Source organism: Vulpes lagopus, chromosome 7, assembly GCF_018345385.1.
Source record: "Vulpes lagopus strain Blue_001 chromosome 7, ASM1834538v1, whole genome shotgun sequence".
NCBI classification, from domain to species: domain Eukaryota; kingdom Metazoa; phylum Chordata; class Mammalia; order Carnivora; family Canidae; genus Vulpes; species Vulpes lagopus.
Window position 1 is genome coordinate 56,235,570 of NC_054830.1, and position 102,407 is coordinate 56,337,976.

The 102,407-nt window shown below is 39.7% G+C and overlaps 1 protein-coding gene and 1 long non-coding RNA gene across 3 annotated transcripts; one reads left to right on the top strand and one right to left on the bottom strand.

Annotated features, from left to right (window-relative positions):
- Nucleotides 1-1,788: 1,788 nt before the first annotated feature.
- Nucleotides 1,789-77,140, bottom strand: KBTBD12 (kelch repeat and BTB domain containing 12). 2 transcript variants are annotated; one of them, XM_041761228.1, is made up of 8 exons: nucleotides 76,855-77,140; nucleotides 74,342-74,395; nucleotides 67,156-68,364; nucleotides 62,267-62,537; nucleotides 59,755-59,905; nucleotides 28,426-28,623; nucleotides 14,813-14,937; nucleotides 1,789-4,302 (listed from the first exon to the last, which is right to left on the bottom strand). In XM_041761228.1, exons 3-8 carry the CDS (start codon nucleotides 68,223-68,225, stop codon nucleotides 4,234-4,236), a joined length of 1,884 nt encoding a protein of 627 aa, XP_041617162.1. In that variant the 5' UTR covers nucleotides 68,226-68,364; nucleotides 74,342-74,395; nucleotides 76,855-77,140; the 3' UTR covers nucleotides 1,789-4,233. The 2 variants fall into 2 exon arrangements, with proteins under 2 accessions (XP_041617162.1, XP_041617163.1); XM_041761229.1 differs by lacking the exon at nucleotides 14,813-14,937.
- On the top strand, nucleotides 30,543-101,876 carry LOC121494617. Its single transcript, XR_005988829.1, has 3 exons — nucleotides 30,543-30,961; nucleotides 99,992-100,109; nucleotides 101,652-101,876. It is a non-coding gene; the product is annotated as an uncharacterized LOC121494617 (long non-coding RNA).
- Nucleotides 101,877-102,407: the final 531 nt, after the last annotated feature.

The following is a 102,407-nucleotide window of genomic DNA, read 5'->3' on the forward strand; positions in this document are numbered from 1 at the left end:
AGAGTCAAAGATCAGATCCACCCCCCTTCGGAAACAACTGGGGGAAACAACTGAAATTATGTCAAATCTGTGATGGCATCCTATGCAGCTAGTAAAAAGATAGTGTATGGAATGCTCCCTTTCAGCTATATTGTTGAGTGAAAGCAGAATGGAATGGAACCATGATTAAGAGGTAAAGACAAAGAATAGGCATTTATTTTCCTTTATAATTTATATATTCCCTTAGCTCAGTATTGTTCTTCAAGAAAATTTGATGGAATGCACTGAAAGTTGACAAATCTTTTCTGTGAAGGGCCAGATCGTAAATATTCTAGGCTTTGTGGGCCATAGGTCTCCATGACACCCCCTGGACTCTGCTGCTGCAGTGGGAAAGCCAAACATACATGAGGAACGTGACTGTGCTCAGGTGACATTTTATTCACAGAAACAGGTGGCAGGTGGGATTCCTAGTAAACAAAAATGTTGAAGTTTTGAGAGGCAAATACTGCAAAGGTAGCTCAGAAACCATTGGCCAGTCATGCAGAACTTAGCTCACTGCGATGAATGAAGTCACCAGACATCCCAGCAACGGGGACTGTTAGAGTCCTCCCCTTTGGCAGAGGTGTCCAATGTCATTCCAAGAGAAAGTGGCTTTGGCGGGGGAAGGTTGGAGTATCAGGAAATCTTGGTTTGTAAGTAACTCAAAGGGGCCTGAACTCTAGGGCATATTTATCATAACAAGTGGCGTGGAGCAAAAAGCCTCATGGCTAGGTCATTCAGTGGCTCCAGGGTGTTATCCAGGACCTGGGTCTTTCCATACCCCCATCCTGTCCCCATCTGTGGACCAAATGGTGCTGTCTCCATCTCCTTCCTCACCACCACAGGGCTGTGGCTGCCCCTCTGGGGGCACTCAGACTTGAAAAGACTCAACAGAGAAAACCTTTCCAAAACTCCCTCTGGAGATTTCCCTCTGTGTCCCTTTGGTGGAGATTGTGCCTTATGGCCTGTTAAGCTAGTCATGGTGCAAGGAGAGGCTTTCATAACTGGTTCATGCAGGGTTTCCTGATGAGCTGGGACAGCCTACTGTTGCTGCAAACAAGGATGGAGACCAGCTGGGGTTGCTAGGGTTAGGAAAGAAGTGGGGTGACTTGACTATAAAGTCTCTCCTCTATCTTGGTGGCCAGGTCCCTGGCCTGGTGTGAATGGCTAAAGCCATCTGGGTGGTAGCTGTCTTTAAGGGTCACTGGTGGAGGGGGCATGACCCCTTAGAAGATTTTCTGGTTTTTGGTGTTGGCTAACTGGCCATGCTCCTATAGTAAAGCCCCCAGTATCTCCCTCCTCTCTGAATCGGCCAGAAAACCACAGACACCCTCCATTTCTGTACAATGGACTCGCTGTTCTAACCTGAGGTTAGTTTGGTGTCAGTGACAAGGACTGGTGCCCATGTCTGCTCTTACCCTGCCCATCCACACTGCGCTGTGGAGAGATGTTCCTGTAGGACTTCTTGCCTGAAACCAGGGTGCCCAGGTAGAGATGGGCTCCTTGGTATGACATTTGAGGTCTTTTGTGATTGGCCCCATCCCCTTTTCCTGACATTCTCCTGTGCTTCAACTGTCCCAGCAGTGGGGCACCTCCTGCCCTCCCCCACCCCACCACAGGTCCAAGCTGGACCTTGCTTGCTTCCTGTGGTTTTCTGGTGGGTCATCCCTCCCTGCCCTCCCGGGGATGCTCAGTAACTCCTGGGCACAGAAACTCCTTCTTCAAGAGAAATCTACATTGGATGCAACATGAAGAGCAACAAAAGTGATCTTTCATTAGTACATTTTTATTTTGCAAGGTCAAATTGAAAGCATTTGCTCATTATAAAGTCAATTTGGTGAGAACAGTGGCGCTTTGTTGGTGGGCATAGGCAGGACCCAGGTGTACTGACAGCTGCCATCTCTTGCCAGCCTTAGCCTCCAGATCATTTCCCTGCTATGTTCTGTGCTCAGTGTCTAGAAATCCTGCCTTGCAAAGACATGAACTGGCAAACAGTCGAAGTTTTTTAAGAGTGGTCCATGACATACATGTCCCCCCATGAAGAAACGAAAACAGGAGCGGTAGGAGTTCGAAGGTGAATCTCTGACAATATCCGACAGCAGGAGGGTAGAGATATCTTGTTTTTAATTACAAATATGAAAGTCAGACAAAAAGCACGCTTAAAATAGATGCTGATGCTTATTTATCTGCACACCACCTGGAGGAGCTGAGTGGCCAAGTCTGGGAAATTAAGAACTATCTCAAATGAAATGCACAGCTCCTCTCCATCCCACGAGAGTCCACTCAAGCAGTGGGTTGTTGTGGGCACTATGCTTTGGACAACGCAGATTACAGTGATAATGATACTAGAAATAATGGCAGCTAAAGGCTGTTTAGTATTTTAGTATCTGACAGGCACTTTGCTCAGCATTCTCTCACTCAGTCCTCATACCAGCTCTAAAAATGATTTTTCTTCCCTTTCTGCATATGGGGAAAATAGGCTTTGGAAAGGTTACCTGGCCCAAGATCACATAGTTAGCTAAGTAGCAACCCTGGCACTAGAGCCTCGATCTCGAACCCAATGCATCTAGAAGATGTATCACTGTAGGTTCCAAGTAGCACAACTGCAAAGTGACAGACACAGCCCTTGACTTTAGGAAGTCTGGCCTACCTGGGGACGACCCACACTGGGTCTAAGTGGGGATCCTCTTCATGGTGGCAAAGCAGGTTTCCATCTGGTTCCAGCTTCCATAGACCTGCCTCATCTGCTCATTAGCAGCTGGAACCTGGGAGGATGCACTGACGGACATCACAGTCACACAGCTCTGCATCAGAGAAGAGCTATCTCAATCTAGCATTGTCTCCCTCTGGGAAAGTTCTAGGGAATTTACTGACCATTCCTGTTTAAAAAAGAGCCCTGTGCAATGGGAAACTCTGGAGAAGTTATTGAGGAACAGCTACCAAAATGCAGTCTTTGAATCCACTGTGCTTCCATAAGTATGGATGGCAAGTAAAATAGATGGATTCCTCATGTGTCATTTAAATGTCAACTCCACAATATATTCTGGGAGTGGCTGTTTTCTGATCATGCTCAACTGTGAGCTGAAGCAGGCAGCTCCATCTCTAGTTCCAATCTTGGGGAAGATATTACAAAGGTTGGGTAGGACAGCAGGCAGCAGGCAGCCCAGAGGATGGACCTCCTCTCTCCTCCACTCCAGAGCCTGGTCTATCCATGGCCTAGGCCAGTTGCATGCAGCCAGGGCTAATTTGCAGGAGGTCATGTGTGCTTAAGGGCAGCTTGGATAAGTCTAGTCCAGGACACTCGCAGAGTGGGCCAGGATAGCAGAGCTCCCCATCCCTGTCCCTGACACAGACCTGGCTGAGGGTGCAGTTTCTTTGCTCACTGTGGTCGGGCTTGAGTGCCTGGGCTGTTTGGAACTTGCAGTCCACTGCTAGCCCCATTTTGGGCAATGCCACTGTAGTAGAAGAGTGTTCTACACCAGAATAGAAAGTCTCTGTAAGACTGAAACTGGAACAGAACACAAAGAAAAATCTTCTTTTAACTTCAGAAGATGTTGAGATGATTCCCCTGCTTGGAGACCAGGTCCAAAGTCCTTGGTTTTCCAAGTGTTGATCACTTATCTACAACCTCTTTTTCCAGCCTTAGAAGCAGAGCCTATAGCCCAGGCAATCAGACCCAGCTTTAGGCCGTTGCTCAGCCTGTCTCTGTGATGTCCCCATGAGCTGCACCCATGGGACTGCTTCTTCCTCACCATTCAAGGCCCCAGTAAAAGGCCTGTTCCTTGGCAATGTTGTCCTTGAGTCCCCAGCAGCGTGAGGTCCCTCCATCTCTTCATTCCTATGATACTACTCACCTTGTGTGCTCCCTGTGTTGTTGCCACATTTGATCTTGTAATGTCTTGTCCATCCCAGCCTACTGGAGGTCCCTGAGCACAGACTCTGCACACTCCCTATCATAGCACCCAGCATACACTGCTTCGCACATGGGTTGCTAAGTATGCCACACACACGTTCGGGGTGACTGGCTGGTGCCTATGGGCTCTCTCCATCCCTAATGCCTCCTGTGCAAACATAGCAGGAGGTCCTACAGTGAACACTGACTTCAGTGCTCACTGCCTTCTTCCACCAGATCTGAAGGTGGGGGGATTAGGTCTCGGGGGTTCATCCTGGCCACCAGGCAGACATCATAACTGTCATGCATGAGGACATTGATGGCTACAACATTCCATTGGTTTTCCCATGGGTCCAGCTCCAATATTTCTTTGGAGATAACTTCATGTCTATCTGAAAAATAGCAAAGTAGGAAGACAAAATATAGGGGTATGAAATTCAGAGGTCATCTTCACTCTATTAAACAACTTCCTCTAAAAGGCATTGGGAACCAAAAATTGAACAAACAACAGAATAAGCATACTTTAAATGGAAGACACAATGTCTCTGACATTTAAAAAACTAAAAAAGGCCATCTTAAAACTCACATTAAAAATTATTTGAATAATTGACATACCAACAGAGCACACTATTGTCTAAATTTAATAATTTATTAATGTTGGGAGCTAGGGATGAAACTGTCCTTATTTTTACATCTAGAGAGGATATACAGCTTGTGACCTTGTATTAGTTGCTGACCTCCCTGAGCTTATATTTCCATAAAGGCAGACAGGGATGCTAATACTCAACCAGGGTATTCCTTGAGGAAACAGATGGCACACCCTAAGTGGGCGATTTTGAGAGAATTTAGTGAAGGGACTATTGTAAAGGTGTGGGCAGGGTTCAGAAAGACCCACTAAGAATAGCAAGGGCCATTACCACCCATAGACCTGAGAGGCTGCAAAGGGAGGAGTGGGTACTAGACTTGGAGAAGGCCAATGTCTGGAGTTCCTTCTCTCTACTGGTTTAGAAGTTATAAACTCCTGCATAACAAGGTGAGCAGGTACTATTGTTTTTCCAGTTTTATGGGTTAGGAAAAATTTACAGCAATTAAATGCTATGCCTACAGGCATACAGTTAGAAGTGGCAGAACCAGAATATGCACCCAAATATGTGGTTCTTAAGACCTGTGCTCATAACTACTAGGCTGTTGGATGAAGGAGGACATCATGGTATTACTGTATTTTCCACAGCTTATTGAGGAGACCAATAAGTGGGGCCTGAATCTTATACAAATTTGATGGTCCTCTTTAAGGAAAATATCACAAAATTACAAACACAAAATTAGGTATGAAAGTGAATATATACTTTTTTCCAGCTTTACTGAGATTGATTGACAAAATTGTATATGTTTAAGATATGCATTGTGAAATGAATACCACAATCAACACCCCGATGTTTCTAGCAGCAATGTCCACAATAGCCAAACTGTGGAAGGAGCCTCGGTGTCCATCGAAAGATGAATGGATAAAGACGATGTGGTCTATGTATACAATGGAATATTCCTCAGCCATTAGAAACGACAAATACCCACCATTTGCTTCGACGTGGATGGAACTGGAGGGTATTATGCTGAGTGAAGTAAGTCAGAAGGAGAAGGACAAACATTTTATGTTCTCATTCATTTGGGGAATATAAATAATAGTGAAAGGGAATATAAGGGAAGGGAGAAGAAATGTGTGGGAAACATCAGACAGGGAGACAGAACATAAAGACTCCTAACTCTGGGAAACGAACTAGGGGTGGTGGAAGGGGAGGAGGGTGGGGGGTGGGGGTGAATGGGTGACGGGCGCTGAGGTGGGCACTTGACGGGATGAGCACTGGGTGTTATTCTGTATGTTGGTAAATTGAACACCAATAAAAAATAAATTTCTTATAAAAAAAAGAATACCACAATCAAGCTAATTAACACATCCATAACCACATAGAGTTACCTTTGTGTGTATGTGTGTGTGTGTGTGTGTGTGTGTGCGCGCATGTTGAGAGCACTGAAGCAAATTTCAAGTATACAATACAGGATTGTTAACTATAGTCACCATGCTATGCATTAGATTTTCAGAACTTACTCAGAACTTACAAACTTAAAGTTTGTAGCCTTTGACTACCATCACTATTCCCTCTACCCCAAGCCCTGGCAACCACTATTCCACACTCCATATCTGTAAATTTGACTATTTTAGATTCCACATATAGGTGATGTGGTATAATATTTGGTATTTTTTTGTGTCCAGATTATTTCATTTAGCATAATGTCCTCCAGGTTCATCCTTCTTGTGGAAAATAGCAGGATTTCTTTTTCATGGTTGAATAATATTTCCTTGTATGTGGACAGCCTGGGTGACTCAGCAGTTTAGCGCCGCCTTCAGCCCAGGGCGTGATCCTGGGGACCCGGGATCAAGTCCTGCGTTGGGCTCCCTGCATGGAGCCTGCTTCTCCCTCTGCCTGTGTCTCTGCCTCTCTCTCTCTCTCTCTCTCTCTCTCTCTGTGTGTGTGTGTCTCTCATGAATAAATAAATAAAATCTTTAAAAAAATTTTCCTTGTGTGGATATTACATTTTCTTTACACCAACTCTGTCCAATAGAACTTTCTGTGATAAAGGAAATGTTATATAATCCATGCTGTCCAATACAGCAACCATTAGGCACGTGGTATTGAGTAATTTGAAATATAGCTAGTGGGATCCCTGGGTGGCAGCGGTTTAGCACCTGCCTTTGGCCCAGGGCGTGATCGTGGAGACCCGGGATCGAATCCCACGTCGGGCTCCCGGTGCATGGAGCCTGCTTCTCCCTCTGCCTGTGTCTCTGCCTCTCTCTCTCACTGTGTGCCTATCATAAATAAATAAAAAATTTTAAAAAATGAAATATAGCTAGTGAGATTGAGGAACTGATTTTGAAGTTTTATTTAATTATAATTAGCTTAAATTAACATAGCTCTAAATCTCTTTATGTTTTTAAAAAATATCTATTTGATCTGTCAGTTTCTGAGAAAGATACCTTAAAGTCCACATAATTTTTGTGGATTTATCTACTTACCTTAAGTAAAAGTTTCTGTTCTATATATTTAAAAGTTATTAAATGCAAAAGGGTCATGCCTGCTGTATAATTAGGGTTCTTGGTAGCAACAGCAGAAACCAATTTTGGCTAGCTTTGGCAAAATGGGGATTTATTGGAAGGAAGGTAGCTCAACAAATTGAGGAGAGCTGGAGGCTTGTCACGAGGCCCTGTCAGGGCAGAGCACTACCACCACTCCTTCATAGGGTTGGCTGCTGTGGCTGTGGGCACTATTGCAGGAAAGGTGGCCGGTGCCTAAACCATGACAGGTGTCCAGTACAGCTGTTCCGTCTTCTTGCTTGTTACTCCTATTGAGACGAAATAGCCTTTTCTGTCTTATTTACTGCCATTGTCTTGGAATGCGTCTTTTCCCATTGCCATACCTAGCTTACTGTTTCTGTTTTGCTTTGTTTTAGCTGGATGAAGGCTTCCAGTGTCCTTATTCAAATTAATGCAGGGTGGGGCCTTTTATAATTGCAGAGTGGACAGTTCTCTTCACTAATTTTGCTTCCTTCTGCTCATTTCAGTGCTTATTGAGGGGATATTATTTTATTTTATTTTAAAGATTTTTTTTTTTTTTTTTTTTATTATTTATGATAGTCACAGAGAGAGAGAGAGGCAGAGACACAGGCGGAGGGAGAAGCAGGCTCCATGCACCGGGAGCCTGATGTGGGATTCGATCCCGGGTCTCCAGGATCGCGCCCTGGGCCAAAGGCAGGCGCCAAACCGCTGCGCCACCCAGGGATCCCCCAGATTTTATTTATTTATTCATGAGAGATACACAGAGAGAGAGAGGCAGAGACACAGGCAGAGGGAGAAGCAGGCTCCATGCAGGGAGCCTGACGTGGGACTGGATCCCCGGTCTCCAGGATCACACCCTGGGCTGCAGGTGGCGCTAAACCGCTGCGCCACCAGGGCTGCCTGAGGAGATATTATTTTAAAGATTTATTTGAGAGACAGAGAGAGAGAGAGAGAGAGAATGGAGGGGGGAGGAGTAGAGAGGGAGCGAGAGAATCCTCAAGCAGACTCCCTGCCCAGTATAGATTCAATCCTAGGACCCCGAGTTCAATACCTGAGTTGAAACCAAGATGCTTAACCAACTGTGTCACTCAGGTGCCCCTGGGAGATATTTTTTTAAAAAACCAAGTATGCATATTACCATCTTTTCTATAAATCTCTTACTTTATTTATGTGGAAGGAAAACAACTGCATTAGTGGCAAAGAAGCGTAGAAGATAACCAGCGAGTTTTCTTGAGTATGAAAGCTCTGACATAGTGTACTAGAACATAGGCCTGATTGTGGAGTGCAGACTGCCACAGCTGCCACCCAGAATCACCTGGCAGTGCCAAACGTCTCCGTGGGGCTATCCTGGTTGCTGTCCTAAATTTCTACCAACAGCGCTCATAAAGCAAGGAATCAGTGGTTGGCATTTATATTTACGTATTTATGTGAGTTTGGGTTCTGGAAACATTATCAGACTAATAAGGAGAAAGAAACTGGAGGTTGAACTCAGTGTTGGCTCTTTTCAATTTAGTTAATTTTCCAAAAATAGACACACTTAATGCAACAGCATCTTAATTATTAAAGGAGTTAGGAAACTCTGCCTGCATCCTGACACCTCCAATGGTAAGCAATTCAAAACATTCTTTTACATGAAGTAAATAAAAAATTCACATGCTTTTTTTGAAGTAAAAAATGAGATATCAAAGAAACTCCATCTGTGTGGTGGACTGCCTTGGGTTGTACCCCCATGTGTTTTAGGGAGTGCTGTCTGTTTTTGGAGGTACTTCTGTGGAAAAATTTGAGAAGCACACTTTAGTCTAAATTTCTTCCCCCTCCCTAGATTTTTTATTTATTTATTCATGAGAGACACAGAGACACAGGCAGAGGAAGAAGCAGGCTCCCTGTGGGGAACGCGATGTGGGACTCGATCCCAGGACCCTGGGAAAATGACCTGAGCCGGAGGCAGATGCTCAACCACCGAACCACCTAGGTGCTCCTAAATTTCATTCTTGAATTCAGACTATCAGAAAACCAAAAACTTAGGATATTTTTAGTCCTTTGTAGAATTGTTTCCTTTTGATTTGCTCTTTAGTGAAATGCCAACTTGCCATTTTACTCATTATAGAATATTATTGAGGGTATTCCCCACTACTCTGCATGAGGCTATGGGGAGAATTTTCCCCCATGATGAAAAGATGTGTACCTTTCTTCCCTTGAGGACACTGCCAACAGGGCATACTTTCCTTTCTGCTCTGGTCTCTAGTGAGATCAGAGATAAACTGGTAGTCCATATACAGCCAGTGTAAAAGAACTTCAGGCATATTTATGTTCCACCTTCACCTCATTTTGCTTGATTTTATTTTTCTATCTTTATTTTCCCTCCATTCAACTTCCCAATTTATTTTAATTTCTTTTTTAAGAAAGATTTTATTTATTTGACGGAGAGATTGAGAGAGAGAGAACACAAGCAGGGAGAGTGGCAGGCAGAGGGAGAGGGAAAAGCAGACTCCCCACTGAGCAGGGAGCCAGATATGGGGCTCCATTCCAGCACCCTGGGATCATGACCTGAGCTGAAGGCAGACGCTTCACCAACTGAGCCACCCAGGTGCCCCTTTATTTTAATTTCTATCTTAATTGTGGTGTATGCATTTCTATAAGCCAACCCAAATTCTATTTCATTTTGAATGAATGGGCGTGTGAATAAATAATAAATCATAGCGTGAGTAACAGACCCCAGGCTTAAGTTGGTTTGTCCTCAGCTGAGGGGTGTTACCTACCCTCTCTAGTAGTGAAGGATCCACATGCCAGTGAAAGCGGCCATTTAAATGCCCCTGACTCAAGCAGGAAAGAGGGTCATGAGTGTCACAGATAGGCAAGACCATCAACTGATGGCCTCAGCTAGTGGAGAAGGCCAAGAGTCCATTCAAATGGGCAAAAAGAAACAACTGAATGGCTGAATATATGTAGTTGTCTATCTGCAAAGGAGGTGGAAGGGGGAGCAACAGCTCTTTAGGGCTAGCTAGTGGTAACATGTAATTACAAAATCATGTTGCATAGTTACATTCTTTGCCTATAAATTCAATCAGTTAATCAAAGGCTTTTTATTTTCCACCAAGTTGAAAGAATGGATATGTAAAACCACTTTTGATCAAGGGATCATTGGTATTCTTTGTAATGGATTGTCAATGAACTCCCACTAAGCATTCTGGGTTTATTTATAAGAAATATAGAATACATTTTATGTTTAAAGTTACAAGTAGAAGTTAAAATAGAAAATGATTCTTTCAGTAAATTTTTTGATTTTCATTTTCCCAAAAGGAAGACATTTTTTTTTTTAAAGAATTTGAGAGAGAGCACATGTAAGAGAGAGCACAAGTGGGGGGCGAGGGAGAGGGAGAAGCAGACTCTGTTGATGATGGGTGGCTCCTTCCCAGGACCCTGAGATTATGACCTGAGCCAAAGGCAGACAAGACACTTAACTGTCTGAGCCAACAAAGTGCTCCAACATTGTTTTTAAAAATGAGATTATATTTAAGTACAAGTGGAAGATCTATGAGATAAGATTACCCGATACAGACCATTATATTTAATGTAAATATTGGTATATTTGGATTCAGGTCACTATTTTATTATTTCTTTTATTTTTGTACCTTTGTTTCTCTTTTCCTTCTTTCTGAATTATTTGAATAGTCTTAGTATTCCATTATAATTTATCTTGAATATTTAGCCACACCACTTTGTATAGTTTTTAAAGTTATTCTAAGGATTAAAATATACATATTTAGCTTTTAACAAACTAATGAATATATTGTTTCAAGTGGAATGTAGGAATCTTACAACCATGTAGTTCCTATCTCTACCTCTGTGTAACATTAATATACACTGAAAACACTGTCAGACCATTGGCTGTAGTAACTTCTTTCTGGATATGTCTCCTGAGGCAAGGGAAACAAAAGCAAAAATAAACTATTGGGATTTCATCAAAATAAAAACCTGCACAGTGAAGGAAACAAAACTAACTTAGGCAACCTACAAAATGGGAGACGATATTTGCAAATGACAATACCTGCATTATCTCTCATTGCAAATGACATATCTGACAAACGGTCAGGATCCACAACATATAAAGAAGTTATCAAACTAACACCCAAAAACCAAAAACCTAACTAAAAAATGGGCAGAAGACATGAACAGACATTTCTCCAAAGAACATATCCAGTTGGCCAACAGACACATGAAAAGATGCTCATCATCGCCTATCAGGGAAATGCAAGTCAAAACTACACCTCACACCTGTCAGAATGGCTAAATCAACAACATAAGAAACAACAGGTGTTGGTGAGGATTTGGAGAAAAAGGAACACTCGTGCTCTGTTGGTAGGAATGCAAACTGGTGCAGCTTCTGTGGAAAGCAGTATGGAGGTCCCTCAAAAAGTTAAAAAATTGAATTATCTTATGATCCAGTAATTGCACTACTAGGTACTTATCCAATGAATACAAAAAGACTAATCCAAAGGGATACATGCACCCCTATGTTTATAGCAGCATTATTTATAATAGCCAACATATGGAAGCAGCCCAAGTATCTATCAATAGATAGATGAATGGAATACACACACACACACACACACACACACACACATAATACTTAGCCATAGAAAAGAATGAAATCTTGCCATTTGCAACGACATGGATGGAACTAGAGAGTATCAAGCTGAATGAAATAAGTCAGTCAAAGAAAGACAAATATATGATTTCACTCATATATGGTATTTAAAAAAATAAGTAAAGGGAAAAGAGAGAGAGACAGAGATATCAAGAAACAGACCCTTAACTATAGAGAACAAACTGATGATTGATTACCAGAGGGGAAGTGGGTTGGGGGATGGGTGAAATAGGTGACAGGGATTGCTCTTGTAATGAGGAATGCATTTGTTGTAGGAACATAGGGTGATGTATGGAAGTGTTGAATCACTATATTATACACCTGAAACTAATATAACACTGTGTGTTAACTAACTGGAATTAAAATAGAAACTTAAAAAAAAAAACTGTCAAAGTTAAAATTCTTGTTGTCAGCTATCAAACATACTCTAAAGAACTGAAGAGGAGAAAAGTAGTCCATTATATTTATTTACCATTTGTTTGTCTTCCTTGATTTCTGAGGTTCCAACTTTTTCTATGTCATTTGCCTTCTATCTGAGGAATTTTTTTTAACTTTTTGTTGGCAGATCTGTTGGCCATAAATTCTCTTAGTTCTTTTCCATCACAGTATGCCTTAATTTTACTCTCATTTCTGAAGGATATTTTTGCTCATATAGAATTCCAGATAGTTTTTTTTTCAGAGCTTAAAAATTTTGTTCCATTGCCTTCTGACCTAACTTGAGAAATCCACACTCATTCTAATACTTTGCCTTCATATGTTATCTGTTATTCTTCTCTGGCTTCTTCAAGATATTTTCTCTATCTTTAGTTTTCAGAAGTTTGGTTATGATGTGTTGGGGTGTGGGTTTTTTCAAGTATACCTTTTTTTTAGTTTGGTGAATTTTTTGAATCTGTAAGTATATTTTATTAACCAAATTTGGCAAGTTTTCAGCCATTATTCTTTTACATATTTTTTTTCTTTGCCCATATTCCTTCTCCTTTACTTTTGGGATCATGGCATGAGTATTAGATCCTTTAACATTGTTTCATAGGTCCCCAAGACTCTGCTCACTTTTTTCCAATTTTTTTCTCTTTGTTATTTCAGTTGGATAATTGTATTTGTCTAGATTCAAAAGTACTCACTTTTCACTCTTTCCTGTCATCTCCATTGTGATATTGATCCCATTTGGTAATCTATTTGTTATTTCATTTCTCACTTCCAAAATTTCCATTTGGTTCTTTCTTTTTTAAAATTAATTCTAGGGACACCTGGGTGGCTCAGTGATTGACAGTCTGCCTTCGGCTCAGGACATGATCCCAGAATCCTGGGATCCAATCCTGCATCAGGCTCCTTGCATGGAGCCTGCTTCTCCCTCTGCCTGTCTCTGCCTCTCTCTCTCTGCCTCTCTCTGTGTCCCTCATGAAAAGATAGATAAAATCTTTAAATACTTTTTTTTTAGTATTTTATTTATTTATTCATGGTAGACATAGAGAGAGAGAGGCAGAGACACAGGCAGAGGGAGAAGCAGTCCTCATGCCAGGAGCCCGACACGGGACTCGATCCCGGGACTCCAGGATCGCACCCTGGGCCAAAGGCAGGTGCTAAACCGCTGAGCCACCCAGGGATCCCAAGATAGATAAAATCTTTAGAAAAAAATTTTAAATTACTTCTATTTCTCTACTGAGACTTTCTATCTTTACATACCTTTCAAAAGTAGTCACTTCTTGGAGCCGTATTATAATTACTGCTTTAATGTGTTTGCCTAGTTATTTCAAAATCCGTCTCATCTCAGAGCTGGCATGTTGTCTTGTCTTTTCTGTTGTGAGATGTTGATATTTTCTTGGTGCTTGGTATGTCAAAAATTCTGAATTACATAAAGGCATTGTGGATATTATGAATCTGGGTCTTGTTTAAATCTTATGGAAAAATATTGATTTTTTTTCTAAGTAGAAAACTGACCCAGTGAGGTATATTGCCAGTACCTACCTACCTTTTGTGGACTGTGCTCCCACAAACTGTCAGCTCAGTTTTCAAAGCCCTTGCAATGTCATTGGGCTCTCTCATGGGTGTGTTACACAGTGGCCAGGCAGGGACTGAGCAGTGATTATTATTCAGATCAGTTCTCAAAGACTTTGGTATACCATTTAGGGCTAAATCATCCATATGCAGGTGGAGCATGAGCCCAGGAACTCATAACCAACTTTATGGGATCTTTTTATTTGATTGTCAAATGATCCTTTATTGAAATATTTTCCTTTGTGGTTCTAACTAACCAGCATTCCACTGCACCAATACTGATACCATCTATGATGTCATGAGACTGATGACCATCAACACTGCAGCCCACAGAGTAGGCAGTCTCCAGGATCTCTTCAGTTCCATCTCAGAGATGGAACCTGGCTAAAGCTCAGTGGCTTTAGTGGCTAAAGCGCAGTGCCACCATCTCTCAGGCAATGTTGACGATCTCATCAAATGTGATTATTTCCACTGTGCTTAATGTTTTTCTGCCTCTTTCTGTCTTCTGGTGTTCCTTAAGGCCTTTGATAATCAGGGCAGAGGTGGAAAGTACCACTTCCATCTGGGTCTGTCTGTTCTGAATGGTCAGTTTCACTGAAATCCTTAGACCCTTCCAACAACCGGTTGCCTTGGCTATGTGATCATCAATGTTTTTTTGGGAAAGACCCAGGGTCTGATCTTCGGGGCTAGGACAAATGTGGCAGGCATATGACTTTAATCTCCTTGAGGTTGAACCTAGGTGGCATGGTGGAGATGGCTGGTGTCAGATTTTTGCTTCCTCTGAGCCAAAAGCCAAAAGCTATGGGATGGTTTTCTTGAGCTCGCTCCTATCTGCAATCTTCCTGACACTTTTTTGCCCCTAGGAAGTCTCTAGGTTCCATTCCTAGTCTTTTAGCTAAAAAGCTGGGGTTTTAGATTCCCTACACTCCTGCACACTTTCCTTGAGTGTGTTTGCTTCCAGGTCTCAGTGCCAATAGATTGCGAGAGAAAAGCAATGGGCCCTTTCTTCACACTCTTGGGACCAAAGTTCCTCTGGTCAAGAGAGCAGGGTGCCAGCCCAGACCCTGCTGCTGCCAGTCATGACCTCTCATTTCCTGAAGGTTGGGGTGGGAAAGAATGAAGTGGGAAAGAATGAAGAAGAAGAAAATACCTTCCATTTTCTCTGACCCATGTCGTCCTCTCTCTTGTTTCTTGAAAAAGAAGTAGAGGGCTTCTCTTGGAGCTCTTTCTGTTCACCCTTGGTGCGAAGTTCGAGGTTTCCGGCAGGCTTTGAGTCTTGGCCAATGGGTACCAGGGAAAACAAATGGGGGAACTTATTGATTTGCTGATACTGCAAATCAATCTTCTTCTTCAATCTGCCCATGACCTTTTAGTTTCAGAGTTCTCAGGTAGCTGCCCCAAGCATTCTGCCCAGGGGTGCTTGCATTCAGTGGGAGAGATAGGGTGACACGTGCTTACTCCATCTTGACTGGGACCCCGTTTACAGTCTCTTGTTAAAATCAGGGAGCTGGCCCTAGCTTTTGGTCCAAAGAGATGTTGGGGAGTTACCTTGGCAAAAAATAAAGAATAGAGTTCCAATGATACATACACAGAATGGAACACTACCCAGCTGTTAAAATGAGCCAGGATGATCTCTATTACCTGATATGGAGTGATTTCTGGGAGATATTAAGTGAAAAAATGAAAATGTGTGGTTTTAAAGCATCTCCTCACAGATTGCCTATCAGTTGCAAGGAAAAAGTAGTAACCATACAGTGGTGAAGTTAGACAATACCTTGACCAGGTAAATAAAAATAACACTGCCACGGAAGGCCAATGGGCTTGATTTGCCTCTAGATGTCATGTCCTGAGAAGAACACAGCAGGAATGTGATATTCTAGCCAGGAATACATAACCTGGGTTTAATCACAAGGAAACATCGGCTGGATCTCAGAAGAGGAATATTTTATTTAAAAGGAGGGGAAGACCATATTATTTTACAATGCCAATGTTATAAAAGGCAAAAAAAATGTATGTAGAAATATCTCTGATTTAAGGAAACTGAAGAGACATATCAACAAAATGCAATGTCTGATCATAGATGGGTATGGAGAGGAAAAAATGCTGTAAAGGACATTATTGGGTCAATTGGCAAAACTAGAATACTAAGAGTAGAATAAATGAAAGTATGAATCAATGTTAAAACTCCTATAATTGTTAGTTACATTGTGGTTATGTAAGAGAGTATTCTTTTGGTTCCCCAGACTCCGATATTTAGGGGTGGACGTGGACATGCTTACTCGCATATGATTAGAACAAAGTTCTGTATCTGTCCACATGTATGAATATATACATACCTACGGCCAGATGGCTTCAGTGACTAAGCAAATGCTAAATAAAGCAAAAGGGGCAACTTGTTAAATAGGTGAATCTGTGTATTGATTATGCTATTTTCATTTTTATGACTTTTCTGTAAGCTTGAAATTATTTCTGAGTAAGTTTTATTAAGAACAGAGTTCCCTAAATTCTATTCTGTCATGGCCATTGCGATGTCAATGTTGAAAATAGTATGCAATCCTGGCCTTCCCTGCTGCCTGTAGTCCAGCCGATAGCAGACTTGCCCAACCTTTCCCAGCTTGGAGATAGGAGAGAAAATGGTCATGCTTACGAATCAATGTCAACCTTTCAAGTTTGCAAAAACTTATAAAGCATGCATAGATCTGTATGCCAGCTCAGCACAGAGCACTGAGGCTGCGTTCCTATTCTTGGATGCATTCTAGAAAAAAGAATGCAAAACCAGTGATTACATGATAAGAAGAAGCTGGTGCAAGATGAAAACGGTGACAGTCGGCTAAAACCACAAGAAGCTGAATCTGTTCAGTTGCATCTTTTTAGTTAGAAGTAATAAACCCTCTTTGTTTAAAGGTGGGTGGTTAGGATGGTGTAGAAGGCACCGTCAGTGATATCCTTGATGGATCAGCTGTCAGCCATATCCTCTTTGTGACGTTTGTTCCAGAACATGCTGATTACATCCACCTGCTACTCTGCCTGAGGATTTTTCTCAGTTAAAGTGGGGCAGGTTGGGAGTGCCAAGAAGTCAATCTGAGGATAAATACCTCAGATTATCCAGCATAGGGAACAACCCAGAGGCTGATCCATACTGTCTCTGAGTTTTCCAATGGGGTTGAATGCCAGTAGCCCACAGTGGTAATCTGCCAATTAATTTTTCCTCCCGGCCACCTTCCTTTCCTGTCTTACTCTCTTCCCTTCTCTTAATGCCTCCCAGCCTCCCAGAACCATGTAACTCAAATCCTGTCTCAGTGTCTATTTTTGGAGGAGCTCAGCCTAAGGCAGATGGTTACTTTTATTTATTGGAAACTTAATTGGAAAATGAGGCCAATTAGTGTGGAGGGAAAAGCTGGTGTGGAACAGGGAGTTAGTTCCTTAGCAGTCAGGACAGGAACAGATGCAATGAGGCCACAGGATTTCAGGAGGGCAAGCTAGCCTCTCACTCTCTACTGACAGGAGGTCCTGGTTGTTGGAGGATATTACCTTCCTGATCTCCTGCACATGAACTGATCCTCACTCCACTGCTCTAGCCTCTAGAGAACAGTGCTGGGCGTGGCAGAGCAGGGTGAAATTGATGGTTGTTGCGCCATCTTACCCTGCATCATGGAAGGTCTCTGGGAAGAACACAGATGGAAGTGAGAAAAGAATGAGGCCAACTTGGTTGAGAAGCAGTAGAAGGAGACACTTGTATGCTTCCCTCAACAGAAGCTTTAGAACCCATTGTTTTTCCTTCTTTGCCTTGGTGGCCAGGAAGCTGAGCTAAATTCTGGACTTTTTCTTAGCTTAGGTTTTCTGATAAAATTAGCAATTAATCCTTCCACTTAATACAAAGCATGTTTTTAGTTTCATTGCACCTATGCTTATTCTTTAAACGATCTCCATTATTTTTGGAAATACAAACAATATATACAACATATAAAAAACAAAAGTAGCAACTCTCCTTCAGGATATTACAATTTTTAGTACAATTTCTCTGGGAACACTGAAATTACAACGGTAAAACAGACAAATTCAATTGTACTATATTTCTCTCTGTGACCAACAGTCCTAGGATAAAACAGAAGTTGATCATGTAGTTGCCACCAAAGCTTTTTGCTCCTTTCTCAATTTTTTATTTTGAGAAATTTGAAACAGTTGAAAGAATACAATGAATACCTGTAGACTTTACATCTAGATTCAATAATAGTTAACATGTTTCCATATTTTTACTGCCTCCCTCATGGGTACACATGAACACAAATTTTCTTTTTCTCAAACCCTTAAAAATTCATTGCAGACATGACACTTCATCCCTAGATACTCAGCATGCTTCTTCTAAGAATAAAGATATTTCTTTACATAATTACAATACCATTATCACACCTAAGGAAAAACCTTAATTCTATCACATTAAATAATATCCTGTCCATGTTCTGATTTCCCTAGTTGTCCCAAAGATGTCTTACATGACTGTTCTTTTCAATCAGAATCCAATAAACACTCACACTTTATATTTGATTTTTTATGTCTCTCTGATCTTTTTTTTTTTTTTTGATCTCTTTTTATTTAGAATGGCACCACCATTTTTTCCCCTTGACTATAACTTTTTTTTTTTTTTTTTTAAGGACTGGGCCAGTTTTCTTGTTTGAATATCCACATCCTGAATCTGTCTGTTTCCTCATAGGGTCATTTAACTTGTTCCTCTTTTTTGTATTCCCTATAATTTGGAGGTCTAGAGGCTTGATTAGACACAAGTTTATCATTTTGGTGGTGGTAGGTGGGCAAGAATCCTTCCTACTGTATTACACAGAAAGAAAATACAGCTGATCCTTAAATGACATGGGTTTGAATTGCATGGGTCTGCTGATTTGCCAATTTGTTTCAGTATATATGGTATAGTACTGTAAATATATTTTCTACTTCCTATGATTTTAACATTTTCTTCTCTCTAGCTTATTTTAATGTAACTATTTTAGTATATAATACACATAACATAGAAAATATGTGTTAATTGACTGTTTATGTTATTGGTAAGGCTTCTGGTCAAGAGTAGACTATTAAGTTTTTGGAGAGTCAAAAGCTGTATGTGGATTTTTCTTTTAAGATTTTATTTATTTATTCATGAGAAACAGAGAGAGAGAGAGAGGCAAAGATACAGGCAGAGGGAGAAGCAGTCTCCATGCAGGAAGCCTGATGTGGGACTTGATCCCGGGACTCCAGGATCACGCCCTGGGACGAAGGCAGGTGCCAAACCGCTGAGCCACCCAGGGATCTCTGTACGTGGATTTTTGACTGCATGAGGAGGTCAAGGGTCAATTGTACTATATGATTATCACATTTTTAATGATGATTATTTGGTTACTATGGTGACCATCCTATTTCACCACTGTAAAAGTATATATTTTTCCTCATTGTAGTTACTATTAGTATTGTAGTTAATATTGGGTAATACTTTGGTGCCATGTGCATATCCTGTGCATAACCTTTGATGATTTGCCTGAACCAATTACTATATTAGGAGTTGAAAAATGAGAATTCTATATATTCTTTAGCATTCCTTCTACATTTGTTATATATTCAATCAATATTTAATAATGATTTTTAGGTTTTTTTTTAGAAGTTTCCCTTTATTCTTTTTAAATTTTTATTTATTTATTCATGAGAGACAGAGAGAGAGAGGCAGAGACACAGGCAGAGGGAGAAGCAGGCTCCAGGCAGGGAGCCTTACATGGGACTCAATCCCGGGTCTCCAGGATCACACCCTGGGCTGAAGATGGCGCTAAACTGCTGAGCCACCTGGGCTGCCCTGATTTTTGATGTTTAAATGATTCCAAATTTGGCCACTGACTGCTCCTTTAGGCTGGCTTCTCTGTCTTTTGATATGGCTCCCTTATAAGTCTCTGACAGTTCACTTGTTTCCTGGTATAACAAGATATCCTAAGCTCACCTCACAGTTTTTGTGCTCCAAACCTAGAACTAGCTATTTCTCTTAGGAGCACAGCTACACTCTTCTCTGGCTGAAAGCATTAGTCCACTCATGTAGTAACTTCCTGTTTTGCCCTCACTTTGCTCCTTCAGGGCTGGGGCTGCATATATTTTTTCTCCAGGGCTTGACATAGGCTTATTACCTAGAAGTCATTCAATAAAGCTTTGTTGAATGAATGAACAATGGACATTAGCCAGGGCAGTGGTTCTCAATCCTGACCACATATTAGAGGAATCTAAAGAGCTTTGAAAAAATATTGATGCCCAGGCCCTATACCCAAATATTCTGATTTAATTTGTCTGGTATGGAGAGACAATTTAGCCTCCTGGTTAAAAAATACAGACTTTGGGGCCAGACTATCTGGATTTTGAGTCTCAGATTCAGCATTTACCCTCTGTGTGACCTCTTTAGGTGGCTTCTGTTTCTGCCATAGTCTGTAAAGGTAATTAGAGCATCTACCTCACAGGCTCTTGTGATAATTAAATAAATTAACATACGCAAAGTGCTCAGAACAGCTCCTAGCAGAGACAACACCAAGTAACTGTTAGATGTCCATTTTACTCTACATTTGTTCGTGAGGTAATTAATTTTTTGAAATACTTTCCAATGTGTTTTCTCTTTTTGATAATTCAGGTTTGTCCTCGGCAGCCTCTCGACTTTTAGGACTGGGCCCCAGGCTGAATGAAAAAGACAGAGAGGTTGTTTGAGAGAAATTCTTGCTGGGGGTGGAGAGGAAGAGAGCTTCTCTGGTCCTGCGGGGAGGACAGAGATTCCTGGGTCTCCTAGAATTATCCAAGGAAGATGGTGAAAATATGTCAGATGGTTAAGGAGGACTGGAAGCAGAAGGGACTTAGGGCTGGACTCTGGAGGAACCTCTCTGCCCAGAGCCCCACTCATTGGGTAGCCAGGTAGAGCTAAAATGGAGAAATGAGAGTTCACTCAGCTTGCTCAAGGAGTTCCTGTGTTCCATTCTTTGGAAGGAATTTTCCACAGATTGGAAATATTGTGTGTGACAACTGGCTGCTGCAGGGGTGGGAGATGAGGGGATCCTGCACCAGAGGCTTAGGCAGAAACAGGCTAAAACCAGGGGCTAGAAGGAAGACACAGCCGAGTCTTAAAGATCCATTGGCTGGAATAAGAGCCAAAGTGGGGGCTTTGTCAGCAGGAAGCCAGCTGAGTCCTTTGGGAGGAGCCCCTTCCTTGTGGGATATTCAAGAATCCTGGAGGCTCACTGCAGCTAGAAAAGCCCCAGGAGTGGGGTTTTGGTAGTCAGTTCATTATAACTATCACCAAGATGCCTGCTCTCCAAGCTCAGCTGGTCCCTCAAAAGGCAAGATTTCTGTGTGTCAAGCATTGACACAGGAATCTCTTGCAAGTTCCTTTGGCCACTATGTTGTCATCTCCTCCTGGAGCCTTTTATGAGCAGGGAATAGATTCCTGCCACTAGGTGTCACCTGCCACCACCATCTCTCGCTCTTTGTCTCTAGAAACCTACTCTACATTTCTGTCTCTCCTTTGAACCATTTCTGCTTCTTCCGAGCAAAGAACTCATCTCCATGCACTCTCCCTGTGGGCAATTCAGTGAATTCTCCTCATTAGTGTCAAACACAAAAGCTGATTACTTTGGGGGCAGAAAAGGGAAGAGTTCCCTTTATTAAAACTTCTTTATTGAGATATAATCTACATGCCATAAAATTAATCTTTTAAAAAATATGTAATTCAGTGTGTTTTAGTATGTTCACAGAGCTGTGGAACCATTACCACCATCTAATTTCAAGACATTTCTGTTTCCTTAAAAAGCAACCCTGTACCCTGTACCCATTAGCAGTCATTTCTTGTCTCTGATTCCCCCTGACAACCACAAATCTACTTCCTATCTCTATGCATTTGCCTTTTCTGTACATTTCACATAAATAGAATCATGCAAGGTCTTTTGTGACAGCTTCCTTTTACTTAGCATAATGTTTTCAGGGTTTATTTACATGGTAGTTTGTGTTAGTACTCCATTCCTTTTTACTGGCAAATAATATTCCATTGTATGAATGTACCATATTTCCTTTGTGTATTCATTAATAAGTAGAGACTTGTGTTGTTTCCACCTTTGGGCTGTTAAAAAAAGACAATATTTCTAAATTTTGAAATTAGGAAATGTGAGTCTTCTAATTTTGTTCCTTTTCAAGATTTTTGCATATTCTAGGACTCTTGCATTTCCACATGCATTTTAGGATAAGCATGTCAATTTTTGGGTGCAATATCTCATATTTTATATAGGTTTTCAGTTTCTTTTCATGATGTTTTGGAGTTTTCACAATAGAAGTCCTGCACTTTTGGAGTCACATTTATTCCTAAGTATTTTATTCTTTTTGATACTATTATAAATGGAATTGTTTTTTAAATTTCATTTTCAGATTGTTCATTGTGAGTGCATAGAAATACATTTTTTTTTTGTACACTGATCTTGCATCCTGCGGCCTTGCTGAATTCATTTATTAGCTCTAAAAACTTTTCTTGGTGTTTGTATTCTTTAGGATTTTCTAAATTAAAGATCATGTCATACGCAACTATTTATTCTTGTCTCATCTGGATGTCTTTTATTTTTCTTTCCTAATTGCCCTGATTGGAACCTCCAGTATAATGTTGAATAGAAGTGGAAAAAATAGACATTCTTGTCTTGTTCTTGATTTTAGGGGTTTCAGTCCTTGACCACTAAGTCTGATGTTAGCTGTGGGGTTTTCACAGATGCTTCTAATCATGTTGTGGGAGTTCCCTTCTATTTGCAGTTTGCTGGGTGTTACTGTCATGGATGGGTGTTGGATTCTGACATATTTTTTTCTGCATATATTGAAATGATCAGCTTGGTTTTTTGTCCTTCATACTAGCAATACAGTGTATTGCATTGGTTAATTTTCATATGGTGAACTAACTCTGCATTCTTGGGATAAGTTCTGCTTGGAATGGTGTATAAGTTTTTTTGTTGCTGGATTCAGTTTCCTAGTATTTTGTTGAGGATTTTTGCTTCCTTATTCATAATGAATACTGGCCTGTAGTTGTCTTGCAATGTCTTTGTGTTTAGTTTTGGTATCAAAATGAATTGGAAAGTGTTCTTTCCTCTTCTTTATTTTGTAAGTTTGTGAAGGATTGGTGTTAATGAGCTCTGATGTTTTTGAAACATCATTTTGGTTTCCTCACTCTGTGTTGGAGGTAGAGAAAGAGGTTTTGTTTTTTGTTTTTTTGTACCCACCCCCCTCTCCCCGGTGAGTCCCAGGTCTCTATCAAGAACTGTGCAGAGTCTGAGATTTTGCAGGTTAGCTTGTTACAGTTTTGTGAACACTGAGAGATAATGTGAAACTCCTAGGTCTGAGATGAAGGACAATGTCAGTCATAGCAATAGCAGTAGCCAGTGCATCAGCATTAGTTATTTGAGACCCAGGTCCCACAAGGCAACATGAAAAGTGACAGGTGATACCTCTACAGTAGGTAGGCTGCATTGTAGGAGAGGAACCTTGAGCTTAAGACCCCAAATCTTTTTTTTTTTAAGATTTATTTATTTATTTATTTGTTGGGGAGAGGCAGAGAGAGAGAGGGAAAGGGAGATAGCCGACTCCCCACTGAGCACAGAGCTAATGCAGGGCTGGATCTCACAACCCTGAGATCATGACCTGAGCCACAATCAACATCGGGTGCCTAACCGACTGAGTCACCCAGGCACCTCATGATTATATAAGGTCACCTTATATAATGGCCAGTAATGCCTGCCTTTTGCTATGGAGGGGGGAACACTGTTTCTGTCTTCTGGGCTGTCTGCTCTACAAACATGCTTAAAAAGGTAGTCCAGGGCAAAGACATCAGTGTTTCTGCTCACAAGACATGCAGAAATGCCTGAGACTCATGGAGAATTATCTCCTAACAGATGTACTCATTAATATTTTTCTTCATACTCCCTTGTTATTCCTCCATCAGATGTACTATTATTTATACATTTTATTTTTTTATTTTTTTAAGTTTATGCATTTTAAATTTAGTTTTTATCAGTTGTACATGCAATGATGTAAAAGGTCAAATAGGTTTACAAGGCCTACTCCTTAAAAACAGTTCTCCCCTCCCCTCCTCGCCATGGGCTGCTCCTCTTTCAACCCCAGCTGAGCCTTCCAGCATCGAGCACTATATTTCTAAATAACATTTTTATATTACTGCTACTTCCTCGTTTCTAAGATGAAGGCATTGACTCTTGATGTCAAAATCTTACAAAACATTAAGATTCAGTTTTCCCAGAAATGTGTGGGAAATATCAGGGAGACAGAACATAAAGACTCCTAACTCTGGGAAATGAACTAGGGGTGGTGGAAGGGGAGGAGGGCGGGGGGTGGGGGGGAATGGGTGACGGGCACTGAGGCGGACACTTGACGGGATGAGCACTGGGTGTTTTTCTGTATATTGGTAAATTGAACACCAATAAAAATTAATTTATAAATTAAAAAAAAAAGATTCAGTTTTCCCTTCTGGAACTCTTCTCCTGTAGAGCCCTTTGACCAGCTCCATTCTGTGGGGGTTGCTCCTCAGGCATGCCATGCAGGGGGCCATTCTCAACATCTCCTGGGAATTTCTTCCTCTCTACTGTGTTTGATTCTGTTCCTTGGATCCCATGTCTACTCTTTTTTTTGGTTTACATGTCCATTTTTGGCAAATCATATCCTAATAAACGGGCACATAGGAGATACGTGTTTTGAGACATTGCTTGATGAATTTGTGCCCTCACACTTAATTAATAGTTAGGCAGGTATAGCAGTGTAGGTGGAAAATAATTTCCCCATAGAATTTTTGAAGGCATTTGCTTCATTTTCTTCTAGCTTCCAATGTCATGGTTCAGAATCTGATGCCATTCTGATTCTCGACACTTGTATGAAAATTTTTCCCTCTCTCCAGAAGCTTTTGAGATATCTTGTTTGCTCCAGTGTTCTGTAATGTCACAGCGATATGCTTTCATTTGGGTTTGTTTCCATTTACTGTGTATCTTTCACATGGTGTATCCTTTCGATCTGGTGACTTCAAGCTCTGGGAAAATTTCTTAATTTATTTCACAGGTGATTTTATCCCCCCCGCCCCAGTTTCTCTGCTCTTTTTTTTTTTTTTTTTTTTTTTTTACTGGAACTATCATTCAAACATTGGACCTTTTGGACTTGTTTTCTCTCTCACTTTCCCTCTAATTGCTTTTTGCTCTGCTTTCTGAGACATTCCTCCCATCATACCCTCCAAATTTCCTATTGTATATTTAATTTCTGCTACCATATTTTTAATTTCCAAGAACTCCTTTAAATTTGCTTTTCCGTTCCCTTGATGCAATGTTTTCTCTTATGTCCCTGAGGATAATTCTCCTGTTGCAGTTTCTGTTTCCTCCAGGTTATTTTTCTTTATTTGTTTTGATTTTTGTCTCTGATGTACATACTTTCCTCAAGTCTCTGATAGTCTCCAGCTGTTTGCTCATCTTTAAGAGTGGGATGCCATGGAAGCTTTCTCTGTGAGGTTCTCCAGAGGGTGATTTGGCTTTGCCTGATTTCAGGGCTGGTTGGGTCCCCAAAGATGAGCCTTCTAGTCCCCCACCTGGAGGGTATGGTTGCCCACATTCTAGGAGCCAAGGAAGGAAGAGAGGTGGGGATCTCAATATTCCATGTGCAATTGTTCACTTACTCTGCCTGCTTAAGCCCTGAGTACCTGCCTTCCACTCCTGGCCTCAGCTTTGGTCTCTACTAGGGTGGATGAGGGGCTCTGTGTCACTACTGAGAGTGGGGCAGGAGATTCAGGTCTTCTTTTCTTTCAACAGGCACCACCTTCATTCCATCCTCCTGATGTACTTGTTGTTGCCAATTCCTGAGGCTGCCTGGGGTTCTGTGCTACAAATCTGAGGGTTTTGTTTATGTGTTTGCTTGTTTTTCTTGTGGCCAGTTTAGGATTGAACTTTCTCAGGTCTGGCTAATTACTACTTATTCATCTGCCCTCCAGCTTCCAAAATTTGGTTGCTCTTGTCCACCCTCTTCTTTCCTTTGTACAACTGAGTTTATTCCTCTTACTGTCATTTTAGTGGGACTTGGGGGAGAAAATATATGTATTCAAACTTGCATTTTAACCAAAACCAAATCACTATATTTATTACATGTTTTTGTATCTGTCTTTCCTACCACATGTTGACTATCTCAATGGCATCCCAAATGTTTATAAAAAGTTATGTTTCAATCACCTTTTTATTGAATTAACTAAATAGATTATAAGAGATTTTTTTCTTGATTGTGGTTTTCTGAATAAATAAATGGAATGACTAGGTTTGTGTCACACAAGGAGAGAAGATTTACTGCCTGTTTTTAGGTCTGATGCTGTGGTTGTTGGTTCATAATGGGCATGCTATTATACAATTGCTCTATTTTTCATAAAACCCCAGTGATGGGATCCCTGGGTGGCGCAGCGGTTTAGCGCCTGCCTTTGGCCCAGGGCGCGATCCTGGAGACCCGGGATCGAATCCCACATCGGGCTCCCGGTGCATGGAGCCTGCTTCTCCCTCTGCCTGTGTCTCTGCCTCTCTCTCTCTCTCTCTGTGACTATCATAAATAAATAAAAAATTTAAAAAAAAAAAACCCCAGTGATGATTCATTCAGCTAATCCCAGAAAATCCACCATGTTAGAACCAAATAATTAAAATGGACTTTGAGAGATCACATGATAAATCCCTTTCCCTCTGGCTGAAAGCATTGTTAGTCTACTACAGTACCAAGAAAAGAGGTTGTCTCATAGTATGAGTGTAGACATGTTTGAAAAGCTGGAGGATATAAGTTCTCTAACTCAATATTATACCAGGAAAGATAAGATAAAGAAACAAGACAAAACAGAATACCTTGCGGGTCCTCAGATACTAATTGCCACTCAACACTCTGGATGTCCTTAGGCTACCCTCTGTATTCTCTGTCCTCATCTGGTCAAGAGAAAGCCAAAAGCCAGAGGATGGAGAGGAGGTGTGTGATCACAGCTGGAAGAGAGCTCTGGTGTATGTATGGGTCCAGCAGCTGGGATCTCTCTCCTGACTCCTCGTATCCAGCCTTATACATAGAGTGTGAACCAGGGGGCACTGGTTATTAGATCTCCTTCCTGAGCCAGATTTCTGGCTATTTTTTAAAATTAATTAATTAATTAATTAATTTATGATAGAGAGAGAGAGAGAGAGAGAGAGAGAGGCAGAGACACAGGCAGAGGGAGAAGCAGGCTCCATGCACCGGGAGCCTGACGTGGGATTCGATCCCGGGTCTCCAGGATCGGGCCCCGGGCCAAAGGCAGGTGCTAAACCGCTGCGCCACCCAGGGATCCCTAGATTTATGGCTATTATGATAGATTACTTTACACAAGCATATGATATTTAATATAAAAGATATTAAAACAGTTTTTAAAAAACCTCTTTGGAAAGTCCTCTGAAGAAAGAGAAAGGAAAATGAAAGCTTTTTATTATGGCAATGTTCAAGCATACACAAAAGTTAGTGAAATAATGCCCCGATGCATCCATTATCCAACTTGAACAATTATCAACATTTTACTAATGCTATAAAATCTGCTCTTGCCCCTCTTACCCCATTCACTTTTTTAACAAGTATTTGCTGGAGTACATGAAAGCAAATTTCAGATAGTATATCACTGTCAACCACAAATACTTCTAAATGATCTGTAATTGTTCACGTTCTTCTTTTTTCTTTCTCCTTTATACAAAACCACAATGCCATTATTATTATAACCTAACAATGAACAATTCCCTACTATCATCTAATACTCCAGTCCATATTAAAATTTTCCAGATTATCTGAAAAATATCTTTTTGCAGAGGATTTGTTTGAATCCGAACTAAATAAGGCCCACTCATTGTATTGGGTTCATTTATCTCCCGTCTCTTTTAGTTCATAATGATAACTTTATTCTTTAACTTCCATATAATGGTGTGCATTAAAAATTAAGGTGGGCTTATAAAAGCCTTTGCTTTGCTTCAGTGTCAGCTTTATTTTAATCTGGCACCCTTCCAAATTTTAAGTGCTCTCAAGGCATGCTTTTCATGAATATGTACTGGCCTACTGCTTCTATTAGGTTAGAATTGAACAGTTAGTCATCTTAATACAACTGCATTCTGCCTTATTTATTGATGCAACTACTCAAGCTTTGGAGAGAGCTGCTCATTAGATTTGTGTATATTTAAAAATTTCCCTGTTATGTTAAAAATTATAAATTCATACTGTGTATTGCAAAGATGGTACAATTTGATACATGGGAACTAAATGTAGTAATAGATATATACAATAGGTATTATTCTAGAAATGATTTAAAGCAATTTATTTTAAATGGTAATAGTGGAGAAGGAATAAGAGCGTCCTCTTAGGGCAGGATCTCTTGGTCAATAAAGACAGTGCTAAACCCCAACACTTCTGTTCATTATTCTATTTCTACCTGTTCTTCATGTTTTCAAATCTTCTCTTAGCCCTGCAATCAGGATTAGACTTGCTTCTCCCATTTCTTGACTCTTCATATTCAATTAATAGTTATGGAGTGACTGCTATATGCCAGACATATTATAAACTAGATCTCATTTAATTCTTACTAGCCTGTGGAGGTAGCAACTCCATTTTGCAGACATGGAAACCCAAGATCAGAGCTTTGGTGAGGTACTCAGTCACTAAACTCTAAAGTCAATGCCGAGGGAAGTTATAAAGCATTTAAAATTGAATCAATACCTGCTCCGTGGAATCCCCCGCAGACATAGAGCTTCCCATCCACTGTTCCTGCATTGGTAGAATTGGTTCGAAGGGAGAGTAGGGGACTTGGCATAGGTGGGCCTTCTCTCCAGAAGTCCCCATCAGGGTTATAGATCTCCACCACATCAAGGCACTTTCGAACCTGGCCTTTGTCTCGACCTACACAGCCAATTCCACCTATAGAGAATGATAAACAGAAATGAGATGATCAAGAATTGCAACTTTTCTGTGGCAAGCACCCCCTTCCTCCTACAGTTTGTATTACATATTTATGGGCCTCTGACTTTTCTCTTTCTTGCCTGGTGCTACTTCTCTGATAATTTCTAAGCAATAGTGATGTCTGCTCTGTACTCCATACCCAAATTTAATATCTTTTTTTCCCCAGAGGGTTCTATCTTTTGCGCTTATGCATGAAGCTGATTCCACTGCAGGCTTTATGTTCTGAAACATCCAACTCCGGTTCACACAATGAGCCTCTAGGATAAGAATTCCACATTTGAATATGAGGACAACTCAACCCTGACATCTGTCTTTCAGTTTTTTGTTAGCAATGACTTCGCTGACCTGCCAGTAGGGATGTGTCCTTCCTGTTCCTCATCATTGTAAGCCCGTCTCTTCCTCTTAAGCACTGTTTTTTTTTTCCTTAAAGATTTTATTTATTTATTCATGAGAGACGAAGAGAGAGAGAGGTAGAGACACAGAAGGAGAAGCAGGCTCCATGCAGGGAGCCCCATGTGGGACTCGATCCTTGAACCCTGGGATCACACCCTGAGCCAAAGGCAGATGCTCAACCGCTGAGCCACCCAGGCATTCCTCTCTTAAGCATTGTTGCATGAACTTTTCCCCATTAAGAAAGGGCCATTCTTTGATAAATTTCAGGTTTGAGGTCAAAGGAAGCCTCTAAACCGGAATGCCCAGTTCGTCTTCCATTTTTGAATGATATAGTTCATTCAACAGATATTCACTGGTTGCCGTTTTATCAAGGCAATGTGCTGAATGATAAGAAGTTTAGGAAGATGAATAAGGCATGTTTCTTGCCATTAAGAAATTAATTCGGTGGGGGCAACCCGGGTGGCTCAGCGGTTTAGCGCCTGCCTTCGGCCCAGGGTATGGTTCCAGAGACCGGGATCGAGTCCCACGTCAGGCTCCCTGTATGGAGCCTGCTTCTCCCTCTGCTTGTGTCTCTGCCTCTCTCTCTCTGTCTCTCATGAATAAATAAATAAATAAATAAATAAATTAAAAAAAAGAAATTAATTCGGTGGAAAAGGGTCATATATGTAAATAAATAGGCAACATGGTAACAGGTAACTTAAAGCAAATTAGCCTCGGAAGTCCAGAAACTATAACAGGTAACAGAAATATCATTTATATAACCATGATTTTAAGTACAATTCTCCATGGGAAATGTAATTGTATAAGAATATCTAATCCACTCTAATAAGAAACACACGTTTTAGGTGATCTTATTTGTTCTCTCTTCCGAAGTCTCACAGTGAAAGGTCTTAAGCATTGGGGCCATATTTTCTGACCTAAGGATGGCTCCTGAAGTAGAGGTGAAGTCCCTGGAAGGAGAGACATTTCTCTCATGGGTGGCCTCCTTCCATCACTGACCCAATCTGATGACCCTGCTCTGCATAGCCAATCTCTTTGCTATTGAGAGGGTCCTAGAGGATTCATTGCACTTGCCGCATGTTGACTGGGGCAAGGCTGTGTTGTTTGCAGCCACATCCAACACCTAAACTAAGCTGCTCTGATCTCTTGGCATTTATTGTGTGGACCATGTACTGAGAAATTAATCAGATACCGTCTCATGACATTTCTTGTTCCACTGTTACTTAACACCTGTTGTCCAACATTGTACCAGTCTGATGGTGTTTTCATCATTGCCAGTTTTCAGTCTTTCTTACCTACACAGGGTCTGACCCATGTGTGTGCCTGGAATGAATGAAAGAATGGGCAGTTTAACTCTCCCTATGCTTTCTCTGTCCAAGTGGATGTACCGTAAGCTCATTGAAGGCAAAGGCTGCTTTTCATATCTCTTATATCTCACACTGCCTCACACACAGTGCTCAATGAATTCAAGAAGATTGATGGGAACAGCTTATATTCACCATGGTTGGGACTTATGCCAGGCATAAGTGGTGATGTCAGAGGACTTCAGAGGAAGTCTTTTTTTTTCTCCCCCCTCTTTGCTGATGGAACCTGGCTGATTTCCTGTCTCAGCATGGATCCAAGGACAGGCTATCAACTCAGGAAGCTCTTAGCTGCTTTCTCTTATCCGATTGGATAAATAATTTAGCCCATTTACAATGCCAAGTCTGAGCTGTGGTGTTTCAGAAGAGGGAACACACTGGCCTCAGTTAACTGCACAGCTCTGCTGTCCATGGCCATCTTTCAGTGTGGTAGCTAGAGGCTTCTTAGTCCAACAAAAAGTGGAATTTACTATTTGTGGCGCAAGACGGCTTTTAAGAAGAGGATTTATCACCAGCAGCTAAACCTGGCAAATACTCATCAGGTAAGAACAAGATGATTTAGTTACCTGCTCCCCAAAACCCAGGAGAGATATTCTTAGGCTGGATTATATTACAACCACTTTGGAAGACCTATTAACAAGCAGAAGCAAACAGGTTAAATGCAAGTCACTGGGAGTCAGGCTGGAGCATGCCAAGTAACCAGCATTCTGAACATAACTTGGAAGTTTCAATAAAAGTCCATTAGAAAAGCTTCCCCAACATAATGCATATAAAGAATGGGTATTAATCTCTTGGTTTTTGAAATAATTAGAGCGCTTGCCATTTTTGTTTCTCTGTTACTAAGTGTATTTAATTATAATGTTTAGTCCTTACTCTGCTCTTTGAAACATGTGCCCTTTCTGTTTGGTTGGCAGACAGCGCACATGCTCCACTCGAGGGTGCCATGGCTGGCAGGGCATTGTCTCTGCTCCTGACCATTAACGCCTGAGTGCATTCTCCGTCGCACTTGGATGTAATCCCAACATCAAGTACACTTAGAGCGTCACTCTGTAACAGCAGACTAATGAGCTTAAACTGAAGGTGAATCCTGATTAGATAAATAATCAAATAAAAGTGTGATCTTTATTAATAAGTCAGCAGCAGCACTACAAGAGAATTCTTTTGATGAGCGAAATCTAGGGTAGGATCAGTACATCTTTAGAATTTCAATGAGATACCTCTATATCTTTAATTTATAAGCTATAAAAATCACTCAGCCTGACTTTTCTTTATTCACAATAGACCAATGAATAGAAATAATCTTTGCAATCAAATCAAAATCGACCTTGGATGCAAGCTATATACCTTAGGGTTTTTTTGGTGGGGGGGGGGGTAAGGGAGGGAGAAAATTATAGGACATTGCCTCCCTCTCCTCGTTTTTGTTTCTACAAGGATGAAGACCTACTCTTCTTTTTTTTTTTTTTAATTTTATTATTTTTATTTTTTTTTAAAGACCTACTCTTCTTGTGTTTGGCTGCTATAGATTCTTTCCAGACTGTGGGTGTGCACACACAGGCAGCTGACTGAGGGTAGGGGTGAGTGGCACTTCTCTGGTACCCTCCTAGGACTCCCGGTCCACAGCATCCTGCTTACAATGGTATTGGCTTCCTGCTTCTGCCTGCTGGGCTGCCTTCAGGTGGCAGGCTTACTCTATTCTTCCCTGGGCTGGATCCAAAAGAGGAAGGGGATTGTGTCTGAGAAGCTTCCAGAGTTACTTGAGTTGCTAAAGAAGCTTTAGAAACAAGCTTTAGTAAGTATCTTTACTGTTGTAGTCTCCCTTGTGACACAGAAAAAGCAGGTGGGCTTTTGGAAACAGACAGACCCTGGTTCATATGCTTGTGTCATCATCACTTACTAACTTGGGTTCATATAATCTCTCTAAGCCTAAATTTCCTCAATCTGTAAATTAAGGATGATGATGCTAATTTCTTAAGCTGTGGCAAAGATGAAGTTATTACATAACTGTAATGAGACAGAAGGGTAAGAGGGTACTCACATTAGCTGTCTATCCTTTCACAAACATTATTGTGGGAATTTCTTTGTTCTTAGGTACTTTGTGTATACAAGGTAGCTAGCATGTAGTAGGTACTTGGCCATGTTAATTGGTCCTCCTGTATGTTCCAGACTGTTGGGTACGTAAGCCAATGTTCACTGAAGTGGCTGAAATCTGACATTTGCTTAACTTTAACTGTTTGCTAGGTTAATAGTTGATGGCTTACTGACTGTATGATCAAATCTCCCATAAAAGTTTCTTCTAAGGTTGCACAGAGACAACCAGAAAGTCAAAGGGCTGTCAATTAGGCCAAGCCTCCACCTCAGCCATCAGGTGGGGAGAAAAGCTCCCTGACAAGATTTAGAGGAATTCATTTGGTCATGAACATCTGAGAGAGGTGGAAACTGTCAGGTGACATCCTAAAAAGCCAGAAAAGGATTTTGCAATCTGTAGGCTTCCGGGAGTGAAGCTGGCCTACCCATCTGAGTGGATGGGCTACTTTCTGACTTGCATGTCAAATGCAATCTAGCCACTGCTAATATAATGATTGTGACAATTTTGTTCTCACTTGAGTTGTCTGCTGAGTTTTTTCAATTCTCATTTTACAGTTCCCGATGTGGAGCCCAAGACCCTAGAAGACATGATCTTGTCCCTTTCTTAGTCTAACATAGGCATCTCAGGTATTTTCAGAAAAAAGTCTTTGAGGACTGGGTTGAAAGCTTATCTGCTGTTTACAAAATTTCAGATGATGCTGTAAAAGGCCTTTCTGCCATTTACAAAATTCTGGGTGATGCTGGCACTGCTTGTCTACAGTGTGTCTTGGCTCACAGAACATAGGCTGAGAGTCCTCATTTATAATAAGGTTATTTCTCTTCACCTGCTAACCCTTTATTGTCCTTTGTCAGTTTTTTCTCACCAGACTAAGAAAATAATCATCTGTCTGCATTTTATTCACTCTTCAAAACACATTACCATGAAAATCAAATAAAAGGAAGACCAAGTTCCTTTTGTTAAAGCTTGATTTTGGAGGGAAAATCATGTGTTTGAAACATTTTACATTTCCACTGTGGAATTTCCAAGTGGAAATGTAGGCGGCTGAATAGTAAGTTCTGGCACTGAGCCCTTAGGTGCCAAATAATCTGCAGTTACAAAATTGCTGTCCCATCTGATTCTGAATGGCCCCTGGGCTTTATGTCTTGACCTAGTATTGGGTATTAGTGTATTTCAACATGTGAGTGAAGTCTGGCCTCACTGTGTCAGTTCTTTCAGGCCCTGGGCCTGTCTTTCCCTCATTCCTTCCTTGTTCCTCTTCACTAGCTTGTTCTGCAGGCCCTGGCAGGTCTGAAGGCTGAACTCATATAGGAAGAACAAGGGAGAGCCTGGGAAAAGTGGGTAGGAGCAAGCTTAGGGGATGACCTAGAGATGTGACAAGTCACAGGTACTCAGCTTCATATGAATATCACCACTATCCAACTTGATTTAGCGCCCTCCATATCTGTCACCCAATTCTGTTGGTTGCACCTCCTCAACACTTCTCATGTCTATCCCTTCCTTGAAAGGTATACAAGACCCAGCCACCGACTGGAGTTTCACCTTCCTCTCACACACTCCACTACTGTATGCTTCAGGCATGTGGAACTACTTGCAGTTCCCCAATCAGATGAGGCTATTCAGCTCCTGGCCTTTGCATAGGCTGGTCTCTGCCTAGAATGGCCTCTCCTCCTCCTCTACTTCATAAACTCCTACTTCTCTTTTAAGGCTCAGTTCAACAGTCATCATCAAGAAATCTTTCATGTCTAGGGGTGCTTGGGTGGTTCAGTTAGTAGAGTATGTGACTCGATCCCAGGGTTGTGAATTTTTTTTAAAGATTTTATTTATTTATTCATGAGAGAGAGAGAGAGAGAGAGAGAGGCAGAGACACAGGCAGAGGAAGAAGCAGGCCCCATGCAGGGAGCCCAATGCAGGACTCGATCCAGGGTCTCCAGGATCACACCCCGGGCCGAAGGCAGCATTAAACCACGAAGCCACCCAGGGATCCCCAGGGTTGTGAATTTAAGCCCCATTTTGGATGTAGAGATTACTTAAAAATTAAAAAATCTTTTAAAAAAAGAAATCTTTCATGTCTCTCACAAAACTGGCCATTCCTTTCTTTAGGCTTCCACTGTCCTTTAGACAGAAATCAGATTCCTATAAAATATATTGTTCTTATTTATCTTTGTTTGTCTCCCTGTTAGATTAGATTGTAAATCTCATGAGGGCAGAATAGTGTCTAATTCAAATCTGTGTCCTCAACATTTTTTATATAGTTAAAAAATAAAAATTTAATTATATGCATACATGGATCACCTCCTCAGCCTCACCCTATCTCTTTTTCTTATACTTTTTTGTCAAACCAAAAATTGATGACTGGCTTCCCAGAATGTGGCAAGCACTGAGTCCAAAGAGCTGAAAACTCACTTCCTGTTGTTTTATAAAAGTCATCTTCTTAAGGATATTGGGATGTTGGCCCAGGTATTGGGAAAAATTGTTGGTTTGTAAGTCTGTTGTTGGGCTCATCTCTTCCCCCAGGTTGGTCTGCCTAAAGAATCAGTAACTTCTCTTAACCTGGGCTGGTCCTAACCAGACACAGGTCAACACTCTGCTAGTACTTCTCTAAAGGGGCCTGTGAGAACTATGAATCCAAATATATTCCACAGCTGAAAAATGTAGACACACAGGATATAAATCCTTGAAGGCAAGGTATGCATCATTATATTCTCTGAGGTGCTAAGTATAATGTCTATTTCCAAAGGATCTTAACAACATTTATTGACTATTAATCTTTGGCATATTTATCTTGTGTAAATAAAATGATTTGCAGAAAGCCATAATTTTGTGCTAATTTCCATATTTACCCAAGAACTAGTAGAGAAAGAGTGATAAAAAAATGATCACCTCTATTAATTAGGATAAACTCGTTGAAGATAACACATTCTATTCTTTTATGATGTTTTAAAACATATGTTATTCTCTGCCTTAGTTAATTGAAGATACCAAATGTAATTAAACACTTTCTTAAGGATTCAGGAGTAACAATAAGACCTGTTGTCACAATATATCATAGATATATAGCTGACTCTATACATCAGTCTGTGTGAAAACAGACGTAAGATTTACTTTCTTGAACAAATGCTTGCTCTTGGTGTGACTTTTAGCAATTTATCTCTTTTCATAGGAACAAAGCATAGAATGTAGTTGCATAATCCTTTGGCTGTGGAACACCATGCTTTTCTGCAAACATATACCAGTAAGTCAGTGGATAAGACAACATTCTCTAAAGATATTTCTCATTCATTTTCAAGATCATTATCATCATTGTTCATCAAGATCTTTCACATTGTAAAAGCTTCCAACTTTAACTTCAGAATAGAAAGCACTCTAACCTTCTAGTTAATTTTAAGCAGTGTACATTTTGGATATCCACTTTGTGTTTGCACTAGGAATCAAAATACCTTTAAGATTCTTTTTCTTTTTCTCTCCTTAAGACACAGTCTACTGGGAAACCATATGGCAAATATGAAACCATAAGTAATATAGCATTAGAATGATATGCAGATTAAATAAAGTACAATTTCTAACTAATGGTCATAATGAAATGTGGGACTGCCAACTCTCCATGAACTTTTAGGATATTAATGGTAAAAATTACTATAGCTAAGTTGCAATTTGGGAGTCATAAGAAGTCTTTGGTCTCTTAGAGTACTTATTTCAGGGCTCTCTTTTGAGAGTGCCAGATAATCAAGGCTAAAATCCTTCATATGGGCAGCCTGAGTGGCTCAGTGGTTTAGCGCCACCTCCAGCCCAGGGCCTGATCCCGGAGACCCAGGATCAAGTCCTGTATCGGGCTTCCTGCATGGAGCCTGCTTCTTCCTCTGCCTGTGTCTCTGCCTCTCTCTCTCTCTCTGTGTCTCTCATGAATAAATAAATAAAAATCTTAAAAAAAAAAAAAAACAGTATGTGGCCCTTAAAAAAAAAAATCCTTCATATGGGGGCACCTGGGTGGCTCAGCCAGTTAAGCATCCAACTCTTGATTTCAGCTCAGGTCATGATCTCATGGGTCATGAGGTCAAGCCCAAAGTTGGGCTCTTTGCTCAGCAGGGAGTCTGCTTGAGATTCTCTCCCTTTCCCTCTGTTCCTCCTCCTGCTGGTATGCTCTCTCTTTCTTTCAAATAAACTTTTAAAAATCTTTAAAAAAAAATCCTTCACATGATTTACTGGAAATACATTTCATGGACACCCACAAAAAAAGAGGATAAGCCATTCAGTCTAGTTCAAAGCCACTTGAACTGATGAATCTCTAAATCCAAGCCTTTTCTCTAAGAAAGATGGCATTAGGAATACCTCATTTGACATCTTTGGCCATTGTAAAAGCATAGTGCTTTTTTTTGTTCAGCATGAACTTAAGAAATGTCTATCTAAGTTCAGAACACTTCTGGAATTTGATCAGACCACATTTGATAGCCTGCTCTGATAATTTGTGAATTTGGGATACTTTGAATAAACTTGCCATCCTCCTAGAGTACCTGACTATCCAGTGCCGCCCAGGGGAAGGGAGGTTGTCTCATTCATCTCTGCATTCCCTCTAAGAGCTGGCCTGGTGTTTTGCTTGTGTCATGAATGTGTAGTAAATATTCTGGGCATATCCCTCCACCTCTTCACTGTCTTCACCATTATTTGTATTTCTCAAAGTGTAGTCCTACGATTACTCATACCACAACTGCCAGGATGCTTCCTATAATTTAGATTCCTAAGTTCCACCTACTCAGAGTTTTCCAAAGGTGAGGGCCAGGGAGCTTCCACTTTTAATAAACAACTGAGGTAATTTAAGAAACACTTAAAAAGTTGCTTAGAGTTTTATAAAAAAAAAAAAGATAAAGGCAAAATCTTGCCATAATGAAACTTCTTTCATCTCATACATTCACCTCTAGAGTGATCTTTGAAGTGCATTTACTCTTGTAATTGGAACTTTCTGTGTGACATCCCTTTCTGTCACCCTCAGTGGCACTCCAGCTGAGAAGCAGATCACAGTGTGACTGCTTTGGTATGCCAGTGAGGCCCAGAGTGGTCTTCTGGAGAAAGTGACACCAATGGTTTGGGGCATTAGCTGTGTGGGAAGACTTCTTGTTGGCTGGCTCCCCAGACAGGGAAATGAAAAGTCCTACTTTAAAAAATTACCCATAGTACCTGTAACTCTGATTATTTCTGTGGCTTTTTATAGGGTAGCAGAACAGGATAGGCTACAGAGATGAGAGACATCATTTCAGTAAAGCAATATTTACCAACGTTCTATCACAGAAGCCAGGTCCTGGGCTGGCTCTTGGAAGGGACACAGACACGAAAGAGACAAGACGTCTTCCCCAAGGTGGTCTGAGTTTAGTGTGAGGAGGGCAGTGACAGACTCAGAGTAGTGTGCTGCAGGGAACCAGTGCAATTAACCCTGACCCAGTGCCAGTGGTGACACAATCACCAAGGTCATTTTTTGCTGGATGTTGAAGGGTGTGTAGGAGTTAGCTAAACAGATAAGAGGCATTAAAAGCAGAGGGAGGAGAGTAATCAAAGGTACAGAATGGAGTTGTGTGCAGTTAATGACTGTCAGTTCCTGTGGCTGGAACTGGGGTTTAGGATTCATGGGGTTGGGAGGGAAGAAGATGAGGAGATGAGGCTACATAGGCAGGCTGGGGCCAGGTTGGGAAAGGTCTAAATATTTCCACAAACAGATGCTGGTGCTCATTTTCTACATTTGATTTTCTTGACCTATCAAGCTGAAGCAACTTCTGAATACAATTTGACTTTTTAATAACACTTGCTAGAAATCCATATTTATGAGTATCCATTGTCATTTCAGAAGCAAGCATAATTAATTCAAAAGCATAACTAATAGTAGGAGATCTAAAATATTTGCTAGGTTATTTCACAAAAGCTTTTTTCCAAAGAGAATCCCTGGTACCATATTTAAAATCAAAATTTTTTTGGTAATACCAATACTCAACAAGAGCTCATGACTAGGGTTTAATAAGATAGAACCCAGAAGGTTCAATTTTTCTTAAAACTTTACTAATAGGAGTCTCCATTTAATTCATCTCCTTCATTATTACCCATAAAATTATGATTTTAAACCTTGAAAACAAGGAGTTAACATTTTTTTCTCACAGTACTGGGATGTATTAACCTAAATTTTTTAAGCTACCTATTTAAAAGACAGTGTTTTTGAAGATTAGGATATATTTTGGGTTAAAGTAGCTTAACTATCTTCTTGTAATGAGCTTTCACAGTACAAATGACAAAAGATTGCCCTTAAAAAATCAAGGATTTAAAAATGCATGGCTTTCCACAGCACCCACTGGTCTCTTCCCTGAGAGTTTCAGTTGGTTCTGCCATTAAACCCATGACCTCTCCTTTCTGCACGTCCCAGTGAAAATGGCTACACTCTTGAGAGAGCCCTCAGAAAAAAAAAAAAACAAAATGAAAATCCGTTTTAAGTACCTGGGTTTTCAATAGAGTGTCATTTACTCATAAGGCTTATATAGGCTCTTTAAATTCTTTTAAGCTCTCCAAGAAGTTGTGCCTACTACAGTATGGAAAACTCATAATATAGACACATAACTGAGTGAACAGTGGAGTCACTTAAGCAAACAATCAAGCTGTATCTTTTCCTGTATTTTTTTTTAAAGATTTATTTATTTATGATAGACATAGAGAGAGAGAGGCAGAGACACAGGAGGAGGGAGAAACAGGCTCCATACCGGGAGCCCGACGTGGGACTCGATCCCGGGACTGCAGGATGGTGCCCTGGGCCATTGTTAACTTCCGAGAAAAAACTATCCAATACCCGGCTAATATGCCTCTTGGTTAGTTTGCCATAATTCCAGGAGTCATTTTCATCTAAATTCATTATCTGTGCCAAGACACTTTTCAAAGATATTTCCGCAGGAATTTGGCACAGATGTTAACTGAAGCTAATATTCTAACACCTTGACTGTGGGACCCAGGAAATTTAACAAAAATCCCCTACCCCTGGACAAGCAGAGCAGGACTGATTCCACTTTGTGCTACACCCACCATCTCCTGTATGACCCCCACATAACCTGCTTATTGCTTAAGGCGCTGCCCCACCCTAGTCAAGCTCATAACAATGTAACCCTGCTTTGTGCCCGCCAAAACTGCCTATTCTGACCAAAGTAATAGGCCAGCTCAAGTGGATACTATAGGGTAAGATGTAATTCAATCGGCCACCTGCGTGTGGACTGACATGACTGTGCAACTATCTGCGTATCCCATGGGCCACTGGCCCCTATAGAGCTGCTACGCCTCTTAGTCTCGGGGTCCAAGTCCCTGCTCCGCTGTGTCGGGTGCACTTGGACCCAAGCCCGAGCTTGTAAATAAACCCTCGTGTGTTTGCTTGGGTGTTGGCTCCTTGGTGGTTTCTCGGATTCGCAATCTTGGGCACAACATTGACAACTCATATCAAACCTCAAGGGTCAGCCGTGGCTACAGTCTGGAATGTGTTCTTTCCATTTGAACTACTGAATAAATAAATAACATCTTTTAAAAAATAAAAAAAGAAAAATAAAAAAAGAATTTACTTATTCATGAGAAACACAGAGAGAGAGGCAGAGACACAGGCAGAGGGAGAAGCAGGTTCCCTGCAGGAAGCCTGATATGGGACTTGATCCTGGGTCTCCAGGATCAAGCCCTGGGCCAAAGGCGGTGCTAAACCGCTGAGCCACCCGGGATGCCCTGAAATCTTTATTTTTTTATTTTTATTTTTAATAATAAATTTATTTTTTATTGGTGTTCAATTTACCAACATACAGGATAACACCCAGTGCTCATCCTGTCAACTGCCCCCCTCAGTGCCCGTCACCCATTCACCCCCATCCCCCCACTCTCCTCCTCTTCCACCACCCCTAGTTCGTTTCCCAGAGTTAGGAGTCTTTATGTTCTGTCTCCCTTTCTGATATTTCCCACACATTTCTTCTCCCTTCCCTTATTGCCCTAAAATCTTTAAAAGCAAAACAAAACAAAAGCAGGACAAACTCATGCTAATCCTCATGCTAATCAACAAGCAAATTAAAAATCAGGCCCACAAGTAAAACCTTGTCTTCAAGAAGAATCAACAATAGTGGAGAGCATCTGAACAAACCCAATGGTGTCTCCTGTTGCTTAGGTTAATAAAAGACTAGAAGGGGAAAATGAGAATACATCAAAGTTCCACACTCCTAGGAAAAGCCTAGTTGTTCTATAGACATGGTAACAGATCAATATCAGAAGTAGTTTTCAACCTGATTAATCAATCAATGACAACTTGCTTCAGTGAATGTGTTTCTAGAACCAATCAGTCAAATGGAGCTGCAGACTCTGAAAGGGAGCCAATTGGCAGCTGATTCGCTCCACTGACTCCTCTATTAAGACTGACTTGACCCATCCCTGCCTCAATAATGAATACAAACCACACTTCTAAAGTTGACAGCAACCTACTTTCTTTGTAACAAACACTAAACTGTCCACAGCCCTAACTTTGCTCAGAGTGTCTCTGACCAGTCAACCATTCCTACATGTAAGTAAGAAATATTCTTGTCCACATGTTCCTTCTGGGCATAGAGTGTGTCTTTCATTTCTAGATCCTCAGCACTAAGCCCAGGGTCTGACATATCATATGGCCAATAAGTATTTATTTGTTGAATCAAATTATAGTATAAGAAAATACAGTATCTCTACAATGAAAATTATTAGTCTATCTGACATCAGTATTACTCAATTGAACCTTGACTGCAATTTAGAAAGAAAGCCTTACTTTCCACTAAATTATTATTCCCCTCAATTCAGAAAGGCCAAATTTTGCTCATTTTCATTCATCTAGTTCCTAAGAACTGTTTTTTATTCCTAAGGCTCTCAATGCTTCTTCTTCCTCACTAGCCCAGGCCCTGCTACCTCCTTCGTCCCACTTTCCTCACTGCAAATTTTAAATTTCTACACCATATTTTCTTTCCTTACTACGTGTGTTTCCTGTTTCCCCTACCCCTTTACAACTTTCTTAGCTCAGGGCATGTTTTGTTCTTTTAATTTTTAAAAACTTTATTGTGGTAAGAATACTTGACATGAGATCTATTCTCTTAACACAGTTTTCAATGTTCAATGACTCTAGATACAGTGTTGTACAGTAGCTCTCTATACCATATTCATCTTGCTAACTGAGACTTTATGCCCATTGATTAAAAACCCCCATTTCCACCTCCCCCAGTCCTTAGCAACACCATTCCACTTTTGATTCTGAGAATTTTACTTTTAGACACTCAGATGAGTGAAAGCATGCCATTTTTGTCTTTCTGTGACCGGCTTATTTCACTTAGCATAATATCCTCAAGGTTCACCATATTTTTGCATATTACAGAATTTCCTTCTTTTTTTAAGGATGAAGTATTCCATTGCATGTACATGCTACATTTTGTCCATTCATCTGTCAATGAACCCTTGGGTTGTTTTCACACCTTGGCTATTTGAATAGTGCTTCAATGAACATGGGAGTGCTAATATTTCTTTGAGATTCTAATTTCAAATATTTGGATAAATACCCTTCTGGGGTATTGGATCACATAGTATTCCTATTTTTAATTTTTTGAGGAGCCCCTGTACTATTTTCCATAGTGACGACACTATTTTGCATTCTTACTAACAGCATGCAAGTGTTCCAATTACTTCACATCCTTGCAAACACTTATCTACATGCAAAAAAGTTGCAGTTGAACCGTTATCTCAAAAACCAACTCAAAATGGATGACAGACTTAAATATAAGACATAAAACTATAAAAATCTAGAAGAATACTTAGGAGAAAAGCTTCATGACACTGGTTTTACAATGGTTCCATGGATATAACACCAAAAGCACAGGCTACAGAAACAAAAATAAACAAATGGGAATACATCAAACTATAAGTTTCTGCACAACAAAGGAAATAATTAACAGAGTGAAAAGGCATGCTATGGAATGGGAGGAAATATTTGCAAACCATATGTCTGATAAGGGGTTTGGAATTCTAATTTTTATACATATTGCCAATATTACTATAAGTTTAGGCAGCAATAAACAAAATTTAAAAACTACAAATATAACAAAAATCACATTATGTTCTTATCCAAACCCAAAAGGTTAAACTATAAAGCCAATTCTTAAATTCTCATGCTAAAAGGGAAGAAAGCAAGCATAGATAACAAAACTCACATTTTACCCAAGCCGTAATTTAGCTACTGCCCTGGCAAACCACTTATAAAAGTTATTATGTCAGAGGGCAAAATGAGCTAATTTGAGTTTTCAGCTCCTTTCCTTTCTCTGGTTAAACCATCCAGCTCATACATCAATTGTGTAGTGACTAAAATGCAGGTAATGGAAAGAAGCAGAGACCTTGCTTGCTTCAGTCTCTAAAGAGTGAGAATTTCTTCAAAGACCCAGTTAGAATTTTAACCTCAAACATTCAACCATTCTGTTTCTCAACTTGAATTTTGTGAGAAGGCCCTACAGATCCCATTAATTCAGGACTTATAGACAAGATGTCATGACCTTGGCTAGAGTATGTGAGTTTCTGCTTTATCTCATTCTCCCAGTTATGAAAAAACCTCACAGAAATTACATGCTTACATATTGGTTAACCAGATTTCCTAAGTCAGCCTCCGTAGAGAGTCTAGCTCATGATTTTTGGCAAGAGATAAGGAAATAGTGAAACCTTAAAGCCCTAATCTTGAAGGCAGAGTTGCAGGCCAGCACATCTAATATATAACTCAGTGGGGTTACTGACCCCCACCCTCGGCTGACTCAAGGTAGAGACAGAACCAGGTACTTCCCTAAGGGCCTCTGTAAATGCCTGATGATGGTTACTGAAGCAGCCTTCATTGAATGGCAGGCTCGAAATCAGTAACTGTGCTATAAGGAAGGTAGAAAGTAAGGCTTTGTTGTCAGATGACTAGTATGCATTTAATGACTATAAGTTTGAATAAGGTACTTACCCTGAGATCTTATTCTTTCCCTTTTTTCCCTTTATAAAATCATAAAACAAACATATCATACAAAAAGAATTGTGTCTAAAAAAAAATGAAGTACAGCAATCATTTTTCCATTTCTTGGTAAGATGTAGTAGTAGGTCTAGGCAGGCTAGTGACCCTAAGCAACTAGAGAAAAATGGGTAGGTTGAAAAAAAAATCACATTTTAAAAGATGTTAGAGAGGTGTGGAAATAATAAGGATCAAATGAACTAAAATTCCAGAGAAGAAAGAGCCCTTTCTGGGCCATTATCTGAACCTGGGATATGTGCTAATTCTGTATCAAGGCAAAGAACTGGACTGGACACAGGCAGAGGGACTCTAGTGAGGGAAGGATAAAATGGGCAGGGGGTGGGGGGAGTTGTGTGGGGCTGGTGTGACAGACTGAAAACTAGAGGATCTGCAAAGAGGAACTTCCCACCTGTGGTCAGTTTCTTACTCAAAAATGCTGAGTTATCGAGGCAATTTGGGATTCTGGGCCAAATAGTTTTAATGGTCAGAGGAAAATCTCCCAGAGTTTCATGGCATGTAGAAGGCCAAAACTGACTAAAGTGAGGGGTCCTGCCACAAACCAAGAGAGGTCTCTCTTTTGAGATATTGTCAAGTTTTGAAGCTGTTCAGGAAAGCTAATGAGCAAAGCTAAAAATAATCTGAAGGGAAGAACTGAATCCCCACAGTCTTTCAGGAGAGAGGGCATGAGATCCATGAAGTTCTCAGTCCAAAGCCTAAAAGAACCATGACCAGGGAACAGGGACAAACAACAGGTATATTGAGTGTTACCCAGCCCTGGCCCAGCTCAACCTTTGACTGGATTGAAGTGACTAGTCCCTTGCTCTGTCTTACCAATAAAAGGCAGAATCTTCTCTGGTGGAAGGACAGCACTGGGAACCTTTTTGGTGCTTTCCCATTGTTCAGCATATAATGAAAAACTACTAGACATGTGAGTAGGCAGGGAAATAGGACTAGGAAGAAAACATTAATAGAAGCAGACTCATCAATTATCCAAATATTGGAATTAGCGGACCAATAAAATAACTGATTAATGGGATAAAATAGAGGAAAAGATGGACAAAAAGGAATGAAAAAAAAAATTAGAGAAATTCACCAAAGAATTGGAATCCATGAAAAAAAAATACAGTGCATGTTCTGGAAACAAAAAAAAAAATCACATCTGAAAATTAGAACTGATGGGGTAGTTAACAGCAGTTTGGACACAGAAGATGGAATAAGTGAATCTGAAGATAGCTCAGTAAAAAATATTCAATCTGAAGTATAGGAAGAAAAACATATGAGAGGAGAGTCAAGATAAGATCATGTCCTACATCTAAAGGTCTAACATATAGCTAATTAGAGTCTCACAGAAGGAAAGAAGGGAGAGAATAAAGTAGAAGCAACATTCAACAAGATAACAGCTGAAGACTTCCCCCATACTGATGAAAACATCAATCTATAAATTCCAAAAGCTCAGTGAACACCAAACAGAACAAAACCAAAGATATCACACTTGGGACTCCTGAGTGGCTCAGAAGTTGTGTCTGCCTTTGGCTCAGGGCATGATCCCGGGGTCAAGTTCCACATCAGGCTTCTTGCAGCGAGCTTCTCCCTCTGCTATGTCTCTACCTCTCTCTCTCTCTCTCTTTCTGTGTGTGTCTCTCAGGAATAAATAAATAAAATCTTTTTAAAAAAATCACACTTAAGCAGATCTTATTGAAATTGCTGAAAACAAAGGTGAAGAGAAAGTCTTAAAGGAAAGCCAGAAAGAAAGGACACATTACCTTCAAAGGACCCACAATAAGGCTATGGGTTTTTATTTTTATTTTTTTTATTTTTATTTTTTTAATTTTTTATCTATTTATGATAGTCACAGAGAGAGAGAGAGAGAGAGGCAGAGACACAGGCGGAGGGAGAAGCAGGCTCCATGCACCGGGAGCCCGACGTGGGATTCGATCCCGGGTCTCCAGGATCGCGCCCCGGGCCAAAGGCAGGCGCCAAACCGCTGCGCCACCCAGGGATCCCAGGCTATGGGTTTTTAAACAGAAACTATGAAAGTCAGATGCAACAGACTGTCATATTTAAAGTGCTAAAAGGAAAATATGCTACCAACCTAGAATTCTATAACCAGCAAAAAATTTGCTTCAAAAACGAAGACAAAATAAAGCCACTTGCAGACAGTCAAAAGTTAAGAGAATCCATTACCAGCAGTCTTACACTAACAGATATATTAAAGACACTTCCTTATTCTTTACTTATCTAAAACCAATTAACATATAATGTATTATTAGTTTCAGAGGTAGAGGTCAGCAATTGATCATTTGCATATAACACCCAGTGCTCATTCCATTACGTGCCCTCCTTAATGCTCATTACTCAGTTACCCCATGCCCCCCCACCTCCCATCCAGTAACCCTCAGTTTGTTTCCTAGAGTTAAGAGTCTCTTATGGTTTGTCTTCTTCTCTGATTTCTTCCTATTTTATTTTTCCCTCCCTTCCCCTATGTTCATTTGTTTTATTTCTTAAATATGAGTGAATGAGTGAAAAATCGTATTTGTCTTTCTCTGATTGACTTACTTCATTTAGCCTAATACCTTTTAGTTTGTCCATGTTGTTGCAAATGGTAAGATTTCATCCTTTCTGAGGGCTGAGTAATATTCCAATATATGTACACATACACACATATCACGTCTTATCCATTCATCTGTTGATGGACACCTGGGCTCTTTCCTACTTTGACTATTGTGAACATTGCTGCTATAAACAGTGAGGTGTCTGTGCTCCTTGGAGTCACTATGTTTGCATCCTTTGCATAAATACCTAGTAGTGTAATTGCTGGGTCATAGGGCAGCTCTATTTTTAATTTCTTGAGGAACCTCCATACCATTTTCCTGAGTGGCTGCATGAGTTTGCATTCCTACCAACAATGTAAGGGGGTTCCACTTTCCCTGCATCGATGCCAACATCTGTCATATCCTGACTTGTTAATTTTAGGCATTCTGACTGGTATGAGGTGGCATCTCATTGTGGTTTTGATTTGGACTCTGTATTCCATTCCATAGATCGATTGATCGACCTATCATCTTTGTGTAAATGCCACACAGTCTTTTTAGCTTTATAGAAAACCTTACCATCAGTATGATTCTTTCAACTTTATTCTTTTCCAAAATGGTTTTAGCTACTCTAGTTTGTCTTCCCATATAAATCTTAGACCAGATTGTCTATAGCTACAAAAGAATTCTTGGCATTTTGATTGGCATCACATTAAGTTTATAGATCAATTTGGAGAGAAATGACATTTTCCTAGTTTGAGTCTTCCAATCCTCTTTGATTTCATCAGTATTTTATAATTTTATCATTTTGGTCTTGTACATGTTTTGTTAGATTTATATATAAATACTTCATTTTCATTGGAGCAATTGCAAATAGTTTTAATTTTTTGTACTTTGCTATTGCATAGCAATAAGATGGACCTTTTGTATTCTTTGGCAACACTAAAGTCATTAATTCTAAGAATTTAAAAAATAGATTCTTTGAGATTTTCTGCACAGATAATTCTATGTAGATGTCATTTGAAAATAGAATTTTATTTTTCTTTTGCCTAACTTTTGTTTCTTTTTCTTTCCTTATTGCATTAAGATTCCTAGTATGATGTTGAATATCATAGTGGACATCCTTATCTTATGCATGAACTTAGGAGAAAAGCTTTCAATTTTTCCATTAAGAATAATTTTAACTTGGGGGATCCCTGGGTGGCTCAGCGGTTTAGCACCTGCCTTTGGCCCAGGGCGTGATTCTGGAGTCTCGGGATCGAGTCCTGCATCAGGCTCCTTGCATGGAGCCTGCTTCTCCCTCTGCCTGTGTCTCTGCCTCTCTTTCTCTCTGTGTATCTCTCATGAATAAATAAAAATCTCAAAAAAAATAATGTTAACTGTAACTTTTTCACAGGTCCCCTTTAACAGACTGAGAAGTTGAGGAAGTTCCTTTTCTTCCTAGTTTGCTGGGAGTTTCTAATCATGAATGGGTGTTATATTTTTTCAAGTGATTTTTCTGTATTAATTGATGTGATTATGTGGTTTCTTCTATATACTTAATATGGTAGATTACACTGATTAATTTACGAATATTGAACCAATTTTGCATTCCCAGGATAAAACTCATTTTTAGTTGTGGCGTGTTATTCTTTTTATATATTGCTGGGTTGAACTTGCCAATACTTTCTTGAGGATTTCTTTTTAAGATTTTATTTATTTATTTATTTATTTGAAAGAGAGAGAGAAAGAGAATGAGCAGGGTGAGGGAGGAGAGGGAGAAGCAGGTTCCCTGCTGAGCCAGGAACACCGTCCCCCCCACATGGGGCTCCACCCCGGGACCCTGGGATCATGACCTGAGCTATAAAGGCAGATGCTTCACCGACTGATCCACTCAGACACCCCAAGGATTTTGTGTCTATGTTCATGAGGGATATTGGTCTGTATTTTTCTTTTTCTGTACAATCTTGGTTTCAGATTAGGTAATGCTGCCTTATAAAATGAGTTGTTGAGTGTTTCCTCCTATTTGTTCTGAAAGAAGTCACAGAATTGGAGTTATTTCTTTCTTAAGTGTTTGATTAAATTTACCAGTGAAAACTTCTAAGTCTGACACCTTATTTTTTTTTGGAGTGTTATAAACTAAAAATTCAATGCATTTAATAGTTTTGAGTTACTGATTTCATCTTGAGTGGCTTTATATAGTTTGTGGTTTTTAAGGAATTCGTCCATTTCATTAAAGTTGTTGAATATATGTGTGTAGAGTTGTTAGTAGCACTGCTCTATTACCCTTTTAATGTCTGTGGAGACTGTAGTGACATGCCTTTTCTCATTTCTGATATTGGTAGTTTGCACCTCATTTCTCTTTTTGTCACTCTTGCTAGAAGTTTATCAATTGTATTGACCTTTTCAAAGAAACAGCTTTGGTTTCATTGTCTCTATATTTATTTATTTGCTTTCAATTTCATTGTTTTCTTCTCTTATTTCTTTCCTTCTGCTTGATTTGGATTTACGTTGCTCTTTTTTTTCTAATTTCCTAAGGTGAGTGTTTAGAGATTTGAGACCTTTCTTCTTTTTTAATGTAAACACTCAATGCTACAAACTAACTTCCAAGCACTACTTCTGCAGCATTCTATAATTTTTTATACATTTCTTTTTTTTTAAAGATGTTACTTATTTATTCATGAGGCACACACACACACACACACACACACACACACACACACAGAGGCAGAGGCAAAGGCATAGGGAGAAGCAGCCTCCGTGCAGGGAGCCTGATGTGGGACTCAATCCTGGGACTCTGGGATCACGCCCTGAGCCAAAGGCAAAACACTCAACTGCTGGGCCACCCAAGCATCCCTTTTATATATTTTCATTCAGCTCAACATACTTTCTTTTTTTTTAGTTTTTATTTAAATTCTAGTTAACATACATGTAATATTAGTTTGAGGTATATAATAATAGTGATTCAACAGTTCCATACAACACCTGGTGCTTATCAAGACAAGTGCACTCCTCAGTCCCCATCACCTATTTAACCCAAGCCCCCGCCTCCCTTCTGGTAACCACCAGTTTATTCTGTATAGTTAAGTATCTGTTTATTACTGAGAGAGGAATGTTGAAATAAATCTTTGTTGTCTATTTCAGTTCTGTCAGTTTTTCCTTCATGTATTTGGAAGTTCTATTGTTACATGCATACATATTTACTGTTTTATGTCTTCTTGATAAATCAATCATTTTATCATTATGTAATCTCCTTCTTTGTCCCTGGTAATTTTCCTTCCACTGAAGTTTACTCTGACATGAATATAGCCACTCCAGCTTTCGCTTCATTAATTTTGCATCATATACTTTTTTTCCGTATCCTTTTACTCTCAAATTATCTACATCATTATAGTTGTAGTGGATTTCTTGTAGGCAGCATATTATTAGATCATTCTATTTTTAATCCATCCTGACAGTTTCTGTCTTCTGATTGGTATCATTATACCATTTGCATTTAAGGTAAGTATTTTTACGGCTGAAATAAGGTCTATCATTTTATTGTCTGTATTCTGTTTATTCCCTCTGCTCTTTGCTGTAATTCTTTTTTTTTCCCCTTGTCTACTCTTGGATTACTTGAACATTTTTTAGTTTTCTATTTTAATGTATTCATTGTAATTTGGCTATATCCCTAACTATAGTTCTTCCAGTGGTTGGTTTGGGGATTAACAAATCACTGAGCATTTCATAGTCTATCTAGAATCAATATTTTGCCACTGTAAGTGGAATGCAGAAAACTTGCCACCTTCTAAGTCTTGTTACTCTTCCCTCTTCATGCTATATAAATATGTCTCATACATTACACATTGAAAACCCCATCAGAAATTTTTTTTTTTTTACTTTCAATCACTAAAGGCATTCTAATGAACCTAAAAGGAAAAGAATTTTATATTATACTTATCCAGATATTTACCATTTCTATTGGTTTTATTTCATTCCTCATGTTCCCACATTCCTTCTGTCATCATTTCCCTCTGACTGAGAAACTTCCTTAAACAATTCTTTTGGGTAAATCTACTTGATACTTGCTAGAATAAATTCTTGTAAAGTAAATCTATTCCCATGTATTTTAGTTTTCTTGAAAGTATTTTGTTTCCACTTCTGAAAAATATTTTCATTCCATACAATTCCAAGCTGACAGTTCTTTTAACACTTTAAAAATGTTTTTTCACTGTCTATTTGCTTGTATGGTTTTTGATGAGAAATCATCTTTTCATGTGCTTACCAGATAGGCATACCTCTTCTTACATGAAATGTCTATTCAACCCTTTTGTTCATCTTAAACTGGAATGTTTTCTTATTGAGTTGCCAAAATTATTTACAGGTTACTTATATTCTAAATACAAATATATTTATAAAAGATTTTATTTGGGCGGGGGAGAGAGAGAGAGCACACAAGAGTAGAGGGAGGGAGAAGTAGACTCCCTGCTAAGCGGGGAGCCCGATGTGGGGCTCGTTCCCAAGGTGCTGGGGTCAGATGCTTAACTGACTGAGCCACCCAGGCACCCTTACAAATATATTTTTTTTTAGTATTTTATTTATTTATTTGAGATAGAGCAAGTGGGGAGGGGTTGAGGGAGAGGGAGAAAGAATCTGAGGCAGACTCCACACTGAGTGCAGAGCCTGATGTGGGGCTTGATCCCACAACTGTGAGATCATGACATGAGCCAAAACCAAGAATTGGACATTCAACCAACTGAGCCACCCAGGCACCTCCTGAATACAAATCTTTTATCAGATATATGATTTGTAAATATTTTCTCCCAGTTTCTGGCATGTCTTTTTCTTTTTCTTAATGTTGCCCTTTGAAGTGCAAAATTTAAAAAATTTTAATAAAATCCAATCCAACACTTTTCCTCTATGGATCATGCTTTTAGTTTCCTATCTTTGCTAATCCAAAGTCACTACATTCTCTCCTATGTTCTCTTAAGTCTGGGATCCATATTGAGATTTTTGTGGGTTTTTTTTTCCTTTTTTTAAAATTAAAAATTTTTTGCTGTGGTGTGAGGTAATGGGCTAAAAATTGGTTGCATATAGATATCTAATTGTCTTGGCATATTTGCTGAAAAGTTCATCTTTCCCCACTGAATTGCCTTGACACCTTTGTCAAAGACCAATTGATTATAAATATAAAAATGTATTACTAGACTCTCATTTCTGTTCTATTGATTTAGCTGCCTGTCCTTAAGCCAAAACCAATATATCTGAATTACTATAGCTCTACAATAGGTTTTTAAAAGAAATTAAATCATCAAACTTTCTTCTTTTTCAAAATTGGTTATTCTACATCCCTTATGTTTTCACATAATTTTAGAATCAACTTGTCAATTAAAAAAAAACCAATGTTGGTTATTTACAATACCCAAATTATGGAAACAGCCCAAAGTGTCTACTGATGGATGGATATATATATATATATATATATATATATATATATATGCAATGGAATATTATTCAGCCATAAAAAGGAAATCTTGCCATTTGCAATACCCAAATTATGGAAACAGCCCAAAGTGTCTACTGATGGATGAATGGGTATATATATATATATATATATATATATATATATATATATGCAATGGAATATTATTCAGCCATTAAAAGGAAATCTTGCCATTTGCAACAAGTTATAGAGTATAATGTTAAGGAAAATAAGTCAGAGAAAGACAAATACCATATGATTTCACCCATACATGGATTTTAAGAAAATAGACAAAGGAAAAAAAAAGAGACAACCCCTCAAACAGACTTTTAATTATAGAGAACAAACATGGTTACTAGAGGGGAGGGGGGTGGAGGGATGGGTGAAATAGGTGAAGGGGATTAAGAGTAAGTATACTCATCTTGTTGAGAATTGGTGAATCACTATATTGTACACTTGAAACTAATATAACATTATAACTATACTGGAATTTTAAAAATTTTTAAAAGATTTAAGACTCAAAACATAAAAATAGAAATAAAAACAATGCTGCAATATAAGGGTTGTATTGAATATATAGCTCAATTTGGGGACATTTGCTATCCTAACCACACTGAGTCTTTGAATACATAATCAAGGAATATATCTCCATTTATTTAGATCTTTAACTCTCGGGAGTGTTTTATAGTTTTCTGCATATAATTCTCACAGTTTGGGAGTTAAATGTATTTATATATTTCTCCTTAAGTAGGCTTCATGCCCAGAGTGGAGCCCAATGCAGGGCTTGAACTGTGATTCTAAGATAAAGACTTGAGCTGAGATAGAGTTGGATGCTTAACTGAGTCACCCAGGTGCTCCTCTTCTTCTTTTTGATACTATTGGAATGGAACTGTTTTCTCAATTTCATTTTTGGAGTGTTCATTGCTAGTTCATAGAAATAAAATTAATTTTTTGTATACTGATCTCATATCCCGTGATCTCTTTAGCTTGTGATCTTGGCTAAAATTAATTATTAGCTCTGGTAGTCTTTTTTATTTATTTACTTCTTGGAGCTTCATTAGGATTTTCTACACCCAAGAATATATAATCTGTGAATAAGGACTTTAGAATTCTTCCTTTCTAATCCATATAACTTTCACTTCTTTTTCTTGCTTTATAGCGTGGGTTGGAACCTCTGCTTCAATGTTGAATAGGAGGAACAAGACTAAGCATCCTTTCCTGTTCCTAATTTTAGGTAGAAAGATTGCCATCAAGTATCATGTTAGCTGTAGGTTTTTCATAGACATTTTTTAACAAGTTGAAGAAATACCCTTCTATTCCTAATTTGTTGAGATTTTTATCAAGAATGTGGGTTGAATTTTGTCAAATGCTTTTTCTACATCTTTTGAGGTGATCATTTGGTTTTTGTACTTTACTAGTATGGTAAATTACTCTATTTTGGATATTGAACCAATCAATGTTGCATTCCTGCATTTCAGGGATAAATCCCACTTGGCCATGGCATATAATCATTTTTTATGTTGCTGGATTCAGTTTGTTTATTGTGTCTTAAGGATTTTTTATGACACATAAGCATTTTTTTATGTTGCTAGATTCAATTTGCCAATTGTTTCCTAAAGATTTTTGAATCTGTGGTCATGAGGGATATAGACCTATAGTTTTTATTCAATTCAAAGTATTTTTTTGTGATTTTTTTTTTACTCAAAGGTTATTTAGAAGTATGCTATTTAATTCCCATATATTTGAGGATTTCCTTTTTCTTTGATTTATGATTTAATAATTTTATGGTCAGAAAATATAGTTTTAATAACACCAATTTAAAAAATCTGTTGGGGGTGCCTGGGTGGCTCAGTAATTGGGCATCTGCCTTTGGCTCAGGTAATGACCCTGGAGTCCCAGGATCAAGCCATGCATCAGGCTCCCTGCTCAGTGGGGAGTCTGATTATCACTCTTCCTCCTTCCCTCTCTCTGCTTGTACTCTCTCAAATGAATATATAAAATCCTTTTTAAAAAATCTATTCAGACTTGTTTTATGACCTGGCATATGATTAATCCTGGAGAAATGTTTCATGTACATTTGAAAAGAATGTGTATTTTGCTATTATATGTGTGTACTATAAATGTCACATATAAGTTGGTTGATAGTGTTATTCACTGATTTTCTGTCTTGTTGTTCAATTATTGAAGGTGAGATACAAATCTCCAATGGTGATTTTCTATTTCTCATTTTAGTTGTTGTCTCCTGTTTTTTAGATCTCTGTTGTTGGATGTGAAATATGTGTGTGTGTGTGTGTGTATAATATATGTATATATATTATATGTATATATATTCCTGGTGTATTGATCATTTTATTACAAAATTTCTTTATAGTAATAGTTCTTTCCTTAAAGTCTATTTTGTAGGATAATGATAGACTACTTTCAATTCTCTTAAAGTTAATTTGCATGGTAGGTCTTTTTCTATAAAACAATATAAAACGTTCAATTTATTTATGTATTTGAATATGAAGTATGTCTCTTATAGACAGCATATACTTGGTCTTATTTTCTTAGTCTGAAATCTCTGCCTTTTGATGGCAGTATTTGGTCCATTCCCATTTAATGTAATTTTTAAAAATATAGTTGGATTTGTAATTGCTATCTTACTATTTGTTTTCTGTTTCATACTATTTTTGTTCCTCTGTTCCTCCTTCACTGTCTTCTTTTGTGTTTATCATTTTCTAAGTGTACCATTTTAATTCTTTTGATTTTTAAATTATTTGAATTTTCTTAGTAGTTGCTCTAGAAATTCTAATATGCATGTTACTTTATCACAATCTACTGCAGGTTAATACTGCCTTAATTTTATTAAAATTTAGCAACATTGTTCCAATATGTCTCTTGTTCCTCTCCCTCTAATTTTGGTACCATTATATGTACTGTATCTACATATTTAATAAATCCAACATAGTTCCATAATTATTATTTTATCTGCTCTTATATCATTTAAAGAAATTGAGATGAAAAAATAGAAATATGTATGAAGTCTTTTATATTTATCCATATGTTTGTCATTTCCACTGATTTTAATTTCTTCTTGTGGATTAGAGGTACTCTGGTATATTTCTTTTTAACCTAAAGGATTTCAGTATTTCTTTTTATTTTTTATTTAAAGATTTTGTTTATTTATTCATAGAGACAGAGAGAGGCAGAGGGAGAAGTAGGCACCATACAGAGAGCCTGACGTGGGACTTGATCCAGGGTCTCCAAGATGATGCCCTGGGCTGCAGGCGGCGCTAAACCACTGCGCCACGGGGGCTGCCCGATTTCAGTATTTCTTTAGTACTTCTTGTAAGTCTGCTAGCCATAAATTACTTTGGTCTTTATATATCTGAGAATGTCTTTGCTGCACTTTCATTTTAAAAAGATAGTTTTGCTGAACATAGAAGATGGACACAGAAACATTTTTGGTTGTGTATTTTTCCTTGCAGCATTTTGAATATATTATTCCAATGCCTTCTTGCCTGTTTCTGATAAGTTACCTGTTGAGCATATTATTGTTCCTCTCTATATATGATGTCATTTTTTTTCTTGCTGCTTTTAATTTTTTGTCCATGATGTGTTTCAATGACTAGTTTATAGTGTGCTTAGGTGAGGATCTCCATAAACTTATTTTACTTGGGAGTTTGATGAACTTCTTGGATATGTAGATTAAAGTTTTTCCATCAAGTCTGAGACATTTTTGACCATTATTATTTGAAAAAAATTCTGTTCCTTTCCGTATTCTTTTGGGAATCATCCCTATATTGGTAGGCTTGATGATATTTCATATTGCCTCTGAGGCTTTGCTAATTTTTCTCCAATTTTCTCCCGCTCATCTTCAGATTAATACTTTCCATTGATCTATTTCAAGATCACTGATTCTTTCTTCCAACAATTGAAATCTGTTTTTCAACTCATTATGTACATTTTGCATTTGGGTTATTTATACTTTACAACTTTAGAATTTTCATTTGGTTCTTTTATTTTTTATTTTTTTATTTTTTATTTATTTTTATTTTTATTTTATTTTAGTTTTATTATTTTTTAATAATAAATTTATTTTTTATTGGTGTTCAATTTGCCAACATACAAAATAACACCCAGTGCTCATCTCGTCAAGTGCCCCCCTCAGTGCCCGCCACCCAGTCACCCCCATCCCCCGCCCTCCTCCCCTTCCACCACGCCTAGTTCGTTTCCCAGAGTTAAGAGTCTTCCATGTTCTGTCTCCCTTTCTGATATTTCCTACCATTTGGTTCTTTTAGATAATTTCTATTTATTGATAGCACTGGGGAGTCACTGTCATTTTATTTTAATTCTTTAAAAATTCTTCAAAAATGATTTTTATTCATTCTATGAACATGTATTTAATAGCTACTTTGATGTTTATGCCTGTTAAATCCAACATTTGGAGCCCCTCAAAGACAGATTTTATTGAATGCTTCCCTGTCTCCACCCCAGCATGTGTTACACTTCCCTGTTTATTTTCCTTTACATGTATTATAAATTTTTGTTGGCACTAGACATTTAAAATAATACAGCTGATCCGGTGCAACTTTTAATTTTGATTTTGTTTTTTCCCCTACGGTATTTTTTCTTTTTTGTTATTGTTGCTGTTGTTTTTCAGTGATTTGCTTAGATTTAATATGCCTCTCCTGTGGTTTGCTTCTGTCACTGCTCCATTTTTTAAAATTCTCTCTTTCTCTCTCTTTAGCATAGGGTTACTCTTATTTCTTCATGGTTCAGGTCTAGTCAATGACTAGTTGTTTGTACTCAAACACTAGTAAGGCTTCCAGCCTTGTTCGGTGGGTCTAAGTGTAGGTTGGGAGCACACTCAAAGCTCAGGCAAGTTTTTAAGTCTACCATGACTTTTACCTTTTGCCTAACCTTCTCAGAGCTCTGCAATGTGCTCAGACTTCCAGCTACCCCGGATTGTGTAAAGAGCTTATATCCTCTTATGGGCTCCATGTCTGTACAGCTTCACTAGTCTCCGGGGATATGTGGAGAATTTATCAAGCCCCACTAGGACTCTCATTTCCAGGTTCCTATTAAATTTCTGGCTAATTCTCCTGTCTGCTGCTGTCCCAAGCAGGACTAAAAGCTCAGGTTAGGAGACATGCAGGCTTTTCCCATTTGTCACTGTGAATGTGGGTTTCCCATCCTTCACTCTGAAACTTGTCAGCCCCCTTTGACAAACAAAGATGCTGGTTTTCACAGCTAGCCCACCCTGCTAGAACTCCTATGCTGGATCAACTGGAGCAGCTCAGGAAAGAATGCCAAGGATTGCTTGAGGACTTCAAGTTCAGCAGTTTTGAGAAGCTAATTCTTCTCAATTTGTTGTTTTTGGTTGGTTTCTAGAGACCTGAAATGGTTGTTTTTGAAAAATCTGTCCAGTTTTATGGTTGCTTTTTGGGGAGAGGATGTCAACTCATTCACTTCTTCATAGTTGGATCCTCCTGCTTTCACTTAGCTTTTGGCCTGCTAAATTTCTACTGCCATAACACATCTTAGATGCTTTTCAGAGAAGTCTTAAAAATGTATTCCCAACATCTTTTGTTTGTTTTTGGATTTTCAGTGGGAGGATCAGACTAGATATCTAGTCTTCCATACAAAAGAGTTAATATTTTATCAGTTTCTTATGACCATTAAATACATTTCTTTATGCAAAGAATTCAGCAAAGTGTCTGTACCACAAAGGGGCTCAAAAAACAGTAGTTAAAATGTCTGAACACTTACACTGTAGGGATTTTACATACTTTGTTCTATTTAACCCTAACTCTAAGAGGTAGGCATTCCAATTTTAATATTAGCCAAAAAAAAAAAAAAAAAAAAAAAAAAAAAAAAGATTTACTATACCAACGACATGCAGGTAGTAAATGGTGGAAACAAGATTTCAATCCAAATCTAAGTAACTCCAAAGTTGGTACCTTCCCCACTTTACCACTCTACTTCCATGGTGAAGGATATTTCAGAGGCTGTTATTTTGGCATAGCCTCTAGAGTAACTAGGAGATAGTAAGAAATTAAACCTATTACAGGAATCAGGAAGAGGGGTTATTGTAATAATTGGCAATGATCCCCATCACAGTAGGGCATACTTCGAATCCCAAAAGCAGACTGGAATTTTGCTAAGACAACTAACAAATGACTATAATCCTCTGGGTGAATCCTCAAAACTGATAAGGTCTTGGGGGTTCTATATGGTATTTGCCCCAATTCCAATTATACATACAATGAAGAACAAAATCTGAACTAAGGCTACCACAAAAATACCTGAAAACTAAACCTCATTTCATTTCAAAGCTTCTAAGCATATTTGGGGATTAAGGAACAAATGTTGGGAATATGGTCTCTTTTGGACTGAATCTGACAACATGGTGGCATTTATTTGAGTGATTATGAATCCGGTCCTCAGTTCTGAATATCCAGAAACTAGATTCTAAGCTACTACAAAAGCCTTCTCGACTGCTGTCTCCATTTCCAATCTTTCCTTACCTTTGATCTGTTATTTAATCCTCACCTCACCAATACTTCCAAACATTCTTTAATCATGTTGCTTTTGCATAGTTTCTCAGTACTTACTATTGTTCTTTTGGTTCTCCACCATAGACCTTTGTAACTTGGCTGCCAGTTTATCTATAAACTCTGTCTCCTGCAGCTCCCTACACCTGGTAGGTTCATTTATTCACTATCCTGTTATTCTCTATTCTTACTACATTCATTCTTACCTCCAAGCCTCTGCTTGAGCTTTCTCCCTCCTCATTTTTTCCCCTGCCACTTCACACCATCTCCCTTCCTAGGTGTACTCTTTTTTCTCTGTCACCTACCCAAATCTTATGCATCACTTAGCATCTCCCTCCTTTCATTCATCTAGGAGACATTTGTTCATGCCAATAAGTGTAAGCTCTAAAGGCTGTCACTAAGGTGGCTTTCCCCATATGATTTATCAAAACCCACATCTAGTGTAGCTGTGGCTCCACATTAGGTGGAAATCTCATTTTTGTTCAACTGATGAATCACTTTTATCACACTTTCGACTACTTCCAACTTTAATATAATTAGGAGATCAGCCCTTCCCTCCCAGGAGTTATACATCTATCCTAGGCAATCTAGCCCAGTTTAGATACTGTCTCTTCTGGGCCTAAGACACAGCATATGGTTATAACCAAGTAACAAATGTATTTCCAGAGGAAAAACTTAATTATAATTATGAGTCTCAGAACTGAGGTAGTCATAAATTATGTTGCATAATGTTCTTAAAATTATAAAACTATTAATATTTGACTGCATTAATTATTTTGCTCCATGCTGTGCAGGCAGCCAAGAGATAATGGCTTCCCTTTAGCAAAAAAAAAAAAAAAAAAAAAGCTATTCAAATGCTTGATTTGCTCTCAGCCTGTATCTCCTGCTTTTTCTTTGCCATCTTTTTGGTACCCATCATCTTCCCTATGTTTTTGTCAGTTAGTCATCAATGTGCATGGGATAAAGTAAAGAATACTGGAATATTTATCAGTTTACCAGCTGGTCAGCCTCCTTGTCCCAGTCTCATCCTTTCCCACATAGGAGAGGGATAGCAGGAAAAGGAGGGAAGGTGATGGAATGTGTTTAGAAGAACAAAGGACTTAATAAAAGAGAAAAAAAATAAGTGAAGAAGGATAAGGGAAGCATAGATGTTCTAGGACTTTAGTGGAAATGAACTAGTCTTTCATCAATCCCTACTGGTTAGTATAAGACCACACATATTTAAGAAAGAAGAAAAAAATGCATTCAGAAGAGAATTATTTGCTAACACCTCTATAGAAATTTAGGTGATACAAAATGAAGAGGATTGGCATAATCCGTGCCTTACCTATGGGTGGTTTACTCTACTAGCACAATCACAGTTGGTTGCAAAATCCACATTTCATCAACTAAAGGTGGCCAAAGGCTTATTCCCATTTCAAAATATTGTACTTGACACTATATATAAAGATGTATCATTATTGTTCTTGCATTCCAAGTCACCTGAAAATTCCATATAAATAATTTTGCTTTCAATAAGTCAATGGACTTTCATTTAATCTTATCTGACTGTGCTCTGGAAAAACAAGAAACAAAAGAACATTTTTGGCTAGTTACAAATACATCTGAACTGGGATGCAATAGGAAGGGAGAATCTGTCATTTTTACTGAGGCAAACTGCTGAGAAAAATAAAAGTAGTTATACTCTTTTCGCAATATGCTTCTTCTTACCTAAAACATAAATCTCACTGTTGACTACAGCTGTACTGAATCGGTACTTAGAGAACTTCATGGGCGCCCGGTCTGTCCATTGATCTTGGCTGGGGTCATACTGCAACAGTCTGTTGCTGAGTCGATCTGGTTCTTCATCAGGAAGATCCATCTGTGTGAAATACGACAGCCGATATAGTAACATACCACTCAGAAATCTGAGTACATGAATGCAATTAATCCAAGCATGACAGCTAAGGAGATGAATTAGGAGTTAGCTGTTGAGACTCACACTCAAAAACACACCAGATCCCGTGACTTGGGGGTGATAAGTATGCTGTCAATGTCAGAGGAATTTATATTCTTTAATAATGGAGTTAGGGTGTCGGCTTATAGCAAACAATCTGTGATCTGAGCAAAGAGACAAGACAGCACTTTTTAAAAAATGAAGCAACTGCAGAGCCTTAAAAATGAAACCCAACTTTCTTGAACAGTATTTAAAGTGCTATTTCAGCAAACTTTATAGTGCTAGTTTAATATTTGTGAGAAACTAATTTTAAAAATTCATAAGGCATTTTTCTCTATAATATTTTTCTAATCCAGACGGAACAAAATTAAGAAAATGTTTTAGTGTTTCAGTAATCAGAGTCTGACCTATATAGGAATAGTCTGAACTTAATTTTCTTTTTTTTTTTTTTTTTTCTGAAACGAGAGCCAAGCCGAGCCGGGGAGAACTTAATTTTCAAGATTGATGGATTAATACACATTATTTGCAGTTATTTTTATGTATTTATTTATATGCATTTTTAATTAATAGAGGCAGTAAAAACTGAACTATTTATTCTTACACACATGAAATAGCTTCCCCTAATCATAAACTTCAGGTGAAGTAGTGTTGTCTTCGATGTGTTAAGAACTTTTATGACATCAAAGGATGCTTTTTAAGTGCCTTTTGTTTTGGATGCAGGTGTTTCACACAGAAATAATTGCCATCCTTAGGAAAATTGTAATTAATTTAATTACTTTAAATACACCAGGGATTATGGTCGCTATGATGCAATCGCAACCCCAGGTTATCTTGCAATTTAATTGTATTGTATTAGGTACAATATTGTATTAGGTACAATATTGTATTATTGTATTGTATTAGGTAGGGACCAGCTAAAGCTTTTGTTACACAATAAATATTCATGTGTCATTTGTTCAAAGACATTATACAGTGACATATATTGATTTTATTAATTTTCCTTCTAATTTTTAAGTATTTGATCTTTATTTTAGTGGAAAGAAAACCAAAGAAAAGCCCCTCTGGAGCTTATTTATGCAAAATTAACTCTGTAATGGACAGCCTTGAAAATGCTTAATTACAAATAACTGGTCAGGTTTCAGCTACTAGCTGTGATTAAATCTGTACTACTTTTTGATACACAGGAAACATTTCAAAATGTATTAAATGTGAAGTTTAAGTTTTAGAAACAGGTATGATATGCAACAAATGGCAAAATCCAAGCTTATGAAATGAATGCAAAAAAGCATTGGTTTTATCAGTTTGATCATGAAGCAAATTTCCAAAACAAGAAATTATATAGGCAAAGATAAGTATACTTTTTGTCATGGGGATGGACAATGAGCCAGTAAGATTCATCTCATGAGAAAAACTGGCAGGCCAGGGCAGAAAGCAGCTGGCGTGCTACTATCTGAGAGCTCAAGGCGTTGGGAGAGAGAAGACGGAGGGCTACTGTGGTCATGCTCTACTGACTTTGCAATCTTGGCTTGCCATGTCTTTGCTGGGCTTCAATGTAAATGGTATCCTGGTTTCTCTTTCTGCTGGTGCCCATCAAAGACATTAAATGTTTAAAATCACAATATAATATACTTTTGTGGAAATGATTGTGCCATCACAGGCAGAATATTCTGGTTTCCCACTAAGACTAAGAACTTCATTTTTTAAGATTTTTATTTATTTATAAAGACATGAGAGACATAGAGAGAGGTAGAGACACGGGCAGAGGGAGAAGCAGATTCCCTATGGGGAACCCGAAGCAGGACTCGATCCCAGGACCCCAGAATCACAACCTGAGCCAAAGGCAGATGCTCCACCACTGAGCCACGCAGGTGCCCCTAGACTAAGAACTTTAAATTTGGAAAAGACCTAGGAGCTACTTGCCTCAGCTCAGACAACTATTAAGCAGACAGAAGTGGGAAGAGGATCCAGTGTCTCTTATCTCTTCTTAGATGCTCCCCACAGATCATTCCCCAGCAGAAGCCTCATTCATAATTAGCAAGAATGGGAAGGATTATAAAGAGCATAGCATGAATACTGAATGAAGTTGTGTCTATGAATAACACACTTTAAAATTCATTCTCCTAAACTGCCTTCACACTTTACAATCTTAAGTTTAATATCCTATAAAAGGCATTTTACCAAGATGTAAGTCATGCTCTTTTAGTGTTCAATAACTACAATATTTTTCAACACAGCAGCCAGATGTAGCACAGCCATGCCAATTACATGTACAGGACATCTCTTAACCTGAGGGGTCCAGCCTCCGATCACATAAAGCTTATTATTCACTGTTACTACGGCATGACATGCCAACTGCAGTGGAAGGGGAGACATCCTTCTCCAACTGTCCCGTTCTACAGAATACTTATCGACACAGTTTGTAATGAGATACTGGTTTTTAACTTTCATCTGTCCTCCTATAACATAGAGGTCATTATGGACACTGCCCAGAGCATATAGCTCTCGAAATTCAGCTGTGCATAACTTTTCCCAAAACTGGTTTCCTCTATCATGATACCTGCAAATTAAAAGAGAGAACCCAGGATTAGTGTTAACTGGAAAACAACTTATCCAAGAAACACACTTAAATTTCTTCTCCAGCTAGAAACAACACCATTTGGTTCTTCTAATTGGAGAGGAAGAAACATTAAGATAGTAATACAGGTTTGTGCTTCTTTTGTGGCAAGGATTAATGAACAAACTATAATGTTCACAGAAATAATTAACCATATCTCTCTGCAGAATTTTAGAAAATACATTGACAAAGTATAGATTATCCAGGACTAGCTTTCATTTCCTAATTCTGAGACAGAAATCAAGAACAAATAGGAAATCTTGCAACAAATCATTTGTAATTTTACTATACTATAAAAGAGGAATGAGTAAAAATGAAATACAAAAATGTCTTATTCTGTAGACTAGAAGTCTCATTTTAATACTACATTAAAGCGATCAGCTTTCCAGTAGAGAATCTCAAAATATCTCAATTCAGATATTTCTAATGGGACAAATTAGAATACACAGAATTTTAAGGATTGTTCTTGTAGTTGTAACTAGCTTAGAACAGAGTCAGGAGCACCTGTAGATGTTTGCTGCTACATTTAACATCTGTTTTAATGCTCCAGGTATGATAATTTTGCCAATTGCTTCTATGAAAAAAGTATGTCAGTCTGAGAAGGGTTTTGGAAAGTAGACACACCAGGATATATGGTCTCTCAGTACCTCCTAGAGTCCAGCACGTTAACTATGTTATGTGGCGGGGCAGGGGGGGAATTCTGTAGTCACTAAATATATGATTTTGTGGGTATCTTTTGTCTTGCCTCTTGATAATGGTAAGTCTGTTTTCTCCAATCATGATTTGGGACACATTGTCTAAGAAGAACAAAAGTACTTATGGGGACATTGGGATGTGAAATCAGATCTTTCCCAGAAAATCCAGAATATATTCTGGAATTCAAAACTAAAACAAAACCAGGAAAATATGGAAAATAAGAAAAAAAAAAAAGGTGTTCTGCTTGGAAACAAATGAAGAAATTATGAATGTTCTATATGGGGTAAAATTTTAAAGTACAGACTACTTATTTTGTATCAAACATTATTTTGTATCGGATTATAGTAGTTTTTGCTTGTTCCGGGGAGCCAACTCTTATACTCTTCCCTAGAGATAACTCCTTGCTTCAGGCTTGACAGGGAAGTTGGAAGATAATGTTCCTTTCCTGGAGGGCATGTCTGGCTTGTCACACACTGAGCACAGAAACTGAACAAACCCAGTAATCGTTGTCTTCTATGTAATTCTAGGTAGGGAGCCAGTCCCTGGAATCACAGATGATATTTTCACCACTGCTTTTTTTTTTTTTTTTTTAATTCATGATAGTCACAGAGAGATAGAGAGAGGCAGAGACACAGGCGGAGGGAGAAGCAGGCTCCATGCACCGGGAGCCCGACGTTCACCACTGCTTTTAATTGGACTGGATTTTAGAAGAGGAAAGGAGGGTTGGGCATCAATGGTGGCGTGGGGTGGGTACTGAAGTAAAGCCAGTGGATGAGGATATCAAGAGAACTAAAAAATAGGTTTAAGAAAACAGGCCAAGATTGAAATACATCCCATGAAGATTGGGAAGTTATGTGTTTGCTGGGCAATCTTGCTAATATGATTTTAACCCTTTGAACTAAAAATGGGGAGAGAAAATGTCCAGATAAAACTATAAAACATATTAAGAAAAATGGATATGACATAAAATGCAATAGTGACAAAAGCGGTTCAACATTCACAGAGGTTGATCGTGTACATATCTTCAGCTGTCTGTACCCCCAAGTATGAGAAAGAATTACAGGAGATGGAAAGGTATATCTTTTCTGAAAAGAAATGACCTACTAGAGTACAGGTCTACTTCCTCTTTTAAGCCAAGAAATATATCTGTATAGAAGTCTACGAACTATATAGAGTAGAGGCAAGTTGAAGAGCATCCAGGCAAAGATAAAAGGGGTAAGAACAGAAATATTATTGTAGGAATGTACCACGAGATGATCATTTCTCACACATATAATAAACTGGAACTAACATGACCTTCAGTAGTGCTATAAGACTTTAATTATCTAGATATCTGCTAGAAGTCTGTCTTATTTAAGCCCAAAGCAATGCTTCTTATATTTCCATTATTTGCCTTGATGACCATTTCATTATTGGAGGAAGTAATAAGTAATAATAAGTGTATGTCATCAGAAAGGGAAGTAGGCTTTCAAAAAAAAGAGGAAAGATGTCTGAGGATCATAACAGAAAGACACCTGGACAAGGTTGGATGTTTATTAAAAATAATGGCAGTCAAGAATTAGGCAGGAGACACGAATAGACATTTCTCTAAAGAAGACATACAAATGGCCAACAGACACATGAAAAAATATTCAATATCACTCAGCATCAGGGAAATATAAATCAAAACCACAATGAGATGCTACCTCTCACCAGTCAGAATGGCTAAAATCAACAACACAAAGAAACAACAGGTGTTGGTAAGGATGTGGAGAAAAAGGAACCCTTGTGCACTGTGGGTGGGAATGCAAACTCGTGCAGCCACTCAGGAAAACAGTATGGAGGTTCCTCAAGAAGTTAAAAATAGCGCTACCCTATGACCCAGCAATTACACTAGGTATTTATCCAAAGGATACAAACATAGTGACTCAAAGGAGCACAGACACCTCACTGTTTATAGCAGCAATACTCACAATAGTCAAAGTAGGAAAGAGACCAGGTGTCCGTCAACAGATGAATGGATAAAGATGTGGTGTGTGTGTGTATGTGTATACATATACAGTGGAATATTACTCAGCCATTAGAAAGGATGAAATCTTCATTTGCAACAACATGGATGAACTAAAAGGTATTATGCCAAATGAAGTAAGCCAATCAGAGAAAGACAAATATCATGATTTCACTCATATGTGGAATTTAAGAAATAAAACAAATGAACAAAGGGGAAGGGAGGGAAAAATAAAATAGGAAGAAATCGGGGATCCCTGGGTGGCGCAGCGGTTTGGCGCCTGCCTTTGGCCCAGGGCGCGATCCTGGAGACCCGGGATCGAATCCCACATCGGGCTCCCGGTGCATGGAGCCCGCTTCTCCCTCTGCCTGTGTCTCTGCCTCTCTCTCTCTCTGTGACTATCATAAATAAATAAAAATTAAAAAAAAATAGGAAGAAATCAAAGCGGAAGACAAACCATAAGAGACTCTTCACTCTAGGAAACAAACTGAAGGTTGCTGGATGGGAAGTGGTGGGGGGGCATGGGGTATGGGAATGGGGAATAGGAATGCTGGGTGAGGAGTATTAAGGAAGGTGTGTGATGTAATGAACTTTGGGTGTTCTATGCAACTGATGAATCACTAAACTCTACCTCTGAAATTAATAATGCACTATATGTTAATTAATTGAATTTAAATACAATAAAAAATAAAAATAATGGCAGAACCATGGACTGTCCTGATGAGGAAGAAAAAGAGCTATGTAAAGAACCTGAGGTATTTGTAGAAGAGGCCCTACGATGAAAAGAAGGGCACCTAGGAGTCCTGGCATCCTGGCTCTGTAGTCATAATTATTCTGAGGGAGACTGTGCTTGCTGCCCAGGGACACGTTCTGCCCTCAAGGGCACAGGGCCAGGTCTCACCCAGAGCTCTACAGTCCCTCCCCTATCACTACTAAGGGGGATGAAGGTGAAAAGGGGACAGGCCTATAGCTGAAAGCAGATAATGGAATGTTAAGAGAGGACAAAAAAATAGTAGACCTCTTAACTCTTTCTTTGTCCCAACTTTGCCGGCAATAATTCCTTTCTCACTGAAAAGTCTTAACAAATCCTCATAAGGGGGAAATGAGAGGGAGAGGATACCGAAGGAGAGCTTTACTACCTAGTGCTTATTCTATATACATATTTTTTATTTACCAAGTTAGACTGAAGCCCTGAAAGCTCACTGAATACTTGCTGAATAAATAGTAAACGAATGTATGCTCCTCATATTTGAGACCTAGATAATATGCTATTTAGCAGATACTCATGTCTCCTATGATTCTAGAACTTGAACCATTCTTAGGCCACAGGCATTTTATGCTACTGGAGGTTTAGAAGATCTACAAATTAAGGATGTAGAATGAAAGCCAACAGATAATTAGTAATTCTTGGTTGAGAAAAAAATTATTTACTACTCTGAATTATGAGCTAAAGATATCAGTTCAAAGGGATCAGTATTAATAAACTTTTCTTCTTGTTAAAAGTCATATCAAGCTCTTCAAAACTTGTAACTAAGCAATTACATTCTTTCATATGGATCAATAATGAAAGCTAAGCATGAAACTACAAATAGAATCATAACATATACACATTTAACTTATGGAAATCCAATTGTATGCTCTTAACAAATAAAAGGAAAAAACAAATTTTAAAATGTGGGTGATTTCATTATGAATTTTATATATATATATATATATATATATATATATATATATATATATAAAACATGTAATTATAGGTAATTCTGACTACATGTAATTGAAGATATGAGCACTCTTTCCAGAGTACTTTCTTCTACCGTTGCTAATGGCAAAGCAAGATAATTAAAACCAATTTACAAATATTTGCGGGATACAAACCTATAGATTTCAACATTCTTGTTTTTTTGTCTAGAGAGTTTAGAGGCACTTGCTTCTCCAGCCACAATTATGGTGTTGTTTTCCATGACCACACCAGCACACACGGTTCCCAAGCCCTCTCCATACTTGGGAGAGGAGACAAAATAGGTCTTCCGTGAAACAGGATCAAAACAAAAACTGGCGTCCCCATAGTTCCTATGTCTTGACCTGATTCCTGAAGAATTGTTGCCAATGCAAAGCAACAGACTAGTAGTCTCCATGCCATAACGAAGATTTAGAGAGTGCTGCTGGGGTGTCTTGATGGCTTTGAACGCATTTTGAATTATGTCAATGCAATTTGCATCACATAGAAGCATTGTGTTCCTTTTTAGGGCTTGTCTTAAAAAAGAAGGATTTATAAGTTCCAATCTGACCTGCTTCAAAAGCTCAACAAGATGCTCTGTGCGCATTTCTTGGTTATGATTTACCCACCTCAGGACTAAGTCCAGAATGCTCTCTTCTCTCGATATGTTAAGGTCATCTGATTTGATAAGTTTCAGAAATTGGTGTGCTTCGATTTCTAGTATTTCTTCATGTAAGCTTACCTCAGCAAAGTGTTGATATAAATATTTCTTCGATTGATCAGATAAATCTTCAGCTCCTATCTGCTTTGCAAAATAGTAGATACCTACACAGTTTGAGGCATCCATATGGTCCATCATATATTTTTGACACACACTAAAGATTTCTTCCATCTGCATAAAATAGGCAGCCATAGCTACAGTCTGTACATTGGCATTATTGATTTCTAAAGCCGCATTGTACATGTAATTCAATATCACGGACACACTTTCTGCTGTGATGTCATAAAGTATGACTTCCCTCTGAGTACATTCAAGTAGTCCACAGGTGAACATAGCTTTGAAATAGGGACTAAATGCAGATAGGACCAGCCGGTGGCAAGGAAATTTCTCCCCTTCTGCTATCAGTACTACATCTATCATTTCTGCTAATTCTCTCATGTTCTTAACTTGATTCAGTAAGTTCAAACTATGTTGGTATTTTTCTTTTCCCTCAGTCTTGCACTCCATGATACACTTTTCAATGTTTCTAAGTATGACGTCTTCAAATTTAGCTGGATTCTTGAGGGGCTATTTGCATGTCTGATTATTCACAAAGCAACAGAGATGTCCTAGAACACTCCTGATGGAAAGCAAAGAATCCTGTTTCCTGTAAGAAAAAGATTCTCTGTGATTTAAATATGCAGCATTAGTACTAAGAAGTATTTATAAATAAGTGTTATGCATTCCAAATGCAGTAGTTTAAGACAACCACTTTTGTATCTAAAAATAATGTGAGAGTATAAACAAGTAAATTATTAACTACTAACACTATTAACCTAATCTGCAGCAGAGATTTTTCTATGAGGGCTGGTAAATCCTCCCTGGCAAGGTGAATGAAGAGAAGTGATAAGATGGTACATTTTGTGATTCCATTTGCTGTTACCAAATACAGCGGGCTCGCAGGCCAAGGAGCAGGGGCATTAGGTAACCTGCTCTTCGAGGAGATGCATCACTGAAAATGTCATGTGCACCTGCCCCCAAAAACACACTCGAATGTTATAATGGCCACAGAACCACACAGGAGGACTAAGGGAAAAAAAAGTCCATTAAAATTCTGTTCAAACTTCTCCTCTGGGGGAAATAATTCAAAATGGTGCTTTGGAAAGCACCACCAAATGACTGCTGATCTGAGAATTCGTAACACTCGAAACATACAAGTAAACCATTCTAAACTTAGAAAGTGCACAAAAGCCATCCCATTCCTCCATCCCCACTTCTTGTTAAGCTTCTCTTTGCTCCCTACTTTACAGCAGCTGCGATGGACTCCCTTCTCCCCTTAAAAAGCACTGGTCTAATCAAAAGTCTCTTGAACCTAGTTGTCTGTCTTCACCTTGCCCTGGGGAATGGAAACAGGGCCCTTCAAGGACATTAATTAGCTATTTTGATTTAAAGAAAGACATTCCTGGAGTCAGCAACCTTCAGGGGAGAAGCAGATCTCCAGGCCCTGTCACCCTGTCTAGTTCTTACTTGGTTATAAGTTGCACACAGTGAGAATAAATGATGGTAGAAAAGTCAGTACTAAGTACTAGGAATTAAGAGAGGAAGACAGGCAGTAATTTCAATCAGACAAAAGCTAATTTTTCAGCTGTAAAAGTTCTAAATGTTCTACATCTCTGTAATCCTATCAAGATTAGAACACTCAGTGAGATTTCTCCATTTCAATTCTCAGTGTATTGCAATGAGAGATGGCACTTTTTTTGGTGTTGAATTAAAGTTCATTTCAGGAAACAAGGGTTAGGCACCATAGGAAGATTTAAGTATATAATGGCAACTATAATACCTAAAAATCACTGCACTGGAGCATGTAGAATGATAACAACTAGCCAATCTCAGAACCTGTATACCCGAATCAGGAATAAAACCCTGCTTGTCAGATGTGCCAGCATTAATGGCTCAGCTTTATTTCAATAAAAGCTTAAGTCTTTGTGAGGCCTTGCAGGTTAAAAGTGAACCTTTGCTTTTTTACTTTCATCTGTTTTAGACTTTAACAAAGAGAATCCAATTGTGGGTAATTAAGAGGTCATTTTATTTCTAAGCTCTCCTACAACACATTAGGAGTAGCCCAAGTCATATCATGTGGACTTCTTTGTACATAAACACATCAATCAACTTTATAGATGGCAGCTGTTACTTTGAGCTGAAAACCAGAAGTTTCCTTATAAGGAAATAAATATTAACAAATTTCTACTATTCCATTTGTACTGATACCTAAAAATCACTTAGAGGATATTGGTACCAGTGCTAGAAAGCCAAGAGCAGTTTCCAGATAGGATCACTAGATCCAGTATGATGTAGGCAGTTCAGACTCATTAGTTCCTAAAGTGTTGACCTTGATGCTGCTAGGAAGAAATGAGATGCTAGGGACTCTGACGTTATGACAGCAAACCTAGGATTTTGTATCTTTTTTTTTTTTTTTTTTAAGATTTATTTATTTAGGGGTATGGGGGGTGGCTCAGTTGTTGAACATCTGCCTTTGGCTCAGGTCATGATCCTGGGGTCCTGGGATTGAGCCCCACATCAGGCTCCCTGCATGGAGCCTGCTTCTCCTCTGCCTGTGTCTCTGCCTCTCTGTGTCTCTCATGAAAAAATAAGTAAAATCTTTTTAAAAAACGATTTAATTATTTGAGAGAATGAGAGAGAGCATAAGCAGGATTGCAGGGCAGAGGGAGAAGCAGACTCTCCACTGAGCTGGGAGCCCGATGTGGGGCTTGATCCCAGGACCCTGGGGTCATGACCTGAGCCAAAGGGGGACGCTTAACCAATTGAGCCACCCAGGTGCCTCAGGATTTCGTATATTTAAGATAGGAACCAAACCACCCTTGTTGAACTTTGTGGCATAGGGCTAGCTTAATAAAAACACAGGGAGCATCAGTTTCAAAGAGAAGTTAAAAATGGAATAACTAGTAAAATATGTGCTTCTTTTCTTTATAAATATAGTAGTACCTTGTAAACAACTTTGCAGTGGACAATGTTGGGTTTCCCCCAGAGTCCAACCTGCCTTCTCTTGGAGCAGATAGAGTAGGACCACTGTGGCTGGTTCAAGGACAGATGTGAGACCACATCTGTCACATTCTGGCTAAATCAGAGTGAAGTTCAGGTCTCTGGTTCAATGGCTGGGGTGTCCATGTGTTATGTAGATGAGAGGTCTGGAACTGCTACAGCCATGTCCCCATAAGCCAGCATGAGGACATAGTTAATATAGGGAAGAAGGCAGAGAATCCAGAGCATGGGTTTGAAACATGCTTTACATCTCTATTTTTCAGTTTTCAGTGACAAACCATTTCCTTTATTGTTTAAGCTAGTTTGAATTGGGATTGCTGTAACTGACACTCAAGAGTCCTTTCTGGTACAAAGTGGCATATGCAAAAAAGGTTGAGGAAAGGTTGCTAAAGGTAATTGCAATTACATATTTTGCAAAATTACACTTCTGTTATATTCTTATGTTTTCTGATAGTATACTGTCAAGTAAAAGAACTAGAGAAGCTTCTAATTATTCTTTTTTTAAAAAAAATATTTTATTTATTTGAGAGAGAAAGAGTGAGAAAGCATGTGAAAGACTCTGAAGGAGAGAAAGTGACCAGGGAGGAGGAAAGAGGGAGGTAGTGGGAGCGGGAAAAGAATCTCAAGCACACAGCCAATACAGGGCTCAATCTCATGACCTCGAGATCATGACTTGAGCTGAAACCAAAAGCTTGATGCTTAACCAACTGAGCCAGCCAGGCACCCCTTTGTTTCTTCTTGTGATCACTAAGTGATTCTGAGTTTACCTCTTCTCATTTAATGGCCACAGGTGCAGGAATTGAGTTTTAAAATCAGTTCTGACTCCAAAATCTGCAGTCTTAACCATTCACTCTCAAGCAAGAGTGGGCAAAGTAGGGCCAGAGAGTAAATATTTTAGGTTCTTGGGCTCTAGGGTCTCATTCCTAACAACTCAACTCTGCTGTTGTAATGCAAAATGTATGTATGTATGTAATACATAAACAAATGAGCATGGCTGTGTGCCAATGAAATGTTTTAGGGCTACTGAAACTTGAATTTCATATCTTTTCATGTGTCACGAAACAGTATTCTTTTGATTTTTATTTTTTTTATTTATTTATTTTTTAATTTAATTTTATTTATTTATGATAGGCACACAGTGAGAGAGAGAGGCAGAGACACAGGCAGAGGGAGAAGCAGGCTCCATGCACCGGGAGCCTGACGTGGGACTCGATCCCGAGTCTCCAGGATCGCGCCCTGGGCCAAAGGCAGGCGCCAAACCGCTGCGCCACCCAGGGATCCCTTCTTTTGATTTTTAAAAGCTATTTAGAATTAAATCCATTCCTAGCTTTGGCTATACAAAAACAGGCCACAGGACAACGACTCTTGCTCTACTGTTACAAATAAGTCCATTTTCTAGATCATGAAAAGGACAATATCCCATCTGTGTGGCTAACCTCCACTTCTCTGCTTAAGCCCCGCTGAAGAGTTTTGATTCAAAAAGATTAAAAAAGATCATCTGGTTGTCCCCAAGGATCCCAAATGTAAGTCAATTTTTTGAACACACACTTTATTTGGATGCAGCTTGTCTGCACCAAATATTGGCTTCAACAACAACAAACACTTTTAAAACAGAAATAACTGTTTCCAACATTCTGAAGAAACATTTATGAATTTTTTAGAGGGTGTATATATTTGTTAAGTATCCCCTCCTTCCACTTGTTTTATACACCTCTTGAAAGCTACTCAAGATTTCAATGGATTTATGGACCAAATGAATTTACTGATGGAAATCCTGGAAAATATCCAGGCAGTTAAATGTACCACCATACTTTCAAAGACGTTCTCAGCATTGTGTCCTGTACCTATAAGGTCCAGAGAAGATACTGGCATTGTAGATGGGGGCTCTTAAGTGAGTGTGTGCTGGATTTGAATCTCAGTTTAGCCACTTACTTGCTATAATCCTAAAATGACTTAACCTTTCCAAACCTTGGTTTGTTCATCTGTAAAATGGGGAGAATGTATATAAAAGTAGGTCAGTTCTTGGCATCAATAAATGGAAATCATTGTTATTTTATAGTAGCATAGGAGAGTGTAGCTCAGAGTTTAGACACATGGGCTTTGGCTGGGTTACTGAGGTCTGGGTTTGAATTGCCCTACTTGCTCTACTATCTAGTGACATGAGCAAGTTTCTTAGCCTTTCCTAGCCTTGTTCAGTTTTCTCATCTTTGAGAATTATTTAAGAATAGTTGGGAGAATTCAAGAAGACCATGCATGTACAATACATCATTTGCTTGGTAAAATCTGTTTGGTACAACTGAAGCAGGATACACCTGTAGAAATGATTTTCTAATAATAACAATGTTTGGGTCCATATACAAACTGCTTGTGGGTACAGACACAGCTTATAAATAAAAGAGAGCTGACAGCAACTTTTTCTTGTAATGAGGGCAGAGAGGGCATTCTCCTCTCATCAGCAAAACAAAACTGTATAAATGTTCTCAATGGTATCAATGGGAAGTTATTCTCTGTTCCAATTTATAGAAGACTGAACTGGTGCATTCATATTAATAGTACCCATAATAACAGAGAAAAAATGAGTAGCAAAGATAAATACAAATCACAAGAATAAAGCCTAATTACTTTGCAAATCCAAAATGCAGTTATACCCATGTCCAGTGTATTTAGTTTTGAAAGATAAACTGCTACAAATTTTAATGTGGCATAAAAATGTTAAACTGACAAGGATTTGCTTTTATAATGTTTACTTTTATAATCTTTGCATTATCTTTAAGGTTGCTACTTTTTCTACATAACGAATGATACATGAGTTTGCTTCCATGTTTTGCTGAAGTCAAAACTAGTTTAAATTCATAGCAGCACTGTTTGAAATAGCAAAAAAATGGAAGTAACCTAAATATTGATTAACACGAGAACAGATAAACTAGAGGATATTCACTCAAGAGAATACTGTACAGCATAAACAATGAACGAGAGCTACATATATCAACATGAATTTCACAAACATAATGTGTGCAAAAGACTGTAGAAGAATAGATGCTATCTATATACCATTGATCTCATGTTTAAAATATGCAAAGTAGTTATGTTCTAACAGAGTAAATATAGATGATATATTCTGACAAAATATAAACAATTGGTAAATCTGGGAAAGGGTATATGGGAGTTTTTTATACCATTCTTGGAAGTGTTCTGTGAATTACAAGTTACATCATAATAAAAAAATGAGGGGCGCCTGAGTGGCTCAGTTGGTTAAGCATCCGACTCTTGATTTTGGCTCAGGTCATGATCTCAGGGTCCTGAGACGGAGCCCAGAGGCAGGAGGCTCCATGGTCAGCAGGGAGTCTGCTGGAGATTCTCTCTCCCTCTGTCCCTAACCCCCTTCACACTCTCATTCTCTCTTTAATAAATAAATCTTTTAAAAAAAGATAAAAAGTTTAACAAATTATATATTCTTTAAGGATACATACAACTGTGGCAGAATACAGAGGAATGAAGGGTAAGTATAAAAAACATCAAATTTAGGATAGGGTTGCCTTCAGGAAGTGTGAAAGGAGGGAATACAATTGGAGAACTGTACTTACCATAGTGAGCACTGCATACTTTCTGAAATTGTCCAGTTCACTTATGTTGTACACCTGAAACATAACATTGTATGTCAAATACACTTCACTAATACAGATTTTTAAAAAAAGAGCCTATTTTCACCAACACCACCCCTCATTCAAACACCACAAGGCCCTTCACAATCTGGTATCTCCCCACCTTTCCTGCCTCAGCTCCTGGCTTTCCTTCCTTGTATCTTTCAGTTTTTTAGTATTACTGAACTAACAATTCCTTTTTTTTTTTTTTTAAGATTTATTTATTATTTATTTATTTATTTATTTATTTATTTATTTATTTATTTATGATAGACATAGAGAGAGAGAGAGAGGCAGAGACACAGGAGGAGGGAGAAGCAGGCTCCATGCCGGGAGCCTGACATGGGACTCGATCCTGGGACTCTAGGATCGCGCCCTGGGCCAAAGGAGGCGCTAAACCGCTGAGCCACCCAGGGATCCCCTGAACTAACAATTCTAATGCATACATTGCCTTTACGCATGTTGTTCTGTCTGGGATATTTTTCTCCCCATTCCGCCTGGGTGGCTCAGTGGTTGAGTATCTGCCTTTGGCTCAGGTCGTGATCCTGGGGTTTTGGGATCGAGTCCCACTTCGGGCTCCCTGAGAGAAGGCTGCTTCTTCCTCTATGTCTCTGCCTCTCTGTGTCTCTCATGAATAAATAAAATCTTTTAAAAGATGCAAGTGGCTCTTCAAAATTCAGCTCAGGGCACTTGGGTGGCTCAGTGGTTGAGCATATGCCTTTGGCTCAGGTTGTAATCCTGTGGTCTGGGATGGAGTCCCCAGACGGGCTCCTCACAGGGAGCCTACTTCTCCCTCCACCCATGCCTCTGCCTTTCTGTGTTTCTCATGACTAAATAAATAAAATCTTAAAAAAAAATTCAGCTAATACATCACTTTCCCCATGAAACCTTCTCTGCTCTTCCTTGCTTATACCTTGAACATAGTGATTGTTGCATCTGCCTGCCTCCCCTTTCAATGATGAACACATTGAGGGTAGGGGGCTCATGTTTTAATCATTTCCATATTCTTAACATCTGTCTGTGATGCCTGCTACATTGGAGCTGCTAAATAAGGTCTGTGCAATTAAATGTTTTGTTTAGTCCTAAATTACAAGTTCATGATAACTTTTTTCTTCTCATTTTATACATGTTAATAAACCACGCTCTTGAGTTTTTCTACATTTAAAAGTTGTGCTTGATCCTTCAAGTTGCTATTTTTCCCAAGTCAAACAAATCACCCAGAACCCTTATGTTGACTTCTTTGCCTGTAGCTTGATGCACTGTGACACCCACTTCTCACTTCTACTTTCAAAGTTAATTCCCAGTCACCATGTGCTCTCAGGAATTAGGCCCCAATTTTTAGGGAACTGAAGCCAGAGATCACAAACTGGCTGCTCACAGACCTTTTTTTTTTTTTTTTTTTTTAAGTAATTATCAAAACTGACACACAGTAGCATCTACTAAAAAAAATGGAGGGTGTGGCAACAGTGGACCATTAATTCCCATGGTGACAAATGTGTATGACCTGAGCCCATGGTTGCCACCTCTCAGATGGCACATCTATTCTCTTTTCTCCAGCCCCCATTATCCTGCAGTGAGACCTGAGTGTCAGTCCTCATTTATAATTCTTCTCATGCTCTTGCTTTTCTCCCCCTGCCTTTTTAGTTACCCTACAGCCATTTATTTGTGACCTCTGGTTTTCATCATTCCATTCCCACATCTTATTTTACTTATCACATAATGCACAGACACTGGTAGAAAATGGCCCAGAATCCCACCACCCTAAATGCACGGAGTTTCCCACTAGTATGGAATAACACCGGATTCATTTAATAGTAATAATCTATGCCCCATCCCCCACACTAGGTGTTTCATAACTGCCAGGCTTATAAATGATAAAGCTCAATAAGACAAGTTTCCTTTTTGCTTTCCTTTGAGCCATTCACACTGCTTTGCATTCTCAGGGTGCTTTATACTTTTCAAAGTGCTTTAACATGCATTATACAGTAGCTCATTAGTTCCTCTTAGGAATCAAGTAGGGGGGAAATGCAAGGCAATTATATTCCTGGCTTTTAAGTTAAGGGAGCTGCCTGGGGATACTTTCGATGCTTACTGAAGCTTTTTAAAGCGCCAGGCCCTACTCAAGGCCCGGGGCTGAGGCCAGGAAGGAGAGACATGGCCTTCCTACCTATATGGAGCTTACAGTCTAGTGAAGGGGGCAAGCGTTAATGCAGATGAGGCTACAGCAGTGAATACTGCCACGTCAGGGAGAGAGGGGACGCCTGGCTGGGCAAGGATGGTCTCTAGAAGGAAGGCACTGCTGGGCTGGGCAGGCAGGAGCCGGGCCCCAGGGCCAGGGAGGGAAGCGCAGTGGGCCAGCAAGTGCTGAGGGCCGGGAGGCCGCCCCACTGGCCTGGCCCCAGAGCTCAGACAAGGCCCTCGACAGGGGCCCGCGTCTCCTCGGTCACCGTACTTACTAGCTGCTGATCCCTGGCTCGAGGCACGGCCCCACGGCCCCGCAGAGGCCGCAGCGATGGCGCCGGGACCTGGCCCGGTGGCCGCGCAGACCGGGCCGGCCGGGGCGGGGCGGGGCAGCTAGCGGGCTGGACCGGCGGGCACTGCCCAATATGGGCCTGTCTGGGCCCAGCGATATAAATAGAGCGCGCTGCGCCAGCCGGGGCCCGGGGACCGAGGGCCCGGGCAGCGCGGGGGGGCGGGGAGGGCGCTGGCAGCTCCCCTGCAGCGACAGGTGCGTGCCCTCGGCGCCCGCCTGGGAGCCCAGGATGCGGCCGCTCTGCGCCTGCGCGGGTCGTCCGAGCGGGCCCCGGTGAAGGCCCAGGGTGCGGGCGCAGGCGCAGAGCGGCCGGCGGCCAGGGCGGCTGAAGGTCTGGTTGGAGCCGGCAAGGAGCTCTTTTAAAGAGAATATAGAAGTTGGATTTTGATAAATGACATATCTGTACCCCTAATACAAAATGACCAAAACCCAGTATGTGTGGGCTCACTGAAAGTGAAATTTACTGAAAGTAAATACAAATTTCAGATAAGTAACGACAGTTTTTAAGTATATGCCCCAAATACTGCACGGTCACTTCACTTTAAAGTGAATGTGGGTGCTGGCAAGTCTACCTGGAAAACTCAGCAGCTCCATCACCTTTGGCCTTAGGTGGGAGGTCCCCTAAAACCTGGGAAAAGGCTGATTAGTTATGCCCAGGTGTGGGATGGTGCAGGGAAGAGGAATGTTCCCTGGAGGGAAGTGGAACAACATCTGCGTGGATAAGGCTGTGCTATTAGGTCAGGTGACACAAAATTGTTATCTTATACGTTTATTTCTTATATTCTGGAGGTCAGAAGTCCAAAAAGAGTGTCCCTGGGGTAAAAACAAAGTGTCTGCAGGGCTGCTCCCCCCCTTCTTTTTTTGGAGGCACCAGGGGAGATCTGTTTCCTTGCCTTTCCAGCTTCTATGAACTGTACTCATTCTGCAACTCATGGCCCTTTCCTCCATCTTCACAGCAGGAAACAGGCAATTCTTTCCCAGATTGCACTTTGTACTAATTTTCCTCTTCCCTCTTCTTTTAAAAATTTAAATTGTGGTTAAATAAACATAAAATTCTACCAATTTTTAAGTGTATGATTCAGTGGCATTAAATACATCCACAATGGTGTGCAGCCATCTCTACTACCCATTTCCAGAACTTTGTCATCAGAAAGAAAACAACAGTTTCTCAAATAGGAACTTTGTAGGCATTAAATAATAACTCTCTTTGCTCCCCTGGTTTGCCTCTTCCCCCAGCACCTGGAGACTTCTATTCCAATTTCTGTCTCTATGAATTTGCTTACTTCAGATGCTTCATATAAGTAGAATCATACAGTATTTGTCCATATGTGTCTGGCTTATTTTAGTTAGCATGATGTCCTCAAGATTTATCCACATCATGGTATGTATCAGTATTTCATTCCTTTTTAAAGTTGAATAACATTCCATTGTGCATGCACATGTGCATGTGTGTATACACACATACCATATTTAAAACAAAACACATTCCATGTTGGTAAAATTCCTTAAAGCATTTTAGAAGCTTATGTCAGTCCTTGCGTGCATTTATGTTTACATGTGCATATTACAGTTGTTTGATAAAACTCCTCTCTCCCTTTCCCACAAACATCTGATCTGTTAGCCCACTTTAAGTCCTTCTACACCTGATTCTTTTCCTGCTTCTGGTTTTATCAGTTGATTGTGCTAAGCTAATGAATCTTTCTCAGCTTGCTCTGAAGACTATGTTTGATTTCCCACGTGGCTACTTTATTTCACCTTTTCTAGAGGAAGTGAAACACAAGTCAAGAGCTAAGGCTTCCTGTGGGTGGAGAGGCTAAGTTGGAAGCTGAGCTCTTGAGGAGTTTAGCGGATTCTCAGATGATTTGCCAGATATTAATGAAGGATTAATATTGTCAAATATACTGATATGCCAAAAACTGGTTTTAAGGCACATGCTTTTTGAATAGATTATACATAAATATGTACTTTACTCAGTAGTGGCTTACTGCTTCATTTTCAGCCTTCATTTTCTTACAATGTTGAGTTGCTCTCCTGTATTCCTTCGGGTGTATTTTGCCATTTTGGTTTAATTTAGTCCTCCTCCCGCCGCCTTGAAGCTAATCTACCCCATGTCTGGCTCCCTTTTATTGTGATTTGCCTCCGGGCAGCTTTTCCTTGATAAAGAAGTCACTTTTCTCTCCACATATCCATTCCTGCCCCATGACATCTCCACCTTTTAAAGGAAAAATACACACCTCGAAACTATTCCCGACACAGCACACTGGTTCCTATCTTTTTTTATTTAATTTTTTTTAAAATTTATTTATGATAGTCACAGAGAGAGAGAGAGAGAGAGAGAGAGAGAGGCAGAGACACAGGCGGAGGGAGAAGCAGGCTCCATGCACCGGGAGCCTGATGTGGGATTCGATCCCGGGTCTCCAGGATCGCGCCCTGAGCCAAAGACAGGCGCCAAACTGCTGCGCCACCCAGGGATCCCCACTGGTTCCTATCTTGAACTATTATCTATCACTTGGCTTGGCAACCAGGCTTCTAAGTGAAAAAATGAACAACCAACCTGATCATTTCAAACTTAATTCAACCCCAAAACAGCCTGCCACAGAATGACAAATGGATACACACTAGTGGAATCAGCTTCTTTGTCTTCATTCTTGCTCTCCTGCCGTACTTCTGCTACATCTCTTATCTATGGAGTGATATTTTTGAAATATTATCTTTCTTCCCACCCTCCTTCCTTCGGCATATATTTCCTTATGATGCTTTGCTTCTCTGTGCCATTTCAAAGTTGCAGCTGCTCTAGCTCATTGCCTCTGGGGGGCAGGGGTGTGGAAAAATCAGGACCTCAGAAAACCTGGCAGGTGGGGAACAGAAGAAATACTCTCTTCTGACTCCAGAAGCCTTGGCTCTTTCAAAACAGGAATGAATTATTGGTATGTGTAATACATTTGGGAGGAAACCAAAATTACGGCAATGATCTTCTATCCATACTTCTTTCCCCAGCTGAGAAGAAGGGGGTCTCTGGAGGAGAGATAATAAGGAAGAAGACCCATGCCCTGTTCAGCCGAACTAAGTGTGGAGTAGTTTGGCAGCCAGCCAGAGAGGAAATGATTCCATAGTGTCTTGGCCAGTGACAGCTTCAGGTAACCATTCGAGAGGCTTGCCTACTCACCCAGGGCCCCAGTGAGGCCCAGAGAGCCACTGAACCAGAGAGGCCCCTGCAGAGAGGTACATGGAGACTCTTGCAAGACCAAAGACCTAGGGGCAATGCAGACAGAGGACAGCCATTGAGCATGGGAAGGCTGGCCCCTTAGCCTGACTCCAGTGTGTTGGTTAGATATCCTGCCCCCCCAAACTCAGATGCAACTCCGGGGAAAGGGAAGGCTTGGCCATCCTGGTGGCAGGGAACTTCAACTATTAGTGTTGACCCTAGTAAAGTAGTATTTCACTCACACTGTAGTTTGTGGACTGTGGAAATAGAGGACTTGACACACCCAAAGTCTGGTGCAGAAGCATGAGCAGCAGCAGAAGTGGTTTGTCACTCTATGGGGGATGGGATGCAGGGAGCCTAGGGATTCTTTCAACTTTAGTTTTAGCAAGCAATGAGAGCAACTTGAAAGAGAGAGATAAGAAACAGGAACTAAAATTATCACTACCAAGTCTTTTGTCTGTAGCTGGTTCTCTTCCCATCCTGAATGTTAGTCTTTCTTGTTCATGGCTGGATCCTCAGCACCTGGAAAAGTGCCTGGCACAAAGGCAGTGCTCAAAAATCATTAGGGAGGGGCAGCCCAGCCCGGTGGCTCAGCCATTTAGTGCCACCTTCAGCCCAGGGCCTGATCCTGGAGACCCAGGATCGAGTCCCACATCGGGCTCCCTGCGTGGAACCTGCTTCTCCCTCTGCCTGTGTCTCTGTCTCTCTCTGTGTGCCTCTCATGGGTGAATAAATAAAATCTTTTAAAAAAATTTAAAAAAAAATCATTAGGGAGTGAACCAGCAAGTGGGTCAGAGCAGTTTGTTGAAGGTACTGGGTGGGATTCAGTCTGGCTAGTGTGGGATGACCCTGAACCAGGCTTGGATATGAGAGCACTGGGGGCGCTGTATCCCAGGGCAACAGAAGAAATGCCCCTATCCCTGCTGCTCTGCCAGGTGAAGAGATGGACTTCAGAAACTTCCACAGCTGCCTCACACTCTCCCTTCACAGAGCTGTCAGATCTTTGATTCACCTTTGGGTGACTTGACTCACCTCTACCTCCAGGTGTCCTGTGGGTGCCTCTGACTGATGGAAGCCAGGTCACCAATCCACACCCTGGCTTTGAGAGCGTCTAAGGGACAGAACTTCAAGAAAAACAATTTTTTGTACTTTCTAGTTCTTAGAGTTGGAGGGTTGGGTTGGGAGGCATGTTGCCACACCTCCATCATTTTCAGGTTTGTGGACTGTGGGAAGCTAGGCCACCACCACCTGACAGAGCCAGAGGTAAGTGTGGGGGCAGGCAGGGTTTTCGTGCCCAGCACTTGTGGGTGTGGGGGGGTCAGGGGTTCCAGCACCTGGAAGCCTGAGCAGCTTCATTTTTATATCTTTATAAAGCATGAGCGCTTCATTTTTATATCTTTATAAGCATGAGCGCTTCATTTTTATATCTTTATAAGCATGAGCGCTTCATTTTTATATCTTTATTGGCTGTTTTGGTCTGAAGGGCTCAGGGCATTATTGCCTGTGGCTGTCATGTGGTGCTCAGCCTACAGAGCTTCGTATTGTAGCAGGTGCACACACCTGTTGTTTCCCATCAAGCCCGAAGGCTTCTAGAGACCAAGGGCTTTGTCCTGTTCACCTTTGTGGTGCATTCTCATGCCTGCCTCAGGCCCCAGAGAACAGATGGTCAGGGAACATTTACTGATTTGGGTGACCAGGAGGCAGAGCTGGTAAGTGACAGGAGAGTGGGGCGGGGCTGAGACACCTGGTATCCTAACCTGGCACTGCTCCTGAAGACTTCCTGGCCTCCCGTAACTCAGCTCTGGGAGTTTAACAGGCAAAGTGATAATGCACCTACCTCACACCCAAGTTTTAGGAGGATGAGCTAGGAGAAGGAACAGATGTGAAAAGGGCTTTGATAAACTATCAAGTAACTCAACTTCATTTGCCCTGATGAGGCTGGAAACTCCTTTCCCCAAAGATCATGAAAATGGGACAGAAAACCATTTCTTCCTGATAATATTTATTATATCCTGTCTTGAGGCAGAGGTATGGACTGTACTTCTTTTGAAGGCTCTTCCACTTTCAGAATTCGTCACGGGGAAGCATGGGGAAGGGAGTTATCTACCTACCAAGCCATGTTTTCCCACTGCTATGACGGTAAACCATGCTCACATGTGCAGCCTTCAACCTGCAGGTGTTCAAGGCTATGCACCAAATCTAATAGATGAGGGTTTTTGAAAGATCATGAACTTTCTGGAAGCCACATTTCTCTCTCTATACCAAGATTATTTCATTTTCCCCAGCAATGAAATCCTTAAATCCTGACTATGTGAATAATCAAATCGTGCTTTTTAAGCAGACTCCAAGTAGTTTATTAACACAGGTATGGCTAATTATTATTATTATTGTCTGTTGCATTATTATGCTGTGACCACTATTTATGTACTGCATAAATTAAGGTATATAGGTTTGGCTGCTCTAACAAAGAATTTGAATGATAGTTCCCTACAGAAAAAAGGAAGTTTCTTTTTCTTTCATGCAGAATTACAGGGAGTAAAGAAACAAATGGGGCAGTGTCAGTGAGGCTACAATCTAACAGGCCTCAACATTTCATGGCTTAACATAATAGAAAAGATCTTTTGCTTATGCAAAGCCTGAGGCAGGTATTCAGACCATCACAGTAGCTGTCCTTCATCTAGTGGTTCAGGGACTTTGGCTGACAGTGGCCCTACTGAGGGCTCCCAGGTGTTCATCTCCAGGCCAGCCAGAAGGGAAAGGATGTGGAAAGAGGTATACAGCAGGTTTGTGGGTTGGGCCCAGGAGGAGCAAATCTCACACCTGCTCACATCCCATTGGAAAGGCTGAGGGCGCATGGTCACGCCTAGCTTTGAGGAAGGGTGGGAAGTGAGGTCTAGTTCCATGTCAAAAAAGACTGGAAAAAGGATTTTGGTGGGTAGCTGTCTGCTGTGGACCAACTTGAAACAGAGACACTGAGTGCAAACCAGAACTTATGAAAGCAGGACATTAGTCCCTCCAGATGTTTGGAAAATGGAGTTCTGAGAACAATTTGGGAAATTCTGTGTTCCATATCCCTTGTTGGAGAATCAGAATGCAGAATTAAAGGTTCTGATGAATCCTGCAGTAAAAATGCAAAGCATTTCCTACACGTTCTTGACTCTGGATCTACGATGTGAATATGGGTCTGTGTATGATGCATGCTGAGACTTGTGTGGGGCATACCTGGGAAGCAGTGACTGGGTGGAAGAGGACCTCAGAGCAAGTTAAGAATATGTTTAGATAGAAGCTTTAAGTCTATTAAAGGCAAGAACTGAGAGATACCTCTGGGAAGGAGGAGATTCCAAATATCAGAGAGGTGGAAGGTTATGGAATCAAGGTAGGGAGGTAGGAAGGAGCCAGAAACCAAAGTGGCAGAAACACGTCCCCATCTCTCAGACCCACTGGAGACAGCTGTAGAGGAAATGACAGAGTGCTGTTGCTCATGTATGTTGATGATCTCTTCCATCGCTCCTGGCGCTCCTGCTGCTGGGGGTCTGACTCCGTCTTCCAGCAGGTGATGGTGCCAGTGGTGTCACGTGAGTCTTGCAGTTTGTGTAATGCCTCTTTCCCAGTTCTCATTTAATCCTCACACCACCCAAGAGCGTGTGGGGAGAATGACAGGGTAGTGCCACCGGCTGGTGAGGGATCTGGCCACGGAACCCCACCCCCTAATGCCATACCTGTTACACCAGCTGCTTCATCATTCTACTGATTATTTGGCCTTTGTGTCTTTGGATAGTCTCCAGGTGTGAAGAGAGGGTCTCCTGTTGTCTTTTCTTGGTAGAGTTTAACAGAGCAAGGCTTTGTGGCACTTTGCTAGAGATGCCCCACCACCTCTACTGTTACGGGTTGAATTGTGTCCCTTCAATGCATATGTGGGAGTCCTAATGCCCTGGCAACTCAGAATGTGACCTTATTTGGGATGGAGTCTATATAGAGGTAATCAAGTTAAAATGAGGTCATGAGTGTGGGTCCCAAACCAATATGATCGGTGTCCTTATCAAAAGGGGAGACTTGGAGACAGACATGCATATGGGGTGGTCACCTGTGAAAGTGAAGTTGGCCATCTACAAAGCAAGAAAAGAGGACTGGAATAGACCTTTCCTTCCCAGCCCTCAGAAAGAAGCTGCTGCCCCTGCCATCACCTTACTTTCAGACTTCCAGCGCCCAGTACTTTGAGATGAATTTCATGCTGGTACCAGTGTGTGGTGCTTTGTTACAATAGCCCTAAGAACCTAGACCACCACCCCACTCACCCCCAAGCAGATTCAGTCTATGTTGGGAGTGGTGGTGTTCAGGTTGCTGTAAAAATGCCTGCAAAGGTTGTATTGTCTTCTTATCCATGAAGATATTATACACAACTTAGTCAATAACTTGGCAAAATCAGGATACACTGTACAGATGATCATTTCTTTAACTTATTTTACAAAAGAAAATGAGGTTAATTTGATCTAATTTGCATGTATTTACTTTGTGGGTGAGTTCATATTGACTGCTAGAGACCACAGTCTTTTCTAAATGTTCATAGTCCATACGTTTGAAAATACATTCCAGAATTTTTCCAAGGATCAAGTTCAAGTTTGTCAGTCAATAATGATCATAATCCACTTTTTATCAATTGCAACACTTGCCCATCAGGAGACTTACCAGATCTGAGTTCCTTTAGCATCTCTCATCCTACTGGCTCTCCTGTCTTGGGGATCTTTTTCCTTCTCCTTTTATTTTGAAAGAATTTCAAACATACAAAACAGTTGCGAGAATACTAGTTTTTAAAAAGGTTTTTTTTTGGGGGGGTGGCATCTGGGTGGCTCAGTTAGTTGAGTGTCTGCCTTTGGCTTGGGTCATGATCTCAGGGTCCTAGGATAGAGCCCTGGGTCAGGCTCCCTACTCAATGGGGAGTCTACTTCTCCCTCTCCTTCTGCCCCTATAGTATATTCAATAACAAAAATCAAGAAAATGCAAAACATTTTGAAGAAGGAAATAAAGATCACCACAGTTAATATGTTGGTTATATCTTTGTAGACAGAATTTGTAGTATTAATAGTAAATACTATGTTTTTCTTTTGTGTGAGATTTGTGTTTGAGCTTTGTTTAAGGTACATTTCACTGTAGGAATTTTTTTTAAAGATTTTATTTATTTATTCATGAGATACACAGAGAGAGGGAGAGAGAGGCAGAGACAGAGGCCGAGGGAGAAGCAGGCTCCATGCAGGGAGCCCGACATGGGACTTGATCCCGGGACTCCAGGATCACACCCTGGGCCGAAGGCAGGCTCCAAACCACTGAGCCACCCAGGGACCCCCCTCACTGTAGGAATTTAAATTTGTTCTGTGATTGAATTCATCCATCTTCTCTTTTTCTGGGTCTCTGGGATTTACATACTTAGAAGACCCTTCCACCAACATTCACACCTAAAGAATATAAAAACATCCTCCTGTTATGTTTTCTAGTTGTCTTTCGTCTTTGTTTTTTACACTTAAATTTTAAGGCATCTGGGATCAATCATGGTGAAAGGGGAGTCCCTCTACCCTCAATGATGCAGTACTTTCTCCACCACCATTTACACATAACTCATCTCTTTCTTACTAATTTGAAGTGCTACTTTAATCGTAAACTAAACTTCCCTCTGTAACTGGATCATTTTCTCTACATTCTGTTAGCTCTCTGCATTTCAAATTTCTGCTGGCACTTGTAGCTTTACCATCCTGTTCTAATGGTTACATCTTTAGAATATGCTTTACCACGAGCAAGGGCAAATGCCCCTTTACGACATTAAAAACAATTCTTGGCATTCATTGCCCATCTGGTCATAACTTTTTTCTCTTTTGAAACATTGGTTATAGAAAATTGTATGTAAACATAGTAAACTAATTGAAACTATACCCCAAAGAATAACAATAACAAAAGCCTTTTGATAAGCATTGTTCTAGACAACAGCACCATGTACTTGTTTTGATAAATGTACACAATGTTTGCCAAAGGGAAACTTCCTTTTCTGTAACTTGGTTTGATGCTTTGACAGCTGATAGACATAGTCAATCATACCAGTCAATCATAGCTGATAGATGGTCAATAACATAGACCATCACTTCTGGTGTCTGCATGGTACAGTGCATGGAGTGTAATTTACATAACTGCTTCTCACTGATCTCATACCATTTCGGTTCTTTCCTTTTTTTCTGTTCTCTTATAAATATGGTGACAAATTTCCTTTTACATCCAGCTTTTGAGCTTCTAATAATTTTCTTCTTCTGATGTATTCTTAGAAGTAGGATTTCTTGGGCAAAAGGTGTACATACTTTTCTTGGTTTTACACTTTTTTATAGTTTTTTTTTAAGTTTTAATTTTAATTCCAGCTAGTTAATACATGGGGTAATGTCAGTTTTAGGTGTATAATATATTCTGTATATCACCCGATGCTCATCACAAATCCACTTCTTAATCCCTATCACCTATTTCACCCATTTTCCACTCATCTCACCTCTGCTAACCATCATTGTGTTCTCTATAGTTAAGGAGACTGTTTTTTGGTTTGCTCCATTCTCTTTTTTCCCCTTTGCTTGTTTGTTTTGTGTCTTAAATTCCACATATGAGTGAAAGCATATAGTATTTGGTTTTCTATGACTGACTTATTTCACTTAACATTATACCGTCTAGCTCCATCCATGTCATGGCAAATGGCAAGATTTCATTCTTTTTTATGGCTGAGTAATATTCTAATATATATATGTAGTGGAGGGATCCCTGGGTGGCGCAGCGGTTTGGCACCTGCCTTTGGCCCAGGGCGCGATCCTGGAGACCCAGGATCGAGTCCCACATCAGGCTTCCGGTGCATGGAGCCTGCTTCTCCCTCCGCCTGTGTCTCTGCCTCTATCTCTCTCTCTGTGACTATCATAAAAATTAAAAAAAAAATTATATATGTAGTGGAATATACACACACATATATAATGGCATATATACATATATGCACACACCACATCTTCTTACCCATTTATTAATTGATGGACACTTGAGCTACTTCCATAGTTGGACTGTTATAAATAATGCTGCTATAAGTATAGGGGTGTGTGTATCCCTTTGAATTAGTGTTTTTGTATTCTCTGGGTAAATATGCAATAATACGATTGCTGGTTTGTATTTTTAGAGTAGAGTAGTTGTATTTTTAACTTTTTGAGGAACCTCCATACTGTTTTCCACAGTGGCTGCCCCAGTTTGCATTCCCATCCACAGAGCATGAGGGTTCCTTTTTCTCCAGATCCTCACCAACACCTGTTGTTTCCTTTGTGTTGTTGATTTTAGCCATTCTGACAGGTGTGAGGTGATATCTCATTGTAGTTTTGATTTGCATTTCCCTGATGATGAGTGATGATGAGTATCTTTTCATGTGTTTATTAGTCATCTGGATGTCTTCTTTGGAGAAATGTCTGTTCATGTCTTCTGCCCATTTTAAAATTGGATTATTTATTTTGGGGGTGTTGAGTTATAGAAGTTCTTTATATGTTTTGGATACGAACCCTTTATTGGATATGTCATTTGCAAATATCTTCTCCCATTCCATAGATTTCCTTTTAGCTTTGTTGATTGTTTCCTTCACTGTGAAGAAGCTTTTAATGATGATGTAGTCCCAATAGTGTATTTTTGCTTTTGTTTCTCTTGCTAGGAGATATATCTAGAAAAAAAGCTTCTGTGGTTGATGTCAAAGAAGTTACTGCCTGTGTTCTCTTCTAGGGTTTTTATGATTTCAGGTCTCACATTTAGATCTTTATTCCATTTTGAATTTATTTTTGTGTATGGCGTAAGAAGGTTGTTTCTTTCTTTGTATATTATTATCTAGTTTCCCCAACACCATTTGTTAAAGAAACTTCCTTTTCTGATGGGATATTTTTAAGGTGTGCTCTTACGCTCAGAGTTTTTCCCAGCAGCCTGCATGCACAGAGTGTGAGACCACCCAACATCTGCATCTTGGCCAGCTGCGGACTTTGTGGTCTTTCATCTGCGCTATTCTGTTAGGTGAGAATTATTATTCTGATTTTATTTTTGCTTTGTATTTTTAATAAAGTTAAACATCTTTGCATATGATTACTGTTCATCTGTATTCTTTTGTAACTTTTCTTGTCCAATTACCTTGCCTATTTTCCTTGTATGGGTTTACTTTATTTTATTATTGGCTTGAGATAGAAATGATGTTAAACATTATTTTTTTTTCCTGTAATACATTACAAATATTCTCCCCCTCCCCCTTTGTCTTTCAGCTTCATGGAGTTCTTAAAAGTTCTTTTGTTTTCTGGGTTTTGCAATATTGTTAGAAATGTTTTTCCCAATCCCAAGATTATTTTTTAAAAATGCATCAATATTTCTTCTAGTGTGTTTATGGCTTTGTCTATTTAAAATCCTTAAATTTGTGACCCATTTGGGATTTATTTTGGTGTCAAGAATGACGTGGGGATCCAGATTTATTATTATTTTTCCCCAAGTGTTGAGTTAGTTATTCCAATTCTATTTATTGATCACTCCATCTGGAGTGTTCTGATTTGAAATTCTAACTTTCTCCTATATCAAATTTCCTTATTTACTTGTGTCCATTTCTGTACTTTCTTTTTTCCTACCGGGCTGTCTGTTTGTCCTGTCACAGTAACATAATGTTTTAATTCTCCTAGCTTTATAATGTTCTTATTTAACTCATGCTGGGATAAGTTTCTCTTCATTTTCAATATTTTCTTGACTATCCTTATGTAACTTTTTCTCTTCAATTTTAGCATCATTTTGGCAGGTGTCCAAGAAAAAGCACTTTGTAATTTTATTTAGAATTGCAAAAAAGCCCAATATATTATTTGGGGAAACAAAATAATTTTATCATGTTGAGTATTTTGTCCAAGATTCAGGCATGCCTTTCCATTTGTTGCAGACTTCCATTATGTCTTTTGGTAGCATTATATCTTTCCTCATGAAAAATGCCTCTAGTTCTTGGCCTGGGTGGATCTCACTAAGGGGAACATCCCATGTGTCATGCGCCTTAGAAAAAATTTAAGATTTCTTTTTTTTTAATTTAAGATTTTTAAAGTCAATTTGGACCATCACTAATTTTTCCATACATGCAGACTTTATTTTTTAAAGATTTTATTTATTTATTTGAGAGAGGGAGAGAAAGCATGAGCAGGGAGAGGGGTAAAGGGAGGGGCAGAGAGAAAAGCAGGCTCCCCACTGAGCAGGGGGCCCAATGCGAGGCTCAATCCCGAGAACTCTGGATCATGACCTGAGCCAGAGGCAGATGCTTAAACCACTGAGCCACCCAGGAGACCCCTACATACAGACTTTAGAACCCAACCCAAGTGAGTACAAGATCATGCATGCTGTTCCAGTGACTTCTGGAGGGCCAAGTGGACTAGAGGCATTTTCATTCTTGTTTTTATTTTTGTGTTTGTTTGTTTTGAAATAACTAAACAGAGTACAATTGGGGAAAATAGTGTTCTATTTGGATACCATTTAACCAGAAGTACTTCTGTAGTTTTTGGTGGTATATAACTTGTCATCCTTGGTTTCTGGGAACTTGCTACAGAAGTACTGGGACTTTGGAGGACAGGTGTCTGTTAAATTTTGAACCGGGGCAAATTTGTTATACTCCAAGTGAGTCCATATGCCGCTGTAAGCATATGATCAGGTTGTAAAATGCAAGATACCGCTTTTTACCAATAAGAGTTAAAGGGTGTCTGGTAACCTTGGTTGGTGCCAAAAAAAAAAAAAAAAAAAAAGCTTTCCCTGGAACCTTTCAAAACTTTTCCATATTAGGGCAGGTCCAGTCACAAGCTTCGCTCAAAGACTCAAGTGTTGTAGGGTGAATAGTGAGATAACCGTGGACTCTTTTATGGACCTGTGAGACTTTGTTCAACTGAAAAAGTGTTTTCACTGTAATTATTTCTGACCTGTTTTGTGGTTTCCTACCCGCCCCCTGCCTTGATCCTTTATTTGCTCCAGTGTATTATAGCCTTAAAGAGGTTACTGAGGAGGGGAGGGGTAGCCAATTTAGGGCCAGGAAGGTGGGATTTAAATATAACTGTGTAGCTGACAAAATGATTTATTACTTTGTAGGTCATTGGAAAAAAGCAGAATTTCTCAAACTGTGTTCCATGGGCTGATATTAATCATACAAATGCCCTAAGCACAAAAAGTTCTCAGGGTTCCAGGGCCAAGTTGGCTTAGGAAATGCTGCCTGCTAATTCCCCTCTCAGAGCTCTACAATGTGCATTAGCATATTAAAAGTTCTGAGAAGTACAGCAGGAAAGAATCCAGTTTTAATTCTGCTGTGTGATTAAGCAAGTATATTAGTGCAAGGGGTGGTTTCCTTTTAGGCCAAACGAGTTTCCCTTAACACCAGCTTTGGAAGGGCTAGAGGAAATTTAATGGAATTTACCCCCACTTTTGTCAGAGGGTCCCAGCAGCCCACTAAAATGTGTGTCAGTGTCAGATTAGGCTAGATTTTAAATAAAATGCAGTCAAAATCAAATTCCACTGAAATATAACTTTGCTTATTTATTCATAATATCAGTGGTATATTTAAGTGCATTAGACATGGTAAATGGTGGACCTTTTAAATCACATGACACTTTCAGAAAATGACCTTCTAATGTATTCATTGATTAATTTATTCAAGTAATAGGCATTAAAGGACTCCGGAATCTTAAACACTGTGCTGAGAGTGAAGAGTGGGAGATACTTTCGAGTCTGGGAGTGGTAAGGAATAAGAGAACTCAGAGAATATGAGAAACTCATATCATTTGTGTGGCTCCTGGCTGGCTAATCCTTGGGTAGAATTCTATCATCAGCTTTCAGTGGCTGTGGGAGGAGAAGTTCCAGCTTGAGCCTGGGAGGGGAGGTGGCTCAAGCCAGAAAGTAGGTCACCTTTCTTTATTGAGGCCTCTGAGGGTTTTGCCAGGGACACTGACACTCACGAATGAAATTCTGACATGCATCAGTTAGTTCACAATGATGACACTGCTGCATAACAAACCACCTCAAAACTCACTTACTTAAAACAATATTCATTTATTATCACAGATTGGCTTTGGGTTGATCCAATCCAGGCTCAGCAGGTGGCCCTGCTTCAGGTGGCAGACGGGGCAGCTCTGCTTCCTACTTCCAGTCTGTGAGTCAACTGGAGCATCTCTGGATACGTGTCTCTCATCTTCTTTGGGCCAGAGGACTCATCAGGAATGTTCTTCCTATGGCTGTTCTTCCTGTGGCTGTGACAGAGGGAAAGATAGCAGCCCAACCATGCAAGCACTTTCAAGCCTTTGCTTGCATCTCATCTGCTAACATCCCCTCAACCAAAGCATGTCAAAGGATAGGAAAGTATACCCGACTCCTACTGGGTGGAAGTTATATAGCAACAGGTGTGGATGTCTACTCTTGTAACTGGGGAGCAAGTAAATAGCTAGAACAATAATCCAGTCTGACACATCATGCGAAGGGCCCCCTCTAGGACGGGGAGTGATGATGCCAGCTCCCCTTCTGAATGTAAATTCCACTCAAGGTATCTGAGCCCTGAGTTCTGGCTCTTGGATATGAAAGTCTGCCTGCATCCAATGAGACCTGAGAGCTGGCAGCTGACTTTGAATAACATATAGCAGCCCAGGAATAGAAATTTGGCCAGATGAGCAGACCGATCCCCCAGCCTGTATATTCTAGTCATGTAGACCTCCTCTTTTTCAAACCCGGACCCTGGCTGTAGCCAGCACAAACAGTGCCATTGTGGAGGTTGGAAGAAGGAGGTTCATGAGCCCTTCTTTAGGGAACCACTGGACGATGCACTCCAACCACCAAGAGATGGCAGAGGAAAGTTCACAAAAGGATTGAACACTGGAAATATTTGACAAGAGACATAAGGCAAAAGCAAAGAAGGGGACAAGATGAATGGAATTGAGTGTGGGGTAGACAGTGCAAAATGGCCTTTCTTCCACACTGACTCTGTAACTGGCTTGGCCACATGACTTGTTTGGTCAATAGAGTGAGAGTAGGTGTAGTGCAAGTGGAGACTTGAAAAGTGCTGGGGTGTTGGGACTTGCCTCTCTTGCTCCAGAAGTGTTTCTGCTGCATCTGAACAAGCCCAGACTAGCTTACTGGATGACTAGAGGTGTATAGCTGTTGCCTCAGCTGACATCCAGCCACTGCCAGACCCCTGAGTGAGGCCCCTCAGGACCAATCTTACTGCCAGTCCCTCAATTAGACCATGTCGCCAAACTGGCCCTGAGGAGCTGGCTGCCTGGCCAACCCACAGGACTGTGACAAATAATGAAGTTTCATTGCTTTAAGCCTCTCTATTCTGAGGTGTTTTGTTAAACAGAGAGAACTAAATGATACATTATGTAATTGTTATATGCCCTGGCAATGTATAAATAAGATAGCATAAGCTTGTGGATTGCCTTGCCTTTAATGCTGACAAACGTGTTGTCCAAATTTAAGAATATTTAAGAATAAAAAAGATAAACATTAAGAAAAACAGTATTATTGACTAAAATTGGGTAGGAAAAGATAGGAAGAGGTGAAGGAAGAAGAGACAGGGATCCCCGGGTGGCTCAGTGGTTTAGTGCCTGCCTTCAGCCCAGGGTGTGATCCTGGAGACCTGGGATTGAGTCCCACATCAGGTTCCCTGCATGAAGCCTGCTTCTCCCTCTGCCTGTGTCTCTGCCTCTCTCTCTCTCTGTGTCTCTCATGAATAAATAAATAAACTCTTTTTAAAAAAAAAAAAAAAGGAAGAAGAGACAGAAGCTAATTCTATTGTTCACTTTTTAGACAAAGATGACGTGACAGGTGTTATATAAACATATAAATGTAGAGATAACTGCTAGAACAGAGCACAAATCTGCCTTAATAGATGAAGCACTGCAATAAAACATAGAGAAAATATATCACATATATATTAAGATATATACCAAATTTTATTAGACCTTAAGATTGTATCAACTGTAAGATCACTATGATTTTAATCATCACTGTTGCCAGTTAAACCATGAGGCCCCTCAGCTATAAGACACATCCCAATTTCAAAAATGTTAAAATGGGAAAAAGGTGACCAGGAATTTCTACAATGCAGCATTTAATAACAGAAAAACATATAAAATATGACAAAATAAAGACCAAACACATGTCATACTAATAAATGTAAATGTAATTCTCCCATTAGAAGAAAAAGTTCTTCATATTGAATCACAAAGCAAACTAGAAAAACAAACTACTTGTAACAACATGGATGGACCTAGAGGGTATATGCTAAGTGAAATAAGTCAGTCCGAGAAAGACAAATAACACAAGATTTCGCCCATACTTGGAATTTAAGAAACAAAATGAATGTATAAACAAAGGAAAAAAGAGACAAAAAAACAGACTCTTAAACACAGAGAACAAGCTGATGGTTACCAGAGGTGGGTGGGAGGAGCAATGAAGTAGGTGAAGGGGATTTAGAGTACACTTATGATGATGAGCCCTGAGTAAAATACAGAATTGTTGAATCACTATGTAATCACTAATATAACACTGTGTGTTAATTGTACTTCAACTTTAAAAAAGAAATAAAGAGCATAGACAAAGACACACCATCAAAAAAAAGTGGGGGTAAGGGGGAATCATAATCCTAGTATAAAACAAGGTGTAATTCAGGCCCCAAAGTGTTAAACAAGACAAAAGCTGGCACCTTATCATGCCACAGACCACCATGGAAATACAACAGTTACACATATCAGTGCATTGAATCATAGTATCTTTCATTAAGCATGAACTAAGGAGACATAAGGAGAAATAGACAAACATGCTAATCATAGGCCTTGACTCATTTATTTCAGTGGAAGACAGATAAAGCTGACAAAAAATTGTTATATCAACTCCATTAAATATTTTGTGGCCATTGCAAATGAAGATTATATAGTTCTAGAGGAAAAGTGTGCAACATATGAGAAAAAATACATCACATGTGTATAACTATGTTATCTCGTTATAGCTTGCAAATTGGGTGTTCAGAGGTGTGTAAAGATTGGAAGAGCCGTAGGGAAGTGTGATGCGTTGTTTGAGCAAAAAGAATTGTGAATTTATAGATTTTATCAAATTGTTTTGGTAATTTCAGTACTTTAAGGGAAATGCTAATTAATTATTTAGCACAAATCTGCATATTCCTTGTAGAGAACAGCTATGGCAACACTGGCCCATGTGAGGGTACCTGTGGAGACATCCAAAACATGAAACACAGTCATTTACGAATTAATTCATCATATGACTAACCCCAGAGCATCTGAGTTAAAACCAAATTTAGGGCAGCCTGGGTGGTTCAGCGGTTTGGCACCGCCTTCAGCCCGGGGTGCGATCCTGGAGACCCGGGATCGAGTCCCACGTCAGGCTCCCTGCATGGAGCTTGCTTCTCCCTCTGCCTGTGTCTCTGCCTCTCTCTGTCTCTCTCTGTGTCTTTCATGAATAAATAAATAAAATCTTAAAAAAAACAAAAACCAAATTTAAAAGGTTAGGCTTAATAAAGACAGTGTAATCAGAACACTGAGTGGGACATTTGGTGGTTGCTTTCTGTGCTCTAAGCATTAGCTTTGACATGTGACAAATAATTCCTACCAACCATTCTTTCACTGCAATCCGTAACACTTAGCTAAAAGAACGTAAGTATCTGAAACAAATAGTATCTGATTCTTACGTTCCCTGAGAATCAGAGATTTGCAGGGGCACAGGATAGGGAGGGATGAAGGGGACAATAATGAAATTCTGCAGAATTGTTGGTTTCAAACAAGGAAACTAAGACAACAGATTTTTGAAACCACTCACTATGGTCACTCAGCTACGTGGAAGCAGAGTTAAGATTAGAACAAAATTACTGCCTTCCAGAAAGAAAAATGCTAAATTTCTTCCAGCTCCACCACCTGAATATTCATTCGACTTAAAATGAGGCATAGTTTAAGATAAATGTTATAGTTCATGTAATATACTATATTTGTGTTAATATCCTCATATATTTTTTATTTTTCTTAGCCTTTAAGAAGTCTTGTGTGGAAGTCTCATACCTTAGTCTTTTTTTTTTTTTTTTAAGATTTTATTTATTTATTCATGAGAGACACACAGAGAGGCAGAGACACAGGCAGAGGGAGAAAGAAGCAGGCTCCATGCAGGGAGCCCGATGTGGGACTTGATCCTGATTCCGATCCCAGGTTCACTCCCTGAGCCAAAGGCAGACGTCCAACCGCTGAGCCACCCAGGCGTCCCTACCTTAGTCTTTCATACCTTCACACGGTTGCTCTTCCCACAACATGATGTCAGTACAGTAGCAGACTTTGTTATTAGCTCTGTCTCCTGGCCGCGGGTCCCCTTGTACGTGGCAGCTGTTTTGCCCACCTTCTTTCCTAACTGGGAGTGTGCCCAGTCAGCCGTGGAAAACAAAACCCAAGAAGCACAAAATCTATCAGTCGCATACATTTATTTAAAAATAACAATGCATGCTGGGCTTCTTATGTTAAAAATCTCTGTACACATGTTTCAAAGCCAAAGTGCACCGAATTTCCAAAATAAAGCATGTGGAAACATTAGGAGGCGTGAGTGCACTCAACAAACTGATGGTCCCCAAAGCCAGATGTGAGGCTAGAATGCTGTGGAGAGATGCGACAGTGGTTTCCAAGCTAAACAAATTTTCAAAAACAGTAAACAGGGTGAGTGGATAAGATCTTGGGTCAACAGAGGGAACCAGGGAAGAATCTAAGCATGGCCTGTGAAGGGAAGTCTTTGAATGAATGCTTAAAGATTTGAGTTATATATGTTTATTCAAAAATACTTTAAAGCACCTGTAATGTGCCCAGTGTTGCATAGAATGGGTTGTTAATGTTGTCAATTGTCTATATGTTTATTTCCATCTTATAGATTCTTTGTAATAAATCTTCAGTCCCGGTATTGACTGGCTACAGCAGGTACCCAGAATATATCTAGGACCTTCCTGACTGCCTACCTGAAACATGCCTTTTTTTTTTTTTTTTTAAGATTTTGATCTATTCTTTTGAGAGAGAGAAAGAGAGAGAGAGAGAGAGCATGATTGGGGGAAGACAGAAGCAGAGGAAGAAACAGTCTCCCTGCTGAGCAGGGAGCCCCATGCAGGGCTCAATCCCAGGACTCTGGGACCATGACCTGAACTGAAGGCAAATGCTTAACCCACTGAGCCACCCAGGCGTCCCCTGGAACATGCCTTTTTATTTGTCTATTTAACCTCAGCTGGAGATTAGAAATGGGCCATCATTCAGTACCACTTCAAGTGTAAGATATATATATATATATATATATATATATATATATATATATATATAAAATCTGTTTTTCATATTTTGTATTGAAGAGCTGTTTTGAGTGTTGAATTGTCATTGCTGTTCCTCTATTAGGGCATATTATCCAGAGTATTTTCTGTTTTGTTAAAATGCAATACAAGTCAACAGCTATTCAGGGGTTTCTAATTTCTCATGTTGTATTTGGTCTTCAATAGAATACATTCCTATGTTTAGAAGCCATTGTTCTGTTTCATATTATGTTATATGGTGTTTGTATTTCGAGACCTTTTTGAGCTTTTCTTTGAATTTCACTTATCTCCAAATAATGGCTGTTTTGTAATTCCTGTGTCTCAGGAAAGGCTCAGGATGGAAGGAGAGAGGTAAAGGATAGCGTGTCATCTTGAATGGGACCAGCTGTAGGACATGCTGGTGAGAAAGAGGAGACTGGGACCTGAGACAGAAGCTCAGCTATAGGATGGCCCAGAGGGAGACAGCCAGGAAGTTAGTTTTCAGTGTTCAGTTATGTAGGTAATTTTGAGCTCTCCTATTTTCGTGTGGATATTTACTTATTCAACAGACTTCCATTGTGGTCACGATGGAGTAGCTGGTATTAGATATAACCTCCTACCACTAATAACTATTTTAAAAATGGACAAAACTTGGGACACCTGGGTGGCTTAGTGGTTTAGCATCTGCCTTCGGCTCAGGTTGTGATCCCGGGGTCCTGGGATCGAGTTCCACATCAGGCTCCCCTCAGGGAGCTTCTCCCTCTGCCTGTGTCTCTGCCTCTCTCTCTGTGTCTCTCATGAATAAATAAATAAAATCTTTTTTTAAGATTAAAAAAAAAATCTTAAAGAAAGAGAGAGAGAGAGAGATAAAGAGAGAGAGAGAGAAAGAGAGAGGCAAAGACACAGGCAGAGGGAGAAGCAGGCTCCATGCAGGGAGCCTGACATGAGACTTGATCCCAGGACCCCAGGATCATGCCTTGGGCCAAAGGCAGATGCTTAACCGCTGAGCCACCCAGGTGTCCCTAAATAAAATATTTTTTAAAAAATGGACAAAACTTAAGTAATACTTCTCAGGCACTGGACAGTGAGTAGCTTAGAGCCATGATCTCTGAGCCAAGGGAAGCCCTTGAGATGACCTTCACGTTTACCCTGGGCTTCCACCTGGGCATAATTCGCAAATCACAGTGCAGGAAAATAATACCCTAACTACATAATTTTTTTGTGGTGAGAACACTTAGGATCTACTTTCTTAGCAAATTTCAAGTTTCAAGTACATAACACAGTGTTATAAGCTGTAGTCCCCATGCTGAATGTTGGCTCTCCAGGACTCAGTCTCGCAAGCTGGAGGCTTCCACCTTCCACCAATATCTCCAAACTTCCCCTGGACCTCAGCCCCTTGTGACTGTCACTCTACTCACTGTTTCTCTGGGTTCTGGTTTTTAGATCCCACATATCAGTAAGATCATACAGTATTTGTCTTTCTCTGTCTGACTTGTCTCCTTAGCATCATGTCCTCCAGGTCCATCCATGTTGTCACAAAGGACAGCATTGCCTGCTTTCTCATGGCTGAATAGAATTCTTTGGTATGAATGCCACATCTCTGTGATCCATTCGCCCTTTGATGGATGCTTAGGTTGTCTCAGTGTCTTGCCTACTATGAATCTTGTTGTGATGAACGTGAGGCGTTGAATTGTCAAATTCAAGAGATATCTCTGAGATCGCTCCCCCTTCTTGTCACAGTTTTGAAATAGTAATTTTACTTTTCTCTCTGTTTATAAAATTGTTTCCCTCTTCCCTGGTTTTATTGATGTATAACTGACATACAGCACTGTGTCAGTTTAGGTTATTGTAGCATCATTGTTTGACTTACATATTTTGTGAAATGGTGACTACTATAAGTTTAGTTAGCAACAGTCATCTCATAGAGACACAATAAAAAGAGAAAGCAAAAAGAGAAAAGAAAATAATTTCCCCTTGTGATGAAAACCATTAGGACATACTCTCTTAACACCTTTCCTGTATATTACATGGCAGTGTTGGCTGTAGTTGTCATGTTGTACATCATGTCCCCAGGACTTATTCATCTTAAAATTACAAGTTTCTACCTTTCCACCACCTTCTCCTATCCTCTCTCCCCCTGCCCTCTGCCTCTGGGGACCACAAGTCTAATCTCTCTTTTTCTATAAGTTTGGAGACTTGTTTTGTTTTTAGACTACACATAAAAAGAGATCATACAGGGCAGCCCGGGTGGCTCAGCGGTTTAGCGCCGCCTTCAGCCCAGGGTGTGATCCTGGAGACCCGGGATCAAGCCCCATGTCAGCTCCCTGCATGGAGCCTGCTTCTCCCTCTGCCTGTGTCTCTGCCTCTCTCTCTCTCTCTCTCTCTGTCTCTCATGAATAAATAAATAAAATCTTTTTTTTAAAAAAAAGACCATACAGTATTAGTCTTTCTCTGCCTTCTTCACTTAGTGTAATATCCTCAGAGTCCATCATGTTGTTACAAATGGCAAGATTTCCTTGTTTTCTGTGGCTGAATAGTATTCTGTGTGTGTGTACATGTGTGTATATACGTATATATATATATACACACATTTATATATAAGTTGTGTGTATATATATTGTGTATACATCGTGTGTATATATATATATATGTGTGTGTATATCTATATCTATATCTATATATCTCACTACTTCGTTATCCATTCATCCTCCAGTGGACACTTAGGTTGTTTCCATGTCTTGGTTATCATAAATAATGCTACAATGATATCTTTTCAAGTTAGTGATTTCATTTCCTTTGGATATATTCCCAGAAGTGGGATTGCTGGATCATATGGTGGTTCTATATTTAATTTTGTGAGGAAACTCCATACTTTTTTCCCTAGTGGCTGCACCTGTTTACATTCCCATCCACAGTGTACGAGGGCTCTTTCCTCTGCTGCATCCATGCCAGCATGCGTTATCTTTTGTCTTCCTGATGATGGCCATTCTGACAGGTGTGAGGTGGTATCTCATTTTGGCTTTGGTTTGCACCTTTCCCTGATGTTGAACATCTTTTCATGTACTTGTTGGCCTTTTGTGTATCTTCTTTGAAAAAAATGTTTATCTGGGTGTTTTGTCCATTTTTAATTGGATGATGTTGATGATGATGATGATTAGCTATTATCACTCCCTTTTTAAAGCCATTGCCCGGGGGCACTGGACTGGCTCAGTTGGTAGAACACAAGACTCTTGATCTTAGGGTTGTGAGTTTGAGCCCCATCTTCGGTGTAGAGATTACTTTAGAATAAAATCTTAAAAAAAAAACAACAATAAAACTGTAGCCCAAATATGATTTCCCATAGCATAGCCAAAGCAGGACAGAGATTTTTTTTTAAAGACCTTTTTAAATACCAAGGAGAACAAAAGAGAAAATCAGAAATATATAAGAAGCACAAAAAGAGTTTGGCTTACAAAAGATAGATCTTAGTGAACTTGATTGGGACACAGGCCTTGTGCCACTCACTTCTTTCCTCCCCAGCCTCCAGAGACTGATACAACCAGACAGGCTCTTGACATGGCTTCTGATTTCTCTGCTCTTGGCTGTGTCTACACGAAAGGCATCACCAACGGCCCACAGACTCAGCCTCTCAGACATGGTAAGTCGCTCATTGGTCAAGAGACTGATTCTGTTATCTGTCTTTATAAAGTCCTTCTTCTTGGTTCTTGTTTCTGGACTGATAGACTCTTCTCAGTCCCCAGATAATAGGCAGATTTCAGATAACTGACATAATGGATTATCTCTTCAAGTCAGACCCAGTCCAACATGTAACATTGCCTATGCACGTACTAACCCCAGCCCCAATGCAACAGAGGTTATGAGTTCATCATAGTTGTGAGTCCTTCTACAAACATTTAGTTGAAATGTGAACCTGCTGGGGTTTTTTTTCTCCCATATGTTCTCTGCTTCTATTTTGCCTGGTGTAGTTATCTATGGCTGCATAACAAGGCACCCCAAAACTGGCCTAAAAAGTAGCAAAAGTCTGAGTTGGGGGGTTGACTGTGTCAGCTGGGTAGTCCCAGCTTGGGATCCCTTATGAGGTTGCAGGCAGTTGGTGACTGGGGCTGGGTTATCTTGAAAGCCTCTTTAGTACCACATGTGGCATCTGGGCTAGGACGAATGACTGGCAGTCCACATGCATCTGTCTCTGATCTTCCCACAAGTGGTCTCACCAGTATGAAGCCTTCTTACATGACCACTGAAGCTTCCATTCACCAGTAGCTTGTGAATCTCTGCATTTTCCATTCAGTACCATCACATGGGGATGAAAGGAAACTCTTAACACTCAGATAAATAGTGTGCAACCAGGACCATAGCCATTTAAATTCTGTATAATCAGGAAGAGAACTTTCACAAAGACATCTAGCATGCAAAATATAACCAGTCTTTGATTGGCTATCAGGTTTTCAGCATCATTGTACTACTTCCTGAGGAACAAACCTAGGAGGGAATAACTCTGGGCCTCCTGTGTTTGGGGAACTGGTGATGACCACCATGGAAGGTAGGAGGACAAGGTGTGTGAGTTAGGTTCTGACTGGATTTAACTCCCAGCACAACCACACCTGCTGTTGGCTCTGCAGCAAGTATCTCCAACCCCTCTTGGCCTATTTCCTCTCCTCTGAAAAATGAGAATCATAGTAGCACCTATCTCACGATTTTTGTGAAGCATAGATTAGATATTTCACCAAAAACATTTAGAACATCTGTCTATTACAGAATAACACTCAAAACAACAACAACAACAACAACAACAACAACAACAACAAAACGGTTAGCTATTATTACCATTCACACAAGATCTTAGAATTTTTGCCATGAAGCATCGGACTTCTACTGACAGGCTTTTGGCCTGACATCCCCATCTCTCAGAAAATGTTGATGTGAGTATACATGAGTAGACATAAATAGAAAGAAGAATAAAAATGTTCAGATGGATTTGACACAAAGACAATTCTCCTTTAGCAATTACAAAGCTATAAAAAGAATGAGAGCAGCTAGTGTTCTCAACACATTTCCAAACAACTTGGCTCAAGGATCAATTACAGTACAGACAAGTACCAAGTCCCCTGGAAGCTCCTTTGCACAGCTCTGTGAAAGTTTCAGGGCTGATTGCATTTTATTTTATTTTTATTTTTGGCAGCAAGAAAATTTGTCAAGCAGGAGTGTGAAAATTGGAATTGTCAAGACTGCAACAAAAAGCAAGCACATTTGACCATTTTGAGGAAGCATCAAGGTTGAGCTTCGCAGCTGCTGTCCTGGATAAAAGAAAACACAAGCCCCTGGCTAGAAAAAAAAAAAAAAAAAAGGAACCTAATTATGTCATGATGAGCTGGGAGAAAATGGCAAATAAAAATTGCAATGCAAAGCATGATGGATGCTATTTTGTCCATCGGAACTGCTGGAATGTAGTGGTAGAGCAGGGTGGCATAATAACTCTGTTTTCTTCTTTCCCAACTTGGCAAGCAAGCAGAAACACAGCGGCAGACCACATCTTTTTGTTTTGTATTTTTTTTCTCAACATAATTATGTCAGGTTTGCAGAATGGATTGTAGAGTCATCAATAATGAAAATAAAGCAGACATACCACTTTAAGGCACAAAGCTGTCATTCTATTGAGTAGGAATTTCTTGTTGCTTATTTATATTTTGAAAAATCCATGGGGGGCTTCTCTGAGGATAATTTACATTATGGCAAACCATCCATCTTTGAATATATGACTTCCAGGTAGTGTGGATTTTATTCACATCCGGTCAGCACTAATTACATTTTATACTATGATTTATGTCACAATCATGAAGATTCAATTCAAATCATCAATCAAGGAGACTCAATTTCTATTTGTTCTTCTGCAAAGTGTTCATTCTAGTGGTTTGGTTTGCTGGTAAGTTAATGGGTG

Coding starts and splice junctions, on each gene's coding strand:
- KBTBD12 (XM_041761228.1), bottom strand. CDS start 68,225: ATGGAGTGCAAGACTGAGGGAAAAGAAAAATACCAACATAGTTTGAAC. Junction 62,538..67,155: donor AAGAATGTTGAAATCTATAG/GTTTGTATCCCG, acceptor TTTAATTTGCAG/GTATCATGATAGAGGAAACC. Junction 4,303..14,812: donor TGGGTCAGAGAAAATGGAAG/GTATTTTCTTCT, acceptor GCTATTTTTCAG/ATAGACATGAAGTTATCTCC.